Source organism: Balaenoptera acutorostrata, chromosome 1, assembly GCF_949987535.1.
Source record: "Balaenoptera acutorostrata chromosome 1, mBalAcu1.1, whole genome shotgun sequence".
NCBI lineage: Eukaryota > Metazoa > Chordata > Mammalia > Artiodactyla > Balaenopteridae > Balaenoptera > Balaenoptera acutorostrata.
This window is the reverse complement of record NC_080064.1, coordinates 116,055,955-116,198,872: the sequence shown is the minus strand read 5'-3', so window position 1 is coordinate 116,198,872 and position 142,918 is coordinate 116,055,955. Positions and strand designations below refer to the sequence as shown.

General features: G+C 49.9%; 1 protein-coding gene across 4 annotated transcripts; it reads right to left on the bottom strand.

Annotated features, from left to right (window-relative positions):
- Nucleotides 1–38,225: 38,225 nt before the first annotated feature.
- On the bottom strand, nucleotides 38,226–140,883 carry KIRREL1 (kirre like nephrin family adhesion molecule 1). Of its 4 annotated transcripts, none has more exons than XM_057546974.1 (15): nucleotides 140,563–140,883; nucleotides 60,226–60,375; nucleotides 58,241–58,390; nucleotides 53,181–53,338; nucleotides 51,085–51,235; nucleotides 49,938–50,043; nucleotides 49,639–49,787; nucleotides 49,321–49,448; nucleotides 48,454–48,628; nucleotides 48,259–48,359; nucleotides 46,421–46,619; nucleotides 45,026–45,133; nucleotides 44,719–44,858; nucleotides 44,028–44,105; nucleotides 38,226–43,777 (listed from the first exon to the last, which is right to left on the bottom strand). In XM_057546974.1, the coding sequence occupies exons 1-15, from the start codon at nucleotides 140,612–140,614 to the stop codon at nucleotides 43,301–43,303; spliced, it is 2,322 nt and encodes a 773-aa protein (XP_057402957.1). In that variant the 5' UTR covers nucleotides 140,615–140,883; the 3' UTR covers nucleotides 38,226–43,300. The 4 variants fall into 4 exon arrangements, with proteins under 4 accessions (XP_057402957.1, XP_057402964.1, XP_057402971.1 ...); XM_057546981.1 differs by having other exon boundaries at nucleotides 48,454–48,580; XM_057546988.1 differs by having other exon boundaries at nucleotides 140,787–140,879.
- Between the last annotated feature and the right edge of the window lie 2,035 nt (nucleotides 140,884–142,918).

The following is a 142,918-nucleotide window of genomic DNA, read 5'->3' as shown; positions in this document are numbered from 1 at the left end:
TAACTGACCTAGAAGGGCGGAGGGAGCTTTAATGTATGCCTGAGCAGGGCCCTTCAGGCTACTGGCAACAGGATGAAGGATGAACAGCTTTCCAAAATAAGCATATTCCTATGCTCGGACACGAGGTAGAGTTCTCAGGAGCTGTAGCCACTCCTTCCTCCTCCCCTTTTCCTTCCTGTCCACGCCCCCACAATGGAGCAGAAAGGAAAAGCTGTGCCACAGGCCTGTGGAAAAATGCCCCTTGGCTCTCAGAGCCCTGGCATGAAATAAGATACCGTTCTTAGGAAGCAGTTCCGGACAAGAGATCCTCCTAATGTCCCCTGTCCTGAATTGTCTACTCTCTGTTTTAAATTGGGGGCAGCATTTTGTCTGAAGAGCCAAATTCCTGGATTAACTAAAACATGAATTTATCCAGAATATCACATTTACCCATTTATCCAACAAATATATGTGGAAGAGCCTTTATATGCTAGTTGCTGGGGACACTAGAGTAAAGACACAGTTCCTGCTCTCAAGGTACAATCTAGTGAGGGAAAAAAAACAATTTCAGCACCAGGAACTATGACAGAGCTTTGCATCTATGGCCTGGAGATGGTGGAGGTTAAGGAAAGCGTCCCAGGGGAAATAACACTGGCTTAGCCTTAAAGTAGAAATTGACCAAGCAGGAAGGGGGAGGGGAGAGATGCAGGATTGTGGGCAGAAAAAACACCAAGTACAGAGGCCAGGAAATAACAGAAGCAAACCCTTGCTGAGCACTGTCGGACGCCACTCTAAGAGCTCAACAAGTGTTACCTCATTTGATTCTCACAACAACTGTTTGAAATACATAGTATGCCTATATGATAGATGAAGAGGTTAAGGTATAAGGTACAGATAAGGCAGGGAGAGGTGAAGTAAATGTATTGAACAAGATCACAGTTTACTTTTTCTTTTAAACAATTACTTTTATTTTATTTTTTATTTATTTATTTTTTGTTCTATCCTTTTTTTTTTTTTTTTTTTTTGGTTGCTCTGGGTCTTAGTTGCAGTTCATGGGCTCCTTAGTTGCGGCTCGCAGGCTTCTTAGTTGTGGTATGCGAACTCTTAGTTGTGGCCTGCATGTGGGATCTAGTACCCTGGCCAGGGATCAAACCTGGGCCCCCTCTATTAGGAGCTCAGAGTCTTAACCACTGCACCACCAGGGAAGTCCCAATCACAGTTTACTTAATAAGTGATGAAGCCAAGACTCAAACCAGGAAGTTTGAGTCCAGAACCACTGCCCTCCACCACTTTGCTACCTGCTACTTCGGTTTGATGAAAGTTGTCTTTCATAAAGGAATATAAGATGCATGGGAAAGCATGGAAGGAAAAGAAACTAGGCAAGTAGGCATGGAAGGACAAAGTAAATGAAGAGTTTATATACCACATGGTGATATTTGGACTTTATCTTAAAGATAACAGGGATCCAAATGATGGATTTTCAGGAGTAAAATGGTCTGACTTATTTATATATATTACTCTGTTAACATGAAGTAGGATAGATTATAAGGCAGTAGGACTACTAGAAGTAAGAAGAACATTGTAAGTCAACTATACTTCAATTTCAAAAAAAAACAAAAGAAGAAGAAGTAAGAAGACCAATTGTTAAACTATTGCAGTGATCCAGGAAAGAACGAATAAGTACCAGGAAATAAAAGTTTGAACTAAGGTAGAAGCAATGATTATAAAGAGGAGGGGATGTGATTCAGAAGTGGGATTGACAGTATATTGAAACTAAGTGCAGGGACTCAGGAAAAAAGAGTGTTCTCTCAGGACTCCCAGGTTTCTTATTTCAGAGACTGAGTATAGAGGAGAAGCAGGCTTGAAAGGAAAGATAATTAGAAAGAATTTGGATGTGAGGGTTTGAGATGCTCGTAGTACCGTTGAATAGTCAACTAGGCAAGACAATGGGCAGTTACATTTAGGAGTGTGAGGTAAGGAATGAGATCTGGGCAAAGATACAGATTGGAGAGCCATTGGCAACAGGTTGTCACTGAAACCATGAGAATGGATGAGATCACTCAAAGAGGATTTCAGAAGATAAAGAGACTGAGAGATGAGGGTGGACTCTAGGGAAACACCAAGCATATAAAAGGGCAACGGGATGCAAGGGGACCAAGGAGAAGCTGAGGTAGGAGGGAAATTTTGCAGGTGTCTACCAAAACTAAGGGGAGAAAACAGTTTCAAGAAAGAGGAATTGGTCAATTCTGAAATGTCAGGACAGAATTTGAAAAGTGCTCATACATTTGGGATGAAGAGGTTGTTGGCTCTGGGGAAAAATGATTCATCGGTAGAGATGAATACCAGATCAAAGTGGGGTTAGAAGCAAGTGCGGGAGGAAGGAGGTGGAAAGAGCCCTTCTCAAGAAACTTGACTTTGATGGAAAGGAGAGAGAACACACATTGAGGAAGTGATTTTTCCTGTCTCCCTTTCTTTCTTTCCTTTTTTCTTGCTTCTTTTCTTTTCTTTTCTTTCTTTCTTTCTTTCTTTCTTTCTTTCTTTCTTTCTTCCTTCTTTCCTTCCTCCCTTCCTTCCTTCCTTCCTTCCTTCCTTCCTTCCTTCCTTCCTCTTAAAGATAAGACAGACGGGGCTTCCCTGATGGTGCAGTGGTTAAGAATCCACCTGCCAATGCAGGGGACACAGGTTTGAGCCCTGGTCCAGGAAGATCCCACATGCCGCAGGGCAACTAAGCCTGTGCACCACAACTACTGAGCCTGCGCTCTAGAGCCCATGAGCCACAACTACTGAAGCCCACATGCCTGTGCTCCGCAACAAGAGAAGCAATGAGAAGCCTGTGCACCGTGATGAAGAGTAGCCCCCGCTTGCCGCAACTAGAGAAAGCCTGTGCGCAGCAATGAAGACCCAACACAGCCAAAAATATATATATATATAAATAAATTTTTAAAAAAATAAAAAATATAAGAGAGACTTAGCTTGGAGTATTAGTTTCCTATTGTGGCTGTAACAAATTACTAAAAACTTCATGCCTTAAAAGTACACAAATTTATTATCTTAAGTTCTGGATATCAGAGGTCTTAAAATGGGTTGGCAAGGCTGCATTACTTTTGAAGGATCTAGGAAAGAATCTGTTTCTTTGCCTTTTCTAGCTTCTAGAGGCTGCCTGTATTCTTTGGTTTGTGGCCCCCTTCCTCCATATTCAAAGCCAGCAATAGAGCATCTTCCAATCTCTGTCTCTCTGTCTCTGTCTCTCCCTATCTGTCTCTCTGTCTCTCTGCTTCAGTTGTCACATTGCTTTCTGTCTGACTCCTAAAAGGATGCTTGTGACTACATCTGGCCCACCCAGATAATCCAGGGTAATTTCCCCACTTCAAAATCCTTAACTTAATCATATCTTCAAAGTCCCTTTTACCATGTACGATAACATATCCATATATTCCTGAGGATTAGGATGGGATATCTCTGGGGAGACATTACACAGCCCATCACTTGTAGTATCTGCCTGGTGCATAGTAAGTGCTCAAAATATTATTACTGATAATAATACTTAAATTTATATGCTGAAAAGAAAGAGCCATCAGAAAGACATTACAAACATAGGAGAGACAGAGAGAGAGAGACCTTGAGAGAGAGAAAGCAAGAACCCTTAGGCCAAAAGGGATGTGTCCAGAACACAGCTGGAGGGAGGAGTATTGTGGGTCCTGGACATTAAGTGAGATAATATATACATACCTGGCAAAATGTTTAATATATCATTCAGTACATATTTGTTTTCCTCCTTTATTCCTTCAAGTGTGCCTACACCGATGAAGGACCATGGTATTATCACTATTTCAGCCTGACAACCCCACCACATGCGATCACGTAAGCTCCCAAAAATTTCACCTCTGATTTATCATTGTTTCTCCCAGACATTCTGGCTTAGTGTCTTTTGCAAAATAGATGCTCAAATGTTTGGGGATGAACAAATAAATGAATTAATGAAAGAACAAATGAACAAACTTAAAAGGCTGGGAGAATATTGATTTAGGGTGATCAGAATGCATCAGCTTCCAACAGTGAAGACTTCTGCACAAAGGCCTGAAAGGAGTGAGCTTAAAGAACAGAAAGGGAGGTTTTGCAGGTGGAAAGGATTCTTCAGAGGTGGAAAAAGGGAAGATGGGAGTGCAAGATGGTATGTGAGGGTCAAGTTTCCCCCCTTGAGTTTAAACACTGGCTGAGCTGATTGAGCAGGTAATCAGTAGAGGGTATTACAAGCCCCAAGAATGAGTTTGTACCGATACAAGATAAACTAAGAATTGCTCTAGGATTCTGAAAGATTTAATAACAGCCCTATAATAGGAAGAGCCTTGGAATAAAAAAAGCACTAGGTTGGACTTTTTTTTTTTTTTTTTTAAGTTAAATGCCTGGTTCTAGAACGAATTTCTGCATGACCTTGGGCAAATTGCACAATCTCTTTGAGCCTCAGTTGCCTGAAAGGATTAAGCCAGCTGATGCAGGTTAAAAAGCCCAGAAACTGGTGTAAAGAAAGAAATAATACAATAAATTATTGCTCTTACTGTCTCTCAGAGTTATTGTTTTAAATAAAATAACATGTCAAAGCACCAAGGATAGTGTCTTAACAGAGGCTCAATGAAGTTAAATTTCCTGTCTTCCATATTGGAAATTTAAACTAAATGCTCTGCATAAAAATTTTAAACTAAATGCTCTCTGTAAACAGGGAATGAGAGGCTCTGGAAGCAAGGAAGCTCTTGAGATTCTGTTACCATCATCTAGATGAGAAGACTTTTATAGTAGTCAGGGGTCTCCAGAGAAACAGAACTAACAGGACTCTGTGTGTGTGTGTGTGTGTGTGTGTGTGTGTGTGTGTGTATTATAGGAACTGGCTCACTTGATGACAGAGGCCCAGAAGTCTAATGATTTGCCATCTGCAAGCTGGAGATCCAGGGAAGCTGGTGGTTTAATCCAGTCCAAGTCCAAAAGCCTGAGAACCAGGAGCACTAATGTCTACGAGCAGGAGAAGATTGATGTCCCAACTTAAACAGAGAATAAATTCTCTCTTCCTCTACGTTTTTGTTCTATTCAGACCCTCAGTGGATTGGATAAGCCGACCTGCATTGGTGAAAGCAATCTTCTTTATCTAGTCTACCAATTCAAATGCTAATCTCTACTGGAAACACCCTCACGGACTTATGCCGAAAAATTGTTTACCCATATCTAGGTATCCCTTAGCCTAGTCAAGCTGACACGTAAAATTCACCATCACAACTCAGGACCTCCAGAATTCATGTAGGACCCATGTGTCAGGATCTAAGTGGTCGATGCATCACACCTCCTTTTTCCCCACCTGTGTACATAACAGGTCTCTTTTCTCCACCCAAGTTCTGAAGCAGTGGAGATAGATAGAAAAATGAGGCAGACAGCAACACTCCCCTTTATAACTGATAAAGACCATTCTGGAAGGTATGGCTTAGGTGTGCAGCCACCGTGGGCTTCCTAACAGGAAGGTGGGGGGTATTTTTGGCCATGCCACACAGCTTGTGGTATCTCAGTTCCCTGACCAGGGATTGAACCAACCTGGGCCAAGACACTGAAAGAGCGGAGTCCTAACCACTAGGCTACCAGGGATCTCCCTTTTTTTTTTTTTTTCCTAACAGGAATTTCAGAATTAGACTGACTCACTACCCCATCATAATTATCAATGGCAAACCATAGGCCTCTGGTGGGAGGTGTACCTCTGTAAAACATATAGAAAGGAGCAGATCCAAGTGGGTGCTCTCTGCACCTGGGGGAGAGGGAGTGAAAGCCGAGTGGAGAGAGGCCAGGAGTGTTAGTAATAGGGCTTCTGTCCTAAGAAAGAAAACATCAGGAATGTGGACAAAGTGGTCCCTCAATACCATGTTCTTTTTTTTTTTTTTTAATATTTATTTATTTATTTGGCTGCATCAGGTCTTAGTTGTGGCATGCAGGATCTTCATTGCCATGTGCAGGAGCTTCGTTGCCATGCGTGGAATTTTTAGTTGTGGCATGTGGAATCTAGTTCCCTGACCAGGAATCAAACCCAGGCCCCCTGCATTGGGACCGCTAAGTCTTAGCCACCGGACCACCAGGGAAGTCCCAATACCATGTTCTACTTTTTTTTTTTTCCTTAGGCTTCCAGACATCACCATCCAGGTCATCAGATGGTGACCCAGCCAGTGGTAAACTCTTCCTCAACACTGTGCTGGGTGACGCAGTGGAGTTTCCCCTGGAGATACTGGAAGGAGCTCAAACTGCCTGGCCCTTTGTGACTTGTTTCTGGGCCCTGCCTCGCAAGGAACAAATGAAGGACAATTCAACCTGATGTCTTTGGCAGTTGGTTCAGAGAATGATGAGTTGCTTGGCCATTTCCTGCAAGTCAGCAACATAACTGGGGAACATAAAGGAAACCACCAGGTCCAGAGCTTTATCAATACAGTGAGTTAGTGTAACCAATCCAACCACAGCCCCAGGTGAAGCATCAGACTAGAGAAGGAGAAAAGAGTAGAAAAGAGAAGAGATTGAGAAGTCCAGTCTGATTCAGGAGATAAGACCAATATGCCTGAAACAAGGAATTATAAAAGACACAGAAACGAATGCTAATGGTTATGGGATTTCTTTTGGGAGGGATGAAAATATTCTCAAATTATATTGTGATGATGTTTGAAGAACCCTGTGAATTTACAAAAAAAAAAAAAAAAAAAAGAGAGAGACTTCCCTGGTGGTGCAGTGGTTAAGAATCCGCCTGCCAATGCAGGGGACACTGCGTCGAGCCCTGGTCCGGGAAGATCCCACATGCCGTGGAGCAACTAAGCCCGTGTGCCACAACTACTGAGCCTGCACTCTAGAGCCCACAAGCCACAACTACTGAAGCCCGCCTGCCTAGAGCCTGTGCTCCACAACAAAGAGAAGCCACCACAACGAGAAGTCCGCACACCGCAACAAAGAGTAGCCCCCGCTCACCACAACTAGAGAAAGTCCGTGCACAGCAACAAAGACCCAATGCAGCCAAAAAATAAATAAATAAATAAATGTATTAAAAAAAAAAAAAAAAAACACTGAACTGTACGTTTTCGTTTTTGTTTTTTGGCCACGCCACACAACTTGTGGGATCTCTGTTCCCTGACCAGGGATTCAACCCGGGCCATGGCAGTGAAAGTCCAGAATCCTAACCACTAGGCCACCAGGGAACTCCCCTGAAGTATATACTTTAAATGGGTAAATTGTACAGCATGTGAATTATACGTCAATAAAAGATGTTTAATTTTTTTTAAAAAAAGACACAGTTGTAGTGGACTAGGAGAGGAGAAACCAGAATCCCAGTCCTTTACTTATTGTGCCAATAACTATGTGACCTTGGTCACTTTCCTTCTTCAAGCCTCAGCTGCCTCACGTGTTAGATGAAGGAGTTGGACTAGATGACCTGTGAGGTTCCTGTATTAGTTTCCTGGAGCTGTTGTATAAAATTACCACAAACTGAAAACAATAGAAAGGGGACTTCCCTGGTGGCACAGTGGTTAAGAATCTGCCTGCCAATGCAGGGGACATGGATTCGAGCCCTGGTCCAGGAAGATCCCACATGCTGCAGAGCAACTAAGCCTGTGCGCCACAACTACTGAGCCTGTGCTCTAGAGCCCATGAGCCAAAACTACTGAGCCTGCGTGCCTAGAGCTGGTGCTCCACAGCAAGAGAAGCCGCTGCAGTGAGAAGCCCGTGTACCCCAACGAAGAATAGCCCCCGCTTGCCGCAACTAGAGAAAGACCGCCCGCAGCAAGGAAGACCCAATGCAGCCAATAAATAAATAATTTTAAAAAAATAAATAAATAGAAATAAAACAACAGAAAGTTATTCTCTCACAGTTCTGGAAGCCATAAGGCTGAAATCAAGGTATTGTCAATATCACACTCCCTCCAGAGACTCTAGGGGAGAATCCATTCCTTGTCTTTTCCAGGTTTGTTCCTAGGCTTGTGGCTTCATCTCTCTCTGCTCTGTCTTTCCACTTGGATAATCTAGGATAAATCCCTCCTCTCAAGATCCTTAATTAAATCACATCTTTTGCCATATAAGGTAGCATCCACATGTTCCAGGGAATTGACATAGATATCTTGGGGGGAGGGCAGTAATTCATATACAGATCTTTGCAAGTTTATAGAAGAGTTGAGAGAACCAACTTGAGAAAATTTGAACTGCCTTATAGTCTCTAGACACCCCCCCTTCTTCACTTCACTTCCATCCTAGTTCACATTTAAAATAACTTCCATTTGTATGGAATTTTATGGTTTGAAAAGTTATTATGCATTTATCAGCTCATTGCAGTTGCATAAAAACCTGTAAATTTGTTATTATCACTATAATTTCATTTCCAATGAGAAAATGGAGGCTGAGAGAGATTAAGTGACCTAACCAAGGTCACACACGCTGGAAAGTACCAGTGCTAGACTCTAGTATTAGTCCTTGCCCTCCAAATCCTTTGGTACCCATTCTGCCATCACCTGCCTGAATCTTGGTATAGCATCAGGAGTTTCCAGACCAGGGTGGGGTAGAGGCACCTGGAGTAAATTCAGTTCTCCCTATTCCTCCTGCTAAGCATAGCTGAAAACCCTGGACAGTTTATATAAAACCAACATAAGAAGATCTGAAAGGTGGGAAGAAAAAGGCAGACTGACTAGGGTTCTTGGAACCCAAAGCTCGACATAACAGTGAGTTCCCTGGGTTTTCTTTTTGCCTCATATATATCATGGACTGGGTGCTGGAGAAGCAACCCAGAAATGCCAATGGGCACAGACAAAATGAAGTCCCAAGGGCTTCCCTGGTGGCGCAGTGGTTGAGAATCTGCCTGCCAATGCAGGGGACACGGGTTCGAGCCCTGGTCTGGGAAGATCCCACATGCCGCGGAGCAACTAGGCCCATGAGCCACAACTACTGAGCCTGCGTGTCTGGAGCCTGTGCTCCGCAACAAGAGAGGCCACGATAGTGAGAGGCCCGCGCACCGCGATGAAGAGTGGCCCCCGCTTGCCGCAACTAGAGAAAGCCCTCGCACAGAAACGAAGACCCAACACAGCCAGAAATAAAAATAAATAAATTAATTAATTAATTAAAAAAAAAAAAATGAAGTTCCAAGAAAAGCCTGCTTGCTTTCTCTAGCCAAAGGACTAGGAAAAAGGCAATCCAGCAAGACCGAAAACCTTTGTACGATAACTGCCTGACTCCAGCCGAACACCATGGAAAAAAATCATGATCCTACCTCCAACCCTACAGGGAGGTGGAGACCCTAGACTTCCACCTTTGTCCAGTTGTAATGAGGTACCATTCCCCATTCCCCATTCCCCTCACCAAGGTAGTATCAGAGTCAACCTTTCATTCCTGCCCAGAGGTAGTGAGTTCCCCATTCCGAGGTAATGACACCCCTCGCCCTCCCCCTCCCTGCCGGAGTGTCAGAGGAGGCCATCTAGGGAGTCTGAAATCCTATATCCACCCCGAAATGAGGAGTTACCTCTCCCCTCTACTCTGGGTGGACAAAGGAGGCTGAGTGGAGAACCTGGACCTTCACTCCTGCCTGACATTCATGAGGTGATGCCCCTTACCCACAACTGGCATGATGTCAGAGGAATCCTGCTAAAACAGAAGATTTAAATAAGATCCAGAGTCTCATAACAACCAAACTGTCCAGCAGGCAATCAAGATCGTAAATCATACCAAGAAGCAGGAAAACCTCATCTCAAATTTAAAAAGACAATCGGCATATGCCCATACCAAGATGATACAGATATTGGAATTATCTGACAAGGATTTTGAAGAATCATAAAAATGTCTCAACAAACAATTATGAATACACTTGAAACAAATTAAAAAATAGAAAATCTCAGTGAAATAATGGAAGATATAAAGAAGAACTAAATGGAAATTTTAAAACTGAAAAATATAATTACCAAAATTAAAAACTCAATGGATAAGCTCAACAGCAGAATGGAAGGGACGGAGGAAAAGAATCAATGAGCTTGAAGATCAAACAATATAAATGACCCAAGTTGAAAAAGAGTAATTTGGGTAAATACAGTAGACTTTCCTTCTCCTCTTGTTTTCTAAATTATGTTTGAAAATTAAAGCAAAAAGCATAATATTGTCTAAATGGTAATTTCAATGTATGTAGAAAGAATATTTAATAAAATTATATTATAAATGGAGGAGGTAAAGGGACTTAAAGGGAGGTGAGTTTCTACATGTCTCCCACTGACAGAATGTGAACAATAGTTCTTCATAATGATGGAATCATTCTGTATCTTGATTTCAGCATGGTTACCAGAATTTACTTGTATGATAAAATGCCGTATAACTATATGCACACATTTGTTTCAGTGTCCATCTACTGGTTTTGATTTTGTACTGTAGTTATACAAGATTAGTCACTGGGGGACACTGGGTGAAGGATACATGGAACTTCTCTGTATTATCTTTGTAACTTCCTATATATGTAAAATAACTTCAAAATGAAAAATTTTTTTAATAAATAAATAAAAGAGGATTGAAGGGATAACTTCTCAGGCAATTAGGGAACTCTCTTTTCAATCTGGAGGCCAGACATGAAGGGAGGTGGTGCCCAGAAGATGGAAGTTTCTGGACTGGAACCTTCAGGTCAGACCCTAGCCTTATCCTCAAGTGACATCACAAAGCCTCAGAAGCCCCGCCTACCACTCAGAGGTTTTGCCAATTGAACTATCATCTCAGAACTGTATTTGCATTGGAAGCAGTTGAGCAAACTACTCTGCCTGCTCAGTTACATCGGAAGGAAAATGACCCCATGTGAGCAAGAAGATCAATAGTTTGACTCTCATTCCTAGGCTATTACAAAGAGCAAGACCAATTCTCTTGGTGTTTTCTTGTTTGTGTGGGCAGTCTGCTTCTACCATATATCTCAGCTCTCTTTGAGAAATCTATTTCTTCCCCGCAACGTCCAGCCTTCTTATGGGACAAGGGTACACTCACCACTGCCATATCTGATCCTGCTTACCTAGTAAAAGTTCTCTTCTTCATTTCACTCCTGATGACTCTGGCCACTCTACTCATCCTGGTCTGGAAAGTAACCTAAGACAAAGGCAACAAGAACAGAGAACCAGACCAAAGAAAGGAGGCAACACCGCTGGCATGAAGGTCTGCGGTTCTTGGTGGAGACTCCATTGAGGTGAAGACCTGGAGGCCCCAAAGGCAAGAGGTAGAGCCTGGGAAGGAAGAGCTGCTTTAGCCACCCTACCCCCCAATGCCAGAAGCTCCCCCCAGGCCTCATTTCCCTCCTCCGCCACCACCTCCGTTATAATTCACACTCATCCTGTTGCTCTTTGGCTTCTCCAGCCTCCTGAGTTTAAATGTCTTCCCTCTGTGGAATCTTCCAGACTGAAATTATAAATGGCTCTTGATTTCTGCATGAACAGAGGAAAGGACCAAACTCACGGAGAACTGAAAATTGATTACCAAGCTCAAATTTTCCTTTTTAAATTAGGTATGTGTTGACTCCTGGATATTGAAATTATTGGGAGCTCACAGCATCTCCAACTCGACAATAAAACCATACTGGAAGCTCAGTTCCAGAAGATCCTTGAAAGGGAAACAGCTCACCTACTCTGAATTCTAAGTAAAATTCTCCCTCTTCCTCACCTAATTCTGGAAACAAAGAGTATTTCCTCTTAAAAAAAGATTTGAAGCACCAAGTACTTTTCTCTCTTCTTCCCCATCCTCCAAATTTGTGGGTTGGTAAATTTTAAAGACAGCATATTCTAAAACCATAATTTTGTTTGATTTTTTAAATCTTTTCTGAGTTTGGAACACATTAACTTCTTTTTCAAATGAAATCCAAACTAAAGCCACAGTGTTTTGAAAATCCATGCCCTCATCCAATTAGCCTTGGGTTACCCTGTGGAGCATCTGACATTTGCCTAGAAGGAATTAGTATTTTTCTAGGAGAAGAACCTCTATGTCCAACCCTACTGCTAACCCTTCCTCTTGGAAGCAACCTATCAGGTGGCCCCTTGTCTCTTCCCTCACATGCATTTGACTCTGGAGTCTTGAGCCAAGAGCCTCTCCTTCAGAAGCTTTACTCATTGCTTAGAATCATGGGACTGTGTCTGTCCATGCCTCTCTAAAGATAAGTCCCCCCCACCCCCGCTTTCTGGGCTGTGTACTCTGAATCTCAAGCCATGGGTCATTCATTCCCTTCCACTTTAACCCATAGAAATTAAGGAGCTTCATCACTTGGTGCTGAGGAAAGGTTAGTATTGCTACCAGACCCAAGGGGAGCCCACCTGCCCCTCCAGTGCCTGGTGGTGGTGGTGTTTGTTTTGGTGGTTGACCAGCTTTAGCAGAGACTGACTACAAGTGGCCTGCAATGGGACCCAAAGCCTCGTGGCCAAGGAAGACATATCCCTCTCCCCTCTGGTAGAGTGGACTCCTTTATCAGAGAGACTAGCCTTCCCTTCAAGTTGACTGTCACACTTTTTCTCAGTCCAGCATGCCTGCTTGGGAAGTAGGCAGGGGTGGGGTATGGTGGAGTGGAGTGGAGTGGGAAATGAGTGTGTGGGGTTCCCGTGCATCTTCTTTTGAGGAGGGGGCAGCCCAGAAAAGATCTGTCATGCCTCAGAGTTGGCAGAAAGATCCTCACCACTCCTAACACTCTCCAGATCTTTCTTTCCTATCCTGCAAATGCCTCTGTTCATCCATCAAATGGTTATTGAGGCTTTGCTTTGTATCAGGCTCTGTCCCGGGTGCTAGGGATACGACAGAAAGGGGCCGCATCTCCTACAGCCCACACAGCACAGTGAGAGATGTATGCTAACGAACTAATCACATGATGAATGCTTCATTATCAACTGGGAACAGTACTCTGAAAAGAATTAGGCTTCATGAGAGCGTGTACCAAAGGAAGCTGACTGGGGAAGGCTTACCTGAGGAAGTCACGCCTGGGCTGAGAGCTGAGAAGCGAGTGGAAGTTAGACACGGGGATGGTGGGGGTGGAGGGGTGTGGTCTTCTAGACTAGCGGCCCCCAACCTTTTTGGCACCAGGGACCGGTTTTGCAGAAGACAATTTTTCCACGGACCAGGGGAGGGGGTGGCGGGGGAGGGATGGTTTGGGGATGATTCAAGCACATTACATTTATTGTGCACTTTATTTCTATTATTATTACATTGTAATATATAATGAAGTAATTATACAACTCACCATAATGCAGAATCAGCGGGAGCCCTGAGCTTGTTTTCACTTGGCACTCACTGATCGGGTTTTGATATGAGTCAGCAAGCAGTTGATTTATTATGGTCTCTGCGCAGTCAAACCTCTCTGCTAATGATAATCTGTATTTGCAGCCGCTCCCCGGCGCTAGCATCACCACCTCAGCTCCACCTCAGATCATCAGGCATTAGATTCTCATAAGGAGCGCACAGCCTAGATCCCTAGATCCACCACATGCACAGTTCACAGTAGGGTTCGTGCTCCTATGAGAATCTAATGCCACCTCTGATCTGACAGGAGGCAGAGCTCAGGCGGTAATGTGAGCCATGGGGAGCGGCTGTAAATACAGATGAAGCTTCACTCGCTCACCCGCCACTCACCTCCTGCTGTGCAGCCTGGTTCCTAACAGACCACAGACTGGTACCGGTCCATGGCCCAGGGGTTGGGGACCCCTGTTCTAGAGAGCAGCATGTGCAAAGCCCTGTAAGGGGAGGATTCTGTTGTATTAATGGGCTAGAAAGATGGTGGTTCTGGAGTGCGAGAATGGAACCATATAGAGCTGGAGATGTCTGTGGGACTGGATCTCACAACACCCCAGTGGGCAATACCAATTGGGATGATTGTGGAGTGGGTGGGGATCGTGGAGTGGGGGCAGTCCTCTACGGTTCCTTAATTTAACAGCCTTGTGCATGATTACCAGACTCCTGGGCCAGTCACTCCATGCTACCCAGGGACTCTAAGTTACCCTCCTCTCCTTTTCTTCTGTCCTCCAGGATCTCCTCGCTCCTCCAACTCCTCACGCACCCAAATCTCCTCAGTTTTATCCTTACTGGGAACTTACTAACAAATCAGCCAGACTGTACTGCAAGCTATGGCCACCTGATGGCAGCAGAGGGTCAGCAAACCTGGTCCCTGCAGCAACCACTAGACAGGGGGATCCTCTCTCCTTCACACTCTTAGAGTTGGGGAGTTTGTCCCCAACAGACGATAATCAGGTTATCCACGATAATGGGAAGCTCTTATCCAGAAGATCTCCAGAGCTGCAAATTTCATCATTATTGATCATCAATTATACGCTGGTTCTTAACATTATCTCTGTCCTGCTTCACTACCCTATGAAAAGGGCATTATGCACGCAGGTGGGAAGTTGAGTGAGGCTCAGAGACTCAGAGAGGCTGAATCTCTGTTCAAGTCTCACAGAAAAGCCAGCTTATTTTTCCTCTCCCTTGCTGCCTCCTGTGTTCACGGAGGAGTAAGACGTCTCCTGCTTTGAGGCAGCTCTTCTTTTCCTCTCGGAAGTCTCTTTGCTCTAAAATGCCATTAGCCCGAGTTAGTATTGTGCCCTGCATTCTCCTGTGTTGCCTCCGCCTCTGTTTTCTCCCCAGAACCTTCAGAGAGGTCTGTCTGCATCTCCATGTCCTGCACTTGTAGGGATGAAACCAACAAGTACCAACCACCATAACACATCCAGTGGGTAATGGGGACCAAAGGGAAAAGGCAGTGGAAAAGGATAAGATGCTGCTCCTTTTTGCAAGGAGCTTCTGGGCCAGATGTGGCTGAGGGCTTCCCCAATCTCAGTGCCAGGCGGTTTCTGAGAAAGGCCAAGGGCGGGTACTAATGGAATGCTCTATGCATTCTGACACCTGGGGAGACCCTGTGGGCTAGCTCGATGAGGGGGGGGGGGGTGCTTCCTGAAACAGGGGAAATATTAGGAAAATGTATGGCTTGGATTTAGGAGTGGGAGGGAGCACGTGACAGACATAAGGGGCAGTGAGCCAGACACACGATGCATGTAGGGAAACAATGGGAAATCAGGTCAAGAAAAGAGTACTAGCCAATGGGAAAGGGCCTTGAATGCCAGATGAGGGTGATAGATTTCAACTAAGAGGGACCCAGGGAAGGTTTCTGACGAGGGGAGTGACAAGTGAAATAAACATTAAACAAGATTAATCGGGTATAGTCAATGTGTAAGACAAATGGGAGAAGGGAGAGACTGAGTCAGAAGGCCAGTTAAAATGCCAGTTGAATAACAAACTTACCAAAGTTCCTGATAATTTACTGTTTCCGTGACTTTGCCCATTCTATTCCTTCCACTTGAAATGTCCATTCGTAAACCTTTCTCTGCTCAATCGTTTTTTAAGGCGGGGTATGAAGAAGGAGGGTGAGTGGAATTCAGAGGAGTGCATCCTCAAAACTTTTGTCTAAAAACAGGCCAAAGGGATGGGGACCTCTGCCCATACCCATTCTCCTGGCCCTGAGGGCTGAGTGACTGTGTCAGGGGCTGAAACGGATGATGCCACAAGCTGGGGGTGGGGTGAGACATCTGTATCCTCGGAAAAGTTTAGACTCACAGAGCTGTCTTCTCAAGAGGATGTGAGGAGACCCCCACTGGTCTTTCTCGGTTCCTTTAGATGCTCTAACTGTTCCAGTCCACTGAATCTCAAACACTGTGGATTCCCTAAGCTGGCAGCAGCCTGGGAATCAGAGCTGCCCAGAGCTGCCATGGTCCAGACAGAATCATGAAGCGTCAGCCCCAGAAAGGCCTTAGGCCATCCAGAATCCCACTCTCTTTTACAGAGGAGGCCCCTGGTGCCCAGAGGTAAATGAGGGAGGCAGTCAGTGTGAAAGAGTGGCCAGAGGATGTACTGTGAGATCAGACAAGCCCAGTGCGAAATCCTAGCTGCGCCACTTCACACTAGCTATGCACCCGCAGGCAAATTATTTAAGCCAGTGGCTCTTAAAGTATGGTCCTGGGATCCCTGGGGGTCCCCCAAGACCCTTTCTGGACATCCGCGAGATTGAAACTATTTTCATAAAAACAGTAAATTATTATTTTCCTTTTTCACTCTCATTCCCTCATAAATTTTTGAGAGGTTACATGACATGTCTCCTAATAAGTCAAGTGTTAAAGAGATTTGCAAAAATATGAAACAATGCTATTCTTCCTTCTTTCAAAAATAAGTTTATTATTGTAATTTTTATGAATTAATAGGTTCTTTTTAAAGTTCAGTGTTAATTTCTAATATGGTAAACATGGATAATATAACCCACATAAAGAAAAGCTCCTTGAAGTTCTCCAAACTTTTTTTTTTTTTTTAAATATTTGGTTGCACCAGGTCTTAGTTGTAGTAGGCGGACTCCTTAGTTGTGGCTCCAGGGCTCCTTAGTTGCAACTCACCAGCTCCTTAGTTGCAGCACATGGGCTCCTTAGTTGCAGCAAGCTGGCTCCTTAGTTGTGGCATAAGAACTCTTAGTTGAGGCATGCACATGGGATCTAGTTCCCTGACCAGGGATCAAACCCGGGCCCCCTGCATTGGGAGAGCAGAGTCCTAGCCAATGCGCCACCAGGGAAGTCCCCTCCATACTTCTTAAGAGTGTAACAGGATAATGAAACTAAAAAGTTTGAGAAACAGTGATTTAAACTCTCTAGGTCTCCATTTCCTTATCTGCAAAATGGGCATATAACATCTCACAGGATAGTTTGAGACTTAAAAAAAAGGTACTTCAGATAAAATGCAAAATACCTGCTCAAGATTTCAGGGTATTGTGTTTCTTGAACAATGGCCTCTCCAGCCTCACCTCAGGGCTGTTCTTGGCTTTCTCTAGGGGTTCGGAGAGCCAAAAGTCTGGGGTCTGGGGGATGAAGCATTGTGTAGTATGAGGATGCTTTGCTGCTGGAAGCCAATGTCTGCATGCACAAAGTCCCCATCTGTGCCTGAGGCAGATCCCCGCATCAAGGTCACCAACCAGAGTGACAATTCTACTACATCGCCTTGTGCCACTGTGAGGGCCCAGAAACGTTTGTGCACTTGTAGTTCACATCTGTCACCACCTGAGGGCAGCATGCCCCCACAAGTAGAACAGCACTGCCAGCTCAAGACAAAAAATAAGCTTGGCGCTTCAAGAACAGAAAAAGTCACTTCAGAGAGTGTCTCCCTGAAGCCTCCGTGACATTCCCCATCAACGAGTAAGTAAGGGCAGCCGACCTGGCAACAAGGATGATAAACCAAGAATAGGAGAAACAACCGTGAAGGGTGCCAGTTACCAGTTTTCCTTCGAGTAAGGATTTCAACGTCATATTACCTCCCCAGGCCCTTTTTATCACTGCTGTCTCCACCCTCCAATGAGTCTGTCTCAATGACAATGAAAGCAAATGCTGGAAGGAGTCATAAGATGGATTCCTGGATGCATTCAGCCACTAAATCCTTGTATAAGTAAACCTCAGTTTCCTCATCAGTAAAGTTGAAAAAAATATACCCATCTCATAAGATTATGAGGCTCTAAGGAGAAAGATGTAAAGAATCGTTGTGAAGTCTGAGGTGCTATAAGCCCTTTAATAATGTATCTTAGACAGGAAAAGCCAAATAGGTAAATCCTGTGATATATACAAATAGAGATATGTAAATCTTTTTAAATGTGTGCACCAAAAATATATATGTCTGGTTTGGGTCAGAAAGGCCCAGTGACTAAGCAAGATCAAGTTCCTTAGAGTTTTCTGGCCCTGCTGATTTAATTAAAGCTCAGTCCCAATAAGATGGCTCTAGAAATCAACCATACACATATGACCTGGGAAGAAGAGTACTTTCCCGTTAATAATAATTAACACCGATAAAACACTTTAGAGATAACAAAGCAGTTTTTGCCTTACATTCTCCCCCCACCGCCCCACCTCCTCCTGAGAACGGAGAGGAAGACGCTCTCATTAGTCTTCGTTCACAGTTGAGAAAACAGGCACAAAGAAGTGAAGTAATTCGCTCAAGGTCTCATGGCAAGTCAGGGGTACAGCCAGACGCTCTGAATCCAAGGTTTGCATTCTTTCCATGGTGCAGCCCCAGGAGACTGGGGCGGTGAAGGAATCCCCTCCATTTCAAATCCCAAGGATGTTATGTGGGCAGCTTCATCGCCAAAGGCCTTGCATGGCCCCATTTATCCAGCCTGAGGGCTCCCAGCCGCTACTTCCTCACCCTCCAGTAAATGCCAGCTGCTTTTTCTGGTCCCACCTGAATGGCAAAGTGGCCTTTTTCTTCAGCTTGAAGGAGCTAGCACCACTGCTCTGAGCCCAGCTCCCTCCTGCCACCCAGCCCAGACCCTCCCGTTTCCTCACAGCTGTGCAGCAGTGAGCCACGTGGTAGCTGAGGGTACAGTGCAGGGCCGAGGGGTGAGGGGAGCAGAGCCCAACAGAGGGGAGCTGTGTTTACCTCAACGGCAGAGGGCAGAGGAAAAAGGGGCCACGGTGAGGTGGAGACCGCCTAGGAGCAGAGTCAGGGGCACTGAAGAGTTTGAGCTAACTTCCGTGGCTCACTCCTTAGGGCTCTCAGGCAGGTCCCTGAAACACGCTGGTCCTTGGTTGCTTCATTCATAGACACACCTTGAATATTCCAGAAAGTCCTGGGTGACCCAAGCCAAAGGAAGGCCCAAGTACTGTCAAACCTCTCTGTCTGAAGGAAGGTTTTATTTGATCTCCCTAGTTGTCTACCCCTAAACTGCACTTTTAATCCATACTAACATGTATGTCAGCCAATTGCTACCACTCTTAACTTGGAATCCATGGTTAGATTTATGGGGGTCTGGGAACTTGAATTGGGGAAAAAGATACATTTTCACGAACCACTAAGTGAATTTAGTATTCCTCTACAAGCCCCAGTAAGATTAGCAATACCTGTGCTTCTGTCACTAATAGAAATCAAGATGCTTTCATATTCTATCAGTTGCCGCAGATCTGTTTCTTTTTTGTTGTTTATTTATTTATTTATTTATTTATTTATTTATTTTTGGCTGTTTTGGGTCTTCTTTTTCTATGCGAGGGCTTCCTCTATTTGCGGCGAGCAGGGGCCACTCTTCATCGCGGTGCGCGGGCCTCTCACTGTCGCGGCCTCTCTTGTTGCGGAGCACAGGCTCCAGACGCGCAGGCTCAGTATCTGTGGCTCACGGGCCTAGCTGCTCCACGGCATGTGGGATCTTCCCAGACCAGGGTTCGAACCCGGGTCCCCTGCATTGGCAGGCAGACTCTCAACCACTGCACCACCAAGGAAGCCCCCGCAGATCTCTTGAAATATCATTTACACTCATCACCACCTGGAAATTATGGTAGTTATTAGATCTGCTGCTAGATCTGGTTATTGAATGCATTGTTAAAGTATGTGGTAGATTACTATGTCACAAATTTGGTTTTTTTGACTCTTTCAATAACAATATTTCAGTATAATTGGCTTCCTTTGTAATCCTACGTATTTCAGTGTATGCATTTGGGAACATTATTATTATTATTTTTTAAAGGAACTTCTTTATTTATTTATTTATTTTTGGCTGTGTTGGGTCCTCGTCTCTGTGCGAGGGCTTTCCCCAATTGCGGCAAGCGGGGGCCACTCTTCATCACGGTGCGCAGGCCTCTCACTGTCGTGGCCTGTCCTGTTGCGGAGCACAGGCTCCAGACGCGCAGGCTCAGTAGTTGTGGCTTACAGGCCCAGCTGCTCCGTGGCATGTGGGATCCTCCCAGACCAGGGCTCGAACCCGTGTCCCCTGCACTGGCAGGCAGACCCTCAACCACTGCGCCACCAGGGAAGCCCCACATTTGGGAACATTGTGAGGAGGAGCCCAAAGACTTCGCCAAACTGCCAGAGGGGCCCTGCGCACAGAAAGAATCAGGACCCCTGACCCAAAATGTTCCTCTGAGTCCTCAAGGATGTCTGTGTCCAACCAGGCTCACAGCACCGAGCTCCCTGCGTATGCAGGGACACTGAAGAGAGGGCAGAGGGTGAGGTACTTCGTTTCTCCAGCCCCTACAAATACCAAGACTTGCTATCTTTAACTGTCACAGGGATTCAGAGAAGATGATCATATTATGCATATTTTAAAGAGGAAGTAACAAGAGCCCACCCCCTGCTCCTCTGCCTTCAAGAGCTAGAGCTCCGCGGAGCCCCACCCCATAACAGTGAAGAGCCGGGCCTCAAGTCAGACACAACCAGCTGTGTGACTGAGGGCAGGTCGCTCGACTTCTCTGAGTCTCCGAGTCCTCATCTCCACAGTGCGGATAAAAACCCCTGTTCCACGGGGTTTCCTTGTGGGGCTCCATGAAACAATGTGTGTAAAGAGCTTAGTGTGGTGCCTGGATCCGCTGGCCCTACGTACAGTGGCTGCCATCACTGTTACAGAGAAGAGACCCAGTCATTGCACTGTGCTTGCCTTACAGTCCATTTTAGAAATTACAGGCAACCCTAAGGCCTCTCTCCCACCTCCAACTCCTCTCATCAGAAATGGCCAAAAATGCGTTTTTCTTTCTTTCTCGGCAACCACGATTTCTTAGAGGCCAAATGGATCTCCCCCTTCTCGCCAGCAAGGAACTCAGGCTGAAAGATGAAAGCAGACGTGTCAGGGCCGGGAGGAGGGAGGATGGGTGTCTGGCCAGCCGGGGCTGCAGTGCGGGTATCAGCAGTCCTGGACTCGCCTGAGCAGAGCTTTTCTCCCAGAGCTGAGCCCACTGGGGGCGGAGGGCAAGATCGTGCCATCCGTGTCTCCGTGTGTATGTAATTTATTTTATTGCATGGTTGGGGGAAGGTGGCTGAGGCTTCACAAGCTGTACCTGACAGATAATTACAGAAAGACAAATTGTGCCCTGCCTTACCCTTCTCCCGGTAAGGGTCTCCAGACTCTGCGTATGGTGGAGGGGAGGAGGGTGCAGGGGTGCATGGAGGAGTGGGAGGGGGTGATGCTGAGCCGGGCTGCCCCATTACTCATCCACAGCTGGGAGGACAGTGGAGCCAGGAGGGACTGCGGCGGGCTCTGGCTGAAGCGCAAAGGCTTTTCTGGACTGTGTTGTGGCTCTCTTAGACGATGGCAGACGCAGGGAGAGTCAGTGCCCTCCCGGTGCCTGGTCCAAAGCTAGTTGCTCTATGGGAAGCCACAGGCCAGACCCCCAGGGGCCGTGCGGACCAGGCACAGGGTGCTCTGCTGCGCCCCCTGGAGGAGAAGACGCCCACAGCCTGGAGGGGCCTCATCTGACCCTCCTGGTTCTGCTCTGGGAGCTGATGAGAATTCCAGTTTCTCACGGGGGTGTCTCCGCATCTCCCAGGTTCCTGCCCGCATTCTCCCCACTCCCACTCCCACTATCTTCCCCTTTTTCCTTCCCCTTCCAATTAAAACCGTTTCTATTGCATGACAGGATTTTTTTTTTAAATTTATTTATTTACGGATGTGTTGGGTCTTCGTTGCTGCACACGGGCTTCCTCTAGTTGCCGCGAGCAGGGGCTACTCCTCATTGAGGTGCGCGGGCTTCTCACTGCGGTGACTTCCCTTCTTGTGGTGCACGGGCTCTAGGCACACGGGCTTCAGTAGTTGTGGCTCGCGGGCTCTAGAGCGCAGGCTCAGTAGTTGTGGCGCACGGGCTTAGTTGCTCCGCGGCATGTGGGATCTTCCCAGACCAGGGATCGAACCTGTGTCTCCTGCATTGGCAGGCGGACTCTTAACCACTGCGCCACCAAGGAGGTCTCGGATTTTTTTTTTTAACATTCACAGGAGAAAACGTGGAAGACAATGTATATAGCCTACGAACTTCCTACACTTTTTTCAAAAAATTAACATGGTAGTGATTTTCACTGTAATCTTGAATTTATAATTATTTTATGTTGACCAGGATGGAAGCTAATAAATCAAACCTATGATCATGTTAAGCTTTTCTTTTCTTTCTTTTTTTTTTAAAGAAAGAAAAACAGACTGCTCAAGCCCAGGGAAACTACGAATTTAGTTTTAAATTCTCTTCCCAAAGCTGAGAAAGAGCCTTGACTCCCTCGTCAATAAAATTGAAAAAAATATTGTCTTCCTTGGAGGGGTCTTGCTTGGTGCAAGGCACGCTGCTTGGTTCAGTTATGTATTCATGGAGCATCTGTTGAGCACCAATGGAAGGTGTGGCAGTGGGTGTGACACAGTTTGGTCTGTATCACCAAAGAGCAGAGCAGAATATGTGAGCGTCCTCCGGGCGGCCCCCCAAGGCAGAGTGATTGACTTCCTCCGCTGAGGGGCAGGGAGAGCCCTAGTGAGGAGGCTTCCGTGACTAATAATTCTCTCCTGGGCCACGTTCTTTAGCACTGAGCTCGGCCTCGGCCCCTCAAAACAGATTGCTACCTGCCACACTCCTCCTCTCACTGTATCTATATAGTATATCTCAGTCTCTTGCTCATTCTTTCCTGAAGCCTCCTCTGAAACCCCAGGCGAGATTAGCAGCTTCCCCACACCACCCCCCCCCCGCCCCATCTCATAGCGGAATTACCTGTGGTTGCATCTGCTTCCCTCCCTTAAAGGCCAGAACTGCCTCTTTCTTCCCCACAGTGCCCAGAGCAAGTACACAAGTATTACTGAGCTGAACGGGCCTCTCCTTCCTGGATCAATCTCCACTGGGCTCTGTCATTCTCCCACTTGCCCCCCCTCTTCCGTCCTCCTCCTCCATTTGGCGTCTCTCTCCCTCCGTGCTGTGCCTCCTCCCTGCTCCTTTGTTCTCCTTCATAAGATCTGTAACTGAGGAAAGGTTCCTCATCCTGGTCAGGCCCATTCATTCTCCTCTCGCCCCGCCACTGCAGCCTGCGCGGGCTCCTCTCCCTGGTTCTCAGCCCTCCCTTGACTCCTCCCTCTTTCCCCAGAGCTGTGGCTGGACTCTGGCAGGTGTTCCCAAGTCCCACGCAGCCCCAGCAGCAGCCCCATTCCTGCACAGTCCCCTCCCCCAGTCCAGGCACACCCCAGTCCACACGCACATCCCCGTCCCCTACACAGGCCCCCCTGTGCACACACTGGCCCCCCACACAAACACACATGCCCAGGGTCTTCCTGCCTTTCAATTAGAAGCCACTTATCCTTTCCTGGGAAGGCGGATGTGATGCCTTGAGCATAAACCCTCAAGTTCTTTGGAGGAGGTGCCCCTGCACTGTTGGGAAGTCCAGCAAACCTCAGGGGACAGGGTCCTCAGATGACAACAGGCTTGGAGGAGATTCAGCAGGAAGGTCCAGGTCCTCCACCACACAGCTCCCCCTCACTCTCCAAGCCACATGTCCTTCAGGCTCCTGGACCACTGTCCCTGCTCAATTCCTGGCCTGGGCACCTCTTTGTTTTCTTCTTCCCAGCCTGCTGGGGCCCTTCTGTCCCCTGCTGCCACTCCCTCCTTGTTCCCCAGGAGCCTTTCGACTTCCTCCACACTGAGAACGTCACCTGAGGTGTCCTCAAGCTCTGGGCTTCAACCCTCCACCCCTTTACTTTCCAACCATCCCAGTCCCAGTCCCCACACTCTCTCCCTGTGGCTACACTTGTAACCCAGCTCAGCCCCTCTTCCCCTGCTTCTTTCAGACACACGTCTGCCCCAGATCACTCCTGCTCCTCCTTCCGTGCCCCAGCCTACCCCGCCACTCCCTTCCACTCATTCAGATGACTCAGGGACTCCCCTTGCACAGGGAAACTTTCTGAATCCATGAGCACAGAGGACATTCCCCTGCCTGGGATATTCTGAGATGGTCTCTACCCCTAACATAGAGTCATGGATTAGCACAGTTTGTAGATCTCTGACTCCATCCAATGCAACCTCCTTATTTTACAGATGAGAGAACTGAGATTCAGAGGGGAGGTAAGCCATTAGGAGCACACAGCTTGTTCACCTGAATGTAAATAGCATGCACTCACTGTTCGCTCAGTGTTCACATCCTGCTATGCAGATGTCTGCATGGACACAAGTTCCACTGCCTGACCTGGTGGTGTTGATGGCGCAGGTAAGGGGTTGGGGGTGATGAAATCGGGGAATAATTCTGCATGGGGACCCCTGGGACAGACAGCTTCCAGCTTCTTCCTGAGCCTTGTGGAAGAAACTTACAGCTGAGAAGATGGTCAACTGGCTGATTTAGTCACCCCTCACCGGGAAGAGATCATCCCAGGAGGTGCCAGCCTGCCAGTCACTGGATTTCAAACTCTCTCTCTCTCTCCCTCTCCCTCTCTCTCTCCCTCCCTCTCTCTCTCTCTCTCTCTCTCTCTCTCTCTCTCTCTCTCTCTCTCTCTCCTGGGAGACTTTAGGCTTCAGGAAGGAAACACCTCTGGTGAATGCGGAGGCAATGGGCAACACCTCAGGAGAAATGGGTGCTCATTCTTGGGGTCAGTCTTGATTTTCACCACCTGGATATGATGGGCAGGGTGCTGGGGGTGTCTTCCCGTGGGCATAGGGACAGAGGTTAGGGTTGGCTAAGAAACTGATAAGGAGTATGCTAAAGGGAAAAAGAGAGGCAGAGATGGCCTCGAATGGGAAGGGAGTGAGACAAACTTCCTGGCGAGGCTGCGTTCCATGCTGGGAGAGATGGCTGTTTTAATCATCCTTGTATCCCTCCTACCCCTCTCACCCCCGGTCTCCGCACAAAGAAGAGCGTGATGGGGAGGAAACGAGGGAGGGGGAAGGAAACACTAAGTAAGGCTCAAGGAATATGAAGCCGAAAGACAGGGGGAAAGGGGAGAAACAAAGGAAACCGCTTAAGAAGCAAAGAGGGCAGCAGAAAGAAGGGTAGAGAAAAGGAGTCAGCCTCCTCTGCGCCGGCTTCGGGCTCCAGACGGCCGCTGGGGGGCGCTCCGCGCATCGCGCTCCCCACTCCCCGCTCCCCGCCCGCCCTGCTCCGGCTCCCCGCTCGCGCCTCGGCCCCGCCACACTCCAGCAGAAGCCATTACAGAGAACAAACTACCTTCTTGTCTCCGAGATGGGTCCCCGGGGCGGAAGGCAAATTGCCTGCCTCGTGCATAATAAACCAGGCGTGGAGAGGCGCACGGAGGAGGCCGCGGCTGCCGGTGGGCTGAGGCAGCGCCGCTGCGGCCACCGGGTCCGCAGCGCCGCCGGCGCCAGGCGCCCCCGGAACCTAGAGACGCTGCCCGTGCGTGGGTGGCTGCACCGGGTGCCCGAGGGGTCAAGGGCGCAGGGGGATAGGTCCGGGAGAATCTCGAAACTCTTCAAATACCGGGTTGCCCCCCGTATGCCCATCCTGCAACCAGTCCACAGACAAGTTTGTGACTGTTGGCTGATCCCAGGAAAACCATACCTAGAGCTCCGTGTCTTTGTTGGGCCACTTGCTTCTGCCTGGAATGCCTTTCTTCCTGTGAAAAACTAGGCTGACTTTCTCATCCTTCAAGTCCCTACTCAGAGAGCAGCAGTTCTCACTCGGAACCCCCAACAGTTACAAGCAATGGCTTTCTCTTTCTACTAAGGTGGCACTGTGTTCAGATTCCTAGTATTTAGCAGTTATATCACATATTACATTTATTTGCATACAGGTAGGTCTCTGCTATTGGACTGCACATTTCATTTTTTTTTTTTTATAAATGTATTTATTTTATTTATTTATTATTTTTGTCTCCGTTGGGTGTTCGTTGCCGCGCAAGGGCTTTCTCTAGTTGCTGAGAGCTGAGGCTACTCTTCCTTGCAGTGCGCGGGCTTCTGATTGCAGTGGCTTCTCTTGTTGCGGAGCACCAGCTCTAGGTGTGCTGGCTTCAGTAGTTGTGGCTCGGGGGCTCTAGAGCACAGGCTCAATAGTTGTGGCGCACGGGCTTAGTTGCTTTGCGGCATGTGGGATCTTCCCAGACCAGGGATCGAACCTGTGTCCCCTGCATTGGCAGGTAGATTCTTAACCACTGTGCCACCAGGGAAGCCCCAAGGACTGCACATTTCTGAAGGACAGAAAGCATTATTTACTTATCTCCATACCCCAGAGACTTAGCACAGTGTCCAGTACTAAGTCATTGAATAAAAGAATGAATGAGTGTAAAAAATGAAACTAGAGGTCCAGATCAATTAATCACAGGTTCTTCTCGTCCCCTTACTATTGGCTTCCTGCAATTCCTGTTCTGCCCTATCTGAGATTCTATATAGGGCAGAGGGGCTATATATAGATGCCATATATTAGGTGAAGCTGAAACAGGAGGGAAGGGGGCAGGGTACAACCTTTGGGAGAATTGCATAGCCGTGGGACATGACAAAAACTGGTTGGAACCAACTAGGTCCAAGATGGTGGAAAATTTGACTTCCAGTGGACCTTGAGCCTCATTATATGCTCATTGTAATACATTAGCATACTAAGTGACACACCCACCAGCGCCATGACAGTTCTGAAGAGGGCCATCAAAGATCAAAAAGTGGGCAGTGGCCCAATTCCTGGAAGTCTCCACCCCTTCCTCGAAATAGTTGGAATAATCCTCCCACTCATTAGCCTAGGAAATTACCCAGCCCATAAAAACTAACCATGCCATATTTCAGGGCTTCTCGCCTTCTGAGATGGCCCACACTACGTCTGTGGAGTGTGCTTCTCTCTAAATAAATACACTTCTTACCTATCGCTTTGTCTCACTGAGTTCTTTCTTCGATGAGACATCAAGAACCTGAGCTTCATTAAGTCCTGAGACCAGGTGTGTGATCTCAGTTAAAAGACTGGGGGTTCAAGTCCCACTCTGAGTTACATGGTTTCAAAACCTCCCCAGGGGAGATAAGCCATCGTCAGGAACTGTGTAGGAAGAAGACATTGAGGAGGGAAAAGGGTGCCTGTGGAGCCCAGTCCCTGACTCATGAGGAAGCCATGCAGATAAACAGTGACGACCCTGTGTGCTAAGTACATAGAAAGAGAAAAGCAGGGGAGCCAGAGTTTTTCCTGAGTTAGGCCAACAATCACAAACTTGTCTGTGACCCTGGGTCCAGGGATGGGGACACAGGAAAGGAGCACCTAGGAGGAGCCCATAATCCAGACATGGACAGGAGGTAAGAAAATCTCCAGGCAGGAGGCAAAGCTCAGGAGTTAGCTAGGAAAAGGTGAAAGGGGATGGACAAGTATTTCAAGGAGAGAACCCATTCCAAGGAGGCAGGAAATGGCATGGCCCACATGATGGGGAACTGTAAAGTAGACTCCTTAAACCCTAGGAAGGGACTCAACAAGACACAAGGCTGGTCAGAGGGGGTCAGCTCATGGAAGCCCTCGACTGACTTGTTAGTGGGCTTAATTTTGTCCTGACCTTGACAGGGAGCCATGGAATGATTGCAGGGATGAGAGTATCACATCAGATTTGCATTTTAGAAGGATTATTTCAGCAGCCGAGTCAAGTATGGATTAGATGGGGTCAGGCTGGAGACAGAAAGATTGGATAGGAGGCTCTTATATTCATCTGGACAAGAAGTGAAGAAAGTCTGAACTAAGGCAGGCATAATGGAAATGGGGAAGAGCGGCAGGGCTGGAGCGTGAGCAAGGAAGCAGACTCAGCAGGTCTTGGTGACTGATTGGATATGAGGCGTGAGGAAGGGGCAAAAGACAAACCTGGCTCCCAAGGTTTTAGATTAAGCAGCTGGGTAAAAGGTGACCCCATCCAAGGAAGAAAAGGTGGGTTTCATAGGTAGATCATGTTGTATTTGAGGTGCTGGGGGGATATTAAGAAAATGTAGGGTCTGCAACTCTGAAGGAAGCTATGCTGGAGATAGAGGTTTGAGAGTCATCAGCGTAACCTTGGTGGCTTAAAGACAAAAGAATAGATGACATTACCTTCAAAAGTGTGGGTAGAGGGAGAAGGGAGAAGAAGATCCAGGACAAAACACTGGATACTACCTGCATTTAAGGGACCGATAGAGGAAGAGGAGCCCACTTCAGCAGAGAAGGGGTAGTCAGAGAGGTGGGGGGAAATTCGAGGTGACACCACAGAGCAAAAGGGAGAGTCTTAGGAATGGCCATTAGTGTGAAATGCTACAGACAGGACAAGGAAGTATCAGGAAAGACTTTAAAAGGGACAGAAAAAGGTTATTGGATGTCCTGTCTAACTTCCCCATCAAGGTTATCTCTGCTTTTCATTGTCTATCAGCTATTTTACAACCCTCTAATTTGTAGAAAACTGATAATGCAAATGATTCTTGTCCATAGAAATGCAAATCAGTTGTGTATGGTAGAGTGCAACTGATTAGTGCCTCGTGGACAAAAACTCATTTCAGTGGGTTTCCCTGGTGGTGCAGTGGTTAAGAATCTGCCTGCCAATGCAGGGGACACAGGTTCGATCCCTGGTCTGGGAAGATCCCACATGCCACGGAGCAACTAAGCCCATGCACCACAACTACTGAGCCTGTGCTCTAGAGCCCACGAACCACAACTACTGAGCCCACGTGCCACAACTACTGAAGCTCCCACACCTAGAGCCCATGCTCTGCAAGAAGAGAAGCCACCACAATGAGAAACCTGCTCACCGCAATGAAGAGTAGCCCCCACTCGCCACAACTAGAGAAAACCCGCGCGCAGCAACGAAGACCCCACACAGCCAAAAATAAATAAATTAAAAAAAAATTCATTTCAGAATTCCTGGTTTACCTATCTGAGTGTGGTACTTTGAATTATCCTTTGAATCAGTTAAAACATTTCACTGGATCTCTCGTTAATTAATGGATTAAATACACTTTTTGACACATTCATTTTATATTTGTATGCAAATCATGATTTAACCTTTGTTTAAAAATGATCCTATAACAGAAGAAAATAACTGAAAAGCGACCATTGGATTTGATGACTAGAGCAAGATCTGTTTGGAAGGTTTGGCAGGATCAGAAGATAGACTGTAGTGTGTTCAGGTGGGGAAGTGATAAAAACGAGGAAGCACAGACAATGGATTTCCAGAAACTTGGCTGGGAATGGAAGGAGAGAGATTGGGTATTAGCTGGAGGGCACCATATTGTGGAAAGAAAGAAGTATTTCTTTTACGGCTGGCACCACAATTCCTTTTTAAAGTGTCAATACCTTGTAAGCTGTGCTGGGTATAAAAACATGACAGAAGCACAAATGAGGGGGGGGGTAGAATGGGTTGCTATGGGATGACAAAAAAGGGTCACTTAATTTGACATGGGGGTGGAGGTCTTCCCTGAAAAGATAACTCCTGATTTGAGTCTTTAAATAGGAGTGAGTTGAGTCTTTTTTTTTTTTTTTCTTTTCTTTTCTTTGCTGTGATTATGGAGTCCCGGAAGGAGTCAGAGATGTTGCACTGAGTCCATGCCAAGTATGAAGGAAACAAGCTGTGGTGGGAAAGCCTTAGGGTCAAAAACTTCAATCCTTCCTCTTGCCACTGGTTTGCCATAAATATTATACAGAAGCCAAGGGTTCTGAATGGAAAATTGGTGAGGAGCATCTGTAAATGTACTGCTCTGAAAATCTGAGTTGCTTCATTGCCACCAGGTTGGTATCCATCCATAGAAGACGCCAAAATCATGGAATCCTGGTTGTTAGTGCTTAGAAGGAAACTCAGAGATCAGTGGTCCATTTCCCTGCCTTGTAAAAATGCCATTCTGGTCGGGTAAGTTCCCTGATTTTTGACAGATAAAAAGTGTGAAGGTGTTTCCCTGCCCTCAGGGAGTTCATCGTCACTGACAGACTCCAGCTCCCTGAATCAGAGCTGCACAGCTAGCCCACAGGCCTGAACTCAAATATTAAGCTTTTTGCCCTCAATCGACCAGAATTCCCAATGTTTCTACATTTGCCCTGAGGTTTTTTTCTTCCCCCAATGGAGTTTTTAAATCCAAGAGAAACCTGTGTCCAGTGCTGGAGGTGCTGTGTCCTCCCATAAGGAAGGGGCAATTCTTGAACAATGAGGTTTGTCTTTCTTTTCCTACCCTAGTGAGGGTCTGCCCTTTCAAAGGAGGATCTGAGATTCCAGCTCCTTTCTCTGACATGCAGAGAGACCAAAGGGACAGGCATCCAAAAAAATTATTTTAATAAGTGAAGATACTGTTAATAACCCTTTGGGTTAATTAGAAGGAGAGAGCTGGAGGCCTGGGGGCTCTGAGGCCAGAAGTTTCTTGGGTTTATTTGCTGAGCTCTTCTGAGCTGTCCCACTGGGTATTGAGATGGAAGATAGGGGAATTCCCTTTAAGGCCTAGCTTCAGAGGCCCATTCTTCTGAACGTTGTACATAATCACATTTATGAAAGTGCTTGGCACATTTACTTAATAAATGCTAGCTTCTTCCCTATCCTAAGCACCCCCCAAACTTCAGGTAGTTTCATTGAAGAAAGGGGTCCAGGGAGCAAGAGAGCAAGGTCAGTGGAACTAGAGTGGTAAGTGACAAAGTGAGGAGGGAGGTGGGCAGGGACCAGCTAAGGTAGGGCCTGTTGGAAATGAAAGGAGTGTGGATTTTATTCTAAGTGGAATAGGAAGCCCTAAGGCACGGAGCAAAGGAGTGAAGTGATGTGATTTACATTTTAAAAGGATTACTCAGGTTGTGTTATTTTAGTTAAAGTCTAATTTTCCAGTATTGATGGTGAAACTAAGAAGAGGTTCTTTTTTTTCCCCAAGTAGGGTAACAATTCCTTAGGGAATCACTATCAATGCCCTGCTGTGGAGAACAGACTTTAGGGGCGCAGAGAATGGAAGCAGAGAGACCACTTAGCCACTGGAAAAGTCTGGGCAGTGCCGAAGGACCACTGGGCTAGAGGATAGCAGTGGAGGCCATGTGTTGTGATGGGTTTGGGGAAACATGCTCATTTAATATCCAATTGTGCCAGCTCTTCCCTCGGCTGATGAAGTAGCATTATTATGTCCATTTTATGGATTAGAAAACTGAGACTCAGTAACTTGTCCAAGGTCACATGGTTAATAAATGGAGTGTGGACTAGAATCCATATCTCCTGATTCTCAAACTGTACAGTTGACAGATCTAGATCCTGCAAGCCAGGTCTGGGACATTGTGATGCCAGCCATTAAAAAATTCCAAGTAGGCCCACCACACAGAGCACTCCAAGTCTTGGGACACCAAAGAACCTAGGTTGAGGTGCCAGATATGGCGATGGCTGAGCTGCTGGACGTGGGAACCCCTCTTATTCCATCTCCTAGGGATTTTTGTCTGAGAATCTGGCACTATCTCTCATGGCAGTGGACGGAATGGTTCTCAGGGCCATTGGAAGATCAAGGGGCCCCCACTCCCTCTTGAGGAAGAGCCAGAAGACAGTGTCTGTACTTATTGATGGTTAGAAGGTGAAGGAACGCAGAGAACCCTACTGGGTTGAGGTGGAGAACGCTCCCTCAGACTAGTGGGGTGCAATGGGGAAGGTTGTTTCCTACCCGTTGTTCAGAACTCACTCAGAAGGCAAGATGTGGAAGAGACAGGAAACCATATCATAAGAGAAATGGTCTGAAGAATCAAGAAGCATTTAACTCAGAAAAGAGGCATCTCAGAAGAGACATGACATCATGATAACTACGTTTCAATATCAAAAGGGTCGTTTGGGAAAAGGGGGTGGCAACTACTGACAGCATTGCCCTGAAGGCAGAATTATAGCCATTGGAAGAAAATTGCAAGGAGGCAGATTCATGCTCAGTAGAAGGAAGAAATGTCTTCCAATTAATCCTGCCAAAATAATAGAAAAGCCTTTTTTTTTAAGTAGTAATAATAAATTAACAATACTGCATTTTGACATCTCTTAGGTTGAACCATATAACATTGCTAATGTTCGACCATTTCTGATCTACAAAAACAGCAATTTCATATGGCTTGACTTACTACATTTTCCCATCTCAGAATAATTTCCAAAGTCCTTTTAATGGCCTACAAGTCCTCACAGGATCTGTTCGACCCCACCTTTCTTTCTAATAGGATTTCCTACCACCTTTCTCTACTTCCCCTGGACAGACCCCTTGCTGGGGGCTTTGAACCCTCTAAACTCGTTTCTTGCCTCAGGGCTTTGCAGCTGCTGTTCCCTGTGCCTAGAATATTCTTTTTTCAAGTTTACCTTTCCTTTTATCTTAGAGGCTTTCTCTGATCACCCAACATAAAGTCCATCCCCCACTGTCCCCTGTATTCCACTCTGTATCTCTTCAGAGTACTTACCCTTATCTGACATACACCTATTTGTTTATTGTCCATCTCCCATCATTATAATATAAATGCTATGAGAGCAGGGACTTTGCATTGTTCCCTGCTGTACCCCCAGGGTTTGGAACAATGCCAGACATATGGTGAATGTTCAATAAATATTTTTTGCATGAATGAAGGAACGATTTTTATCAACGAGGAAACTGAGGCCCGAAGAGGTCAAATGATTTTCCCAAAGGCATAGAGCTGGTGCCTGGAAAAGCTGGAGGGGGAAGCCCAAACATTCAGATTACAAAGCCCAGACTCCATAAAAAGCCACCCTGCTTTTCAGTCCCCTGATGGCCTTGACGCAGAACCCACTTGCCTCTGAGGCCGAATAGTGGCTCCTCCTTTGGGTCCATAGTTGGACCAGATGGCCCCAGAGACGCCTTCAATTTTTGAGATTCTCTTCTCCACAGGTAAGCATCTATTTTAGTGAGGGCTCTGAGAAGAGCAAGATTGTGGTCACCCCTCAGGCGATAGCATCACTGAGGATCCAGCCTAGGAGGGTTGACACGATACTGTTTGCAAAGAAATCCTAACCTGTGTCTCTTTTGGGGAGTTGGAACATTTATCTGAACCTCAAAATATGAAATATTCCCCAGTTTGCAAATGAATGCGGGATGTGTTTGCATAGCGACCGCCAAGAGAGCAGTATTATGTGGAGAGGAACAGAAAGACAAAGCTCCCCGGTTCAGTTCTGGAAGCTGACGGCTCTGCTCTCCCCGGGAGGTTGCCTCTGTGTGGCTAATTACAATGAATAAAGGAAGTGGGAAAGTGAGTGCCGATGAAGTGATCTTTCTCCTGCCCCAGGTTCCTGCTTTGCAAAGAGCTGGTCTTTTGGTTTCAGAACCCTGGGGACCATAAAGATGTTCTCTATTGTCCCAGCTGGATGGGCACATTCTCCCAATAGCAGGTCACTGTTAAAGCTGCCAGTATCTTGTGTGCACGTGTAGCGGTGGGGGGTACGGTTGTAGGAGCAATGTGTGTGGCACGGGATGCTGCAGAGTGGCGATGGCGTGGGGTGGGGATGGGATGCTAGCGTGTTAAGAGACCCAAGTAATCAACTCACATTTGAATAGCATTTAGCAATTTACAAAGGGCTTTTGTGTACCTCATCTCATTGTGTGTTCACAACATTTTACAGATAAAGAAAAGGCAGCTCAGAAAGATGTGCTGACCTGCCCTGAATCCGAGTTCCAGGAGGCACTGCTGGGACTTTTTTTTTACAGTTTATTTATTTATTTATTTTTGGCTGCGTTGGGTCTTCATCGCTGCGGGCGGGCCCTATCTAGTTGCGGCAAGCGGGGGCCACTCCTCCACTCCTCGTTGCAGTGCGCAGGCCTCTCATTGCAGTGGCTTCTCTTGTTGCGGAGCTGGGGCTCTAGGAGCCTGGGCTTCAGTAGTTGTGGCCTGTGGGCTCCAGAGCACAGGCCCAGTAGTTGTGGCGCATGGGCCCAGTTGCTCCGCAGCATGTGGGATCCTCCCAGACCAGGGCTCAAACCCGTGTCCCCTGCATTGGCAGGTGGATTCCTAACAATTGCGCCACCAGGGAAGCCCCAAGCACTGCTGGATTTTAACCTAAATCTTCTCATTCCAGATTCCATGCTGTTTTCATAACCCCTGGGCAATTGTTGACATCTTTAGTGATGTCTCTAAGGAGAGGGGCAAAGGGGAAGGGGGCAGATGCCCACTGTTCTCCTTTCTCCAGGCTAACACAAGCTAACATTTACTGAGTACTCACGTGCTGAGAACTTTGCTAAGCATGTTATATGGGATAGGAAGTCTTAGCCCATTTCACAGGGAGAAAGGTGAGACACAGAGAGATAAAGGAACTTACTGTAGTGGAACAGAATTTGCCACCCTAAAATATGTTTTTAGCATATTGTTTTAATCTCGTTATTTTCTGTGAAACAGTAGACTTGGGAAGGGCTCTGAAAATGGAGTAGGCATTGCCCTATTGTAAGAAACATTTACATCTGTGAGGGAAATCTCCATTTGTCAGGATGTCTCCCTCCCTGTACCAGGAAGAGGAGGATGACCAAATCTCTAGAAGTTCTTACCAATGAAGAAGGCAAAGATTTAAATCTGCATCGTAATCACCCTTGTTTGCTGGGTGATTATAACCTCCCATAACTGACTCTCCCCACCCTCAACCTTGGTTTTTGTCTTTAGCTGAGGATGGTATTTAAGGGAAGGGCTTTGGTCATTTTGGTGAGTTACTCAGTTTTCCTGGGTCTCTCTCCTGTGTACATGTTACTAAATTTTTGTTTGATCTTCTCCTGTTAATCTGCTTCATGTCAATTTAATTCTTAGACCAGCCAGAAGAACCTAGAAGGGTAGAAGAAAATTTCTTCATCCCCAACATTATCCAAGGTCAAGCTGGAGCAAGAGGTGAAGCTGTGTATTAATCAGGATAGGACACACTATGCTGCAGTAACAAACAGCTCCAAAATTTCAATATCTTAACAAAACGAAGATTCACTTCTCCCTCAAACTACATGTTTGTCATGGGTTGTCAGAGGAGCTCTGCTTCACATCATCACTCAGGGGCCCAGGCGGAGAGGGACTCCATTATTATGAAGCTGCACCATCTGGAATAAATGAGCTCCTGTCGCTATGGCAGGTGAAGAAAGAGCTGGAGGGTCTCACACTAGCAATTAAATGCTTCGGTCTGGAAGTGACATGTCACTTTTGTTTATAGAACACTGGCCAAAACTAGTCAGGCTGGCCTTGTCCAATAGCCAGAGGACTCAAATAGAGGACTCAATATTAGTGAGTACTGGTAATGTCTATCAGCTTGGCAGACTGACCTGAGAGCCCATGTTTTAATCACCATGCCATCCCACTTCATCAAGGATGGACTCCTCCAGGGTAAATTCCCTTTATGCGTTATGTTTGTGGGTTTGGTTCCCTTCCCTCCATCCCTGCATTCCTTTAGCACATATTGAGCAACTATATGCCAGGGACTCTGTTAGATGATGAGCCTTCCAGCACCCTTATTTTAAGAGGAAAGTACTAATGTGTTATACACAAAACCCTCTGATCAAAGCTAACAGTTACAAATGAGATCAGTGAGAGGCAGCTCACCTGTCCTGAGACTTGCTAGGAGGGAGAGAGGGTGAGTACATAATGAATCAGGCAAGGCTTCCTGGAAGAGATGGCCTCTGACCTGGGCCCTAAAGATATGCAAAATTTGGAAATAGGAATGTAAAAGGACATGGGCATTCCAGGAAGAGAAAAGAGCTTAGACAAAAGCACAGAGGCAGCAAAGTACAGGAGTATGCCAAATAAGGCATGATTCTGTCAGACTGTCTTGACATGTTGGGTAATTGAAAGGGAAGGCTGAATGGTCTGATCCTTTGGAAAGGTGGTCTTGGGGTAGATCTTGGAGGACTTTGAAGTTCACCCCTTTGGTGTGAAGGTACAGAAAAGAGCACATTTGTGCCAAGGGCAAGAGCTCCTGCTGTGAGGCAGGAGACCTCCCAAGGAGGGAGTAGCTTGTTAAACTCTGCAAAGAGTGGTGATAAAGGGCCTGTTGGTGTCATTACTGTTAGGGGAACCCTGACTGAAACCACCCGCCCTGGCCAGGCACCATAGTAATCACTTGCATGAGTTATCTTAAACAGGAGGTCCTGGTAAGGAATTCAGAACTAACAAGCTACCACCAACCAGAAGAATTCAGGAAAGGTCAAAAGGAGAGAGGAGACACCAGTCCATATGTCCTACCAACCTCCCAGAATCCTCCTCGCTGGAATCCATCTTGGCTGAGTGATGTGCACACCACCAGGAAGGACCCTGAGTCACAACGATTGGCCAGAGACAACCCAGAAACTCATCCCATCACCATAAAAACCGAGACTGTGAGCCACGTGGCAGAGCAGTTCTCCTGGGTCCCCTTACCCTCCTGCTCTCCACCTGGGTGCCCCTTCCCAAAAAAGTCTCTTGCTTTGTCAGCACGTATGTCTCCTCAGATAATTCATTTCCGAGTGTTAGACAAGAGCCCACTCTAGGGCCCTGGAAGGGATCCCCCTTCCCGCAACATTACTACTTGCCTTCAGGCTGGGGGTGACTTAAGGGAAGGGCTTGGGCCCCTGTCACAGGAAGAGGCCTAATACATGAGACAGGCTCCTGCGGCCTATCTAGTGCCTAGATATGAGAGTGGGTTCCCCCTAAAACCAAGTCCCCCGTCGAGCTTATGACTAATCTCTCCATCTAAAACTTTATTCTATTTCTTGTCCCACCCCTGTTCCCCTTAGGACTGAGGAATATCAAAGAAAAGTGGGAATTGAAACTGAGCAAGACCCTGCAGGACGCTCCTGGGTACAGAAGCATTTCTGTGTCCCTCATTTCTTATTTGTAGAAAAAAGCTTTAGTCTCCTAGGTCTTCCCTGAGTTCCAAAGAGCAGACTCAAGCAGTTACTAATTAGGGAAGTGAGAGGATGCAGAAACAAAGGAAAAGCAGTCAAGAAACAATAGTTCAGTGATGGACAGAGTCCTAGTTCCTCCTCGAGGGACACACCTAACAATTTGACACACATCTTTGAGTTGTTCTGTGGGAACGAAGATGCCCACCCAGGTAGAGGATGGTGACTACATGCTGACCACAAGTCCGTAGACCCCAGACTGGTTGGAACCAGAAGGCTGATGACTAAGATTCCCAAAACACCACTCTGTTATCTCACCACCAACCAAAAAGAAAACAGTCATGCTCCCTGCAACCCTCATCCCAAAATGCTGCCTTTAAAAACCTTACACCTTGGCCAGTCAGTAAGATGAATCCGAGAAACATCTCCCATCTTCTTGGTCAGTGTCCTCTTAATCAATAAACCTTTCTCTGCCCCAAACTCCAATGTTTTAGTTTGTCTGGGCTCACTGTATGTAGGGCACATGAACTTGGGTTTGACAACAAGTATCGTGTGGTGCGCTATACAGCTCACAGACTTGTCCCAAAGTACCTGCTGGCCTTGGGCTGGGCTCTGGGGATGCAGAGAGGAATAAAATGCATCCCAAGCAGATACAAAGCACAGGAAACACCCCACCTAACACTACTTGGCCTAACAGAATTCACTTGGCCTCCATGTTTGCACAAACGTGCTTCTCCTTTCTCTCTCTCTCTCTTTTTTTAACTCTCTCTGTTTGCTTCTGGATTCCAACTATCATGCCATATTTTACCTACGCCAGTTCAACTTACCTGGCTGTAGCCTCGAGATTCACCTTGCACGGAGGCCTCTTATTCCCATCCAGGTTGGACGCCCCTTGAGCTACCTACAGGCTCTGGTCCAGGACACGCTCCAAACTGCAGCCCCCACTGCGTCCTGCCCCACCCTCTGTAGTAGCTCCGGGTTGTGCCCTACAACATTCTTGGAAATGGGTTGCATTACCTCTAAAGTATTTTTTTTCAGCTCTCTTACATCCCTAGCTCTGACTGTGTTCTGTGTCCCTTGTGTACCAAAAGGCTACTGTGGACCATCTTTAGTTTGCTGGATTGTTAACTGGATGAGGGAAACAATAAACCCTTGTATTTCTTTAGTGATTTATAGCTTTCAAAAACATTATCTGAAAACAATTGTTTTCCCCCGTTATCCTCAAACACTCCTGTGAAAAGAGTAAAGTAAAATCTTTGCAAATTCTACTAAACTCGGAGAATTTAGAATTTCTCAGCAGGATGGCCTCTGTGTGTGTGTACCGCTGCACCGTCTGTTTTTTCATTCTGTTTCACTTCAAGTTCAAAGGGTTGGCGACCTGGTAACTTTGCTTTTTACCCAAACCAGTGCATTTTAAATAAATGAAATCAGTCCTGTTCATCCTCACACTCCCAAATCCTTCGCGATTTGGATCCCAGATTCATTCTCCCCCCCATTTCCTATCCCCATAATCAGATTTGGCACAGAACATTTGGATGCTGTGTTCCAAAAGCACAGAGCCTCTGGCTGTTTGTCCCTGAACTGCCATAATTGGCCTCAGGCTTCTGCAACAGACACAAACTGGTGAATAAAATGTGTTTGCCCCGCAGCCTGGAGGTGACACAAATATATAGTCTCTGCCATCTCAACCCAAAAATCTATCTTTTCCTCCAACTTAGATCATTTCACTCCAAATCAGGCAAGCTTTTAAGTAACTAGAGTTGCTCATGCATTAAACAACACAAAACATGGTACTTTTTAAAACATTTATATTTATATATATAAAAAAATTAAATATATATAATATATAGTGTGCTTGAGACTAAAAATATAGTACATAATATTTAAAAAAAAAAGGAAAATGAAAAAAGGCAGAATAGGAAAAAGTGTGAGGGACACACAGATACACATTGCTAAAAATCTACGATGGTTTGTCCTAACAAAAATAATATTTTTTTTTCCTCTTCTCTTAATTATCATCATGGATCCATTTATTATCAGGGTTTGGGTGGAGAAAATTTAACTGGAGCCAGAAGTGGTGGTTGTAATCCCAAGAATGGTGGGGTAGAAAAAGGGACCACAGGGAGCCCTGGGCCTCATTCTGGTGTAATTGGAGGCAGCAGCCGAATCTTCTGGGTCACTATTGCTAGCAAGATTGCGTCGAGAATTTGACTGTATTGGCAACTTGGCTGCTCTCTCCCCAGAATTAGGGGTACTCCCGGGGGAAGCATCTGAAGATCCCAGAAGTGAACAGAAGAACCCATGGCCCACCAACACTTGCAAAGGCCAGTGGTTGGGGACAGCAAAAAGCCAGGATCAGGGGACAGGAGATTGGTAGGAATGAGTGATAGCTCTATGCAAACAGAGTTATTATTATCATTATTGTTATTATTTTTAAGGGCAGGCTTGTACCAGAACCGCCCAGTATGGCCTGTGACTTCTGCGCAGCAATTATTCCTCCAGGGACAGGGCCTGGAGCTCCCTCACAGTGATGCAAGAAAATGGGATTCTGCCCCGCCCCATCTCCCAAATTGAGGAATCTCCCGAGCCACACATCTTTCCGTCCTCTTCCAGCAGCACAGAAGTGGAAGGTCAGGACCCAGCTGATAAGTGAGGCCAGTGCCTTACAGAAAGAGGCTGGCCTCCAGGAAAGGAGAGGTATCATGGGGGGATAAGGGGGAGGCAGGGAGAAGGGGATGGGTTATTTAAATGCTAATTTTATAGCCTCTTCACAAAAATAAATGCCTTTCCAATTACATCCCTTGGTCTGTGCACTTCAGTATTCTATTATCACCTCCTTACTGGTCCCACCAGGGTCAGAAGCTTCACTAATGCCTTCCAGGTGATTCCCTCGACATGCAGAAGGGCCCGTAGGGGCAGAGAGTGGTGACCTGGCTCAGGACACACAGCACTAAGTTGGCAGAGAAGCCAGGGTTTCCGAGGCTGGGGTGCTGGGGTGTGCAGCAGTGGGGAGAGAACCGCGCTCACAGCAGAGTGAGGCAGTGACTGAGCCAGTTCAGTCCAACTGGGCTCTTGGCTTTAACGTGGTTTTCTCCAAACCTGAATGGCCCAACACTGCTATGTACATGGGTCAAGTACACTGAGAGACCATCTGATTCCATCTGAAGGAGCCCAGGACTTGTGGCTCCTGACAGAACACCACCCGTTTAACGAGAGGGCACCAGGGTGAGATTCCAGGGCTCCATCCTGTAAAGCAGAAAAGGCTGCCCTCAAAATTATAAGGAAAGCAGCACCTGCTGGGACAAGGAGAAGGTGCAGTGCCTGGAGACGGGGTGGGGATGGGCTGGGAATCAAACTAACCTCTTCCATCCCGTGCAGGACATCTGTGAGAGTATAGCGCTGCCCCCATCCCTGGCTGCTTTCCTTTCTGACTTATGGTGGGTTTTGCTTCATGAGTACTTTGTGGCTAGACTTGGAGGGATCTGGGATTTAGGATGCAAGCCGGGCCCTCCACAAGGAGACTGTGGGTCATCCAGAATCACAAGAACGTCTTCAAGATCCAGAACTTAAGTCAAAAACTGCTGGACTCCCTCTTCAGTCTACCAGCTGCCCTTCCCAACTGCTCCTGCAGAGATGCCAGCTGTTCTCAGGCCTTGCCCTCTGGCTCGAGACGCCTTAGCCTGCAGGCTTCCCCTTGCTCAGTAAGTGAGGCTGGCTGTCCCCAGGCCACGGGAGTGCTCCTGAGGACTGGGGTGGAGGGTGGCTGCTTCCATTTCTCCCTACGGAGAAGGCTGCCTGAAACCTGGGTGCACAGTGAAAGAAACTCACCGTGCCCTGACCTAGCCAGAGACACCTTTGCAAAACTGTCAGGATTCTGAGTGGGGAGCAGCGCAATGGCCAAAGGATAACCCCACATCAATTTCACTGAGGTTTAGGATGTTTTTTGTTGCTGTTTGGGATTAAGGGGTTTCTAGTGGAAATTCTTTCACAACACTTCTGACAAGGTGATGAAGCCCACAGTGAAAGCTTCTTTCAAGATAGGAGAACCTTTCAATTCTCCCATCCCTCCACCTGCTCAGTCACTGTTCCCAAATCCTTGCTAGGGATGGCAGGCCATTGCACCTCACCAAATGAATACAGCAAGAGCAGGATAATTCGAGGTTTGTGCAACTCTCCCCCTTCATCTTGAAGACCAGAAAATAGGGGGCAATGAACCTAAAGAGGTTAGACCAAGGTCACTCAGTAAATGGCAGCTTCAAAACTGGGTCCCACGTCTCCTGACCCCTTGCTCTTCCCACCAAAACTAAAATGGCAAAGGCAGTCAGGATCACCAAAGTGACCACATCAAGGACTGAGGACCCTCCATGCTCAGGGGCACCTGCCACTCCCCAGAAAAGCAATTCCACTGGCTTAACAGGACGGTCCCCATTCAGATTCTGGTCAGACCAGAGTGCAAGTTGCAGAGGGCAGAGATGGCCTTGGTTGCTGACGTCTCCCTGTGCCTTGCATGGTGCTTGCTTGATACCCAGGTACTGTAACGTGTTAAGGAACAGAGAACAGGGAAGTAGCTCTGTATCTGGCTTCCAAAACCCATGGTTCCTGCAGTGTCAGCTGAGTTACCGAGTGATCTCAGGGCCTCCTCCTCCCCATCAACAGAATGGACCCAGCACTAAAACCAAAAAGGAGTAAACAAGCGAATGTGGCCAAACCCCTAACAAAAGTAAATGTCTTTTGGAATATTCCCGTTTAAAAAGCCACCATCTTTAGATTTTTAACTGTTTAGATGACCCATGGCTTCTGTGAAAATCATCAAAATATGCATGAATTTGCATCCTTAACAGACCTTGTCACTGAGCTCACAGAAAAGGACTCCGCAGGAAGGAGTCAGCTTCCAGGGGTGAGGGTGGAATAGCGCTGGGAGCCTGTATGATGCCTCTGGAAGGGCCGATCCTCAGGACTTGCCCCCGGTGAAGTGAAGGAGGATGCAGAGGCAGTTCTAGAGGCTGGAACTGGAACTACTTTCTTCCTGGGTATGAGCGGGTCCTTACCAGCCAAGGGATGGTGAGGAATGTCACCCCGCAGAGCCATCCGCAAAGGTGGCGATGGCCCGTGACTGATGGGCATGTAACTCATTAAAGCGAACATGACTAATGAACGGCGACCACGAGAAAGGGCAAAGCGCATTCTGGGGATTGCAGCGGAGGACCCGCCCGCTCAAGGGGAAGAGCAGACCCTGCTTCTTGGGAAGGGGAGGCCGGGGCGGGGGAGGGAGTGCTCTTTGGAGCGCCGGTTCTCTTTGGTCAGGAGGTGGCGGCTGAGAATGCGGAATGCATGTGCAGGCGTGCGTGCGTGTGTGTAGATGGAGGTGAGGGTGGGCGTGGGGGGCCGCCTGGGCCGTGGCTGCCTGCAGTGCCCTTCCGCGTGACCTTACCAGGCCCCCTCACCCGTCGGTCCCCTAAACTCTGCAACACTTGGCAGTGAGTTTGCGCTCACAATACCGGCTCCCCGCGCAGCCACCCACCCAGGGCCGGTCAACCGAAGCTGGACACTCAAGGCACTGAAACTGGAAGAAGGAATCTGATTGGTCCAAGAAAAAACCAGACACTTAACAGAACAAAACCCGTCTAAAGAGAACATCTCCCATGCCCCCGGGAAGGTGGCCTCTCAACCAGCTGGTTGGCCCTAGGGTAGGACAGCAGAGCCCGACAGCCAGGCCCCCTGCCTGTCCTATCAGCGCCCATCGGATGACAGGTCTCACCGCCTGAATGTTTAAAAATGGATTCAAAGTGCTTGGAGACTGAAAGAGTAATGGAAGGTGTTGGGAATCTGGTGAAGAACAGATGCCCCCTTTCCTTTCCACTGGGACTTGTATTTGGGTGGGGGACTCCCTACAGCTTTTTTGCTTTTTTTCTCCAAATGAGGTTTTTATTGTTTTTTGTTGTCTTTGAAAAATAGCCTATAGCACTCCCACCCTCACCCCACCACTCCCCAGGCATGCTAGAGAGTTAAAGCCAGGAAGTGGGGCAGACTGGGGAGGGGAGGGGGCTTGGGGGGGGGGCTCATTCTAGCGTGGGTTCTGGAAACTGCTATATAGAACACTGCTGTCTGGCTAGTGACTCAGGACATGGTTCCTGACCTTTCCTTCTCCATGACGACCCCCTGGCTTATCTGGCCGGCCCAGCACAGAGAAGAAGCAAAGGGGGCAGCACTACAGGACATACCTAGATCCCTCTGCAGGCAGACAGACAGGTGTCCCCATGGGCAGCCAGGACGACTGGCACTTTACTCCCAGCTGAAGGAGGGCTGGATCTGAACTCGGTGCCAGGACTAAAATAAATCCAAGGTCCTTTCTGCAGTCCCAAAGAGGGAGAGATGCATCCAAGGTATGAACGCAGACGACAGATGGACTGGCCAGGCTACCCCACTTCCACCTATCTGTACCAGAGCCACCCACCCCTACACTTCATGCCCCCTGGGCCAAAGCCTGTTCATCTCCACATGACCCCCTGTCTACTCACAGGAGATCAGAGGGGTGGGATAGAAAGGGAATGCTAAAAAGTGCCCCCTCTGCTCTCCGCAACCTTCACTTTCCCCGTCCCCAGGCTGGGGCCAGGCGAGAGTGCAGGTCAGAAGAGACACATCCTCCCGAAGAAGAGGGAAGGGCAGGCCCAGGAGGCTGGGGCATGCACAGAGCACCATCCTCGGGACGGGGTGTTTCCGGGAGACCTGCTCCCTGCCTGCCACGGTGGGAGGAGGAAGGCTGGTCCAGGACGGGAGCAACAACGAGCAATGCCCCTGAATATCAGGGAACAGCTGTGAGAGCCTTCTCCTCTGCCCCGCAGAGATGCCCCGGCCAGGCTCTAGCCCTACACGTGCGTCTGCATGCGCTGCTGGAATCTCTGGCCGTAGTCCGAGTGCTGGGAGGTGTAGGAGAATCGCGTGGCAGTGGCATACTTGCCAATGGGGTCATATGCCTCATACGGGGTCCGCTCCAGGCCGGACGGAGGGGCCTGGGGGTAGCCCAGTCGGTAGGTGGGGTACCCTGCTGCCCCGGGGAAGGGATGGGAATTGAACTTCTCATAGTTCTCGTAGGACAGCTGGCTGGTGGTGTCGGTGCCAGCTGGGGCAGCAGGACCTGGGGGTGTGGGCTCAGGGCCGTAGTCAGAGGCCGGGGCCCGGCTGTAGGTGTTGAGCTGGGCATAGCCGCTGGAGTGGGAGAGGCGGGAAGAGGGGCGGCCGTCGAAGCGGGCAGGGCCGGGGGCACGGTAGTCAGCATAGAGCACTGCCCTGGAAGACGGGCGGTCTTCGTGGGCACGCACATTGTAGTAGCCATTGGTGGGATCCTGGGGGGCAACGAGAGAAGAGGATGGAGCAGGGGAGTCTCTCTTGGGGGAAGGGTGTCGTCGCATCATGGCCCTCTGGGCCTCCTTCTCTGGCTCTGCCCTGGGTTCTCAGCCAATAGCTCCCCACCTCCTGTTTCCTCAATAACCTGCTGACCGCTCCTCCCCAAACCTGCCCTCACCTCCACCCTGCAGGCCCTCAGAGCCCCCGTTCCCACCAGCCCCTGTGCGCCGGCCCCTCCCGCTTTCCCACCTTCATCTCATACTCCTCCCGGGTGTCGATGGTGTCACAGCGCAGGTCCTGCTTCAGGTCCACGTCATCCTTGAAGGACTGCAGAGCAGCAGGAGTGGGGCATCAGGAGACGGACACCCTGCCCTCGTCCTCCCTTGCCCAGCCTATCCCCACACCCAGAGGTCACCTATTAAGGGGAAGGGTCTGGGGTCATGGGCAGACTTGAACTCTGTGTCCTCTCCCAGCAGAGGCTCTGGGATGTGGTGGGAAGAGGCCAGAGACTTGGGTTCTAGCACCAATTTTGTCGCTAACATGCAATGCTTGGGTATGTCCCTGCCCCTTTCTGGGGCTCTTTCCTCATCTGAGCAATGAGGCAGTTGGGCCAGAAAACTTCTAGGGGTTTCCAGTTCTGACACTCTGTAGGTGGAGGCTGGGGTGAAGGAAGCCTGTGCAGGCCCCACCTGCCTGTCCTCTAGTGGAGGGAAATTAGCCTGGGGAGCGTGGGCACGTGAATGTGTTTATGAATGTGCATGTGCACATGTATGTATGTGCGTGAGCGTGTGTATGTGTATGAGCGTGTGAGCATGTGGGGGAGGGGGCAGGACCAAGGGAGGATGACTGAGGGAGGAGGGAGTGACAGTACTGCTGAGCTGGGGTGGAGCCGGTCCCAAGAGTGTGAGGGGAGCTGGGCCAGGGAGGAGCGGACCCTCACCGAGTAGATGGCCTTCATGACACGGGTTGCCGTGGAGACGCTGGCAGTATCGTCCTCCCGGTCAGAATGCATCGTGAGTGGCTCCCGGTTCACTGTCTCCACCTTGATGTCCAGCTTTCTCAGGGTCACGTCTTTGCGACCTGGGACAGAAGGAGCAGCCTGGACGCTTTCTGCCAGCCTCCGCAGAGGCTGCTTCTGGCCCCACCTGGCCTGGGGAGCACCCGCTGTCAACCCCCTCACCTCTCCCAGGCCCTGCCTGTTGGGGACCCCCCAGGAGGGCTGAGGCCTGAGCAGGGCCCATACTCACTGCCTTTGCGGCGCCGGTAGAGGAAGAACACCAAGGCGATGAAGAAGAAGATGAGCAGGATGCCTGCGCCGATGGTGGCCCCGGCGATGATGCCCACAGGTAACACCTCTTCAGATGAGGGAAGGAAAGGGGGAGGGTGAGGATGGGGGCACACGGAGGACCTGAGCTCAGTGCTGGCTGAAGGTGAGGACAGCCGAGCCCCGTGCCCCCCTGGATTGCGCACAGGTTTATGTTTCAGTTGAGCTGTGTTCAATTAAAGTCAAGGTGGGATTTGAGAGGAAGTCTGCACTGTTTGGGTTTAGACCTGTGCTTCAGCGTCATCAGAATTGGGATCAACTTGACCCTGTCCTTGGTGGTCCGTCTGTCCCTCTCTTGCAGCCCACCTGTCTGTGAGGCTTGTCTCTCCTTCCTGGGTTGGGCTCTTGTCTGCGATCAGCTGTCCCCACATTCTCCCATCTGCCATGTGTTCTGACCTCTTTCACTGCCTTCTCCACACACCCCATTGTGACTGCTCCATCTGCACCTACCCTCCCAGGGCTCAAACGGTTCTGGTTGGTTCCCCCTGCTCCCCAGAGATGAGAAGGACCCAGGAATCCTGCCTCCAGCGTTTTCTCCCTTCCTGGCTGTCCTGGATGGCTCAGATCCATGTAAGTCTCTTCTCCTCCAGAAAGCCTTCCCTGCAGAGTCCCGCCTCACTCTATTACTCTGTTCTTCCTCACCAACCCCTTGCTCTTGCTGGTGTCCTCAGCTAAGAAAGACTCGAGGGGCCCCCAGTTATTTTCCCCCATCTCCCATGTCAAATGGCTAGTTCTCATTAAAAAAAAAAAGAGGAGGGGGGGCTCTTTTCCTCATCAGAGTTGGGAGCTTCCAAAAAAGTCAAAGGCATGATGCCTCTTTCATCACACTAGAAGTGCCTTAAGAGAGGGAATATGTGTCTCCCACCAGACTAAGGATTCGTGAAGAGGTAGGGGAACCGAAGCTTCCTGGGCACCTTTCTATGCCAGGTACTTCATGAATATCTTCTCATTTAACCCTCACACCAACCCAGTGAGGTAGGGAGTGTTACTCCCTTTCACAGATCATTTCATTTTTCTCCATCTGAAGTCATTTGCTACCACTCTGTAAGTTCTCCACTGAACTGAAAGTTCCCGGAGGGCAAGAACTGTGTTCGTTCACATCTGTCCCTGCAGTTCCTAGAGGGGGCGCCTGGCACATAGCAGATGCTCAATAAGTGTTTAAAAATGCGAGTGGGTTTTCCAGCTGAGCACCAAGGCCAGGCTCTGGTGGGCAGGCCCAGGAGGGAGCTGTCTCTCTGAGCCGTGCCCCCAGAGAGAAGAGGGAGCAGAGTCTCCAGGCTGCCCTGCGCCCTGGCTACACAGCCAGTACTGCTGTCACCTCGCTCTTCCAGCTGGATGATGGCTGTGCCTGGGCCGAAGCTGTTCCAGGCTGTGCAGTTGTAGTGGGTCTGAAAGTCGGCCTCCATGACGTTGTTGATGGTGAGCGTGGACAGGACCCCGCTGCCTGAGTTGGTCCTCTCCACCGTGTAGCGTTCCAGGGTCCCCACCTCCAGGAAGTTCTCCTTCCATGCCCATGCCTGGGGTGGGGAGGGCAGGACGGAATGAGGAAGAGGAAGGTGGTGGAAACACCTGACCCACCCTCCAGGCATCCTCACATCCTCACCCCATGTGCTCTTAAGCCCAGCCCCACACTTGCCCTGCAACAAGCCCAAGTCGTACCTGCTGCCTCAAACCCTGGCATCAAACCTCCGGTCTAGGAGAAGCAGCAGCTCCCAAACATGCCTGCGACATGTGTTAGGACCATTCAAATACGCTCAGAGACACTCTTTAACATGCAGATTCCCGGGGCTTATCTCCTAAATTTGACTCTCCAGGGGAGAGGCCCAGGAATCTCTATTTTGTTGTTGCTGTTTTTGTTGGGGCAGGGGAGAGCAATTTTATTCGGAAAGCCAGCAGGCCAAGAAGATGGTAGACTACTGTCCCAAAGACCCACCTTCTCCAAGTTAGAATTCAGGCTTCTTTTATTGGGAATCTCTATTTTTGTAACAACCCCAGCTGATCCAATGAAGCAACGTGTGGGACCCCTGATGTGGTCAAACAAATCCTGGGTGGAGAGCCAAGAACCCTGGGCTCTAGGCCTGACTCTCCCCTCGAGCCCTTTGTAGCCTCCTCTTCCCTCTCTGGGTCTCAGTTTCCTATAAAAGGAGAGGACCAGGCTAGAGGTAGACAATGCTCCAGCTTTCCTCCAGCTCTGATTGATAGTCTGAGATGCTAAGTAAACATAACTTAACCTTCAACCCCACCTTTAACCACCCCACAGCCGGCCCTACATAGCCCACTGGTTCCGGAGACTCATCCACAGACCCTTATAATGAGAGGGAATTGGCACCGGAGAGCTGTCTCTCCTAGGCTCCTCCATCCCCGACCCCCTAGCCGGGGCACCCCCCCTTTGTGTCCCCTCCCTCAGCGTGGAACCCGAGGGAGGGAGAACCACTGAGCACTGGCTCCTTTCCAGGGATCAGTCCTCCTAGCTCTGCAAGGAAAGCCCCCTGGGAGCCAAGCCGCACGCTGCCCAGGCGGCCACGGTAATGAAGTGTCCCTGGGCAGCCCTGGAGTTAGCCAAATGGTCATTAAATGTGATGAGGGGTTTGACGGTTAATGGTCACGGAAGGAATTAATGGTTCATGGTGTGGGGGAGAGGGAGGGAGGTGGAGAACGGCATGGGGGCTGGTAGGAGGAGGAAGGCAGGAGAAGCGAGAGGAGGGGCTGACAGGGTGGGACAGAACTGAGGGGGCAGGGTCGAGGGGCAGATGGCAGAGGAGAGAGCAAGGAAGAGACCGGGAGGCTGAGGAAAGGGGAGGAGACGAGGGAGAGGAAACAGCAGCAGTGAAAGCCCAGGGGAACTAACAGCGGATCAGGGAGGCCCCACCCGGCCTTTCACACGTGTGGTCACATCACTTCTCACGGCAACCCTGTTTGGTAGGGATTAGTGCCCCTATTTTATGGATGAGGAAACTGAGGTCCCAAATAACAAGTAACTGGCCTAGGGTCACACAACAAGTAAGAGAGGAGATGGCATTTGAACAGGAAGAGGGACAGAGGGAGAGTCAGAGGATGAGAAGCACGGGACACAGAAGAGGCCTGGGGAAAGCGGGAGGAGGCTGAGCGAAGCAGAGAAGCAAGCGGCTGCGGCCCGAGGCCAGGCCCAGCACTCACAATGCGGTCTGGGGGAGGCGTGCTCCCGATGAAACACTCCACTTTGCCACCATCACCCCTGACAGCGTACTGCACGGCCTCGCTGGAGATAATGGGGGGCCCTGCAAGAAGCAAGAAGACGTGGTCAGGGCCAGCTGGAACCTCCAGTGCCCGCCTCCCCCCTCACAGGCCCCCCGCCCCCCTCAGGCCACTCACCATTCACGTAAAGTGGTACCTCCCGCTCGGCCACTCCGATCCGAGGCACGATGGCCCGGCAGGTGTAGGTGCCGGCATCGGCCTGGGTCACCGACTTCAGCAGCAGCTGATTGCTGTTACTCAGGACCTGGGCAGAGAGAGCAGCCTCGGGTGGGGAGCCAGGAGGCCTGGGCCCCTAGATCCGTGCGGGCCCCCGCATTGGAGGCATTGGAAAGAAAGCAGGAAGGGCCACAAGTGAATTCCCAGAAGGGAAACAGGGGCCCGAGTCTATCTGGTCCATCCCCTGACTCTAAATAGGTTGGCACTTAGACACATCATCTCTATAAGAGCTGGGGAGAAAGTGGGTGGAGGCTCAAGAGGGCGGGTGAGGCTGCCATCATTCTGTACAGAGGATGCAGCCGCTTCTGGTCATCTGTTCTAGTGCTTCTCTCGCCAAATGAGGTAGGAAGTTTCACTCTGAAATCCCTCTTTTTTGCAACTGTGGCCCAAACTGTCCAAGGCAGGTCGCTGTAGAGCGGCACAATTCAGCCCTCTTTTCTCTAGTGAGTCATCCCAGCTGCTCCACCCTCCTATGCAGCGTTCTTTTACCAGGCCTCTTGCCACCGCAGCAGTTCCACTCAGGCCCCCTGCCCTCCTCCCACCCCACAGGTCATCACGTCCCTCCCACTGTCACTGCAGCGGCCAGCTGTCTGCCGAGGAGGGTGGGGTTGATTGCAAGCACCGTCCTTCTCTTCCAAATCCTGAGAACTTGGAAATAGCCCAGGTTCAACTTGAAAAATAATGCTGCACCTCCTTTGCCCCCTCTCTCCCCAGCCTGTGGCCAGGCTCCTTCCTCCCAGAGTCCCGGAGAGGCAGCAAGCTTCTTACCATGTTTGAGTCCTTTTTGGTCCAGGTGAGGGTGAGGGGGGGATTCCCAACCCAGACACAGGTGAGGGTCACATCAGAGCCAATGTCTGTGGTCGTGGGTTTGGGGTCCACTACAATCCGGGGGGCAACTGAGGTAGAAAGGAACAGCCCGTTAGGGTCTTGGTCTCACTGGGGGTCAGCTCCAATGGCTGTCCTCTTCCTTCTCCTGTCCTGCCTCCTCCCCACGCCTCCTCAGCCTCATGGAGCCTCCCCAACTCCACCCCAGGCCCTTTAAAGCCCCGGCCCTCTGTCCCCACCCCAGGCCCTGCAGCTACTCACAGTGGACATTGACTAAAGTGCTGACATTGGTGCTCCCCACTTTGTTGTGAACCTCACAGGACACAGGCTCCGTGAAGAAGGAATAATCAACATTCGTCTCATAGCGACTCTCGTGGGCATCTTCGATCAGAAAGCCCCCCTTGGCCCACCTGGGGGAACAGGCAACACAGAGCGGGGTCAGGCCTTGGAGCTCTCTCACTCACGTCCAGTGGCCTGTCCTCCTCAGCCCCCCCAACTCCTGGCCTCAAGGGCCTCCCAGTATCCTTCCCCAGAGTGTGCCCCGCCCCTGCCCCTCCCACCTGTAGCCCAGGATCTCAGGGTTGGCTGTGGCCTGGCACGTAAAGACGACGCGCTCGCCCTCCTGCACCGTCTGTGGCTCAATGGACAGGGTCACCGTAGGAGGGTCTGCAAAGCAGAGGACTGGAAGTCAGGGTCTTTTCTGTCCCTCAAATTTCTTTTTCTCTCTCTCTAGCACACACACTCAGACCTCACCCGTGTGGTGACCTGGGAATTTGACTTTGCAGTGTACCAGCTCCAATAAATAAGCCTTCTTCACCTTTATTCCAGGAGCCTCTAGGGGCCGGCTAGGGTGACGACCAAGGATGATACCAGAGGGACAAATTAGTCAGAAGGTGTATTGACTGACTGTGACCACTAGGCGTCAGTGTGGGCTCGTTAGGCTCACTGACCGGGATGGGGGTGGGGCATCTCTCCAATCGCTGCCACTCTCCCACCCTTCCCTGGGGAGTGGGAATTTATTGAGCACTTACCAAGTAGCATACTCCATGCTAGATGCTCTTACACTATATCTCACTTAACGCTCACAACCCTGAGAAGCAGGTACAGGTCCACAATCCCTTATCTGAAACCCCTGGAACTAGATGTGTTTCAGAATTTGGGATATTTCAAGGGTTAGAAAGGTAACGGTGGGCACAGACCATTTACTCTGTAAGACCCCCAGCACAGTCTGGGCAATATCCCACAGACACACGCATTACTACATCTGCAGTGAAATGTATAGCTATTCCAATTAAGTGGGTTAAATAAAAGACTACGAAGAGCCTCGGTTCAGGTTTTGCCACCCAAGCACTTTTGGTTTAGAATTTCTGATAAGGGATTGTAGGCCTGCATTTTATTTTCTGCACGTATACCGAATTAGAAACTGAGGCTCAGAGAGATTATATCATTGCCCAAAGTCACACGGTTGAAACCCGGGAACTGCCTGGCTCACAGCTGATGCCTCTTCTACCAGCCCTCAGAGTTCAAACCAGGGAATCCAAGACGACAAAGAAATGGAGCATCTGTCCCAGGGCACCTGGGGGATTCTTCTGTGCTTCTCAAAGGGTGCTGTCCCCCGCCCTTCCTGGGCTCCTTCCCAGGATGCCACTCAAGGTGCACATTCCCCCCACCCCACGTTCCCTGCCTCCTCCCCAGGACCCTGCTCACGGTGCACGTCGAGCTCGATGGACGTCTCCTTGCCACTCGGGATGGCCTCATTCACGCTGCGGCAGGTGAAGACACGCCCAATATCCAGGTCTGTGGGGTTGATGAGCAGCTGGCTGATGGTGGTCTCCCTCTTCCCATCCTTCAGCAGTTCCTGGGGGGGGCGGGAAACAAGGGTGGGAGACACGGTTAAGCTAAAAGCCCCCTCCTCTGCTCTCGGGGTGACCCGCTCAGAGCTGGCTTGCTGGAGGGGTATTTAACCTGAAGCTCAACCCTCCCCCAGCCCCTACCTCCTCCCCAGGCTTGGGTTGGTTTAGTTTTTAATTAATAGACTTTATTATTTTTTTAAGAGAAGTTTAAAGTTTACAGAAAAGTTGAATAGAAAATACAGAGAGTTCCTGTATACCCTCCTCTCTGGCCCCCCACTTTCCCCTATTATTAATTAACATGATGCACTAGTTTGATACATGTGTGACAACTGATGAACCAACATTGGTACCAATACTAACGAAAGCCCATAGTTTACATTAGAGTTCACTCTGTGTGTTGTACAGTTTTCCCCATGGTTTTGAGTCCCATTCCTGGAATCCCCTGAGTCCAGCCCAAGTCCCTCCTCTTCTGGAAAGTCTTCCTTTGCTATCTCAGCCCTCAGGACTCTCTCCCCAGCCTGAACTTGTGCCCCTTGCAGGCAGTCTCTCCTCCACACCGCTCTGGTCACATCCGGCCTTGCCTCTTAGGCACCGTGCATGTGTGTTTCAGTGCTGGCTCTCTCCTGCTAGAGCATAAACTCCTTGAGGGCAGGGAAGGGACTCACAGGCTCAAAATCTCATACCAGCTCAGTGATATCCAACCTGAGGTCCCTGGACATGATCATAGGAACACTTGGGCGGTTTTCCATATTGTACACTGCCTAAGGGAAAGCATACTGTTAAGCAAGGTAGGGGCCCACAGTTTGACAGCAATATAGGCATCTTTGCTGGGCCCGATGTGGTACCAGAACAGCACCAGCCCAGTGCAGTAACGCCAGCTCCCTCCTGCTGCTTCAAAGCTCCACTGTGTCTTTAAAGAGTATAAAAAAGGGGAGTGGGTGACAAATGGCCATTAACCAATCAGTTTGTTTGGTTGCCAAAATATTCAAAACATGAAGCCCTAGAGGAAAAAAATAACGGAGTTCTTGGTAGTGAAAAAGTTAAGCACCACTGAAGCCAAATTGCTGCTTGTCAAAGGGTGACACGAAGGCCAGAGACAAGTGAATTGTCCAAGGTCATACAGAGAGTCAAGGGCAGAGCTAAGCCGGGTACTCACTCCCTGGGGCCACACACTCCGAGGCACACAGGTGAGCAGTCTCTCTCCCCTCAATGAGAATTGTCTCCTGAAGCATCTAGCAAAGGGCTGGGTACATATGTGCTTGTCCCCAGCTGGCAGGAGGAGCTCCAAAGAGGAGATCTGGATTCTAATTCCAGCTCCACCGTCAACTTTGCCGTGTGATCCTGGGCAAGTCACTTGATGTCTTTCTCTGCCATAGGTTCCTCATCTATAACATGTACATGTAATCCCTGCCTCTCCAAGCTCTTAGTTGCGCCGACTGGGAACATGTACCAACTAGAGGCTGGGGGAAGAAAGTCGAGGGACTCAGTAGCGAGAGACCACGTTCTGATGCAGGCACAAACCCCAGCTCTGCTGCATGTCAGCTTTGTGACCCTGGCAAGTCACTCAACCTCTCTGACCATCAGTTCACTCTTTGTGAGTTGGAAATATCACCTAATTTATGAAACTCCTGTGAGGTTTAAGAGAGACTGTCCATAAAGATCTTAGCATGCACGGTGCCTTGTACACAGTAGGGGCTTAATCAATGTAGCTATTTTCAGTATTATTCGTAGTCTCTGCTAACTGTTGACTGGCCCTGTGAACCTGGGAATTCACTTCTCTTCTCCGGACCTCAACTTTCCCAACTATTTAATGGGAGGATTGGACCAGATGGTCTCTGAGGGCCCTGTTCACATCTGTCTCCCCGAGTCTGTGGTCAGATCCATGTGGGAAAGGAAAGGTGCACTGGGATGTGGCCGAGGAGCATCTGGGGGGAACAGGCAGGGTCTCACCGTGCTGGCGACGGCGCCCTCCTGCTGCGTCCCGTCCCGGAACCAGATGATGGTGGCAGCAGGCTTGGCGTTGAAGGCTCGGCACGTGAGGTTGTGGGGGGCGCCTGCCTGCAGCAGAATCACAGGCCCGCCATCGATCCTGGTGTCCTCTGGGGGGACTGTGGAGAAGAGCAGAGCGGAGTCAGTCCAGGATGCGGCCAACACCGCCCGTATGACCACAACCCCTGCCCCTGGAGGCATCTCTCCCCTCTGCATGTCCACCCCTTGGCAGGGCAGGACCATCCTTACCCCCTAATTTATAGTCACTGTATCTGTTGCTCCTGTGGCCTGGGGGGCCTGGCACAGAAAGGTGGCTACCTCCACGGAGCTTCTTATGTCCATTCCCTCCTGTGTGCGCCTCTGCCCTGGGGCAGCCAGATGAGGGGGTCTATCACAGCAACCCCCGAAATGGACTCCCTGCCTCCAGTCCCTGCTGGCCTTAACCCATCCATCACGCTGGCAGGTTATTTTCTCTAGAGAGCAGGTCAGACTGTGCCACTTCCCTGCTCAAACACCTTCCATGTCTACCGGCTGCCATGGGCATGAGTTGCAAGCATCTCTGCCTGCCGTGCAGGGTTCCTCAGGCCAAGTCCTGCACTTCCGCGTCTCCTCGTCGCGTTCTTGCCGTTCTTTCCCTCAGAGCTTCTCTTGAACTGCCGTCCATCCTCTTCACGTCCCAGCCGCCGCACAGGGCCCTCCGTGCCGCATCCCCCTCCATCACCACCTTGGTGGTTCCCAGCCAGTCACTTGGAGCTCCGAGCACTATCTACCTTGTGTTTGCGTTACTTAAGATGATTATCCATGCCCCCTCCCCAACCCAAACTGTCATCCCTGAAAAAGCAGGAACTCCATCTCACTAATATTTATACAGTCTCCAGTGCCTAGAACATGACCAAAGCAGGCTCTGGCTAAATGCTTAAGGAATTGAATCAATCAGATGTCTGATACTAAGAAATAGGGGAGCCTCTCCCTGTCCTATTCCCACAGGCTTCTAAATGCTCAGGTGAACCAGACTGCAAGTTCCCTGGGAGCAGGGGCTGCTTCTTATTTTCTCTTAAAGCCTCAAGATCTAGTGCAGAGGTTGATTGATAGCACATCCTGGGAGATATTAGCTGAATTAGTGGCTAAGTGATTGATGAAATAAAGGCAGAAGGGTTTGGATTATAATTTTGATTTCTGGTCCACCTCATGTTCATTGGCCAGCAGTGTGAAAGGGTTTTGTTTGCTTTTTGCTGGGAAAGACCAGAAAGACTCAGAGGGGCCTTTCCGAGGGAACCCTTGAGAGGAGACCCTGGGAGGCCCATGAGTCCAGTTGTGGGCAGGGCTGTCCTGTAGTTTATGAAATGACAGTCTCCATGCTGGGGTTTCTAGGAGAGAGGAACCACTTGTAGCCCATCCCAGTACTCTGCTCAACTCACACGTGCAGAGTGGGAGGGTGTGAAAAGCATGGGTTGTAGAATCAGGCTGCCCCAGTTTCAAATCCTGGCACCTTTATTCATCTGTCATGTGATCTTGGGTGAGGCCCTCAAGTCACAGTTTCTTCAACAGAGACATACAGTGCTCATTCCTGGGGCCCTCATGAAGGCCAGATGAGGGCTGTATATGGACTATCGTGTGCAGGGCACGTGTGACGTGTGCAGTGTGTTCACTTTACTGCTCGGACAAGAGGCATTAGTGCCTCCAACTCCTGACTGGTGAATGATCGCTGAATGCCGGGCTCTTCCTCTTTGCTCACCGGTGTACCTGGCTCCAATGCCAGATGGGCACAGATTTGCAAACAGGGTGGGAAGGAGAGAAATGGATAAAGAGCCGCCACTCGGGGTCTCCTGGTCTGCGTGGGCCCCTCCAAGGTCACACCTTGCTGCCACACCCCAGGAGGACAGTCCTGGATGGGCAGAGGAGGGGAAGGCTTCTCCTTCCCTTGTAACATTGATCCTCGCCCTTTGTTCAGGGAAGGCCGCCCACCTGTCACCTCTGCCACTCGCCCACCTTTCTCTTCGTATCTGGGGCAAAAAGGAAAATAAGGCTGTTGAGGTGTCTGCTTATCCATCACGACCATGCTCAGTTAGGCGTGTGTCCCTGTGTAAGTTTATGAACACATTCTTAGGATTTGTGACTTAAATCTGTATATCAATATGTACATGTGTCTGAGGCCTCAGCTTCCCTGTTTGTAAAATTCAAAAAGCACATTGACATCTGTTCCCCAGAGTCGTTACTGTGAAGGTGAAAGGAGACCAAGGATATGAAGCCGACTGTAAACTGTAACGTGATCGACGGCATCTCCACCACCCACTGAACGCCCACCGCATGTCAGCTCAAGCGCCTCACGTATACGATTTCATTTCATCCTCACCACAAAGTACATTTCATTAATCCTTTCATGGTAAATACCATTAACCCCCATTTACAGACAAGGTACTGAGGCTCAGGGAGCTTAGGCCATTGTGCTCAGAGACAGGAGAGTGAGCTGAACGTCAGGGCTGGGATACGGACCAGGCCCGCCGAAGCCATGCCCATCACCACTGCACTCGAGCGGTTATTGCTGTGAGTAATGAGGGAGCCGTGGGTCTGTAGATATATATTATGCCTGCGTCCGCATCTGCGAGGGAGTGGGCGGCAGCTTCTCAGAGGAAGAATGAAAGGCCATTCTGTGACCTGGGCTGGTCTGGGGTGGGCCACTGAGGGGTATGGCTACAGAGGAGGCGAGGTGACGAGGCTGGCCGTGTACAGGGAGGCTGATTCTAAGCAGTGAACACAGCCCGCTCTCGGCCCTGCCCCGCCTCTGAGCCCCAGGCTGCCATGAACGAAGGCTGTGCGCAATCAGGTGAGCAGGGAGGATGCATAAATGTCTTGCCTTCTCAGTGCCTCCACGTGGCTGCAGGAGGCAGGGAGTGTGAGAATTCCAGAGAGACAAGGAGGGGGAGGGAGGGGAAAGGAGTAGCCGGGTTCATCTTTCATCACTTTTACTCTTGGGGCCTCCTCCTGCTCCCCTCATCCACCTAAATCACTCAGACAGGCTATGAAGGCCCACACCCTCAACACTGACTGTGCCCTGCAAACAAGCCAGTCTGCTCCTCCCTCGCTGGCTCGCAAGCTTTTGTAAACAAAGTACTCCTCCATCTAGGGTTCCCATCGATATTCTCCTCTTCCAGGAAGCCTTCCCTGATTGAACCAAGACACTGGATGCCATTATGAAGTTCCTGGAATATCTACAGGCTTGGTTGGCCTTTACTCATCTCTATTTCTCCATCTCTGTGCTGGGGTAGGAGAGGGAAGGGAGAGTATCAGGGACCCCTCATTAGAATGGGAGTTCTACAGTCTAGAAGTAGCACCTTCCATGATCCAAGCCAAAGCAGTTAGGGAGGGAAAAAGACAGAAGGTCTCCTAAGAATCTCACGTTCCCTTGGAATGCCTGGTCCAGCGTCGGGGCTCATACACTCTCCAATGAGGAGTGGAAGTTGATGTCTTGGCACCCCATGCCTACCCCTGGTGGTTAGCTAACTCTTGCTCCCTCACCTCCATCCTGCTCCTTGTTAATTCTTCCCATTTGTCCTCACCGGAGAGGAAAAGCGAGTCATCCACCAGCCCTGAGTCCTAGTCCTACAGGGTCTCTACATCCAGAGAAACTGGTTGTCGGATCCCTCCAGTCCTCACTTATTCTGACACCTCACATCTGCCCAGACCTTCGGAGTTTACAACTCCCGGCGCAGGGAGCAGCAAAGCGGCAGTTGCTAAGAAAAGGCTGGCAGCATTATGCCATGTTACCGATGAGAAAACTGTTGTCCAGAATTTATGACCTCTTCAGGGTCATCGTGCCACAATGGACCGGGTCTCCTGACTCCCAGTCCAGGCCTCTTCCCACCACACTCAGATGACTTGCCATGTTCTCACCTTTCTCCCCCAAGTAAGAACATTCCTTGTGTCCACACTCACTCACCTCAGCTCCCCCCTCCTTTCTCCCATCCCTCCTGGGGGCGTCCCCCACTTCAATGATTTCAGGATTGGGGAGAGAATATAGAGGGAGCAGGACAGATCAAGTGGAGGCAGGAAAAAAGAAAGGGACAGAGTGGATGACAAAGAGGAAGAAAGAGGGTCACAGGCAGACAGAGCCAGGCCGGAGACAAGCAGAGCCGAGGCAGAGGCCCAGCTTGAGGGAGACAGAAAGACTGAAGGAGCTGGAGGTACCGCCAGGGAGGGGAAGGCACGGAACAGCGGAGGCGAGGGTGTGTCAGAGCTGGCCTCATTCCGTACTGCGTGCAGGAGAGAATCCCCTCATTATGCAAATGGCCCTGGGTGTTGCCATAGAGGGACATCTGTTCTGTATCCCATGGGCAGCAGCCGGGGGGCTCGGCTTCCGAGACAAGCCCTCCTCCAGCAGCTCCTGCAGACTCAGCCAGGACCACTGTCTGCCCCCCCCGCCCCCACCCCCCGTTCTCAGCCCTCAAAGCCCGGTCCTGCTCCCCGGTTCCCTGAGGAGGGCTCGAGGTGAAGCAGAGAAGGGGTGTGTGCTGAGGGGGGAAAGGAGGGAGCGAAGGGAGGAGGGGCTGAGTTCAAGGAAAAGGAGCCAAGGGGGTAGTTTCTGGGGCTCCGAGGCAGCTGAGAGGGAGAGGAAGGGAGAAGCTTCCAACAAGCCCATCTGCCAGGAGAGGCCTGGTCCCCATCACCCCAACATGCCCCCACTCTGGCGGGGAGAGCTTTGTGTCCAGAAGGCAGAGCCCCGTCCCTGCGTGGCCTGGGCACAGGCAGGGGCAGAGAGGACGCCAGAGCTCACACAGTCCGCATGTCCAGCAGTGGGTGCCCACATGCCCATTTTTTCCTCTTCTATCTGAACTTGGCTTTGGAAGAAGTTTAAAGGATTTGGGGAGGGAAAGCTAGGGAGACAGTGGGGGCAGACATGAGGCCAGGAATAGAGAGGGAGAAGCTGGGAAATAAAAGAGGAAACTGGAGAAGGGGGGACAGCCAGGATACCAAGAGAAAGAGACAGGAGGCTGGGGGCCCTGCAGGATGTCGGGGGTTATTACTGAGCACGGTGAGTTTCGCTCGCCGGGAGCGCAGGGCGGCCTCCGTGGCCTGGCACTCGTAAGAGGCGTCGTCAGAGAGTTCAGCATCTGTGATCTCCAGGTTGTACTGCCCGGCGTCTGCAGAGCCCACGACCCGGTACCGTGGCCAGGCTGCAGGAACAGAAAGGGCGAGCCCAGGTGAGCCCAGCCCCAACCTGGGGATCGACCTGGACCACCCTCCCCCCAAGGGTGCATCGTCTCCCCACGTCAGGGTCCGCATCCCATTCCAGGGCCAGCACTCCTCCCTCCACCCTCTCCTGGGACCCCCCACCCAGGGGCCCTTGACGAGGATGAGGTCCCCATGCAGACACTGTGATGTCACAGCCTCCTACAGTGAGGATGGGAGCCACAAAGCAGGAGGAGTGATGGGGGAGAGCACAAGGGGGAGCTGAGCAGAGGCAGATGAAATCTCCGAGGCTGTTTGCAGACAAATGTCTCTCATAATAATAGGAAAGAAAGAGGAAAGAAAAAAAAAAAAAAGGCAGACAGCAGGGAGAAAAGGAGAGAAAGAGGGGAGGGTGTGTGGGCGCTAAGAAATATAGGCCATCGCAGCTCAGACATGAGCTCACCAGGGCCAGAGGGAAGCCCAAGGCAGGCTAAGGTCTCACCATCACTCGCCTAGGGAGGGGTGCACAAGGCAGGGTCCTACCAGCTCCCTGAAGGAGACCCTAAACCAAGAGTCCCGTCCTCTGCAGAAGCCACGGCTGTGGCAGGTGAACCCCTGGCCTCTGCAATCCAGTCTCCCTCGCCCTCCGTCCTCCAGGCTCTTGCCCACCCCCTCACACTCTGTCCTCCTCTCTGGTGGTCCCCACCATCAGCTCCCTCCCACTATCTCCCTCTGTCCAGAGGCTATCGATTCTTCTCACTCCATATCTATTGATCTCTCTCTCTCCCTGTTTCTCTCTCTTTCTATCATCAATAGATCTGCCAGCCCCATCTCCTTCCTTCATACAGATTGCTCTATACAGACAAATTTCCCCTACCTGTTCTAATACACGGAACCCACAGCAAATAGTCTCAAGCCCTGGACAACAATAAGAATAAAAATACACCATCCCTCCCTACTTTCATCATTACACTGCTTTACAGTGAGCAATGTGTTTTCACAAAGCGTATTCTCTCACTTGGTTCAAAACTCGCAAACGCATTTATAAGGCAGGCAGACCAACGACTATTATGCCTGTTTTACACAATAGTAAACTAAGGCCCAGAGAGGTGAAGTGGCTTTCCTAAGGTCACCCAGCTGGGAGGTGGCAGAGGCAGGTCTTGACTCCCCATCCACTCCGCCAGGCGGCCTTTCCAAAAAGTATCTTTACTTGCTTTGGAATATAGGAGGGTTTCCCCAGCCCAGCACATTATGTTTGTTTCCGCAGTGGCTCCAAAGTGCTTAATAAAGGCTTGATGAATGAATAAATAAAGTGCTCAGGCTGATATTAAAATGAATTTGTGACCACTGAGAGGACATTGCCTGGGCATGGGGCAGGAGAGAGGCTGGAGCAAAGCCAGCCTGGCATGAAACACTTGCAGGACATAGAAGTTACTGTGTCTTCCCCCTGCAAGAGCTGGGGGGCTCTGGAGTCTCCCAGCACCTCCTGCTTCACCTGGCTGCCTGCAGCTCCCCTTGTGGTGTCTGTCTGTCTGAAGCTCTCTTATGTAAAGGTCTCTTGGTTTCTCTTGATCTCTCAGGCTTCCCATTGGCCTTTCATGAGCCAGTCCACAGCCAGGAGGAAAGGCAGAGCTGTGGGTTTTGGAAAGCAGTGGAGACAGAGCTCGGGAGGAGAGGGCGGGAGATTGACTCACACAGGAGTGGGAGAGGGGAGGCTAGAGCACAGAGAAGAAACGTGGTGAGGAACCAAGGGATGTTGGGTCCAGGAGTCTCTGTTGGTGGGGGAGGGATGAGAAGATGGGGTAGTCTGGATGCTGGGCTGGCCGCATGGCCCACTCACCTTTGAGGCCCTGGCCCATGCCCAGCGCCAGCCCATCCTTGGTCCATTGCACGATCCCCGAGTAGTTGAGCAGCACGCAGGGGAGGACGGCCCGCTGTCCAGCCACCACGGTCTGGTCGGCTGGCTCCTGGCTGAAGCGGGTCTGGGTCCCTGGCAAAGCCAAAGCGGCACTGGGTAAGGAGATGAGTGAGGAGAAGGCTCCGCTAAGAGGCCGAGCCTCCCAGGCTCCCACTCCCACCCTGCAACGGGCCGGAGAGAGAGAGCGCTAGGCTGGGAAGGCAGACCCTCCAGCCCCTGTCCCACTTCAGCCTCAGCCCCTTCCCTCCAAGATGCCACGTGCTCGCCCTTGATTCCTTCCTCCCTCCGTGGCCCGTGGGAATGGGTTTCAGGAACTGAAGTGCTCAGCAAGCAGAGAAAGTGGCGCAGTGTTATGTAAAGGCCTTAGAGACCAGGCTAGTCCAACCCTCCCATTTTACAGACGAGGACACTGAGGCCCAGAGAGGACAGTCGCTTTCCCAAGGACACCCAGTGAGTTAAGGACAGAGCAGGGATAAATCCTGAGCCTCGGCACTTCAGGTCTCAGGCTCTTCCTCCACCACCTCTACCAGTGCTCCCCTGCCCCCAGCCCCCCGTCAATGGGTGGCATCCATAACACATGCTGTGGTGATGCCACGGTCCCCCTCAATCCCTGAGACATGAATATACCACCGTACCCCCTACTTGGACTTGTGTACGTAGCCAACGTGAGGTCACACATGTGTACAACTATGCCAGGTACAATTCCCCCTTGAACGCATCAGGTACATAAAGGCAGGTTCTAAGGGACAGGCACGTCCACATGTACGCATATAAGCTTCCTGGATGGCAGTGAATCCCAAACAAAGTAGCTCTGAACCCACTTCTTGCACACTTTCCCCATTCCGTGTGTTCATCCCTTGCTCCCAAGTTCCGAGGGCATGAGTGCATACACACGGACACACCTGCACACGCCCAGCCTCCCGCCCCGTGGGAGCTGACAGGCCATGTGACTTTGTTCCGCTCTCCCTCTGGCTGCGGGAGCTACACATGGCTGCCCGGCTGGCAGCTCGGCCGGGAGCATTTGATTAGAGAACTGCAGAGTAATTGCCTTTAATTGTGGCGCCTAAATGGAGCAGGGAATTGGATTGCGGGTTCCTTCTCCCCCCACTGCTCCCAGCCACCCACTCCAGCCAGCGCTGGTCGGCCCGGTGGTGGGGCAGTCCTGGCACTGTGCTGTGACCCTCAGCTTCCCGCGCTGGGCCCCAGGAAACGGAGGGGCCGCGGGACAGCACAGGGAGAGGTCTGGGGCTTCCCACGCACGTCCCCAATCTATCACACACTGTAACCCAAATCAGTTTTCCCCGGAACTCTGGGGACTCCTCCCCCTTCTTTCCCTCCCCAGCTCCCAAGTCTTTGCAGAGACCACAATCCCCAGATCCAACTCTTCCCAAACCCAGCTTTCCAAAATCTCTCTGATCCTCCATCACTCCCATGTGTAAGCAAACAGAACTGTCCCCCACTCATTCCAAGACCCCCCTCTAAGACACCAAAAAACAGGACCCTCATCTTCTCATCGCCTCCCTTCTTCTTTTTCCTCCTCCAGCTCCATCTCTCCCCTTCTTTCCAAACCTGCCTCACATTCCCTTCTCCCAGGAAGTCCTCCTAGGTTGATCTTTACCTCCAGCTTGTCCCGTCTTTCAGCCCTGCTGTCACAGCTCTATCCATGGCATTTCCTGTCTCACGCTATCAGTCTATGCTCATGCTTTTGTTTGCCATGGGGTAGAGGGCAGCTGGTGGGTGACGGTGTTTGCCTTATCTATTTCACTAGAATGGGAACCTCTCCTCAAGGCCAAGGGCCATGCTGTCTTTTCTCTCTGAACCTCCCTGGACATTCGACATCCGGATTGGTAGTTGCACATAAAGAGGACCGGGAGATGGAGCGGAGATAGGAGTGGATTGATGGCCAGCATATGATTTAATACAAAGAGGCAGCCTCTTTTGGTTAAGTGTGCAAATCCAGCTCTTTGGGTTTGCAGGGGGTCAAGAAGTTAGAAAGAGCAGCTCCCCAACTCTGCTGACCTGACAGCCCATCCATGTCTTCTAAAGGAAAGGAAAAGGCTCACCCATATTTCCTAGGATTAGGGTGGCAGGAGCTGAGATCCTGGGGGAGGGGTGGGTCAGGTGAGTAAGCCGGCATTATTAAGTCAGGCATTGCCCTCATTATTATTCAAATTTATTCATATCATTGCGCATTTCTCTAGTGCAGCTACAGGCTGCAAACTCTCCACGCTCAACGTTTCTCCTTCCCACAGCCCCCGGAGCCCAAGTCAAGGGCTTGCGAGTAGAGTGGCCTGTGAGCCCTGGCTCAGGGATGGAATTTATATTCACAGCTTTCCTGCATGGGGCCTGGACACCCTGGTGTCCTGTTGAAGTCTCCCAAGGACAGTGAGAAGCTGGTTCCATCCATTGGGAGCGAGGAGGCAGCTCACCCCACAGCAGGATGCAGTCAGAGTCAGCGATGGGCATCTTGCCGGAGGGAGGAGTGGTGTGACCTTGGGCTGTCACTGCCCCATCCCAGCCTCCTCCGTGTGCTCACCTGTACCTGTGACAAGTCTAGACTAAGTATTGCAAAGTCCCTTTTAAGAGCAGAGGTTTAGGAAACAGACTTAGGTTTGCATAGTGCCTCTGCCACTTCCTACCAGTGTGACGGTGGCCGAGTTCCTCTCTAAGCCTCATTCTCCTTACTGGCAAACTGGGGGATGATGACGTTTACCCGGACTGCTGAAGAGTTAAATGGGATGAGGTGGATGACAGGCCTGGTATATTCCCTTGACTGTGCCCGCTGAATGGTAGCTATGACCCTATTTCTCCTGGGCAGTTAGATAATCAGAGGGACCGGTGGAGACATGAGCAGTGACATTACAAAGAAGGTATCTGTCGTCCTGCGGATTTTGAAATAGTTCCCTCTTGGCATAGGCCTGGTTGAAGCAATTTGGAGACGGGGAAATGGAAGCAATAACCCAGAAGAGAGTCTAGAGAGGAGGGGAAACGAGGGGTCTCAGGAATTTAACTTGATGGAAAGGCTGTGTAGATCCTGAGCCTGCAAAAGTGGCAAGCAATGTTGGTTGGCCCCAAAACAGCCCATGCAGCCAAGACAGTATCTGAGAGAGAGGCCAGATGCCCACGGGTTGTCCTGACCTGGAGCAAGATTAAGAGAAAGCCCCAAGCCTGCCATGCCATGGCCAAGTCCCACTCTCCCTATTTTGCACACTCCAGGCTTTTCTCCTTGTCTCCAGGTCCTTACACAGGCCTTTCCTGGACAGAACACTGTTCCCTCCCTTTCCCTTGGGATTCAAATAGTCACCTCCTCTGTGAAGTCCTCCTTGCTTGCCTTCATGCCCTCAGAGCTCTCTGTACTAACTTCCCACCTCTGCTATAGTAGGTCCACGCTGCATTGCCCACCCCTGCCCAGCCCAGGGGAAACTCCTTGCGTCTGGACTGTGTCACTCAGAGCACCAGTCCCATCACCCAGCACAGGGCCTGGCTGCCAGGCACACAGCAGGTGTTGCGAATAAGTCTGTTGATTGATGGAGTGAGAGTGAGCAAATGCCTGAGTGAACAGTCCTGCCTGTGCAACCCCATCGAGGGAAGGAGGCCAAACACCCTGTTCCCCAGGTCAGGCTCACAGACTGCGGTAAAGGCAGACAGGGCAGGAGAGTGGAGGGGCGGGACAGGGCTCTCCCTGCTGTGGGGGGAGGAACGGTGCTGGGGGCAGTCCTGGGAGGCTCCCTGAAGGAAGGAGTGTGGAGCAGAGCTGAGACAGGTAGGGGAAACAGAACTCTGGAAGTTTCTGGTGCAATGATGGGGATGGGTGAAGAGGGGATATGGGGATTGCTGAGAAAAAAAGCCTAGAAGTGAGCCATGAGTGCAGGCATCACACAGGCACAACAGGAAGGGCAGAGGTGGTGTTACAAACGAAAAGGAGGTACTGGGTACATGTCAAGAAGGCACCAAGAACCAGCATCAGTGCTCTCACAAGAATACACACAAATCAGAGAACACACACATGCCTCAGAGGTCCCGGTGGCCTTGGCCTTCCACCGGCCATGACGTCTGTGACGTCTGTGACACCTGTGACACCTGTGACACGGAGCAGAGTCTGCATTGGAACTGGGGGGTAGGGGTGGTGGTGGTGAAATGTCAGCCCCATCCCTGTGCCCACACCCCACTTCCAGGAAATAAAACCAGGGCAAACCAAAATGCAGAGGACTGGCTGGATGTGGGATGGGACTCAGGAAGAGCCTGAACACAAACAGAATGGTGACAAAAGACCAGCCTCCGAAGCAGCAGCGGCAGCACTGAATCAGCAGCCTTGCCTGCCTGGCAGCTCCAGTCTGGGGCGAGTGCAAATCCACGTGTGTGTTTTTAAGTGAATTCCCACCTGCTTTCATCCCGCTGCCTCCCTGTCTTCAGACACCATCACAGATGTTGGTGAGCTCTCAAGCAGCCATTGTGAAGGCAGACAGAGAAGAAGTGTGCTGTACACAGCCGCACGGAAACTCACACACTTACAGACTGATGGGGAGGCTGGCAGAGGCGCCAGTGACACTGGGAAGCGGAGACAAAGACAGACCAGGCAGAGGGAGAGTGAAAGAGAGAAAGGAGACTGGAGGAGAAGCAGGAAGGGAAGAGGAGATCTTAGTTAGAAAGAGGCCAGGAAAGAAAAAGACACAGGCCCAGGGCAGAGAAACAGAGAGAAAAGCACTGGGAAAGGTCTGGTGATACAAAGACGCCCAGACGCCACAGAGACCCAAGCCTAGGCAGAAAAGCGGGGCAGGAAGGTGATGGTGAGTGTGGTCACAGGGGGCCAGGACCTCATCTCCAGCTCGGTTCTGTCCTTCAGATGTGTTGCCAGAAGGCTGGGGGGGGTCTCAGACTCCAGATGGGTGCCATGGGGTGGGGCCTCTGGGCTCCTCCCCTATTTCCCACCAGCTTCCCCCCAGCCCTCCTTCCTTCTAGGTTAACCCTGGCCCTCACCATCCCACCCCATAACACAAAGCTCCTCTGGCCTCCACCTTGGAATGGTTCCCTCCCCTCTTCTTCTTCCGCATTGTTTGGGCTTCTGGTTATAGCACTTATCACAGCCTGCCTTGGATTAAAAGTTACTCATGGGCTTCCCTGGTGGCGCAGTGGTTGAGAATCTGCCTGCCAATGCAGGGGACACGGGTTCGAGCCCTGGTCTGGGAAGATCCCACATGCTGCGGAGCGGCTGGGCCCGTGAGCCACAATTACTGAGCCTGCGCGTCTGGAGCCTGTGCTCCGCAACAAGAGAGGCCACGATAGTGAGAGGCCCACGCACCGCGATGAAGAGTGGCCCCCACTTGCCACAACTAGAGAAAGCCCTCACACAGAAACGAAGACCCAACACAGCCATAAATAAATAAATAAATAAATAAATAAACCCAAAGTTTAAAAAAAAAAAAAAAAAAAGAACACACTTTAAAAAAAAAAAAAAAAAAAAAGTTACTCATGTGTGTGCGTTTCTGTCTTTCCCGGTCTCCTGGGAGCCCCTGGAGAACAGTTGCTTGGATTTACATTTCTTGACCCTTCAGTTCCAGCAATGTTCCTTAATAATGCTAACTCCCAATTAGAAGATGCTGAGGGCTTCCCTAGTGCCGCAGTGGTTGAGAATCTGCCTGCCAATGCAGGGGACACGGGTTTGAGCCCTGGTCTGGGAAGACCCCACATGCCGCAGAGCAACTGGGCCCGTGAGCCACAAGTATTGAGCCTGCGCGTCTGGAGCCTGTGCTCCGCAACGGGAGAGGCCGCGATGGTGAGAGGCCCGCGCACCGCAATGAAGAGTGGCCCCCGCTCGCCGCAACTAGAGGAAGCCCTCGCACAGAAATGAAGACCCAACACAGCCAAAAATTTTAAAAAATTAATTAATTATTAAAAAAAAAAAAAAAAAAAGAAGATGCTGACTAAGTACTGGGCACCAGTGCAGATGTCTTAGAGACACCGTTCCCATCATTATAATCCAGGGCACAGTGGCGGTTATGGTCTCCACGTTACAGTGAAGGGAAATAAGACTCAGACAGGAAGTGGCAGAGCTAGTGCTCTTGGCACTGTGCTGTGCTGTAGCAATATCCAGGAAGTATTTCCTGAATACACTGGACTCATGGCCTCCACCCCAGAGAACTTCTGGTGCCCCCAAGCTCTGCGCCCATCTGCTACTTTGGATCTCCACTCTATACTCAGACTTGCATCTTAACTGTGTTTACCTCCTGGGAGGGCGCTGCTCCCTCCTGAGATCTGGGGTGGCCTGTACCCTATAGCCACGCACGACTTGCCCCACACGCTGCAACCAACCATCGGAGAAGGCTTGATGTAAATATGCCTACATAAAGGGAGAGTGGTTCCAAAGGCTGGCAGGACCATCGGTGGCACCTAAAGAGGTTTTCAGTCAATCGCAAATGTCACCCTTTATAAGCCGCCAATGCCCACCAGTAGAAGTGGTAGCAATAATATACCCCCTGCTTATGAAGCTCCAGTCGCTGTGCCAAGTACCTCACGAAGACTAGTTCACTTAATGTACACAACAACATGATGAGATAGGTACCATTAGTATCCTTAATAAGGACCTAAGGTTCAGAGAGATAAGCACCTTCCTCCCAGGCACACAGCTGGTAAGTGTCGGGGCCGGTAAGCAAGGCGAGGGGCCAGAACACCTGGCTCCCCCAGAATGCCACCTCGCCAGTCTGGCTACTGCTGCCTTCCACCTCTCACCATCCCCTGGGCCTCTTAGCTCAGACTCTGGCCACTGTGCAAACTGGGGCCTCTCCGTCTCCCCTTGATACTGTCCCCTCACTGGGACACCCTCTCCTCGTCTCTCAGCATCACCCCCCTCTCCTTCCCAACGCTGATCTTCCTGGGGTGACACTGCCTTCCAGCTCTGCTCGCTCTCCAACTCCCTCCTCCATCCTCAGCACAGCACAGGAGAGGCCACCTATCCCCATCTCTGTGTGTGAACACATCTCCTGTTCCCACTGGGCCTATCCCCGGGGTTGGGAACTAGGTTCCTACAAAAGGCCTGGTGAGGACAGAGAGGTTGAATCCCATTTTTGACTGAGAACTAGGAAGTGATCTCTACATCTATCGTAGAGAGGCTGGAAATGCTTACAGATTCTCAGAGACAGCTGTATAGTTCTTGTGGACACATATGTACCACAGCACATAAGCACACGTTCACTGGTGCACACGCACACACACACACACACACACACACACACACACACAGTCTTTTGCACCTTTGCATTCAAGTACAAGTTTCTGCACCCAATGGGCGCCTTTTTGCACCCGTGTCTTGGCACATGTACCTTGGTGGTCAAGTTCCCGGAGTCTTGCCTGCTATGCCAGCCGGGAACAAGAGAGGGAGTGGAGCCAAACACAGGAGACGCCAAGGAAGCCCGGCTGCAGGAGAGAGGGGTGGTGGAGGCCGAGCCCTGTCTCCCCGGATTTATCAAATGAGAAGTAATGAACCCCCTGGGCCGGAGCAGTCCCCATGCTCTCCACTCCAGATCGCTGCTGGTTCAAAGGGAAGACTTTGATTCGCACCGACAGCTTTCAGATGGAACTAAATCTCTCCACACTCTACTCTTCCTTCTGCCACTCTCCCTCCCTCTCTCTGCCCTCACATCTTCGCTCTCCCATCCTCCCCCAAGAGCTTCACCCCGACCCCAGCCATCCCCTTGCTGCTCTATGAAACATACAACAGCCAGAGAGGGCCCCTCCTGTCCATTGGATTCTCTCACGGAGAAAAGAGGATTGCAATTCTCTGGGCTGGGCCAGCAAAGGGGAAAGGAGAGGAGAAAGGGAGATTTGCACTTTTGATAGAGGAGGCAGGGGAGAAGGGGGGAAGGGAGGTTGCGGGTCGGGGAGGGGGGAGTGGGAGGAATGAACTGGCGGGGGCGGGCAGAGTGAGGACGAGGATAGGAGAGAAAGACAGAGACCCCGGCGGCCCACAGCAGAGGCACAGAGGCAGAGAGAGAAGCAGGTTCAGAACCCTTAGACCAGAAGCTGCCAGGAGGGAAGTACCACGCCTGTCCAGCCGACTGGTCATGAGGGGTGTGGGTCTGCTGATTCTGCCTTATACAGAGCCCAGCCCAGAATCCAAAAAGTGTCCAAATGTGATGTGACCTAGAGACTATAAGCCCCTTCTTTGAAAGGTCAGGGGTCAGGGGTCAGAAACCTGCACTGACTTGTTCCCAGCAGGTAATCTCAGGCTTGGCTGTGAGTAGAGGTCTGGTGATATGGACATGAGATGAACACCCCGAAAACAAGTTACTCAACATTCAAAGACTATTATGGCCCCCACTCTGCTGCCCACCAGCATTTACCATAGAAAGTATCTCACAGTGTGAAGTGAAAAAGACACAGTGGGCAGCAGGGGCCTCAGAAGCGGACACCTCAGCTCCACTGGCCCACCTACCTTCACCCCCTTCCCACTTTTGGTCCTTTCTCATCCCAGGAGGCCAAAGCCGTAGGCAGAAGAAGCAGTCTCTCCTCCCTCCCCACAAACTGCTTGGGCAAGCCACCCCGATGTCTATCTCCAAGGCTGGGGTATGGTAGGGACAGCTGAAGGGGAATCTTTCCAGGGACCAGATGGGCTTTTACAAGTGGCCACAATCTGGCCTGGTTTCCTTGCATTGAACAGACCAGAGAGGCTGGCTGCAGAGGCCGGCCGTGGGGCTGGTATTCATAGTGACAGGGCACAGGAGTTTATTGGTCTGGGCCAGTGTGTTACTCACCGAAAGAGGCAAGAACAGAACCCTGAAAGAGGCCAGGGGAACTGGCCCAGCACCACCTGCTAGCAGGGGCAAGAGCACTCTGGGCCAGAAGTCAGGAGGCGTGGGCTTATCTGGTCCCGGCTCTGCCCCATCCAGCTGCGTGACTTTGTGGGGGGGATCACTTCACTTCTCTGGGTCTCAGCTGCCTTAAACTGTAATGAGAGGGGGCTGAAGTACTAGGCACGGAAGGACCTTTCTGGCTCTGATGTTCTAAGATTCTACTGCATCTCCTGCTTTCCTGGGGCCTCAGCCAGACCTTGCTGACACTCCCAAGAACGCAGCCCCGTACCCCAGACAGTGTGAGAGCTGGTATACCTGGGGCCATCCTGGCATTTCCTTCCAGCAGGGGTGTAGAGGGAGGGCTTCAGGTTTATGACACTAAGACAGCAGCTGAGAAAACCCACAGGATGCATCCAGCATCAGAAAGAAAGGCCATTCTTTGATTTCCCCTGTAAGGAATTCCCCATCAAAGTTCCTTGCATCCCCTTCCACTAGGTTCATGGTGGAAAAAAAGAGGATAGAGGGCAGGCAATCCTGAGTCTCCAAAGTGACCTGCCAGCCCAGACCCACTCACAAGGACGCTGAGCTCCTGAACTAAAAAAGACAGGCAGGTGCAGCTGGAAACGCTCCCTCCACCCTGCCCCATTTGGGCCTCCAGCCCCCTCTGCCCTGCCAGCTGGAGGCACAGGGGCCAGACCTGATCTGACAACTTTATGCAAATGTGCCCTGGCAGGGGACCCTGAGAGTGTTTTATGGGAAGGACAATGGCATTGTGAGCCCAAGTGGGGTTGGCTGGAGCAGGTATGACAGGCAGGAGGAGAAAGGGGGGGGTGGCAGGGATGGTGGATAGTTCTGCTGAAAAACTGAATTTCAATCTGGCTTCAGTGGGCAGGGGAAGGGCAGTGCGGGGCGAGGAGGCAGGTGGCCAGCAAGGACTTAGCTCAGATAGGAGACAGAGGGTAAGAGGAAAGACAGCAAAAGATGAGGAGAGAGAGGGAAGGAGAAAAGAGAGCAGGACAGTCACAAAGCCAGAGAAGGCTGAAAGAGACAGAGCAAGGCCCCCGAGGGCTAGGGTCTGGAGGCAGGAAAGGAAGGAGACCCTCTGCCGCCTCCCCCCAACCTACAAGACCAAATGGAGGAGGGGCCCAAATGCCTGGCTCTCCAGCAGTCCCCAAGTCCTAAAACACAGGATGCTGAAAGAGATGGCCCAACGTGCAAAGACAAAATGAGAACAGAGAAAAGGGTGGGGAGGGGGAGTCAGACAGAAAAAAAGAGAGCAAAGCAGACGAGGAGAAAGCTGGTGGCAGGAAGAGTGACAAAGAGGCTGTAAAAGAGTGCTTTAAGGGCAGGAAGGAATGAATGAATGAAGGAAGGAAGGAAGGAAGGAAGGGCTGAAGTGACACTGGTATGAAAGGGACAGAGGACAAGACAGAGAGACAGGACAGGGAAAGAGAAGAACATTAAATTAGAAAGAGAATCTGAAGGTTGCAGCTGGAAAGGGCCTTGATCACCAATTTAACACCTTTATTTAGAAGAAACTGGGGGTCAGTAAAGGAAAGAGGTATTTGGGGTGGGCATATCTCCAAATTTCTGGTGGCTTCTGAGCCAGCCTCGCAATTACAGAGGGCTCCCCTTTCCCCCAGGGCACACCTCCAAAACCTCCCCAACCTGCACTGATGATGGGGGCAAGATGGGGGTTGAGGAATCTTTACCTGGAAACCGGAAGGAGCTGCAAGAGAGAAGCTATGGAGAAGACTGGGAAGATGGATACAGATGGGGACTGAGAGTCAGGAAAAGAAGTAGTGGGACCATCTGGGAGCGGAAAGCGAGGATGAAGATAGGGACACAGGAGGAGGAGGAGGAAAGAAATCGGAGAAGGGCAGGGGGCAGCACAGCTTTGGGGGGCTGTGCAGGCGGGTGGGCGGGGACATCTGGGGTGGATCACCACCCTAGGGCCTCATCGGGAGGTCCTGAGCATTTAGGTCAAAGGAAAGGAGTGAAATCCTTGAGAAATGGAAGGGATTTTTGAAAGGATTAGCCAAGGCTGGGGAGGAGGAGAGGATGAGGTGGGCTGTATCTGAGGTAATTCCTAAGGCAGCCGAGGGCAAGGCCCTGGTATCTCCCCACAAATGAAGTGGGGCCCAGGTAACTGCTGGCCCTCGTCTCCTTCCCACAGGCTCCCCCGGGGGGCTAGTGCATCCTCGCCCCAGGCAGCAGTGTGCCCACCAGGAAGGTGACCAATGTGCCACTCCTCAGCCCCCGCCACCCTGCCTTTCCCCAGGCAAACACAAAGTTCATCCTGGGGTCTGACCCCATTCCCCGCTCCTAAAGTGAACCCCTCCCCTCTGGCTCCTCCTCTGGCAGATGGGCGCAGGCACCCTACACATTCTGCTCTGAAAGCTCCCTCAGCTGGCTTTAACATTCTCAGTTACCATGCTATGAATATGGCTTCAGAGTACAATCTGAGAGTAGCGAGAACTGTACCCCTGAGAGCCCCCAGCAGGCTCAAAGCCCAGGAGGAAATGCAGGTGGTCTCCAGACCCTGTCCATAGAAGTCTCCTGGCACTTTTAGGAACAGTCTCCAGAATAAAGAGCCTTAACTCTGAGAAATCCAGAAAGGTGCAGGCTGGGGCAGCAGAAAGGAGGGCATTCTCTCCTTTACGCTGAAACCAACAGAGCCCACAGGAAATCCGGGTCTTCTGAGGCCTGACAGGAGCTCTTAGGAGCACTTCTCCATTTCAAAGTTTAATGAGCTTTATTATATTTCTGCATCACCTCGTACCCCTGTTCACCTCAAAATTAAAGAGGAAAGAAAGGAAGGAAGGAAGGAAGGAAGAAAGAAAGAGAAAGAAAGAAAGAAAGAAAGAAAGAAAGAAAGAAAGAAAGAAAAAGAAAGAAAGGAAGAAAGAAAGAAAAAGAAAAGAAAAAGAAAGAAAGGAAGAAAGAAAGAGAGAGAAAGGGAGAAAGGAAGAGAGAAAGAAAGAAAGAAAGAAAGAAAAAGAAAGAAAGAAAGAAAGAAAAAGAAAGAAAGAAAGAAAGAAAGAAAAGAAAGAAAGAAAGAAAGAAAGAAAGAAAGAAAGAAAGAAAGAAAGAAAGAAAGAAAGAAAGAAAAAGAAATAGCAGCAGGTCAGATCCAGGTGTTAGATCTTAATCTCCTTCCAGAGTCAGGAACCCTTCATCACAGATGACTTTGCAGATTTCTCTAGGACTTCCAGATGGACTATCTGACTCTACGAGCCAGGTGAGCAGCTAATTTGGGAAGGCATGGGGCTCTGATGAGTGCCCTCAACCTTGGCCCTGGCTCTGTACTAGTGCCTCTGAGAAAGTCTGCCTTGGCAGACATGCTCCACGACCCCAGGCCCCATCACTGAGCCTTCCTTACAAACCCCCAGAACAGACATTAATGACGGTGACCCCTAGGGGAGCAGATTTTTTAATTCATATAAGAACTATCTAATAGCACCTGGCAGTGAGCTCCCTGTCACTAAAAGTGTTCAGGATAAGTGTGGATGACCACCAGACAGCAATGTTCCAGAGGGCCCTGGGTAATACTTAAGATCCCTTTCAATTTTGGTGCTTTATGATTCTATTCACACACCTCATATATTTTCTTCTTACTTTGGACACACACCTAACAAATAATCAATTTATAACAGTTTGATCAAGGTGGACTGAAATGGTTTGCAGAACTAAAGTTTAAAGGAAGGAATTCTGAACAGAGCCATCTACAGGGAAAAGAACAGTTCAAAAAACTGTCTAGGCTGGCAGTCAAGTATATAAATAAGACTTTGGTCCCACGGCAATTAATCAGGAAACTTCAACGTTTCATGTAGTTTGAGACCTGCAGTTTCATCTGTAGCTATACTGTATTTTATTCTGGCTTGTAAACTCCTTGAGGCAACAGATGTGATCTTAGTTGTGCGTCTCCCAAAGTGACTAGTACAGAAGTGCTTTGCACACAACAGGTGCTCAATAAATGTTTGTCATTTGATTCTCTGAATTAATGGATAAGGCACCTGCACCCAGAGAAAGTCAACTAAATTCAACATTCATTCATTCATGTAACAAACATTTTTTGAGTGTCTACTACAAACCAGGCACTGTCCTGGGCTCTGGGATGTAAAGTGAACAAGACAGACCTGGTCCTGCCACCAGCCAGCTTACAGTCTAGTGGACACACTCGCGTATCCGGGCAGTATGGCATGATGAGAGTCCTGATGGAGTGATGTGGAGGAAAGGGCATTACATCAATGGATAGACTGCATTTTTTTCACATGTCTGACTTCCACCCTGGTCTTCCCTTGGGCCAAGACCCCTATCTTGTTGGCCTTTGTTAGCTCTCGGTCCTTTCTACATCATACAAGTTAAACATTGGACACCTTGCTTGGCACACAGTAGGTATCCGATAAATACACATTTACTGATTAGAACTGCCTTGAGCCTTGAAGGCAAGAAGGATTTCAACAGCCAGAGAGCTGGGGGCAGGGCATTGGAGACAAAGGGAACAGCATGAGCCAAGACATGGAGACATCAAAGACCAGCAAGCAGTTGGAAGTGGCTGGAATTCAGGCACATAAAGAAGTTAGAACCAAGGTCATACCTCTTTAAAAATTAAACACTTTCTCCTTCTGGGCATTCCTCAGTCTCTGCCCTCCAGAAACTTCTAGGCTGCTGAGAAAGACTGGACATAGACATAGAAAGAGGTCCAGATTCAGAGAGACAGAAGTGGAAGTTGGGGCTGACCCAAGCTCCACAGAGCCACCGTGTGTCCACCTGGTAAGGTTCAGGGATGGGCTTAGAAGAATCAGAAGAAGTAAGGCGGCTGTTTGGTGGTGTGAGGGTGTGTGTGGCCTTGTGTGCATTCCTGCGTCTAGTGAACTTGTGCGTGTTACCGCACATCTACATACAAGTGTTGGTATGTAGCTACCAAAAGCGAGAATGGGGCACTTTCTGCCTGTAACTAGGACATCCAAGGCTTTCCCAATTAATCTCCATTAAAAAGATTTCCCACAAAGGCGCTTCTAGAGGCCCCGAGTTGGGGTCATCTGGATCAATCCTGCATAAAGTAAAAGCAGCTCCAACCGGCAGCTCAATCGATCCATCTAACTCGGTTCATTCTACACGTGCAGGGGGCACGGAATGTTAATTTGCTGCACGGGGCTGAGGGAGCCTGGCAGTGGAGGCTCGGTAATTAACAGCTGGAGGAGCAAGGTCTCAGTATGGCAGCATTCAATAGGCAGCGGCCAGCAGAGGGGAGGGAGCACCCAGAGGTAGGTCTTCAGGGTTGATGAGCGCTGGTTTCACTGTTTGCTCCTGATCTTTCCGGTTCCGCCTGACTCAGTTTGCTTGTCAGATGAAACACAAATGTCCCAAGAACAGGGGAAGCGCAGGGAGACCAAAAACCATTCATCGAACCACTGTTGGAAGTTTACAGGATATTGATGGCGGACATGGTGCTGAGGACCAATTGGGAGTCCAGGGCAAGGGTCCGTGGAGAGACCTTCTCTTCAAGGCCATGCAAACTGATGTCTGTTCCTAGGACCTCAAAGCATGTGAAAGCCAGGGCAGGTCTATGGTCTTATTTCCATGAATGAGGCAGGAATTTAGCAGAAAGGGGAGAGCACCCAACGTGTATACATGCCAACCACCCCATTATCTCCTAGCAGGTCTACACCTACACCCATCCAGCGTCTGCTACACACCTACACCCATCCAGTGTCTGCTACGCAGACTTCAAATCTCTCTCCTCCAGGCAGTCTTCCCAGAGGGGTTGTAAAGAAGGTATTGATTTTCTTCTCCCATCCCTTCCAAACCAGCCACTCTGGCCTGTGACCTCATCAGCTTCTCCCACGTGCCCTTTTCAACTTTTCTACTACAAAATTTCTACAAAAATTTCACTGACCTGGGGACACCCAACCCTGCTCACTTGTCTCTTTGTCCTGTGTTCTGTGTCAGCCTCATGACGGCCCAGACACCAGAGGAGATGCCAGGAGCACATGACTGATGGAGGTACAGACATTCAGGTATAGGAGAAACCTTGGAGAAAGCAGCCTGCCTCTCTCTGTATCTCTGATTCTTTCCTTCCCTTTCTGATCTCCCTGTGTTGCCCCCCAGGGAAATGGGGAGGTGGGAAGGGGAGTCCTCTCCTTCCTCCACTTCTGTTGTCCCTGGTCTCTGCAATAACCTAATGATTTCTCATTTAGCTGCCCAGCCGTGGATGGGGAGAAGCTCTGTCTGATTGCTTGTGACACCAATCTCACAACAAATTTATCACCTCGTTTCCTGGACGAGCCAATATTCCTCCTCGATTATCTCCCTGTGAGGGGGACAGGGCGCCGTGCATTCCAACAAGGGGCTTATGCCTTCCCCGGGTATCAGAGTCAATCAAGCTCACAGCCCTGGGAAGGAAGGATGGAAGGGTGGGGTGGGAGACGGTTCTCATGGGAGCACAGGAGGGCTCCAAGAGCAAGAAAAAGATGGGGAGGACAGTGGGGAACAGACAGAAGCCTCTGGAAACCTGGCCCTCATCAGGTTTATGTGCAGATTCTCTGAAATGGAAGCTGGTGATGGGAGCGGTGTGACCTTTGCTCAGATAATTCGGGAACTTCCTTCTCAAGCCACTCCTGAGATCCTGGCATTTCATCCAGCCACCCCCTAAATCTTGGCGTGGGGCTAACGGAGGGAGGAGAGTGATGGCCCTGGAGTCCAGCTATTTCACCCTGGAATGAAACAAGGGAGGAAGAGCCACTTGCCTACCCCATGCCCCCACTCCAGCATTCCTCAGCCCCTTGCATCCCACGGAAATGACTTTTCCTAACAAAAATCACTTGCTCCTGGCTGGGCTGCCAGAAGGGGCAGGTGTCCTGTGAGGGAACTGCCCCACGTGACTGATGAGGGGAGATGAAAAGAAATTTCTCCAGCCCAAGAGGCAGTGAGTTGGAGGGATGGGGCGGGAGCTTCGCTGAAGGGAATCAATGGAGAAGGAAGGGCAGAGTGAAATCAGAGCCACAGGGGACTGCTGACAGGACCCTGGAAAACGGATCAAAGGAGGAGGAGGGAGGGAGTCATGAGGAAATGTTGCTTTAGGGCAAGAGAGGAAACGAGAGGAGGCCAGAGAATCATGAGAACTCCACTGGAGACAGAGGGTCCCACATGTGTGAGCACAGAAGTGGGAGAGCCTGGGCCAGGTGGGCAGTGTACGGGGGAAGGAGGGTGGGGAGGGTGCCTATGTCAGGGAGATGGAGGAAGGGCAAGGGACAGAGACTCCCAGGACATGAGCCATGAGAGAGGACAGGAATATCAGGGCCCCCCCCACCCCCCAGGAAGGCAGGATGCAGGACCCCCACCAAGAAAGGCAGAAGGATGAGCAGAAGACGAAAGGGGAAGGGGCTGATCACCAGGAGGGGTAGCAGATGGTTGCTATCATTAAACGGATTCCAGTAAGTCCAGGATGCCTTAGACAGCAGAGACAGGCTTGGGTAAGCAGTGGGAGGGGGGAATTAAGGAGCAGAGCCTTGGACGAAGGAACTTACACAGAAGCCACACACCGATCTGTATGATTACACAGTATGTAACCCTTAGTTCTCCTTCAACACTAACGCCAAGAAGGAACCCCGAACCCAGCCACAACCCAACACTAATCCCAATCCAGACCTGTCCTAACAGTCACTCTAACCCCAAATCTGAACTAGAGCGTGAGCTTTTTGAAGGCAACACATCTCAAATTCCCTCAGGGCCTGGTCAGCAGAAGTGATCAACAGATGTTTATTGAATACGTGAACACAGAAACCAAACCTTAACCCTTGCCCTTAACAGTCACCCCTGTTTCCAGCCTGACCCCCTACTGAGCACCGGTCAATCCGAAGCCCCAGTTCTCACTATACCCCTATCCCAATCTTAAAGGCCACCATTCTTGACTACAATTTCACTTCGTTAACTCTAATCTCCATCTTTTCTGCCTCCACACCTCTGAATAGATGGTTCAAATTCATCTGGGCAAACAAAGGTAGAGACAAACAAAAGACACCAACTCAACCTGGAGGCCAAAACAAGGTGGGAACATAGCCCCTGAATTCTCAGGCTAATTCTGGATGCTTTCGTCTCTGGCCCAGCTGCCCAGAGCTTTCTGCCCCAGGGTCCGAGAAAGTGGGACGGAGCATGGCTATAAGGTTCGGGGCAAAAGGAACCTAATGCTTGAGACTCCAGGAAGAGTGATTCAGATCTGAAGAGGCCAGAGTGAGCAGAGAGAAATGCGACAGAGAATAAGTGAATGGACTCCAGCTCAGGAGCCAGAGACCCAACATCTATCTTCCCGCTCACAGCTCCGACCTTGGGAATCACTTGCCCAGACACAGGGTGCAGGAACGCTTCGTAGGGTGCCTGTGGGAAGCCCTGCAGCAGGGAGGGTGCTGTGAAGGTGCAGAGCTGCTTCGAGACTCTCTCCCCTCCAAGGAGCAAGGCTCTACCCATCTCTCAGGACCTGTCACTGCAGTGCCTAGGAGAGGGGCTGAGTATTCTGTTCTGTTCTTGCTGCAGCCAAATCTGATTATCGGGACGTGTGATGGGTGAGCTGGGTTTGGACCCCCAGCTCAGGGAGTGGGATGATGGAGTTATCCTGTCCCTCTTTCCCCAGGGGATGAAGCATCGGGTCCCCGATGTCATCTGGAATGTGTGCACCTCTGAAATGTCTCTCTAACCAAGATCCTCGGGAGATCCCTCTCCAACCATTTCTTGATATAAAGACTTCTGAGCACTGAAGCGCCTGCACAAGCTCCCCAGGTTCTGCCGAAAGCAGGATCGGAACCCCGGTGTGAGAATCCCCAGCCCTGGGTGAGACCTAGTGCCTCTGGCCAGCTGCTGCATCTGTGGGGGTCACTTGAAGGGAGGGAGTGGAAAAGCCTGCCTCTGCTTGGCTGGGGCCTCCAGGCATTTCTCAGTGACAGCCGTGGGCCTTGGAAGCCTGGGGCAGGGCAGGGAGGGAGGAGGGAGAGCGACGGTACAGAATAATAATGAAGGATTTTTAATAACTCATCAGCTACGGTGTCAGCTCAACAGCAGCGGCAGCGCAACCCGTTGGGAAAACTTTGCGAGGAATTGTCTTCCCGGGAAGTGAGAGGAGTCAGAAGGGCTGAGGGCAAGGGGAAGCGTCCTCCTCATCCCCGGCCGCACGAAGCTTTGAGTTAGTATCCAGCCAGTGGTGCAGGATGAAGTGCAAACAAGGTCACAAAGCCCCAGGCCTGGCCCTCTGGGAGCTTCCACTCCGGATCAGACCCACGGGTCACGGACAGGACTGAGAACAGGAGCAATCTATGAAGTCACTGCTGACAGAGCACAGGCAAGCCGCCCTCCAGGAAAACACAGCCCCCACAACTTGCTCTCTGAAGTCTGCACACTTACCGAAGGGCTCCTTCTCTTGACCTAATAATTCACCAAGGAATTGTTTGAAGGAGGGGTGTCATCAAAGACACTGTTAGAGAAAGCCCTTTCCAGTGGCCTCGTTTTCCTGATGAGGATACGGAGGTCCAAAGATGTTACAAAGACAGTTGATGGCAGGGCAGGACTCCTAGAAATGAGAAATCCAGGTCTCCAAAAAATAAATATGATTTTATAAAAACAAGTTCCATATACTTTTCAAGGGCCAACTGCTACAAAGAGGGCAGTACCCTGGGACTCCAGTGTGTCAAGGGCAGCTATCTTTTAGGTGAGAGCCATGAGGGAACTTGGGGTAACCATCATCACCACTATATGCCTTCTCTTTTCCTCAGATCGCTCTAGGAAAGCTTCCTGGAGGCAGTGGCTATGGATGTGGCCTGGGAAATGGAGAGATTTCCCAAGCCCTTGGAGTGATAAGTGCAAAAGGGTTCAGTGACATGGACAGAGGGGAATATTCTAGGTCTATGAAATGCCTTGGAAAGGAATGAAAAGATAAGGCTATTTATCAAACACATATGTGAAAGGCACGGGGGCTGATATGTGTGGGCTCAGAAACGTTCCAGTTCTTGGGAGGTCAAGGGCCCTAAAAGCTTAGTGGCTCTGAGTGGACCACCAAAGACAAAGCAGGGTTTCCCCTCCAAGTCCATAACAGTGAGTTAGCTACTGGAGGCCTGGCAGCCTGCAGAGAGCATCCCACACACCCCCATATCCCCAAAATAGAGCAGAGGGGAGGGTGGGTGTCAATCCCTCAGTTGCCTTCACTTTAGGCTGCAGTGCTGGGGGGGTAGGGACTTACACCCCTATCCCATCCAATCCCAAGAGCCCTCATAGGCGGTAACATCTCTGCATCTCCAGCCCTGGCACAGAACAGTCCCTTAACCAGCGTTTGATGAATGAAAAAAGAAATGTTGGGGGCTTTCTAGGAGGTGATAAATGAAGGAGAAATGCAGGTCTGGAAGCAGGTGTGGCAAGGGGAAGCACCTCTATACCTGGCAGAAGGCCAAGACTGTCTCAGAAAGAGAAACTAAGGCACTAAGGAGTAGGCACGTGTTCCAGAGGAGAAGTACTGAAATGAAACTCGGCAGCCAGCCCCAAGCCTGGGCTGCCAGCGCCCCCCCGCCCAGCCAGCCATTCTGCAAGATGTAAAGTGCTATCTAAACGTGATGCATTATTAACACTTCAGAAATCATATTTCACAGTCGCCTGGCTGAAGCTGGGAAATGAATTCTTCCTCCTGCTCTCCAGCAGGGGAATGATTGTTGGAACCAAATGTGACAGCAGTGACATGTGACCGGGGGCCAAAAGAGGGCATTGAGGGTGGAGGCCATGGGCACCCACGCCCGGCAGGTCCCGGGTGCTCCTCCTCTGCCTGGGAACTTGAATCAAACACTCTGGCTCCGCCCAGGCAAGGCAGCCAAGCGGACCCCTGCCTTTCCCACCTGATCAACCTTCAGGAGTCCCTGGCAGAAGGCAGGCAGAGCCTGTGACCCAGCCCCTCACCCTGGGACACTGCTGAGCACTCCTCAGGTGCAGGAGGAGGAGTTACAGAGGGTGGAGGACGCTCCAGTCTGATGGGAGAGGCAAGGCCTCAGGATGCACACACAGGGGCAGATCTAGAAGGACGACGGGCCCTAAGTCACTACTGCAGGGGCTACGCGGAAGAGGATGGCACGGAGCGCGTTGGGGAAGGAGAGCCATGAGGAGCTGGGACGAGTGTTCTGGGTGGGGTGAGAGGCCTCCAGGCAGGTCCAGATATGGAAAAGAGAACCATGTTGACAAACAGGGAGGTGTTTTGCCCAACTGGGCTGGAAGGAAAGGAGTGGGCAGGATGGGGGGAGTGGGAGGGGCATGTCCCCGGCAGAAGGGAGGAAGCAGGCGGTGAGCTGCATCCTGTCCTCACTGGGATTCACCAGCCACGAAACAGGGAGGGAAGAGGGAGGTGAGGGAGAGTCCTGCCCGCAAAGACCAGTGTCTACTCATCGGTAAGAAATCAGAGGGCCTCACGTGGCAGATGTGGAAGAGGAGAAGCTGCCAAAGTCACTGCCATCCCCATCCCAGGACCCAGCCCGGTCCTCCTGGAGGGTGCCAGGCTTGTGTCCGTGTGCTCCGTTAGCAGTGGCTTGTACTTAGGCACGGGGAACAGACAAACCGATTTTCAATTAAAACCTTATCTACAGGGTGCAAAGATATAAAGGCGGGTGGGTTGGATTCTTTTCTAAGCCAGCCTTCACTATTTGCAGTGCCTGGAAGGAGACGAAAGGAAGGCGCCCAGGCAGCCCTGGCGACATATAAATTCTGCTCATAATTACATGACTCTCAACACCACGAGATGCCAATAACGTATTTGCAAGGCACACAGATTAATGGCGTGCTGGCATTCCCTAGGTGGTGCTTGGATGGCCAGGGCACCGGGAGGGGCTGCCGCTCTGGCCTACGAGGTAGGAGGAGCCGAGATTGCTGATGCAGACCCCTCCCTCGGTTCTTCCTCAAAGCTGTCTACTCTTCAGGTCCCCCAGACCAGCCAGTTTCTCTCTCTTGGAACCCCCCAACTCTGTTAGGGTCGCAGACGTAAAGGATTTAAGTTGTGTTTCTTCCAGAAGGAAGTGGAGGGGGGCCTAAGGGGAGCAAGGCATAACGGAGCTGCAGAGCTGTGAACAGCTGCTGGGGATGACAGCAAATGTCACGTTCTTGGACCTCAGGAAAGGCTCCCTGCCCTCCCTGAGTGTGGTCCCTTCCCTAGCTCCCACCTTTTTCAGGTGGGCCAGCAATAGGCTAGGCAGCCCCAAGCTCCCTCCTTCTTTTTCATCTAGAGGGGAAGGCAGATAGCACCATGGCAAGTTCTTGGGGCTTCAGTGCCACCGAGTGCCAGCTCTGCCTCTCGGAGCCCCAGTTCCATCAGTGGTCAAACAGGGATAGTGGATGGGCCGGGAAAGGGGGCAGCAAGACAGCCCAACGAAATGAGTCTGACGATGCAACACGAAGTTCTCTAGGAAAGGAAGGTCCCCTTGTGTGCCCCCCATCGCACCTCACCCCCACCCACAGTTTAGGCAGTAAACCTGTCAGGATGAGGAACTTCTTCATCTTCCCCAACTCTCTCTCTTGTTTCAATATTCCCCAGCACAGGCGGCTCTGCAGAAGAAGATACTCAATAAAATAAATATTTATTGAATTGAACAGAATAGAGGAAGAGAGACGACGAGGAACTCTCACAGCAATTTGTTGGGGGAAGGTTTTATTTAGTAGAGGGAGTAGCAAAAAGGGCATCGGCTGGAAATCAGAAGAATTGGCTTGAACTCCAGCTCTGCCATTTACGACCAGGGAGATGGTGGTGGAGCCAGCACTCCTCTCCAGGCCCCTGATTCCTCATATAAAGAGCACGGGCTGGACAGAAGATCTGTAAGAAGCCTTCCAACCCCCAAGATGGTAGGAGGATGGGGAATGGGCTCCAAGAACCACCGTGAGAAAATGTCACGAGGAGTTCCTGGCACGGGCTTAGGTTGGCCATTGGCACGTTGCTCAGCACTCAGCATGTTGTTTGGGATCATCAAAAATTACATAATAGCAATAATCATGCTTCCATAAGCATCCACAGGCGACTCATTGGCGAGAAATCCCATTGATAACTTCTGGGGAAGAGTTTCTGTCGAGTGGAAGCAGTCTGCCCCTGGTCCCACCCTCTCTCACCCTCAGCTCCAACCCATTCCTGCCACTTTGATCCTCTTCTGTCTGTGGTTCCAGCAAAAAACTGGAAGAATCCTGAAACCTAAGCAGTTGATCCAGTTCAATTCTATTCTATTCTAATCAGCCACAAGTATTGGGGACCTACTATGTGCCGGAGTTTTACCATAGAGATAAGAGGACTAACAAGCCATCGCCTTGCTCTTGAGGCATTTATAATAAACCGCTTTTAGTTAAATCTAAGGCTCAGGCCAATCAGCAGCTTTGGTGTTTAGGAGAGAAGTGATTAATTCCAATGGCAGGAAGAGAGGAGGGAGTGAATAGGGACTGTGCAAAGGGTAAAATGAAGTCCTGAACCAGCAGGTATGGAAGGAAAGAGATTCTGGGCACAAAGCACACTGAGGACAAAGGCAGGGAAGAGTATGGTGTGTCTGGGGAATAGTCTGGCATGGCTGGAGCTCTGGGTATTTGTGGAAGGGCAGGGTTGTGAGGATTAAAAGTGATAATCCCCTTAAAGGCACTCGCAAGCTACATGTGCATGGCAGTTATAAGGGGCCATATTTTTACTGTTTATGGAACATAAGAAACAATAGGTAGACCGGGATCAGATTGTGGCAGGTCTTGAATGTCATTTGTTCACTGATCCACTCCCCATGTAATGCTCATTTATTCTATTAGGTATCAGGCATGGTGCAGGGGGCTGGAGACAGCAAGTAGAACCCCACGTGCCTCCAGCTCTCAAGGAATTTGCAGGGGAGTCAGACTTCAACATATGAATGCAGCATGGGGTTATAGGTGCAATGATGAAAGAATGGAAGGGATATAACGGATGCACAGAGAAAGAGTCAATTTGGCCTGGGCAAGGGGGGTGGGGGGGGTGGCGATCAGGAAGGCTTTATAGAGGTGATATCACTTAGACTAAGATTTGAAAAATGGGTCCTAGGGTGGGGGTCGAGGAATCCCTCCAGGCAGAATGCAAATGTGAGCAAGGGCTCAGAGGCAAGGATTTTTGGTGGACAATGGTATCTGCAAGTGGTTCGTGGGTTTTTTTTGGCCATGACCGGGGATCGAACCCGTGCCCCCCCTGCAATGGAAGCGTGGAGTCCTAACCACTGGACCGTCAGGGAATTCCCTCTGCAACTGGCTCTGATGAGGGAGGGAGAGAGAGAGAGAGAGAAACAGAAATGGGGCAAGGGAGGTAGGCTGGGGCCAAATCATACAGCGTTTTACATGCGGGATCAAGAGTTTGGATTTTAACACAGTGGCTGAGAGGAGCAAATGAAGAATTAGATAAAATTCTCTGCCAGGAGTTGGGGAGGGTGGACCCAGCAGGGAGCTGCATCACTACTCCCGGAGAGAAATTATAAGGATGTAAAACTAAGACAGTGGATAAACTGAAAAGCAATAGATATGAAATACATGAAGGAGGTAGAAACAACAGGATTTAATGGTTGGGAGAATGCGGAAGCTGAGGGGAAGGGAAACCATGTTCGGTGTTTAGAAAAAAATGACTCTTGCACCCATCCCAGGGAAAGAGTAAGCAAGAGAGGAGAATGAGTTAGGAGAAGGGAGGGAGAGGACAGTAGGCCTCCACTGAGTGTGTCCCTCCAAAGAAGAGATAACCGGAAGTCAAGTGTAGTGACAGTTACCCTAGTGTTGACATTACTGTGGCTGTGATTTGGTTATTGGTAGTGTCAACAGTTGTGAGGATTAAATGACGTATACACAGAGCAAATACTTTAAAAATATTAGCCATTGTTATTATTTCATTAACATCAACTCTGTCATCTCTAGGTATTTGTTGTGTGGCCATGAACCAATGATAAGAGAAGCTTGTCACCTGTGATTGTAGATGACCAGAGCTGGAAAGAGGAGCTGGGAGTCAGGGTTCTCATGTCTCCTCTTGCTTCAGGAAAGGCTATGGGAAGGAGCGGGAATAGCATGAACACAGGCACAGAGGCGGAAGGGCCGTGAAGGTACTGAGTGTGAGTGTGAGCGAACTTTACAGCTGCTGTGGGCTGCCCGTGTGCTCCTTGCTCTCCGCTCGCCAGGGCCCTCCCCATGTCCACCATCAGAATAGATGAGGGCACTCTTTAGCCAACAATGAAGGCTGAGAGGAGGGGGCCTTTGTTCTGAGCGACGGCGGCGAGCAGATGTTCATTCTCCCCAGCAAGTGTTATGCTGCAGCAGGAGAAACAGAGGGTAGACATGAAGAAGGACTTCCTGCTCTCAAGTTTTCAAGAATCAAGAAAACATAAGATTTTGAAAAAAGTGTAGACAGTGAGACCAGGAAAGGATCAAATGGGCGGCAGTCATCTGACTGCATTCTTTAGAATCACGGAATTTTAGAGCTGGAAGAAACCCATATGAGATGATCTAATCCAATCCTCTTATTTCACAGATGAAAAACCTGAGACCCAAAGAGGTGGAGTGAATTCTCCAAAGTCAACAGCAAAGCCAGGAGCATAACCCTGGTCTCTCTGGACTCCTAATCAGGGGCCATCTCCATCCCCCTCCCCACCCCAGCTCCCTGTCACCATAAAGATTTCTTGAGGACTGAACGCTCTGTACTGCAGTGCGGAGTAGCCTCTCGAGTTTAAGTGACTCCTTGCTTTAATAAGCAATATTCTCCTATATTACTGTGAGCCTCCAAGTGCTCTGTCTGGTATCCCTGACCTCTCGCAGAACCCTGGGATGGAGGGAATTGGGATCGATCCTCTGTTCTCACCAGGAGGCTGCCGGTTCCCTGAGGGGCAGTGCTACTGCCTGAGGTGTAAAAAAACATCAGAGGTGCAGGGGTCCTTGAAACTCAGGCATTCCTGGCCCAATGTTCTAGATACTCTCTCCAACCAAGCACACACACACAGTCTTCTCCCCGCCCACCAACACCCACCTCCAGACGCTGATTTTTGGCTTTAAACCTGAAACACTGCCAAGCCCTTGGTCTTCATCCAAGGATTTCTAGGAATTGCTCACCAGCACTTGAGACCAGCTTCAGTCCACAGAAGCTGTGGACTCCGACTCTGGTTGACAAGCGGGCAGCGGCTGCTGTGATCTGGGCATCTTCAGCCTCAGTTCCTTAGGGCTTCTGCTCCCCGACCCTGCGATCTTCCCACCCTCCTCTAAACCAGGCACGCGTCCCAGATGTCTTCGTCTCTCGTACCTCGTACCAGGTACCACTCAACACCCCTCCTACACAGGTCTCAATCCTCTCCCTCCCTCTCCCACGCCCACTCCCTTGGTTGAAGTCTTCGCCTTTGCTCCCCTGGACTATTGCGATAACCTCCGAATTGGTTCCCCTCCCCCAGCTTGCTCCCCTTAAATCCACTCTACACACAGTTGCTAGAATGAGCTTTCCAAAAGGCAAATCTGATATCATCGCCCTGTGTAAAACCCTTCAGTGGCTCCCCAGTGACTTCAGACGAAGTTCTAAAATTAGGTTATAGGTCCTGTCCGACCTAGCTGCTATTTACCTCTTTAGCCTCCTCTTCTGTTCTCTCCAATGTGCTCTTTACTTTCTAGAAATCCCAGATGTCAGAGGTTTCTGCACACTCCGAGCTGCATGCCACCTCAGCCCTCCACCTCTGCACGCTCCCCTCCCCCGCCATTTGCCTCACTCTTCTCCAGCCTTCAAGACACAGTTCAGGCTTGGTGCCCCAGGAAGCCTCCCCTAAACCCACAGCCTGGGCCAAGACCCCACCACGAGCTCCCATGGTGCTTGTGCACCCTACGACTCTGAAGCACTGAACTATATAAGCTCCTTGAGGATAGATGCTATGTTTTTAATTCATCCTTATTCTTATCAAGGATGCCTGGCTTGCTCAACTAACAGCTGTTGAATTGAACTGAACTCAAAAGGTAACTTTCTCCTCCCTTTCCACCTCCCACACCACCTTGTCCTACAAATATTTTATTGGGACTTCCCTGGTGGCACAGTGGTTAAGAGTCCGCCTGCCAATGCAGGGGACACAGGTTCGAGCCCTGGTCCAGGATGACCCCACATGCCGGGGAGCAACTAAGCCCGTGCGCCACAACTACTGAGCCTGTGCGCCTAGAGCCCGTGCTCCGCAATAAGAGAAGCCACCGCAATGAGAAGCCCGCGCACCGCAACGAAGAGTAGCCCCCGCTCGCCGCAAATGGAGAAAGCCTGCGCGCAGCAGCGAAGACCCAATGCAGCCAAAAATAAATTAATTAGAAAAAATAATTAAAAAATATATTTTATTCATTCTACCTCCTCACTTGCTAATCCAAGTGTTTCTTCTTCTCAAGTGCAACCCAAAGGTCCCCTCCTCCAGGAAGCCTTTCCTGAGGAGTCCCACCTGTCTGCTTCTCTTGCTATCTCCGAGCTCAGTTTGGGCTGCATCACTTAGCACCTCTACCTTACCTTTCACTTCTCTTTTAAAAGTAAGCTCTACTCCTACCAAACTGGACTGCTCGTTCTTTCTCAAAGCTTTCATGAGCGCTTTACACTCTATCGGTCAATGTCATACTATTTCCTACCCTTGCAATTCCCCTCCAGCTGACGGTGGCAAGGACTTTGCCTGCCGCCTGTGGCAGCACCCAGCACACAGATTTCCTACCACGGGTGCTTGGCTGCGATTGTTAAGGGCCTGCGTTGAACTGCCGACTTGTATGCTTAATGTTATTTTTGTGTGTGGGCAAAGGTGTGTGCTCCCTTTTCCATCGTAGGTATTTTGCTTCACCCCCCGCCCCCATGTCCCAATTTGGACATCTCTGAGATCCTTCCCGCTTTGATGTTCTGTGGTGCTGGAGCTGTGAGTTCACTGAAGGCAGGAACTAGATTTATTTCTTCCCCCGTAGCTTCAATACCATGAAGCCTCAAAAAAATCATGCTGAATGAAAGCCTTCCCGAGTCTTTGTTTCTCTCCTCCTTTTTCCTCCTAAGTGAGGCAGTAGAGCACAGCAGCTTAACATGTCGACCCAGTAACCAGCTCTGCTACTCAACCTGGGGCAGTGGGCTTTACTTCTCTGTGCCTCAGGTTCCCCATTTGTAAAACGGAGATGATATTAGTATTTCCTCACAGGTAGTAAGCCCGAGGTAAGTTGTTATTATTATTGCCCTATCTTTCCTTCCATCCTTCTTATTTACAGTTTTTTGATATCTCAGCCTCTTTGTTTGGACTCAGTAGGTCTCATCAACGTCAGAGGAACCCAAGGACTGCTGGTCTAGGAAGTCAAAAGAATCCCATTTTAAGCCGCTCTTGGTTTCCAGAGATCTCCTGGAAGTAAGAGAATGATAAAGTAAGATCAAGAAAAGGGGAAGGGTCAGGGCCAGAGGGGAGGAGCAGAAGAGAAAGTCCTGGGCAGAGGACAGGAAACAGTCTGGTATAATCAGAGCACATTATTTTTGTGGGAAGCAGACTGGGGAAAGCTCCAAGAAATCAGGGGAGGGGGCTCGTGTTATGAAACATTTCACAAGAGACCCAGACCCTGGCCCAAAAGTACTTCTGTGCATGGGTCAAAGCAGGTTGTAATCAGCGTGGCTGAGCATTTGGCAGCCCTGGGAAGGGTGTGCACATTGGACTCATGAACCTGGTTCCGGCCCCAGCTCCATCTTTGTAATAATTATGTGACCTGAGCAAGGCTCACTGCTCTGAGCCTCTGTTCGCCCAAAGACACAACCGGGATGACAGAACGATGTTGGCAGAGCTGTTGTGAGGGTTAAATGTGATCTGTAAATGATAAAGCACCACCCACCTATCAGCCATCATTTTTATTAAGGCTGTATCTATATGGCCTAGTCATCCAGAAAATGTACCTGATAACTGAGGCTCAAGTACCTTTTTAAGCCTCATTTATTTAGGCCAAGAGGTTCTCAGTTATCAGAAGGTGGAAGATCCTCTGCAAACATTTATGACTCTCCTGCCCAGCCTGACCTTTCCCTGAACCCCCATTCCCCACCCTGTGCCCCTCCCCAGTCAGACACAGGGGCCCTTGTCAGCACTTTCCACGTGTATTACAACTGTCTGCCCGTGTCATTCTCATCCACTAGCCAGAAGACACTGAGTCTCCCCATGACTCTCTCCCTGGTGCCCAGGCCAGTGCCTGTCACAAAGTAGGCATTCAACATTGATTTCTTGAATCAGTAAATAAATGGGGCACAGAATCCTTATTTAGGCTACGCTACAATCCTCCTCTTTGCAGCTTCTATAACCCTCCCAGCTCTTCTCTCTGGAGTCACATTAAATGAATCTAGTTCTCTTCCATATGACAGTCCTTTAAGCACGTGAGGAGTTATGACATGCCCCCAGAGTCTCCTCTTCTTATGACCAAACATAGTTTCTTAAACTGCTATTTCCTCTCCACGGGCATCCGCATACAAACTTTTCTGGTCAAGGTCACCAGCAACCTCCAAGTTGCTAAATCCAACATTAATCTTCCTCTCAGTCCTTATGTTGCTTGATAGATCGGCAGCAATTGTTACAGTTGACCAATGCCTCCCTGGGCTTGTAGGACCCTCTGCTCTCCTGGTTCCCTTCCTGCTCCCCTGACCCATCCACAGTCTCCTTGGCTAGTTCCTCCTCATCTTCCAATGGGAGTGATCCAAGGTCCCAGGGGCTTGTCCTTGGCTCTCTTCTCTCTCCCCATTCACTCCCTCAGTGAATTCATCTCCAGTTATATAGTTTAAAATGTTTGCTCGTGTCAAACATTTTACCTCTACACTAATGTTCCAGCAGTTCTGCCCAGCTCTGATCTCTCCCTCACACTCCAGCCACATCTGTCAAACTGCTTATTTAACATCTCCGACTGGATGTCTCATTGGCATCTCAGACTTAACATATCCAAGACTGAGCTCCTGATCTTCCACTCCCAAACCTGGTCCTCTCGGTAGATGACAACTTCATTCCTCCAGGTCCTCAAGACAAACTTCAAAGTCACCCTCCACTCCGCTCTTTCTCTCTTACCCTGCATCCAATCCAGCAGTGAATCCTGCTAATTCCAGAGATGAACCACTCCACATGGCCTCCATTGGTACCATTGTTGCCCAAGCCATCATCTTGTGTCTGGATTACTGAAGGAGCCTCCTAAGCAGTCTCCCTGCCTCCACCTTTCCCTCACAGTCTATTCTTACCATAGCAGCCAGAGTGACTCTGTTAAAAAAAGACATTATATCATGTCACTTCTGCCCAAAGCCTGCCACTGGCTTTCCATCTCATTCAAAGTAAAAACTCAAGTCCTTGGGATTCCTTCAAGGTCCTTGTCCTGTAATAATCTCTCAGGTCTTTGTCTTGGGTTCCGGGGACAGGGATTCTAAACCCTTGGAATTTCCCAAATGATAAGAGAGTCTTTGTTGTTCAAGGTGGGCATTTGGACCCTACCTGGTTTTATGCTGATAAAATGACTCTGGATGGGGCTGGTCTTGCTGGAAAGACCAACCGATTAGAGGGTTGGGGCTTTGGGGCACTGATATCAGCCAGACACGACCTGCTCACTTCCAGGGAGAGGGTAGGGCTGGAGACTGAGTTCAATCACACGCCCAGTGACTCAATAGTAAAAAAAAAAAACTCTGGGCACTGGGGAGCTTCCTGGTTGGGGAATACCTTGATGATGGCTTTGTTCCACAGGTAGAGGACACAGAAGTTCTGCACCTGGGACCCTTTCAGACCTTGCCCTATGTGTGTGTTCATTTGGTTGGTCCTGATTTGTATCCTTTAAAAGTAAAACTGGGGGCTTCCCTGGTGGCGCAGTGGTTGAGAATCTGCCTGCCAATGCAGGGGACACGGGTTCGAGCCCTGGTCTGGGAAGATCCCACATGCCGCGGAGCAACTGGGCCCGTGGGCCATGATTACTGAGCCTGCGTGTCTGGAGCCTGTGCTCCACAACAAGAGAGGCCGCTATAGTGAGAGGCCCGCGCACCGCGATGAAGAGTGGCCCCCGCTTGCCACAACTAGAGAAAGCCCTCGCGCAGAAACGAAGACCCAACACAGCCATAAATAAATAAATTTAAAAAAAAAAAAGTAGGGGCTTCCCTGGTGGCGCAGTGGTTGAGAATCTGCCTGCTAATGCAGGGGACACGGGTTCGAGCCCTGGTCTGGGAAGATCCCACATGCCACGGAGCAGCTGGGCCCGTGAGCCACAATTGCTGAGCCTGCGCGTCTGGAGCCTGTGCCCCGCAACGGGAGGGGCCGCGATAGAGAAAGGCCCGCGCACCGCGATGAAGAGTGGCCCCCGCTTGCCGCAACTGGAGAAAGCCCTCACACGAACCGAAGACCCAACACAGCCAAAAATAAATAAATAAATAAATAAATAAATAAATAAATAAATAAATAAATAAAAAGGAAAAAAAAAAAGTAAAACTGTAACTAAGTATGGTACTTTCCTGAATTCTGTGAGTTCTATCAAATTATTGAAACTGAAGGGGCTGTGGGAACCCTGGAATTTGTAGCCAGTTGGTCAAAAGTATGGGTGGCCTGGAATGCCTTCTCCCCTTAATATGTCTGCTCCCTTGCCTCCTTTAGATCCTTTCTCAATTATCACCTTCTGAGTAAGTTTTTCCCTAAACACACTACTTAAAATGCACCACTGCCCCAGCATATTCTGGATTCCCTTTCTGTTACTTTATTATCCCCATAGCACATATCAATATCTAACTTACCATATATTTTACATACTAACTTATTTATTGTCTCTCTCCCTGACAGGAGCCTTATAAAGTCTATGAGGGTAAGAATTTTTCCCCCTGCTTTGTTCATGGCTGTATCCTCACCATTTAGAAAAAGTGCCTGGTACTTTAAAAGTACTGAATGGATAAATGAACCTGTGTGACTTCTAGAAGCTTTACCACTGTCCCTTAGGAAAGCCCAGTTTGTCCACTTCCCATGAAAGTTGGTGTCCAGAAAGGATGGAAGCTCTCCTGGCATGGACCTCCCAGTGCAGTTCAGAGGACCGTCCCCTCCTCCAGGGAGGAAGTCACAGTAAGCTCTGAAGCGGTAGGTTTGGGTGTTACCTCCCTGCCTTTGGAGACAGGCAGAAGTGGGTTCACCTCCTGCTCTGCCACTTTTTTTTTATAGCTGCCTTTTACATCATGCTTCCTATACACGGCACTTATCAGGCCTTGCAGACAGTGCTCATTTTCAAAAAGGCAGGGTCCGTGGCCACTTTGCTCACTTTTGTAAATCGAGCATGTAGCACAGTCCTTGGCATCAAACTGGCACCCAGTTCACATCTGCTAAATGAATGAATGAACATTCAAAACATCAAGCTTGTCATTTTGCATGGATTATCTCACTGAATCCTCAACAGCTACCATTGTGATACATATTATTAACCCCATTTTACAGACAGAAATGTGGAGTCTAAGAGAAATTAAGTAATTTGCCTAATGTCACAAAGCTAGGAATTTGCAGTTCTAGGGTGAAAAAATAGGATTAAACCCTGGCTCTTTTTGGCATTACAGAGCGAGAGCCTAACCTTGGTGCTGCACTGCCTAATTGGTAATGTACGGGCGGACAAGTGAAGTTACACCTCCGAGCCTCAGTTTCTTTCATCTGCAAAATAGGACTGCAAAGATTAGAGGAACTAAAGTATGTAAAGCGCTTAGCCATACAAATGCTATGTAAATGGTAGCTATTAGTAACAATTAAGACTGTAAAGTGACAACAAGTTGCCTTAGCCCTATTGTCATCCACACTGTGGCTCTCCATTCACCTTAGGCTAGTCATGGGCGCCTTCCCTTCCCTGGGAGGGAGTACAAGGTGCCTCACAGGAAGCCCCTGGCCAACAAGCATGGGCTGCCAGAAACCCCAGCCTCTAGGCACCTGCAGTGCTGGTCTGGGAGGGGGAAGAGGAGGGGTGTGGGGGAAGAGGCCTCGTCTCCATACCTCCCAGCTCCCAGCCCCGGCCTCCTCAGTGCTCTACAGAAGGCCCATTTTCTGCTCTGTTTCCTCCTCTCCCCCTAAGCAAGGACCCAGGGAAGCAGAAGCCTCCTCCACAGCCCCTGGAACGTAACTGTCATGGGGTACCCAGGCCAGGGGAAGGGGATGAGGAGAAGTGGCAGTGGGTGGAGAGAGACAGCGTTTATTTGGGGAGCCCCGTCTGCTTTCCCAAAGCTGCCCCTTGGGCTCCCCTGAACTCTCAGTGTTCCCAGGCACAGAGGCCCTGAAAGGGGGCAGCGAGGCAGAAAGACAAAGGCCATATCTGATCCCGGCTCGGGTGGAGGCCACAGGTTGGGGGAAGGGAGGAGTGCAGAAGGGGCCAAGCAAAAGGTGGAGGTAAACAGGAGCAGGGAGGGGGAGGGGTGGCCTGGAGACAGGATTCTTTTTTTTTTTTTTTAATTAATTAATTTATTTTGGGCTGTGTTGGGTCTTCGTTGCTGCACACGGGCTTTTCTCTAGTTGTGGAGAGCGGGGGCTACTCTTCCTCGCGGTGCGTGGGCTTCTCATTGGGATGGCTTCTCTTGCTGCAGAGCACGGGCTCTAGGCGCGCAGGCTTCAGTAGTTGTGGCTCACGGGCTTAGTTGCTCCGCGGCATGTGGGATCTTCCTGGACCAGGGCTCGAACCCGTATCCCCTGCATTGGCAGGCGGATTCCTAACCACTGCGCCACCAGAGAAGTCCTGGAGACAGGATTCTTATTCCTCCCGCCATAAGAGGGGAGATGAGATGCCAGCTGGTCACCGGGATACCTTGCACTTGTGTTGCCATTTTTATTTTTGAGGATTTTTCCATCCACTCTCTTTTCCCAATGTGGATCTCAAGGTTCACTCTGTATACAGCTTCTCCCGGTCTCCCCACCATCAACCTCCTTACAGTAGGTGTTGGAGGGCCCCACCATAAGTAACAATTCTTTACATGAGGTACAATAATATTCCACACAGAGACAAGGCAGCTGGTGGTTAAGAGTACAGGCCAGAGCCAGACTGCTCGGCCTGCTGCACAACCTGTCTGCATCTGTGTTCTCACCTACACAACTGTGGAGGATACCTGCTCCCACCTCAGGTTCATGAGGCAGTGGGCACAGAACAGAGCCTGGCACTTAAGTAAGCACTCCACAAACACTAGCTATGGTTAAAGCAATATAGAGCCTTGCAGATTATCAAGTGCTTTCATTTCCAGAATCTCACCTCATCTCAACAGCCCTGTGAGGGAGGGATGAGCATCCCCTATTACACATGTGGAAACTGAGGCTCAGGTAACAGGCAATGGCATAACCAAGGATGCAAATGCTTCTGGGCCCATGTTAAAGAATCCTTTGGAATAGCCTAGCTGCCTCTCAATGAACCAGGAAGTGGTTGGAGGACACACGGGTCACCCACCCCCTGCCTGGGCCCCCTCTTACCTGCATGCTCACTGGAAACTTTGCTCAGTTACCAATTCTCTCAAGTTCACACACACACACACACACACACACACACACACACACACACACACTTGTCCCTTGGGGAAGGGCCATACCATCACACATCTGCTGGGCCTGCCTCTGGTTTCAGGCTTTTGAAGAGCTTTCTTCCTCTTCCTGGTCCTCACCCCATGCCTCCCGGCTGACAGCTCTGGGAATGCTGGGCAGTGCAGCAAATCCTCTGAGCTTCTGTGAAGGCCCTTGAACTTTGTTCTCACCTCCTTCCCCAGAAAGAAGCTCTGAAACTGACCAACTGTCTTAACAGTCCCATCTCCAGCTCTCCAAACTCATTTCCTCGGCCCATCCAACCAACCTGCCGCCCACAATGATGACGGCTAAAATCCTAATACCAGCTGAGGGTTTCACAACGTACAAAAGCACTTTCCCCCATTATCCCACAGGACAAATGGGAGGTGGATTTGTTCACTGTCCTGCACACATTAGGTAATGGGGCTGAAGCTGGAATCTGGTTCTTCTGGGAGAGGATTAACTCAAGGAATCTGAAGAGGCAGGAGAGGGAGGTGGGGAGAAATCATCCCCTCCTTGGGGTTAGGTTCTAAAACGAAGAGAAGAGACACGTCAGCCGGCAGACGGAAGAGCCCAAACCACAGTCCCTGCCCAAGGCGAGTGTCCCCCAGCAGAGATGCTGAGACTTCTAGCCACTCCCACCAGGGGCTCTACCGCCATTCCTGTCCCTTATATCAGAGCCTCAGTACCTTCCTGAGGGGACTGGTCCGTAGAGGGGCTCAACCTCCTCCACTTCCTCAATCCTTACCTCAAAGCAGTTGTCGATTCCAACTCCAGATTGCTTTTTGGAGTTAAATGCCTCCTCTCCTGAGTTGTTGCTCCCTTGGTTCTAACTCGTATTCTCGTTCTCGTGGATACGTTCAATACCAGGACAACCGAATGTAGTTGTCTGTGTGCATGACACCTCTGGGCACTGTGTCACGTGTGCACATCCATGCGGATGAATGAGGGGCCTTGTCCGCAGCCTTTCTGATTAGCTGTCTCTCCCCTCAGGCCTCCACAGGACCTGCGCTGCTCTCTAGCAAAACACTTACCACAACTTAGTGTGTTCCTCATTTATCTGTCACCCTCAGGAACCTCTTTATCTTTGTATACCAACGCTCAGTAGAGTGCCTGGCACATAATAGCTGCTCAATAAACGTTTGTTGAATGACTGTCTATATTCTCTCCCAGGCCCACACTCACCCTGCTATCTCTCCCCTACTCTACTCTTACTTCCACGCTGCACCCCAAAATTATTACCTTAGAACACAAAATCGATTCATACTACTTACTGCTTAAATACCTCCATTACACCCCTGTTGTTTGCAATAAAATTCAAAATCTTTAGCTGGACACCCAGGGCCCTCCATCACCAGATCCCTGTCCTCCTACCCATCTTATCTCCTGCCACGACCCCACAGCACACACTCTAGCCCTCCTTCTCTGAAGAGGCCAGGCCTTTTCCTTACTAGGGTTGAGTTAAGGAAATGGCTGTTCCCACTTTCTGGTATGTTCTTCCCCTCCATCTCCACCTGGACAACTGCTCTCTGTGCTATAAGATCAAGCTCAACAACCACCTCCACTGGGAAGCACTCCTAACTTCCCCAGGCAAAGTGAGTTACTCCTTTTATATTCTCCCAGGCGTGGAAAAGAGGGATCCATATTTACAGGGCTCTGACAATGTCATATCCAGCTTAATTCTCCTTTACAACAACCTTAGAAGATAGACATTATCACTGCACTGAACGTGGGCTCAAGAAGGTCACAAAACCAGTAAAAGCTGGAGTCAAGATTTGAGCCCCAGTCTCTGGTCTTCTCCACCTCACCACCTCTTACTTCTGTTATGGGGCCTCCTTCCTATGCTTTAAGGCATATATCGGTCTACATTTCCGTTTCCCCTTTTAGACGTATGGCTAGAGGTTGGTTCTTATATTTACATTCCCAGAAGCCAAGCCCAGGAGTAGTTTCATAGAAGACCCTCAATAAATGTGGTTAATTGAACAAATAAATACATGAATGAATGAACTGAGGGTTGCATCACTCCCCCAGGCGTGAGCAGCAATGGACGAACGGTCCAGAGGAAAATAAACACAAGGGACACCCAGTCTCATGCTCTGAGCAGAAGAACCCCTTGAGCATCAACGGTCTCCTATCTTCGGAGCTCTGCTCTATGAGCAAATCATCAGCCCTCAAGGAGATAGCATGGTTCCCGAAAAACAAAACACCAAACACATCAAAACAAACCAGAAAACATAACAACACCACCCAAAGGTGACAAGCGCAACTCCCTATAAGGAACAAGACAGACGCAACCCTGGCCTTTTGGGACCTCCCTCTGAGACCGACACACCGACACAGGTAGCAGCATCTAGGCCATTTGGAAAGAAGGCCTAGAAGTAGAAAATCAATACGTGGCCAGACTGTATTTACATCACCGGCCCATTCAGAGACGTGAAGGAGTGGGGAGGCCAGGGGAACACTGAGATCAGGAACAACCCTGCAAGGTAGGGGACTCAGGAACAATCAGAGTGGTTGGAGGAGAAGCAGCTTGATGTCTTGGTGTGGACACGGGATGGGAGGTTGTAGGCATATGGCGATGTGAGCGCCCGCTTGTCCTGGCCCTCACCACCCCAGCCTGCCCGGCTTCCGCAGCCCGCTCCGCACTGCCTGCTCTCCTGTCCTCCAGCCCACGTCTCAGGCCGATGCCGCTAATTGTTTTCTCCACTGGCCAACTGGCGGGAATGAGGGGCCATAAAGGAAGCAAACAGCACATGCCGTGTGTCCAGCAATTTTACTCTTGGCAATTTGATGCAGAAGAATAAAACAGGGACAGAGCTGCAGGGTCAGGGAAGGGAAGTCTATTTCCAAGTGATTTTCCCTTGTAATGCGGAGCAGGCAGGGCTCCTCTTCATGGGCAATTCTGTTGCAAGCAAGACACAGGCATTGTCAGCAAAGTCCAAACATTTATGATGCGACACCGGGCAGGCCGGGCCTGGGAAGAGGTGGTGACAGAATGGCAGAGCCTTAGTGTAGGAAGGGACAATGGAGGTCACCTTGCCCAACCTCGCCTCCCAATCAGAAGTCTGCAGTCCCGTGTGCCCAGCATGTGATCATCCTGGCTCCTTTGGAACCCTCCTGGGCTGCAGGGTTCATTGCCTCCTGAAGCAGCCCTTTTGTTTGCTGGACAGCTCTGGTTATTAAGAAGCATTTTTTTTTTTTTTGAATAGTCTATGAAGCTCTTTCTCTGTGTAATGTCCACTTCCATTCATCTCAGCTCAGCCCTCTGGAGCCAGCCAATATTTACTGAGGACCTACTATGCCCCACTATTCTAGATTCCGAAGTTAAGGCGATGAACGAAACAAAGTCCCTTGGAGTATTTAAATCTACTGGGCCAGTCCACTGTTTCCTCCACATGACACAGGATTTTTCCCTTCTCCCCAGACTCTTTGGAGTCCTATTTGTGTTCAGTTTTCAGTTTGTGAGGTCTCTGAGGGCTAAGTGCAGTTTCTCCTTGGAATTCTCTGGTGGTCCAGTGGTTAGGACTCCACGCTTCCACTGCAAGGGGCGCAGGTTCGAACCCTGGTCAGGGAATCAAGATCCCGCAAGCCGTGCGGCACAGCCAAAAAAAAAACCAAACAAAAAAGAGAAATTTTCTCCTATTATACACCAAGAAGCACTACTTGAAAGAGGAAAAGTTTGAAAAGGATTTGAAGATGTCAGCCTTTTTCATGTCACCCTGTTTATTTTCACCATAATAACATTTATTCTTCATTGATATAGTCTTGTTGATTTACTTATTGGACCGCCATGAACCAGCTCGTTCCCACTACACCAGGGCAGAGTCTCGTTTGCCTCATCACTGCTGATCACCAGGGCCTAGGACAGTGCCTGGTACACAGCAGAGACTCATGCGCAGACCTCTATCCCTCAGGCAGCGTCACCTTCCTGAGGAAGAAACAGCTGGCCTCCCGCCCCAGGAGAGCCTCCCAGGAAGGTCTGCAGGCACAGAGCCAGCCCCCAGCTCAAGCAGAGCTGCTGAGCAGCTGGCTTGCTGGTCCGGCCTGGTGTCTGGCTGACACAGAGCCTGGGAGACTGTTTCTTGATAAGGAAATGGGAGTGAGTCACAGGGCGTCAATCAGTCAGGCACCCCCGGGCTCAGCCCCATGTGCCACAGGCAGGGATCTGCTCTGGGCCCCGAGGAGAGACGTGGGGAGAAGAGGAGCTGGGCCGTTGCTCTGGAGACCATGTTTCTAGGACACTCAGGACAACAAGCCAACAGCTACCCGGGAACCCAAAGTGAGGCCACAGGAGCCCAGGTTCAGCATGCAAGAGCGGAGTCCTATAAGCTTAGTCAGAGAGTGCTTCCTGGAGGAGGGGAATTGAAAATGAGGTTTGGAAGGAGAGAAGGGGCTTGACGGCTAACAATTTTAAATAATGTTCATTTCTGGGAATTCCCTGGTGGTCCAGCGGTTAAGACTCTGTGCTTCCACATATATACAATGGAATGTTACTCAGCCATAAAAAGAAACGAAATGGGGGCTTCCCTGGTGGTGCAGTGGTTGAGAATCCACCTGCCAATGCAGGGGACACGGGTTTGAGCCCTGGTCCGGGAAGATCCCACATGCCGCGGAGCAACTGGGCCCGTGAGCCACAATTACTGAGCCTGCGCGTCTGGAGCCTGTGCTCCGCAACAAGAGAGGCCGCGATAGTGAGAGGCCCGCGCACCGCGATGAAGAGTGGCCCCCGCTTGCCACAGCTGGAGAAAGCCCTGGCACAGAAACGAAGACCCAACACAGCCATAAATAAAATAAAAAAAAAAAAAAAAAAAAAAAAACCGAAACGAAATGGAGTTATTTGTAGTGAGGTGGATGGAGTTACAGTCTGTCACACAGAGTGAAGTAAGTCAGAAAGAGAAAAACAAATACAGTATGCTAACACACATATATGGAATCTAAGGGGAAAAAAAAAAAAAAAGGTCATGAAGAACCTAGTGGCAAGATGGGAATAAAGACACAGACCTACTAGAGAATGGACTTGAGGATATGGGGAGGGGGAGGGGTAAGATGTGACAAAGTGAGAGAGTGGCACACAAAAATAAACTCAAGCTGATTCACTTTGTTATACAGCAGAAACTAACTCCAATAAAGACTGTAAAGCAATTATACTCCAATAAAGATGTTTTTAAAATGTAAAAATAAATAGGTGAAATGAAAAAAAAAAAGACTCTGCACTTCCACTGCAGGGAGTACGAGTTCGATCCCTGGTCAGGGAACTAAGGTCCCGCATGCTGTGCGGTGCGGCCCCCAAAAATAAAAGTGTTCATTTTAACACTTACGTATGCCGGGCACTCTGCTAACCACTTTATAGACACCGATTCATTTAATGCTCACAACCTCCAGAGAAGAAGATATTTACTCCTTTCACAAGTGGAGAATCAGAGCTTAGAAAAATGAGGTAACTTGGCTAAGGGCCAACTGGAATTTGAACCCATGTGTCAAGGACTTCAAACGTGACTTATTGCTGCATGTCATCAGAGGGTCTCATGTCATCAGTGCACACCATGGCATAAGTGGGTCCCATGGCATCCTCTGGGATTTCTCTATCATAGGAAAGCCAACACTCAAGGGCAAAACTGAGACTGTACCTAACCTAGACCCCATCGAAGTCCAAAGCTCACAAGAGGTTCACTGCAGACCTGCCAAGGCTCCTCAGACCTGTGGCGGATCAAAGCCACACTGTCTAGCCCGCTAACCTTCACCACCCTCATCCCCAGTATCCTTGCTCGTGTTTGACTGCCCTTGTGGGTCTGCTGTCCTGGTCTTTCTTGTCCAGCCAGCCTGCTCTTCACCTCAAATCGCCTTCTCTCCTCCCCTTTCAGCCTTAGACCAAGGCATATGAAAGCCATCAGGAGGCCTCGGCAACATACAGCCCAAAGCCCTCACTTTACAGTGGAGGACATCCGCCCCAGGGGCTGACTAAGGTCGCGCCAGGCTCCACGGTCAGTGGGATGTCTGTCCCCTCCATCAGGCTGCCTCCTTCACACGGGCTGTGCTTCATGTGGGAGAACTTACCGTCTTCTGCTCCAGGCACCCTCTTACTCTCCTTCTTATAGGTTCCCATTCTCTGTGTCCCTGTTACGGGCTGAATTGTGTCCCCCCCAAATTTCTTCTGTTGGAGCCCTAACCCCCAGGACCTCAGAATATGACTGCTGTTGAAGATAGGGCCTTTAAAGAGGTAATTAAGTTAAAATGAGGACATGAAGGTGGGTCCTAATCCAATCTGACCGGTGTCCCTATGAGAAGAGGAAATTTGGACACGCAAAAGATATGCCAGGGATGCACCCACAGAGGAAGGACCATGTGAGGACACAGAGAGGAGGCAGCCTTCGGCAAGCGAGGCAGGGAAAACCCACCCTGCTGACACCTTGATCTTGGACTCCCAGTCTCCACAACTGTGAGAAAATGAATTTCTGATGTTTAAGCCACCCAGTCTATGGTATTTTGTTACAGCAATCCTAGCACACTATTATACCCCTTCACCATTTGTAAGTACAGGTAACCCAACAGATGGCCTTGTTACCTGAGCATGAAGCATGTTTCATTGTGCCCAGGTCTGCGAGGGAGCTGTGCATTTTTCACCCTAACACAGCTCCCTAAACCACCTAAACTATCTGCCATGGCCCCCCAAACACCTCCAGATGATATATACACTCAGCACTACAAGTTCAATGCAGTATCCATCTCAATGAGTCAAACCAGAAAACAAGTCTGGAACAATGATTCATAAATGAATGAATAAATACACATTTTGAAATTCCACACTCTGATTCTGTGCTCCAGGGGGCGCCCTGTGCATTGCAGTCTGTGTTATTGATGCCCCTTGTCTTGCAGTGTCAAGGCCCCCAAGGTTCCTTCTTTATCAAAAAACAACTTGGGGGCTTCCCTGGTGGCGCAGTGGTTGAGAATCTACCTGCCAATGCAGGGGACACGGGTTCGAGCCCTGGTCTGGGAAGATCCCACATGCCACGGAGCAACTGGGCCCGTGAGCCACAATTACTGAGCTTGCGCGTCTGGAGCCTGTGCTCCGCAACAAGAGAGGCCGCGATGGTGAGAGGCCCGCGCACCGCGATGAAGAGTGGTCCCCACTTGCCGCAACTAGAGAAAGCCCTCGCACAGAAACGAAGACTCAACACAGTCATAAATAAATAAATAAATAAATAAAAGAATGTGAATTTCTTAAAAAAAAAAAAAACAACTTGGAAAATGATCTGAAAAAGAATATATACATATATACATTTTATATATATATATATATATATATATATATATATATATGTATCTGAATAACATTGATGTATACCAAAAACTAATACATTGTAAATCGACTATACTTTAATAAAAACAAACAATTCACAACACTTTTGGATTATCCCAGCATCCCTTGGTTTTCATGGAAGTACCTCCCGACACCTTGGGTCTCCGAAATTTTTGAGGATTGCAGGCTGACAGTACACACTGTCAAAGCATAAACCTACCCCCGGAAACACCAGATCCCCTTGGCTCTGTATGGTTCTGTAGGACTCTCTAGATTTCTGGGACTCTGGGGTAGTAAAATGTCTTTTTCAGGGGTAAAGGAATGTTCTTCCCAAGTTATTGGCACTACTGCTACAGGATATAGATTGCGGCTCTGGCACCCAAACGTCCAGTTACGGTTATCCGCCACTTAGTCTCCATCTAGCAGGGACAGGGCCTGTCTCCTTTACCAGAGTGGTTCTCTGAGGCCCTGAGAGATGGTGGACTGGTCAAAAGAGCTAGGAATCTGGAGTCAGACAGGTCTTGGCTTAAATCCCAGCTCCACTGTCACCTAACTGGGCCTTAACACCTCACCCAGAAAATAAGGTTACTTAATAGGTTTCCGTGAGAATTAAATGTAATGGGTCAACAGTAAGTAGAATATTTAGCAGAGTGTCTAGTGCAGAGTAGGTACTCATTATGCATTAATTCTCTCCTCCTGATTTCCCTCCTTCCTCTGTATCTACCCTCCTAGTGTGAAGGTCAGGGTCTTCTCGTCTCCCTCCTGATACCCTTGCCCCTCCACTGGTGGATGGGGGATGCCAGAGACGGGGGCAGAACTCTCTGCAGTCCTTGCTGTCGGCATGTGTGCGTGCAGTCACAATGGTACATTAGCAACACAGACTTCCCTTCTCTGTGACACTCACTGCCCGGGGCCCCAGTCCCAAGGGGGCTGTTCTAAACAGGTTTCCTTCCAAAAGAAAAAAGAAACTGATGGATCGTAAGTAATTGATCCCTTACAAGAGGTAGGGAGGGTGCCTGAATAGCTACCTAGCCAGGAGGCAGGGGGCATGGCTTCTACCAGTTCCTGCTTCAATTTGCAGATTCCAAGATGCGATGCATACCAAAAGAGGTGGAAGAAAAGGATGTAAGAAAAACAAAACAAGGGCAAAAATAAATACAAACATACACATGGTTCAACTTCAATGCTTGTTAGGTAGAAAATACAGGAGAATCTAATGTTGGCTTTCCCTAGAAATTTCATAAATTTCTTCAATGAAAAACTGTACTCATCTATATCTGGTGGGATGAAAAACAAATGGGTGATTTGCAGTAATAACTATGCAGCCCCACATTATCTAAAATATGTCTACTCTAACTATCCAACTTGTGGATTATCCATAAAAGCCTCCAGTCCCTTGACCCCTATGGACTGGATAAGGGACAACAGGACTAACATAAAATTAGCAAGAAATAAAAATGCCTTCCTTTTGATGAACAGCTTTATAATTCACAAATCATTGTCATTTTACTTTTGAATCACAAAAACTCAGCCCTGGGAAGCTGTAGCTCAGAGAAGTGACCTTATAGCCCACTTACAGCCCCAAGTTCTTACAGCTAGTAAAAGGAGACTATGAACTCGAACCGACACCTCCTGACTCCTAACACATGCACTCAGGTCACTACATCACTAGGGAGAAACATAACATCATGTACCTCTGGCTTACACGCGTGTGCACGCACACCACAAAGTAAAACATCCAGGTAACTAGAAAACAAAGATTTGACAACGACTCCCTTCTATTTTAGGCATTGCTCAGGATCCTATTAGAGCTTGGGGTTCATGGACATGAAGAATGCCAAGCACTTGGCTACGAAATAGAATGGAAATTGGGAGAGGACAATCTATGGGAATCTGAGGCTCCTAGAAGCAGAGAGAAGGATGAAGAAAAACTTCATATTCTGTCTCTGGAGTGTTAGCTCTACAGCCCTAGTGACCATTTGTCCAGGGCCAAACAAGAGAAAACGGACTCATTGTGTGACAGTAGGCTTTCAGACAACGATCAAACAACTTCCTGATTGGGGTGATGGTGGGGACCAGCAATAAAACGAGCTGCAAAGCAAGAAAGAGAAGGTACCATGGAGTAATGAGACCAAAACGCTCACCATCTGGCCTGGAACCGGGAGGTGGTCTGTGAGAGGGAAGGTGGCCACTCAGGGAAAGCCATGAAGTTTCCTATTAAGGGGAGTGATAGTCACGAGGTCCTCTCAGAAGGGAGCAGGGACCCCCACCACCCATCCTTGGCTGGGATGATTTATAAAGAGATTGGGGACGACTAGTGAAAGGGTGCTTGGTGCGGGGTGAGGGGCCCTTGCCCTTGGTAGGTCAGACGGATCTGGAGTTAAAGAAAGGGATATCCAGAGCTCACCTCTCCCCAGACATGCTAGGAAGGCTCTGAATGGACTTCCTTTTCCACACTCCACGCTCTGCATCCCATTCCTAAGGAAAATAATTTTAAAAATCTGTCTTCAATACCCTTTTGACTCCTACTGACCCCAGAGACAGTGGGTGAGGTCCCAATTCCCTGACAGCTCAACACATCACATCCAACTTTATACATTCATTCCAACACCTAGGATGCTTCAGGCACTGAGGTGTTGGGAGAAAGTCAGTGGTGCCCTCAGAGCCCCCCCAACACACAACCTGCCCCCCAGCTACACCAGCCTCATCTCCCTGCTCCTGGTCCACACTTCCTGCTTTAGCCACACGGACCCAGCCTCCATCCCATCCTCTTCAGGCCTCTCTTAAGGGGCTTCCTTCCCATGGCAAGAAAAACATCCCCCCTCCCCCCGACTTCTCCTTCCTGCTCTAGTCTCCACAGAGGACCCCCGTCCCCCAGCTCCCGTCACAAGCCAAGTACTTAATACCTAGTTTTACCCCATCTTGTTCGCATTTGCATGTTTTTAAGACTTTTCAGGCTCCTCTAATCTCTCCTCCAATCAAATGGGAGCCCTGAAAATGGGACTCTTTTCCCTCTGGTTCTTTCCTCTCTGCCCACAGGGGGCGACCAGTAACCAGGAATTCACTGCCAGGCCACAAAGTGTTTCCAGATGTTGAGTCCTTTAAACTCAATAGATTATCTATTGAGTACCTACTGCATACCAATGGGACTCAAGTATTATATACTATATCTTCTGATGAGAAAACTAATGTCTCTAAAAGATTCACTGACTCATCCACATTGAAATATGATGAGTGAAAGAAAGGACTGGAATTGGGGTCAGGTATAGTCTCTTTCTATCCCCACCCTGGCCCCAAACTTAGGGACCAGGCTACCTGGGAAGTACCAAGGTCCACTAGGCAGTCCAGGACTCTGTGTGTGTGTGTGTGTGTGTGTGTGTGTGTGTGTATGCACATGCAGCAGAGGAGAAAGAAAGGAATAAAGAGAAAGGAAAATGAAGACAAAGGAGGCAGGAAGACAAAGGTATCTTCCTTCAAAAAAGTGGTGCTAGAACCGAAGGGAACCTTCCTACTTATTATTGTATCTTAGGGAAGACATCCTACCGTTTGTTTCCCATTACTGCCTTCAATTCCCTTCTCGTTCAGGGGACCTGAAGCACAGAGCTGGCTTGTTGATTGGTTTGAGTTTAATTCATTTGTGTAATATCCCTGTTCAGAACAATGTCTAATTAACACTTTTGTTGGGGGGAATAAAACCTCCCATAATCATTAATGAACGGGGGTGGGGGGGGGGGGTGAGGGTGGAGGGGAAGCTTTCCCAGGCAGGATGCTCGAGTCTACCAGCTGTCTGCTGGCTCCATCTTACAGGATGTCTTAGTGAGACATGTCTTAATAACGGGGTTATCACTCACTGTGGACCAGGACAACCAGATGGGGCTGAGGTTTGACGACGGGACGCTCAATGCTACATGAGTCAGGACTCGTACCTCGAGGACCTTGATTCTAGTGTCAACTCTAGAGAGGGCAGCATGTCTGGACAGCCTCCACCAAGCAGGATGGGTACTCTCCCTGCCAGTGGATAAACTTCCAAGTATGAGTCTACTTTCTGTTTGCTGCACTCCCTCCAGGCTCTGCAGGGAGAAATAATGCCTTAGATTTGTTTATAATTTCACAGTTTGCAAGATGACTTTTTAAATGTTAGTAGCCAACTCTTTGGGAGCAGAGAATATCAATCCCATTTAACAGATGAGGAAAGTGAAGCTCAGAGAAATTAAGGGACTTGTCTAAGGTCACAAAGGTAAGACGTGAATGGCAGGAGTAGAACCTAGATCTTCTGACTCCAGAACCCTGGGCTTCTTGGGGAGCAGTCTCTATTTGCAGGTCACTGGGCAATGTGCCATTGGTCTCCAGAGAAGTCCCATAAAGCTAAAACCCTGTTGAGGATATAAAGAAGGTGCTGGGATGGGTAGGGCTTCTACACAAACCATATAAAATTATATGTCAGAATGTGAATGGTACTGGGCTGGGGGAAGGGATCAACAGCTTTCATAAGATTCTTGAAAGAGTCTATGACCTCAAAATCACAAGGTTCAGCAACTTGGGGCCCATCTCTGACCATGCCTTCTAGTGTGAAATGTGGAGTGCAACAAGCTGGGTTACTAATAGGAGGACCTGGGTTTTAATCCCACCATTTTCAAGCTGTTTAACCTCTCTGGGCTTCAGTTTTCATTCCTAAAAAACAGGGATAATAAACCCTGTCTTGCCTGCTACACAGAGATTTTGAGGATCAAAATACACAAGGAGAAGAGAAATGGTGGCTAGAAGACAACAATGGGAAAGAGATTTTCAGTTTACCCTTTTGCATTAAAAATATTTTGTACCATGTGCATTACCTACAGAAAATATATTAACAAAAATACATTTGGTCATCAGGTTATAGAGTGCTTTATACACACAATCTCACTTAATTCTCTCCACAGCCCTGCAAGGCAGAGATAATTTTCCCAGTTGCACATGAGGCAACTGAGGCTCAGCCAGCTCAGATAAATTGCCCAATGCCATGAATGTGAGTAAATATTAGCAGATCTAGGATTAAAATTCCTATTTTTCTGATTTCAGAGTTGCTCTCCCTCTCTCTCTCCCCCGCCCCCATATTACAGGTGCTCATTCCATCTCATAAAAGCTCAGTGTTAAGAGATAAACTTGATGTATATGGGAGGAGAGTAAAATTTCACTATATTGCTACAAGAGGGCTAAAAGTTTCCCCATCATCATCTAAATATAGGACTCCCATAACTACTTGCCTTACAATCAACCCAATTGTTCACTGGCAGTCTGAAGAATTATACATGTGCATGCATGCACACACACACACACACAAACACACACACACTCACACACACACACACACATGCTTTTGTTATAGCAAGAGAAGAAAGAATTAGGATGGATATTGAAAAGGCACCCCTGTGGTCTGGCACTGTGGAGAACTGCCCAGGCAGCTTGGCAAGAGTCGTTCATCCTGTCCCACCCCTAAAATGTACTCATCCTTGCCTTGCACAGACAGTCTTTAAATACTTTGCTGCCGATTCACGTTAGGTTATTGTTTTCATTCTGCTACCTACATGCCCTGTACAGGCTTATCCATGTCAGTGCCTTGGCTTAGACTATAGCCCCCAGAGGGCAGGGCCTGGGCCATACGTCTCTCTTTATACTGCATCTACTCTGAGCCAGACACAATTATGCGGTTAACAAAGGTTTGAGCAGATGCCCACAGAGATAAAGGTCGTTTATTCCAACTTAAAGAGAAATGCAGCCTCCAGGTAGGGTAATTTGCATGAGACAGCGCTGTGCAGTGGAACACGCACTAGTACCTGGAGAAAGAGCACAATCTGCCTCCTGGCTCTACCTGGTTCTACCCCGCTCCAGAGCAAGGGAATTATCCTCTCTCGGTAATAGTTTGTCCACCTATAAAATGGAGATAATAGCTACTTCATGGGTCTGTAATGAAAATTAAAAGAAGGGATTGTGAAATGCTTAGTAAACTGAAAAGTGCTATATATCTGCTACTTAGGAAGAAAGAGAGAAAAAATTAACAAAAAACAATGACATCTGAGGGACTTCCCTGGTGGCGCAGTGGTTAAGAATCCACCTGCCAATGCAGAGGACAAGGGTTCGATCCCTGGTCCAGGAAGATCCCCTATGCCGCAGAGCAACTAAGTCCGTGTGCCACAACTACAGAGCCTGTGCTCTAGAGCCTGCATGACACAACTACTGAAGCCCACGTGCCTAGAGCCCGCGCTCTGCAGCAAAGAGAAGCCACCACAATGAGAAGCCCGTGCACCACAACGAAGAGTAGCCCCCGCTCGCTGCAACTAGAGAAAGCCCGCGCGCAAAGAAGACCCAACATAGCCAAAAATAAATTAAATAAATTTAAAAAAAAAAAAGGACCTCTGAGCAAATTCCAAGCTTTATCAGGGGAAAATGCCTCCTGTGCTTTCCACCCGCCAGCGACGGAAACTCTCTTGTTCACGGCTCCCCTGTGCCTGGCTTAAGGCCTGGCCCATCACTGGCAAATGGAATGAATATTCCAGAGATCTTTGCAATTGCTGGTTGCTACAATGAAAAGTTGGATTTTCACCCACCTTTGGAAACAGCTAACGAGGGAAGCAGTAGCCAATTCTCCCTGAATCTCATTTAAGTTGTATTAACCCATCTCTAGCCATTCTGGATGGGATACACACACAGCTACACATTCCCCAAAGTTAGGGAGGGATTGTTCAAGCAACAAACCAACTAGTGCAGATGAGCACGCAGTTCACTCTGATGGTCCGGGGTCGGGGAGGAGACCCTGAGCAGCAGACAAGGCAAATCGAGTCACAGTCTCTGCTGGAGGGCTGAGGCTGGTTTTGCAGGAGGTGAAGGTCAAGGGAAGGCAGTGGAATGAGAGAGGGCGTTCCAGGTAATAACAACAGTGGCTTGTTCCAAGCCTGGAGGCAAGAGTAAGCTGGCCTTCTGTTAAGGACTTGGCAGTAGTTGGGGGGTGGGCTGGTGCGGGAGGGGCTGTGTAGGGGAGAAGGAGAAATGGAATTAGAAAAACCGGCGTGTGGGTGGAGTGGGGAGGCAGGAGTGTTGGTCCTTTCTTAATTGGTCTCTGGATTATCATTCCTTCCCTGGGGGCGCCCTTGCCCTATCCCTAAGACTGAACTCCTATTAATTCTCCTTGACGGTCATGCCTTCCCAGGACACCCTAATAAAGAAGTGAGTTGTCTATCATATGATATTGCTTATATGTGGAATCTAAAAAAAGGGTACAAGTGAAATTATTTACAAAACAGAAGTAGAGTCACAGATGCAGAAAACAAACTTATGGTTACCAGTGGGTGAGGTGGGGAGGGATAAATTGGGAGAATGGGATTGACATAGACACACTATTATATATAAAATAGATAACCAATTAGGACCTACTCTATAGCACAGGGAACTCTACACAATACTCTGTAATGGCCTATATGGGAAAAGAATCTAAAAAAAGAGTGGATATATGTGTATGTATAACTGACTGACTTTGCTGTACACCTGAAACTAACACAACATTGTAAATCAACTAGACTCCAATAAAAATTAAAAAAAAAAAAAAAAAGACATAAGTTGTCCTTGCTCTGAGCTTCCTGGCTACGCTACTCACAGGGCAATTTAGCATCTACTGCCTTGGTCCGAGAGGACACAAAGGTATTGAGGACCTAGTGGGTGCTTGATGCTTTCAACTGATCTACTCCTCCCCACAGCCCTGCACTCAGTTACACTATCCCCATTCCAGAGGAAGGCCTTAGAGCATCATAGTTAGCAGCAGGATCTCCAGGCCAGACTGACTGAAATCTCAGCTACTCTGTCATGTCTTAGCTGTGAGACTTTGCACAAGTCACTTAACTTCTCTGTGCCTCAGATTCCTCTTCCGTCCAATGGGGATGACAAAATACCTATCTCATAGGACCACAGAAGACCATTAATGAATAATGCATAAATCCACTAATATCACTCAGAAAGGTGCCTGGCACATGGTTAATACACAAGGAAACTGACGCTTGGAAATTTGCCCAAGACCTTATAAGCTGTACAGCTGGGATTATAACCAAGTGTGTTTGACTTCAAAATCCATGCTCTTTCCGCTTTTCCCTACAGTCTCCCTCCCTTGGATTTCCCTAAGTATACTGTCCCCCATCTCTCACAAGGCCCCGTTACATTGTAAACCACTCAAGGGACACTGGTGGTCTCCCAGTTGCCCCTCTGTCCTCCACGGCACCTAGAGGGTGTATGATCCCTGTGAGTGCAGATAAGTGAGTCCAGGTGTTAGTATATGAAACTCAGCTCCTATGATACCCAGCAGGACAGGAGTAGGGGGGAAGCTGGCGTGGCCTGAGGCTAGAATTTCACCTGCCCCTGGTTTACTTTTGGTGTCTCTGAGATTAGAGGCGAAGCATCAGTACCAGGCAGTAATACTGGGCAGGGGAAAATGCCCCATGGAGGTGCTGGGGAGAAGAAAGCCCTAGCTGCAGTTCCTTCCTTTCCTTCCCCCTTCTCATGAGGTCTTTGGCTTTCTTAGGATGTCCCCAAGAGGACAACGGTGCCACAGGGCCAGTGGAGATAGGTATGCCTCCTCTCACCACCCATCCTGGGCTGGCAGTGTGTCCACGGGAGGCCTGATTAATCAGGGGCAGGGGCCCCATCTGCCATCCTGCCAGCTCAGCACTCCTTCCTGCCCCTAGCCCCAGCCCTGCCTGCTCCCACCCCTCACTCCCCCTGCCATTTGGCTGGGCGAGGGCATTTCTTCAGTCCTCCTGACCTCCTCCTGCCCGGGAGGATGGAGGCATAATTAGCACGCTTCTGGGAGTGGGAGAAGCAGAGTGGCTCATTAAACCAGCCATGCATGCCTCTTCTGCGGTTCCCTCCCTTTCCGCCTGTTTTCGCCTGCCCTCTCCTCTCTATCTCCTTTGCTCCCATCCCCTCATCCTTCTGGCCTCCCCTCCTTATTACCTTGTTCACTCCTTTTCCTCTCCTGTACCACTCTTGGCTGTATCTCTCCCTCCTCATCTCACTGTTTCTCCCCTTCTTTCTCTGGCTATTTTGCCCCCTGGCCTTTCCTTCCTCCCATTTCCCAAGATCATCTTTTCTTGATTCCTGCCCCCCCCCCATCCAGATTTTCCGGCCCTCCAGTTTCCGGTCTTAGCCGCTTTCTCTGGGTCACCTGCCCTCCCTGCTGCATCCTCAGCCTCAGAATCCTTATTTCCTTGCCTCTCTTGTCTTTCGCTCCATTTCTCTCTTCTGCTTTCTTTATTTTATCGCTCCCCTTCCTTGGTCCATTTCTCCTGTTTCTCTCTTTCCCCTTTTCTTACTGTGTTCCCTTCTTTCTGGCTCTTACTCTCTCCCCCTCTCCCACTCGGTACCTCCACCACACTGAAAGAAATGTGTACTTTGAGGAATTTGTATACGTTCTGTCCCTTTCCTGGTGGGAGGAGAGAATGGGGGGAAACTTGGGGGAGGACACTTGTGACTTGTCTCATCCTAAGTGCCTCGCTGCGTTCACAATCCACTAGTTAATTCCCAACATGAAACCCAATGACAGAGAATAGCTTGTGGAGGAGCAGGGCCAAGGAGAAGAAATTAGACAATGCCTTCTCTACACAGAGGAGGCACTTACAAAAGGGACACACTTTCTGGAGGAGTTACCATGGGCCACCTTGGTGACAGCGTACCTGCCAGCCAAGGGCTGCCACAGCTGCTGGGAGTACCTCTTTTGGGTCTGATTTCCTAAGCTGAGGGTAAGCAGTTCCAACCTTTGAGGAATTACTGACTTGTTTTTGCCTCTCTCCTTCTAAAAATGCAGCTGGTGGTGAGCTGCCTTTAATTCTGGGGTCAGGGCGGATCCTGCAGAGCCATGAGGGGACGCTCGCCTTAGGGAAAATATCGGATTCCCTCTGCCAGGTCTGTTTCAAGTTCCTCTCTATAAACCATTATGATCTTCTAAGCACTGGATCCAAAGGCCTTTCCACACTCATCCTCCAGATCTGCCAATTCCTATACTACTTGTTCACAATATCTTCAAAACCCTTTGTCTCCACTCTCTGCCTCTCTCCACCCTTTCCCACCTCTATTCTTCCCAGATGATACTACACAGCAGGGATGCCTTTCCCAGCACAGTAACTTAATTCCCTCCCCCCACACTGCCCCATTTTTCAAACACTGAAATTGTACTTCTTCCAGGAAGCCTTCCTGGATTGATTCCATCTTAAAGATGGAAGAGATCTAAGAAATTATTTAATTGCCCCTCAATTTAGAAGTAGGATACTGAGTGCCTGAGCAGTTAAGTGATTTGCCTGGTGCATATATAGTATTAATGGTAATGCTGGGAGAAGACACCCAAGTTTCCTAACTCCTCCTCTTGTGTTCTTTCCATTGTTCTGAAGCTGCCATCTCCTCAGAGAAGGGAGAATAGTTGGCCTGGTCTGCTGGTTGGGGATTTCCATAACTGTTCCTTGTTCTCTATCCCAAAATACCTTTCCCTGTAGTCAGTCCCTTTGCTATGTCTGAGATAGGTGTTGTTGGTCTTAAATAAAAGTTTACTCAACTGTGCGCTCCTGGAAGGCAAGCAACCATATTGTATTCATCTCTGTTTCCTCAGCACCGAACAGTGCCTGGCACTCAATAATTGCTTGACATATTGAAACTAACTGAAATGAAAACATACTATGGACCCTCTGAAACTGCAGAGCCCTCACCCTCAATAAGATGATGGAGGTTTTTGTTGACAAGGATGATAAAGCATAGCCCTGTCCATTTGGGGCCAGCTCTCTCCTCTCACTCCCTACCACTTACAGAGGACAATGGGGATGTAAAACCATCACTTAGGGGCACAACTTGCACCTTTTGGCCTTTCCAAAGCCAAAAGGGAAAGGCATAGGCTTCCAGGCCAGGAACTTTGCAATTCATTGGCCCACTTCATGGCTGCAGGCCAAACGTGTAGAGAGGAGATTGTAGGGGCTACACAGGGCTCCAAAAAGAACTCCAGAAAACACCTGTGGACCCTAACATCTTCTAGGGTGGTCACTCCTGGCTCCTCCTCACTCCTTCTGGACCAAATCCTAGGTCTCTCCTCACTTGCACCCGCACTGGGTATACGCAGGTAAGAGTCCACGGGAGGAAGAAGCAGGCTGGAAATAGGGCCCATGGAGCTTTAGCAGAAGGCCTGCAGATGTTCTCACGCTGTTCAAAGGAACACAGATGTGGACGGGTGAGAGAGGAGCCCAGCAGAGCAGTACTTGCCTGAACAGTTGGATCCCCTCCCTCCCTCCCTTCCGATTAAGTTATTGGGCAATCTGTGCTGGAAGCTGTGTGGGGAGTTTACATATCAGGGCCTGGGATTCTGGCAGCTGGCAAAGGATCTGGGGCAAGTCCTGACTTTTGACTGTTGGGGACAGCCCATCGCTTGCAGAGCTCCTGGGGTGTGTTAAGGTCACTCTATATCCAGTGGAGCTCCTCAGGCACTACGCACAAATTTAATAGGGAAACTGAGGTCAAGGAATATGGGTGGCACTTAGCTGTCGTAGAAAGACCACTGGAATGAGAATCAGGAGTCGAGGTTTACAGCCCTGGTTCCACCAGAATCAGCTGTGTGGAACTGGACTGGTCCCACCCCTTATCTGATCTTTAGTTTCCTATTTCATGGAATAGATCACCTCCAGAACTGACAGCCCAGAACACAGGAGGTGTTTAGCATAAGTTAAATGACCGAATAGATATAATTCTGAGACTCCCTTCCTCCAGATATTTACAATGTTTTCCACACCACTCACATCCCACTTGATCTCATTTGGATGATAATGGCCCCTTCAGCATCCTCCCTGCTTCTGGCTTTCCCCACTTCCAATTGCCCAGAAATCTGAATGCAGCCTCTCAAACTGCATTATGTTGATCCACTTCTCAAGAAGTCACAATAGCTACCTACTGAGAGTCCAGGTGCACAAGACCTTAATAGCTGCCCACCAAAGCCCCACCCCCAACCGCACCGGCCCACACACCTGGACTGGATTTCTTTCTTCCCTTGCAATCCATGCCATGTCGCCTCCTTCTGAGCCCTGTTCCAGACTTACCTCTTTAAGGAAGTCTGGCAAAACTAGCACCATCTATAACCACACCCGGTATTATTTCCTGTCCCTTCAGTATTTAACGCCTCAGGTTGTGTTATATTTATCCGTAGTTTCTTTTATATATATCCTGGTAAGTAAAGGCATAATTTACCCCTGAAACCTGACAAGTGAACAGAAGGGACTAAGGAAAACCCCTTTCATAAAACCCACCACAGCCTGCATGCTCAACATCTGCGGCCCTCTCTCTCAGTCTTCCTCCAGGTAAGGGAAGAAGGTTAAAAACATAATAACTTCCTATATAAACACAAAAGCTACAGCTAAAAAGAGCCTCTGCTTTTACCTATCCCAGCTTCCTCATGTTAGGGGAGACTGAGACCCAGAGAGGTTAAGCAACTTGTTCAAAGTCACACAGCTCATTTAGTAGTCAGGAAGGAAACCAAGATGGGGTAATGCCTCATGCACCATGATCCTTTCACCAGCTGACTGAATTAGCCAAACCAAGGAGTCATTTTGACATCATACAGCCAGCTGAACTGTTTTTTTGGCAGGGAATCCACATTCAAGAGCAGTGAAAAACCTGCACTTGCCACCCAGTAACAATATCTGACAACAAAAGGGGACAAAAAGGTCTGAAAGAGAACCAAAAAGGTTTTATAATCCTATCCCAAGAAAGAATTTAACAGCCCTAGAATGAAATCCAGGATATGGCATTTTTGACTGTGAATTTTTGAGGTTTTGGTGGAGCTACTTCCTTGATGCCAGCCCACAGTGGCCATTTTTAGGTTGCTGCTGAGGGTGGGACCACCAGCGCTAAGTGCTCTGGACAAATCCCAGGATGCACAGCCACTGAGAAGCAAGAATTAGAGAGGCCGAGGCCCACTGCCCCTTCCTCCTCCAACCCAGTGAAACCAACTGCCCTCTACAGTGGTCCCATCATCAACGATGATGCAAACATTCACATCTCAGTTCTTGGTACCACTCAGGAAGACTGGTGGTGTAGATAATGCAAAAGTCATTTCTTCTTGGCTTTGGAAAGCATGATAATGGGTTTGTAGTGGCACCTAGCTATGTTTTACTGAAGATAATATTTAAAAAGTGTTTGTATTCTCTGAGCACATATTAAGTGATAGGGAGGAACAAAAGTGGTTAGCTGGAAGAAGAACCAGACTTTGAATTAAAATTTCATTATGGGGACCTGCCAATGACCAGAATATTCAGTCAACAAGCGTGTGTGTGTGTGTGTGTGTGTGTGTGTGTGTGTGTGTGTGTGTGTGGACTTATTGTGTGTCAGGCACTCTGCTATGTGCTGGGGAGAAGAGGAAAGAGAGGGAAATTACAAATAGGAACAAGACACACTCTTATCCTCCAGGAGTGTTACAGTCTGGTGAGAGAGGCAGAGGTAAACAACTCACTGTGATTAAGACAGAATATAAGTGCCATTTCGAAATTCAAGCAATTTGCTTTGGCAGCTCAAAGGAAAGAATAGTTGTTTGGAGGGAGTAGAGAAGACTACCTTGAGAGGCACTAAAAGTGCAACTTGGAGGCAAATCCTGATTTCAGAGGGCATGGGATGGGAAAAGGGGTCAGCAGTCTGAAAGAGCATGGAGGTTGAGAAGATGTTTGGGCCGTTCAGGGAACAGTGTGAGGAACAGCATTGGCTCTCCCTTCCACACCCAATGCTGCAGGAGGAGACCTGACTGGCCTCCCCCTCTGAGCAAAAGGAAATTCTGTAAAGCCCCAAGACGCCTTTTAATGTGCTCCCTGCTCCACCATCATTTATTTCAACAAGATAGTTCTTGCTCAGGTCTTACTGAAGCAAGTTCCCTTCCACCAGTTATTCCTCAGAGCTTTAAAAAAAAAAAAAAAAAAAATCACCCTGGGAAAAATTCCTGTCCCAGTCCACAGCGGTCTATTTTCAACCTCAAACGTACTTAATCCAGGGCCAGTTTCTCTGGGATTCCCAGACCTGGAACTTTTCTTACATGAGACTGTTATGTTTGGGGCCTCTCTCTTAGCCATCAGCCCCGCTAAACCCTTCTAATTTGCTGCTGCTTTAAAACTGCGAAGGAAAAAAGATGGGAGAGGAGGCAACCCTCTCCGCCTCTCGGCCTCTTTCCCTTGCTCTGCGGTTACGCTCAGCAGTGATCCTACAAGCCTGGAATTTGAGGAATTTCCTGCCCTGTGCTCCCTGGAAGAGCTGAGAGAGACCTAGCAATTAGGCCTGGAGTTTCCACTCCTGCCTCCCTCCACCCAGATGAAGTGCCCCGAGTGAACAGCTTGCTCTAAGGGGGCCACGTGGAGCTCAGCCTGGGACGTCTGTGGCCTTAACATTCTACACGAATGTCACCCCCGCGGCCACCCACTCCCTCACTCCTCCCCCACCACCCAAAAGCCTCTGCCAAAATGCTCCACATCCTCTCCTTTGCCCACCTTAGATTGTAGCCTTGATAATACAGGATATTCACAGAGTTAATTCCTTCCTGAATCCATCACATTCGTCTGCAACTGTCCCAGGATAATGCCGTACTTCTTTTTCTTTTTCTTTTTTTTTGCTTTCCCCCATCCCAGGAACCACACTTTGCCTCAGTTCTTTATTTCCTCCCCCTCCAGTCTGCCCCTCCCTCTCTTGCTCTCTTCTGCCTCTTTTCCCCTTTGCTTGTATTTCATTATGCACTGATTTATTTGATTTGTGCCCTTGTTCAGTGTCCTTCTACAGGCTGAAGGTCTTAGATCTGCTCCCAGGCAGTGTGTCTGTCTCTGGGACTTCCAGAAGGCAGGGGTGGAGGCTCTGGGCCTCTATTACTTTGTTCAAGTCAGAGACCTGGGGACGGGAATGGGGAAGATGGTCCCTAGTCATTTGAATGAACCTTATGTAACTTCTTTGCTGCAGCAGCCAGAACTACAGAAGCAAATTTCTCTTCCTAATTATGTTTTGTTCAGGCTAATATTAAAAATCGGTTCCTATTCCCTCGTCACACGTCAATCGATGGCTGGATACCAGGTGCTAAGGCAGAATCAGCCTGGGATTTAAACACTTGCCACCAACAGTTCTCAAGCTGGCCCATACACCGCCCCAGGAATGGCCTCCTGGGAAGGTCGGCATTTAGATGGGCTTAATGAATGACTGGTTCCTGTCTTTTCTTTGCACCTCCCTCTGGTCCAGGTGTCCAGCTTTGTGTTTTCTTCCTCGTTCTAGTCTTCTCATTCTTGACCCTCCTTCAGTAATGCCCCGTGTTACCCTGCTTGCGCTGCTCCTCAATTCAAAGGACATTTCTGAATCTTTTCTGCCCAAAGTCCTAGAGAAGTTATGACCGGCTGGAACTTCGTTTCCCCGCCTTCCTTCTCTGTCCACATTACACACACCCTCTCAGATTCCATTCCTAGGTGGGCAGCTATCTCTCTCCATCCTGCTTCCATGACAACACTGCCATGCAGCTGCCCACCTGCCCACAGGTCTCTCCTAAGGTCTCGCAGTGTATCAGTCCCCCCGGGCCTCTCACCATGCCTCCACTCTGCTTACTCTCTCCTTGCTCCCGCTCTCAGAAAGTCTTAAGGCTGGGCAGCCCACTGGGGCCTGAGGTTTTCGAGGCCTAGGCTTTCTTTTCAATCATCCCGACTCTGACTCTTGACAATTCTGACCCAGGGTGAAATTAAAACAGTAGTTTCCTGCTTCCCTTTCCTTCCCACGCCCCAATTCTTCTCAGCATATCCTACCAGCCTCAAAAGGAGAAGACTCTCTGGTTAAAAAGGAAATCAAAGCTCTTCCAATACTTCAATGGGAACGCTCACTATCTCTAGATTCCCTTCAAACCTCAAGATATTTGCCTTTTGAGGTTGAGAGTTGCTAGTTGCCAATTCCCCCCTCCTCCCCCCTTCACATTCCCTTCAAACAAAGCTTTTCTGTCAGGTTTTTGACCCTGATGAAGATTTTTTAACTGGAATCCTTTTTTTTTTTTTTTTTTCCTTTTCCCCCTTCCTCTCTAATTCTGAAGGATCTTTTGTCTTCTGAGCAAAAGAACTGAGAGATTGGGAGGGCTGCTGGGGTTTTTTTTTTTCTTTCCCTTGTAAGTAATTGGGAAAGAGGTTTTTAAAAAAAAAAACCTGAAGGAGAGAAGATAGAAGAAAACCCAATATAAACCTGTTTTCTTTCTTAAAAAATTATTTTAATAGAAAAAAAGAGAAAGGTCTTGAAAATATGAAAAGAAAAGAAGGACTTTGAAGAGGAGAGGACCTTGGAGAGGTAACAGAGAAAATGAGGGAGGGCTGGAGAGAAAGACCTTGAGGAAATGAGAGCTTGAGGGAGATAGACCTTGAGAAATGCATGAGCAGAAGGGGAAAGAAGGGATATGATGGAGATGTCCGTTCCCCAGGCTGTGTATCCACTGGACAGTTTCTCCAACTTAGAGGTAACAGAAAGAACTAGAAGTCCTCTCTGAGGTGGTAAAGAGGGCTCTCTTCTCCTTGCACACCCATGGCATTTAACAGTGCCTAGTATATAGTAAATGCTCAATAAATGCAGGGTGGAACAAAACAAGGCGGTTATGGGTGATTGCGTTTCTTTTTGTTCCTGTTTTTTCTTTCTCCTCCAGGACCCAACGAAAGGTTGGTTGGAAAATAGACAAGGCAGAAACAAAGAACTCAGGCCCACCTCACCTGATGGAGATCAGGTTGTGCCAGGCTCACAAACAGAGGTCACATTTTGTCAACCTCTTCTTGTCTCACCCTACCATCTTCCCTGGGCTTGGTTCTCACCCTCGTCTGGCTGAGCATCACTCATCCAACAAAACGCTATCAGCGCTCAATTACTCACACGTAGGTTTCTCACTTTGGAGATTATCCATGGAAAAATCTTAATCCCAGGCAGGTTGATTCCCTTTGCCACCCAGAACGTCTCGGTTGTCAGTCTTGGTGTGAGCAGGGAATTAGAAACTCATTTAAATAGCAGTCCAAGTCAACTCTAATAAGCAAGGCAAATCTGATTATTATCATCATTATTGCCACCATGATGCATTCCAAAGTTAAAAAAAAAAGATTAAAAAAAAATCAGTGGCTGGGTGTTATCCCTGTCAAGGCTCCCCCTCTACTGGGTCAATTGGGAGTTAACTGTATTTACAGACGGCCTTTAATCTGGGGGGACTCAGCTCTCCACAGCCTCTGGTCCATCTTTACTGTAACTCTAAAAGGAAGATTACAGACAATTTATATTATTTGTTACTTAAAATAACAGCCGACATTTTAGTAGCTGCTGGCTCACTATGTGCCAGGCACTATGCTATGTTTTATATATTTTAACTCATTTAATTTATTCATTACAAAAAAGACTTGAGGCAGCATACATAGAGTCAATGATATAAACAATACATTAAGAGATGACCCGAGACATTGTGTCGGGATGGTGGTGATTAGGCAAGCTGGGAAAGAGAATAAGCACAGGAGAAATAAACTGAGGGTGGGGTAAAGTCATAATACTAAATATATGCCACACGATCCTGGGTGCCTCATCAGAGATGAATTGCAAGGCTAGCCTTGAGCTTCCAAGCAGCACGTGCAAAGAGGAAAAATTCATAATTAGTGATGCAATTTACAGTACCCATAAAATAAAAACTAACCGGTGCCTTAGGAAAAGTACCACTACAGAACTTTCTTCCGTGGATCCTCATACAAACGTCACTGTGATGTGTTGAACCATGTCCTGGGCAACATCCCTACCATAAATACAATAAGGAGATTCAGAGTGCTGCCCCTTAGAACATTCCTCAGTGCAGGCTGATGGCACAGTGCCAAAGGCTCAGCTCAGTAAAAGCAATTCTTCGAGGAGCCAAAACCGTTCAGTCTCAGTTTGCCACTCTCTGACGGTCTGGCTTAGTCTAAGGATAAAATTTAGAGTATCTGGAGGAATGGACTGGAGGTGGATGATAACAGTGGGGAGACAGGGGTTGGGAAGCTGCAGATGTAAAACAGGGACTCTTGCGACTTAGCTATTCTGGCCTTCAGTTCAGAACTGCATCCTGAGATGAGAGGAAGAAAGAACATCACAGCCTTCTTTGATATCCAGGATTTCTTGGGAGGCATCTGAAGGCAGGGGAAGGCAGAACTCAAAAGATTATTTCCCTGAGGACACCGGGCAAGGGGCCAGCCAGCTGTTGTGATGTCTGGGGTGGGAGTGAGGTGACTCATATAAAATATGAAAAAGTACTTTGGCATTTTCTTTCTTTTTTATTTCTGCAGAGTATACCTAACCCCCAAAATATCAGCTTAGCTTTTGGCCATCTTGAAGCTTGGGAAGATTAAGCCTGCTGGAAAAAAATCCTAAGGAGAATTCAAAGAGGAATTAGAGGTAGAATTAAACACAGTGAAGCAGCCCCAGAAAAGCTCCCAGACTAGACTGTACCTCCCCAGTGAAGAAAGAGCCCAGGTGCCCCAGCACTTCAGAGACCCAGAGGGTGACAGTCAACACAGAGGTCAGCCTGCCTGTGACATCTGCAGCTCTTACCCTCGAGATCGTCCAAAGGAAGAAAGTCCACAACTTAATTAATCATCTAGTAATTTAGCATCCACAAGTTCTTCTGTTCTATCTGACCAAAGCCTTTTTTGTTGTTTTTCCCTACCAAGACTGTATTTTTCCTAATAGTGCAGGAGAGAAAGCTTGTCCAGCCTTGGTCTGCGGAGCTGGCACTGGAGTGAGAGGGGCAGTCCCCAGTTAAAGGGAAGAAGATTGGAGGGGGGGTTGGGGCTCCCTGGCTTCTTCTTTGAAATCCTCTTGGTGAGTGAGGACAAGGATAAAGGCGGGGGAGAAGGAGAGGTAGAGCAGGCTGGCATCTCAGGCCAAGTCCCCTGACAATGGGCAGGAGTCTGGAACCTGCAGCCTGTTACTTAATTATCTCTGAATGGTTTTTGTTCCTGGCTTTAAACATTTACCCCTATTGGGTTTTCACGGCTTCACAAGCTCTCTATCTCCTTTTCTTTGCCGTTGCCATGGCAACGACTCCAGGCACACAACTGCTCTCTGATTTTAAATAAAAGTTGAGGTTTCTCTCTCTCTCTCTCTTCCCTCCCAGCTCCTCCCTCCTTTTCTCTCCTAGGATGGATGAGGTTTCTCTCATCCCCTCCCTTCCTTTCACCTTCCTCTCTGCCCTGCTCTCCCCCCACCCAGCTCTGTTTCCTTATCATCACCTCATTCTCTCATTTCCTCCTTCCACCTGCCTCTGCTCTAAGCCCTCTCCCCTACCGTTGGGCTTCCTAGCTGCCTAATCCCCTGGTTGCCATGACAGCAAGAGTAGGCCCTTTAGGAGGGATGGGGGCAGAGGTTGAAGGATAAGGGCACGTCTGGGGAAGGTGGGGGGATCTGCCAGCAGTCCCAGGAGCAGTGTTACTCAAGATTCTCTGGGGACCACCACCTTCCTCTCTGGGCCTCAATTCCTCTAGCAATTAATGGAAAATAGATTCCTTATCTCACCATTTCCCCTCCACCCCCAACCAAGAAAGGACTTTTCGATCTGTGCAGTCAGGAATGGAGAGGAGAGGCAGGGAGGTCTGTGGAGGTGAAGCAGTGGTTTTCCAAACTGCTGGGAGGGGTGTGTGTGTGTGTGTGTGTTGGATGGGGGGCAGGGCAGGGTGAAGGTGGAACTTCTAGTTCTAGTGTCCGCTCTGGGGCAGTGAGTCACCTACACTCCTGAGTCTTGGTTTTCACTGGTAACTTTTCAGGGGTCGGATTAAATCTGTGTTTTTTTCTGTACTCCGAGGTGCCCTAGGCCGTCTCAGCAGCTATAGCTGGGGGGAAGGGGGGTGAGGGGAGGGGAGGGAGGTGTAGCAGGTGCCTGAGACCCAAAACAGTTAGTCCCGCTGTCTGGCACTACGGGGGACTGCTTTTATCTGCTTAAGGCAGAGAGTGGGTAGATCTCCCAGCAATCCTCATCCCAAACTTCGTTTCTAAAGGAAGTCAGGGCCTCCATTCACTCCCCGCTAGTGGATTGTCCAGGTGGCTGTCTTTGCCACCTGTCTGCTCCTTCCCTGGCCCCCCCTGTCAGTAAGTTATGGTTTAGGTGGAAGCCTAATCATTTCTAAAATGGGCTAGAGACTGAAATACTCTACTCACTCCTCCATGACATAAACCTCTCTCTCTTAATTTTATGATATGGGTCAAGGTTAAATACTTGGGTAAAGGGAGAAATAAACAACTATCTGACATTTTAGAGAAAGCTATGGATTGGGAGTCAGAAGACTTGATTTCTAGGTCTAGCTCTTCCTCTCGTTGGTTCTGTGGTTCTCAATCAGTGTGATTTTATCCCAGGGGACACTTGGAAATGTCCGGAGACATTTTTTATTGTCACACCAGTGGGCAGGGTGTGCTACTGGTTTCTAGTGAGTAGAGGCCAGGGATGCTGCTAAACATCCTACAATCCACAGCAGCCCCACCCCCACACGCAACAAAGGTTAGCTGTATCCATCTTGAGCAATTCATTTTCCCACTCAGAGCCTCAATTTCCTTGTTCATAGATTAGTACCTTATATTCAATCATTCATGTAACACACACTTCCTGAGCGCCTAGGCCAGGCACCGTTCTAGGCACAGACGGTGGGGTAGATGCAAGACCAAGAGAGAAGAACCCCTTGTCCCCAAAGACTTCTCATTAACATATTCACAACTTGAAACGGAATTGTACAAGGTCACACAGAAAGTCAGGAAGGAAGCTGGAACCTGAACCCAGGTCTTCTGACCACAAATCCAGGGCTCTTCTCATTATTCCACACCATAAAATGTTAGGGTTCAGTTTAGCAGTAAGAGCTAACACGTACCGCATACTTAAAGCATCTCAGATACATTTGCCAAGCATTCTACACAGATTATTTAATGCAATCTTTATCACCACCCTATGAAGCAGATGCCACTGTTCTTCTATACCAAGGTGAAGGGACTTGCACAGGGTCATGAACCCAAGCAGTCTGAACTCCAGATCCTGCTTTTTTACCCAGAAGGCAAAGAGTACTTCCGGGACCTCAGGCATCACCTAGTGAGCTCCTTGTTTTACGGTTGAATAAACTGAGGCCCCGAAAGAGCATGTGACTTGCCCAAAAAGAAACAGCCCAAGAAGAGTCAAGGCGAAAATCCAGGTCACCGGACTCCCAGTCTAATATCAGATCTAATATACCCTCAAGCTCTCAATGCTTGTAATCTTACTGGGGGAAGGAAGTGGGAAGCGCATTATAAGAAACGAAGTCTGAACATCCCATCATCAAAGTTTGAAGGAAAGAGGGTTTGGGAAACTGGGAGAAACAGCTAGTGGTCAGCAGAATGGAAAGAGCTGCCTCCAAATGGAGAAGGAGAAAGAGAGTCGGGGAGGGGGAGGCTGAGGAAGGAAGCTCAGAAAGAAGCAAGATGCTGAGCACACAGGGAGGGGCCAGACTAGGAAAGGAGGCTGCTTCTGAGCATGGCAGGTGACAGGGTCTCCCCTGCCCTCCTCCTGCTTCTTTCCAGGCTAACCTCAGGCTCTGCTTCACTCTGTGCCTCACCACCCATCACCTGGCCAGGCTGACAAGATTTCCTGATTCACTCCCTCACCTAAAACCCACTCTTGCCCCCCTGGCCAGGGAAAGAGCCTGGAATCCCCCCACCCACCAGTGTCCAGAGGCTTCGCCTGCTGCTTTTCCGGACAACGAGCCCCAGCCCTGAGGGAGGGGGCAAGAAGACAGGACAGCCCTTGAGAGAATCCTAAAGCAGCCAACACAGAACACTGCACAGAGGAGGTACCCGGGACCTGCCAGGCTCCCTCCCAGCTTCCCAGTTCCTTCTGGAGTTTCTTCCAGGATCAGCTCATCTCTTCAAATCCATTTTACAAATGAGGAAAACAGGCCCAGAACTTTCTCTGGGGGCCCTGACCCTCACCGAGGAGGCCCAGGCATGACTTATGAAAGAGGCTGAGGTTTGTTGTTTGTTATTTTTGTTTTGTTTTTAACAAAACATAATCCAGGGCCTTGGGGAACTTGCAATCTGGTAGAAAACTGAAAGGTCAGTGCTTTAAAACTGAGTATAAACTGAGCCTGTGAAATGAGATAAAGGGAGGGTTAGTCAGGAAAGGCCCTTGGAGGAGGTAACCCTTCTGAGCCCCAGATGCAGGAGGTGGAGGGCGCAGACCGAAATTCCTGGGCTCTGGCTCCTAGGAGAGGGCCCTGGTTTTCATTTTTTCCCTTCCCCCATGGCTCAGCTCTGGTCGGCCTCTGAGATGATTAAAACCAAAAGAATTTTAAATGCCTGGAATTCACTTTTCACCACTGATGCCATTTGCTTATTTTCCCTCTCTCTCTCTCTCCCCTCCCTTCTTATAATTTCTCCTCTTGGGAGAGCTATCTGTTTGCCTCACTCCTTTCTTCTGGCCCGGTTTGCTCTCGATGATTCCCAGTACCCACCAATTCACTTTGTTTTCATCGTGGGGAGGAGGAGAGAGGGGGTTGGGTGTCTCAGGCAAAGGGGAGGGAGGATGGGAGGGTGGAGGGGGCCTTGGTCTTGCTGGTGAAAGTTCCCAGAAAAAGAAAGGAGAAGAAATAGCTTTCAGGGAAAAAAATCTACCAAATGTTTATGTTCCCACAAGACTCTGCGAAACCTTTTCACAGACCAAAGCTAAAGTTCAGGGTGAAGCCAGAGCACGTTTCTTAAGGAACAAACTCTTATCAACATGGAGAGACAAGAACCCACATCCTTGATCCAGGGTCTCCCACCTTCCCAGAGCAGGCTGGATCATCCCCATTCCCAGGACAGCAGAGTGTGTGTGTGTGTGTGTGTGTGTGTGTGCGCGCGCGCGCGCGTGCGTGCGTGTGTGTGTGTGTGTGGAGAAGGGCACTCCAGTTGTCCTCACCTAGAGTCCAGACCAGATCTGAAAAACGTATAAAACGTTTGCTTCCACCCTGGTTCCTGAGCAAATAATGCTTCTCCTGGGGCAACCCAGCTCTGGCCCTCTGAAATCAGTACCTCCGGCCTTGGCTGAAAAACCAAATCAGAGAGATCCAGGGCCTCATTCAGGAAGAACCAGTCCTTTTTTTGAACTCCCACCGGATGGCAAAGAGTCGGAAAACGGCACAGCCAGAAAGAATTTTGGAGATTAACCTTCTCGTTTTATGATAAGAAAACAGCCCAGGCCAGTGCATAAGGCCACTCCCTGACAGGCACAAACAGGGCTAAAATCCACAGCTAGACTCGAAATCCAGTGCTCCTTCCATATTGCCTCCTGAATATAGACTTTCCTATTGTAGTGCTTGGGAAACCAGAAGTTGCAAGTTGCAAGCCACGTGAGACTGGACACATTTAACCCTTTGGCACAGGGGCTCCGCTGCAGGCGGCAGGAGCAGTGTGCAGTCTGAGGCCTGGAGGTCAGCAAAGGGAGGATCAACCCTGCCTGGAGCTGGAAGCCAATAAGCTCTGAGCTGGAAGCAGCCCCAGCCAGAACAGACAACTTATTTGTGGAAAGAAAAATTGCACTGGGACAGAGTGACCTGGGTTGTCAAGGCTCAACAGCGCATCCCAGAAGGAACACAGGGTAGAAATTTTGTGCCCTCCCTTACTGAGGAAGTCGAACAAAAGGACCCTCTTTCCGTCACCAGCTTTTAAAAAAATTAACTTGTTTTATGTGGTTTCTAAGGGCATGGGCTAGGTGCTTTCATGCGTGGTGGTTAATAACAACAGGAGTAGTGGTAGTAGTAACAGCTACCATTTGTTAAGCACCTGTCATACGCCAGGTTTACGTATACCATCTGCGGTCTTTTCAAGATTCCCATTTACCAATGAAGAAACAGACTCAGGTTATATGACGATTCCAAGGTCTCACAGCTAGTTAACAGCAAAAGTTAGTAGGATCCAATTTATTTCTTTCTCAAGATCAAGCACATTGTTCTAGGGTCATGGAAGAAAATTCAATATAGAGAGGGAAAAAAATGGATGTTCCCTCATTCTCCACCACTTCCTGTGGACCAGCAACCCAGGCCACAGAGACACGATGAAGAACAGTGGTGGGGACGTGAGTACATTCTAGAGCTTTGGGCTCCAGTCCAGCTCTGTGTCTAACCCTCTGGGTAAACTCTCCTGTCTCTCGAGCCTCTCGAATCCATCATCTGGACATCTTCCTCTCTGTTTATTTCGGAGTTGGAAGCCAAAGGAAAGCCCCGAGGTCTGTGGTGATGCCAGGGCTGACGGCCCAGTGGGAACAGTGCTTTCTCTCTGCCTCACTTCTTCTTCCTGAGCCACAGTTTTCCTCATCTCTGAAATGGGGATGCTGAGCATATCGTCAGACCCCTGGCACAGCACCTACAAGGCGCAGGTGTGAGGAAGTGCTAGGCTTTCCCTTCTTCATCCAGTCACATTACTGAGTGGCCATTCCCTCGTCATGGCCATGGGATTCAGCCCCAGGGTGTGTGTCCTGCTCTCCTCAAAAAAGAAGAGTTCCGGGCTTCCCTGGTGGCGCAGTGGTTGAGAATCCGCCTGCCAATGCAGGGGACACGGGTTCGAGACCTGGTCCAGGAAGATCCCACATGCCGCAGAGCAACCAGGCCCGTGAGCCACAACTACTGAGCCTGTGCTCTAGATCCCTCGAGCCACAACTACTGAGCCCGTGTGCCACAACTATTGAGGCCCGTGCACCTACAGCCCGTGCTCTGCAACAAGAGAAGCCACGGTAGTGAGGAGCTCGCGCACGGCAATGAAGAGTAGCCCCTGCTCATCGCAACTAGAGAAAGCCCGCGTGCAGCAACGAAGACCCAACGCAGCCAAAAATAAATAAATAAATAAATAAATAAATAAATAAAGAAGAGTTCCCAGACCAAGACCTGGGTCCTAACTGGATGGTGGTCCTGTCCTTCCTTTCCCTGTCACCATTCTCACCCCAGCTTGCCTCACTTCCCAGCACATGGTCCAATGAACTTCAATTGGGACCATCTCCTGCTCCTCATTAAGCTTTCTGGCCACCAACCTGTGCACATCTCCTGATGTACCCCCCCCACCCCCGGGGAGGCCAAGGGAGCCGGCAAGTGCAGCTCAGGCTGCGCCAGCACTGCTGGACCAGGTGGGGCCTTCCCCAGGGAGCGTGGCCATACTCCCTGCCCACAGGCAGAGCCTCCTTGGGCCTGCTGGGCAGACCAGGGATTCTGGTCCCCGTACCCCCGCTCAGCACTCCTTGTTCCCGCCCCCCCACCCCCACCCCGTGCTGCTGCCTGAAGTCCTTTTCTTCTCCTCCCTTGTTCTCATGTACCCGCTACCTGCTGCCCGCACCTCCCTCCAGCATCTCTCTTCCCACTCTCCCCTTCTCTCCCGCTTCCTCCCTTCCCCCCTCTGCTGCTGGCTTGGAGCAGGAGGTTATGAAAATGAGCTTCTTGCCCAGGAGACTGTAATTATCTGCTAAGTGTGAAAGCCAGAGTGATTAATTAAGAGATAATAAAAAGAAAAGGAGGGCGAGAGGGGGGCCTCACGGCTTTGCTTTGATGATAGAACCTGAGGTGAGCCAAGCAATTAGGGGAATCTTTATCGAGAGTTAGCTATAATCCACAAATTATCAAGCACCAAATGCTCCAAGAGCAGGGCACATTTCACTCCCGCCGAGTGACAGACCGACAGACAGGGAAGGACAGCAGGAGGAAGAGGCCTGGGGATCATCCGGCTGGGGGGCAGGGAGAAGCCCGGCGCAGCGGAGCGTGTGTCTGTGCTGGTGGACAGATTGTCCCGTGCCAGGCCACCGGGCAGCACTTCCAGGACCCCGGGCCATGGCTACCCTTGAAAAAGGGTAGCAACCGCCCCCCGACAAAGACCCGCTGCCCCACAGGCAGGCTCCACGCTGGAGCCAACTCGGAGCACCCCCGCTGTCTCCTCTAGGGGGACCAGAGGGCCGAGCTCCTGTCTACCCCCCACCCCAGACACGTCAGCTCGTCCTCTTCGAGGACTTACATTCCGCCCCGTCCTCCAGGCAGCAGGAGCTGCTTTAACACCATTCCTCTCCCGGCCTGTGCGTGTGGGAGTGTGTCACACGGCCAGTGTGAACATCGCAGGGGCCACGACTTGACAAGGCGACACCACAGCTCTCAGCTCCCGGAGCCTGCAGCCCACACTGCTCTAGCTGGGTAGCCCTCCCCACCCCCGGCTCCCACTATTCTCCCATCCAGCCCTCCAGTAAGAGCTGTCTCTTCTACCTTCTTTTACACTGGGTTCCATTTTCCCCTCTTGCCCCTTCCTGGAAACCTTCCATAACTGATGCTGCAGCTCCAGTACCTCTTTTTCCATCTTCTCCTGTGCTGATGTACAACAGGGTTCAAAATCCTCCCCTTATTTAGATGATCTTTCTGTGTGCGTAGACCCTGAGGAAGACGGGGAACCTATCTATCTCCTCTATTATAATTAGCTATCCGATAGCAGAAACCAAGTCTTCACGCTCAAGTTCAAGCTTAGAGCTAAAAGTTTGCACTGATCTAATACAGTCCAGGGTCCTAGTCCGTACTCCAACAGATTAGTAGATCTCCAAAGGCAGACACCCTACCCTCTCCTCTCTCTGCCCACACTGATGGCACTTGGGATCTACCCTGTCCACCCAGGCACGGTTGAGGACATCCCTGTGTGATTCCAAAAGGAAAACGTTCCTGCTCTGAAGCTAGAACAGGGCCTGTCTGTGGCATAGGCCTACCTCTGCCATCTCCCCTGCAGGCCCCACTTTCCTGCAGGTACCAGGTGTAGCAGCAGATGCCAGGGCCTCTCTCAGCCTGGCCCCCATGGCGGGAGGAAGAGAGGCCCTCAGGCCATCAGCCAGAGACAGCGGCCCAGTGAAGAACACCAGATCTCTCCAGCCTCCAGCTGCTCCGAGCCGCTGTGAAGGAGAAACTGGACAAGTAAGGGCATGGTGACTCAGCCAGGTTCCTGGGAACACTATCCTTCTAGCCCTGACTGGGGACACTAGGAAGAGAGCCTTGGCAGTTTGTTGGAAAGCAGATCTGACCCCTAAAGAGACAACCTGCTCTGCCTCAACTGGGGCCTCAGAGACAGTCTCACTTATGACCTCTCTGGGCTTGCTTCTCTATCACAGGGAACTTTGCCTGGCAGTGAGAGAAAAATGAACCTATTGGGGAAAATGTTATTTTTCCAGACAAAAAGAATACCGGACACTTATTCAGTTACAGTCTCAAGACAGTTGTTGTTGGTTTTTTTTTCATGCAGGAGCAAGAAGGGTTCAGGTTAGACACAAAGAAGAACTTTCTGCTTGCCAGGGATTATTAGATATGAAAGTGAGGAGGCAGAGAGAGCGAATGAAATTCCTTTCTCTTCAGAAAAAGGGCAAACACTGACGTGTCCAGGTTGATTCAAGTTAGTCCCACCTGACTAAAGAGAGAGATCTTGAGAGTCCAAAGATGTTAGGATTCTTCCAGAATCATCTCTCCATCTTCATTCCTGACCCCAGGCTCTATGTTCTAGGAAGCCCAATCTGATTGATCCCACCTCCTTCTTTATTTACTCTGAAACCCCTCAGGATGGATGTGTGCAGTTTGCATATGTCCCCATTTGCACTTGGAGATGGCTGAATGTGCAGTCAGTTTTCTGGGGGAGGGGGGGATAAGGGGAAGTAATGGGAGTTCCTGTTTCCCCTAGTGGACCAGATTCCCTAGATATAAGAACCAAGCTTCCCCCATTGAATCAGAACTCTGAAGGCAGAAGCTCTCTCTTCCCAGGCCTGTGGATCTTCCTCTACAGCCTGAGGCTCTGCACACAGACAGAGAAGGTAGGGAGAGAATGAGTTAGCTCATCATGTTGCCTGAACAACCAGTAGGTCTATGGGAGTGTGAGAAAATGACCTGCCCAGGGATGGTCCTCCATTGCTCCCCCCAAATCATGCCCTCGGTTAGGCCTGTGACCCACCTTCCTTCCCAAACCTCAATTTGCTCCTGCCCAAATTTTCAAGCCAAAGCCAACAAGGTCTAGGCCCTGGCTAGCAGCTCTGCCAAAATGTTTTCCCCCAAAACTCCACCAAATGAGAGCTGGATTGTGAGGACTCTTTTCATTAAAAAAAAAAAAAAAAAATTGAGTGGAAATGACTGGGTCAGGCATGGAGGAGTTTCCACCAACATACTCGCTAGTTGCTTTTCAACTTTGCAGCTGGCAGCTGTTGGCCTGAGTGAAGACTTGGTGGGGTGGAGCAGGGGCGGCTGGGAGCTTGGGAGGTGGCAAGAAGGAGGCTGGGCGGGTCAGGCTTGGGGCCGAAGATGGGCACGCTGGCACCCAATGCCCCCTCTTCTGTCCCACAACCTGCTTTCCTAAAACAAACATATAGACACTCCTGAATCAACGATCCATCCGGGCTCTGTTACACAACTAAGCTGGCTGAAAAGCGAATTCAGGTAAACGAATTCTATTTTCTCTTGCTTCCCATTAGAAAGTTGAAGAGCTATTGCCCTAGAAGAACACATCCTCTCACACTTCAGAATGTGGTCCAAAAAGCAGCAGGATCGGCGTCCCCTGGGAGCTTGGTGCCAATGCATAAACGCCACCTGACCCCAGATCTTCCGCATCAGAATCTGCACTTTTTAACTAGATCCCCAGGTGCTTCATAAGCTTGTTAAAGTTTGAGAATCATTGTTCTAACACACTGAGCTGAAATCTTGTGGAGCGACAAACCTTCTGGTCACGCTTACTGTGCGTTGCCAGATGCTCTCCCAGGGCTTCAAGTAAGAGGTAAGTGGCTGTGGTTGCTATCACTCCATTTAACGCCGAGGAGACTAAGGCTCACGAAGATGAAGAGACCACTGAATCTTCAGAGCCAGGACTCAGACCTAACTCTAAAAGCAGGGTGCTTTCCATTAGGCTTTGCTGCCATCTCAAAAGTCCCACCGCACTGCATTCCAGAAACCATAAATTCAGGGATTACCAACCTCACTGGCACAGTTCACGGAGACTTATCTGTCTTTGCACCATTATTTGTTCTTCACTCATCCTACTGTCTGCTTTCCTCAGATCTGCCTTGTACTATGAGCTATAAAAAGCCGGCACTGTGCAATATGATTTACTGAATACCAGCTGTGTTCCAAATCCCCTTTCTTAACATAGATTCCTTCATTCGGTCCTCACAGCAACCCTCTGAGGTGGGTATTACTGTCTCCATTTTATAGATGAGAAAACTGAGGCTCTAGTGAAATGACTTGGTCTTGATCACACGGGCGGCAGCCCCTCTGGGCAAGTCTGGCTTTCCCATAGGCCCTCTGGTAAGGAGGTCCCAGGGCACTTGAGGGGTTATCCAACTCCAAAGGTGTGTTGAAAGAGACTAGTCTTATGACATGACCCTGGTATGAAACCAAAGGCAACGTGCACAAGCCAAACCCCTTAGATACAGGCTTTACAGGCTCCCCTCTCAATTTTCTGCACAAATGGAGACAGCAGCATTGCAGATAATCCAGAAGTCATTTTAACTTAGCTTTGCCATGCATTAGACTTTTTTTTTTTTTTTTTTTTTTTTTGCCAAGTCAGATTTTCCTTTCTAATTATATTTGGCTCAAATGGACATTAAAATGAATTTGTATTCTCACTTCACCCACGGCCTGGTGAGGGAAGAATTCCCAGATGTGTGCAGGGTGATAGGCACGTCAGTCTAGGATCAAACATCATCTAGGCAGTAGCTGACTTGGGGGTGGAGGCTGGAGAGTTGATAGCGCTGGTAGCAGGAGTATGTGTGTGGGAGAGGTGGGCAAAGAGGGAGAGGACTGCAGGGGCCTCTGGGAGTCCCCCCATCCCATCTCACAGTGAGGTCAAGCTAGTAGATTTCCAGGGAGGTAGGGACTGAGGCATAGAGCAGCATGTCAATTGCTCAGGGTTTGGGATTAAAACCCAGGGGTCCACTGGATGACTAGGGAATCAAGATGAAGAAAACCCCCACTTCTCTCTGGGGCTTCACCCTGCCAGCCTGCCTTCTCCCTGTCCCTTGTCTCTCTCTCTCTCTCTCTCTCTCTGCCCCCATCTGCCCATCTCAGCTTCCTTCCTTTTAATAACCTCCCAGTTAAGAGAGTCGAATGGGAAGAGCAGTTAAAAGCACCTCACGGCTTGACAATGCTGGGTAATGGAGCGAGCAGGGCCCCAGGCTGTTCCTGGGAGAATTCAGGAAGGAGGGGGAAAAAAAAAAGAAAGAAAAGAAAAAAAACTCAGCTAAGCTGATTACAAGGACAAAGTTAATTTAGAAATCAGCTCAGTTGGGTGGGAGCGGGGGTGGGGAAGAGGGAACTGGACACAAGAGGTTGGAGATTTGGGGAAAGGGCGCTTTATATAAACTGCCTTTGTTCCTGGAAATCATAATCCTTGGGAGGGACCTTGCTCACTCCTTCGGATTCCTCAGCTCCTTCCATCCGGAGCAGGGGGCACAATCAGGGATTGTCCAGAGCCGGGATATCTTGAGTGGCGCTGCATTCCAGAGGCTCCAGCGCAGCCCCAGAGCCTCACATCTGTGGCTGTGCCCTCCCCCTGCCAGGCTGCCTCCTCCACTCCCCCCTCTCCAACAGCTAGACTTCAGCATTTTTCACATACCTCTCTCCCAACGTTTATCTTATAGTATTGTCAATATGTGTTTATACATCCTTCTCCTACACCCGCCCCAGAGTGCCTCAAGGACAGGGACCAAATCTCACTTACCTTTGTACCTCAGGTGCCTAGTTGAGTGCCCCGCCCAGCCCAGCCATTAAAAACACACCGGCTTAAAAAAACAAAAAAAAAACAAAAAAAACACACCGGCTTAGTTGGACACAGGCACTCACCACCCTAGCAGGAATCTTCTTCAAAGGTTTCTATTTGAAAAACCAGAGCTGGCTTCCTTGCAGAGGTTTTAAGAATCTCTAGGCTCAACCCCCAAGTGCACACACATCTCTGGCCACTGACCAGAGGAAACGGCCCAGGATTGACCCTGCAGGGACTATATCCGGATTGGCCCTCTGATGGGACCAGGTGGTTCCCCTAGACTCTGGGCAGTGCAGACCCAGCCTAAGGTCCCAGGGAACATGTGACAAACAGCCTAGGTATCCACCAAGCTGCAGGGCTCTCCATTGAACTCTGTCTCCGGGCATCTTTATCATATACCTGAGGATTCACTGAGAAAAAAGATCTTCTCATCATTCCAAAGCCTCCCCAACTCAGGTCACAGATCTGAGACTTCCTAAGGCAGAACTGATTTTCTCTAAGGTTTTCTGCTCACTTCTGCCTGGTCAAACTCTGATCATCTGCCCATTTCACCTTTTTTTTTTTTTTTTTCCAATTGAATGAGCTGCAGATATCTACAGCAGTGGAAGGGGAGTTTACGAGGAGAGGAGGGTTTGGTGAGGAATGAGGTAGGGATCACATGGGTTTTTAACACTTCCTCTGCTTCAAAAACAGAAACCCCTGGCTCCCCACTTCTTACAGGACAGTCTCCGGCCTGGCTTTTCAAGGCCTTCTTGGGTCAGGCCCCAGTCTACTGTTCTGGATCATGTCCATTATTTTGCCCTGACCCAAATCCTCATCTGCCACCAGCCTCAGTGGACCCCGCACATTCCGGTAGCCACACCTTGACTCGGGAAGTTCAGTCGGTCTGGTAATGCTCTCCCTCTTCCTGCCACGGCCACATCCTGTCCATCCTTAGACCCACTTCCTCCATGGAGCCTTTCCTGGCCTCTTCAGCCCACAGCAAACTCCCCAGCTCTGACTGTGCACACTGCTATCCTGACACCAACTACACCCAGCCTGGCATTACCTGGAATCTTTGCATATGTATGTGCATCTTAGCTTCTTGGAGGGAAGGGACCATACAATTTTGTGGGTTTTTTTTTTAATTCCCCATAATGCCTACCAGTATGTTTTATATATAGAAATATACATTTGCTGATTTGAAAAAAAAAATTAATTCTCCCCATTTTATGGAAGAGTAAACTGAGACCTACTGAAGCTGAGTAATTTTTGCACCTAAATCACAAAGTGAGACCCTTAAAGGCATGGACAGTATTTTATTCTTTTTGCAACACTGGTGCCTGGCACATAGTAGAAGCACACAACACATTTCTGTGGGATGAAGGGACTGAGTCCTTACTCTCTTCCCACACATCTTCCAGTGAGGATGGACTCCTCATATTGCTTCAGAAGGGGCGGAGAAGAAAAGCATCAAAGGGCCAGTCTAGAAGAGGAATGTATGATTCCTAATCTGGCCTGGAGTGGGGCAGCCTCCAGGGACTACCCTCCGGGCACAGAGCACTCAGGTCCCTGCTGTCCCTTCCCTGCCTCAAAACCCAGTCCCTGTGGCCTTCTGGGAGATTCTCCCATCACCTTCCCAGAGCCAGAGCTCCAGAGGAATGAAGCAGCAGCAGCATCTCCTGGGAAACTAATGGAATTTGCTAGGGAGTACTAGAGAGTTCCACCCTGGATTTAAGACCCTTAATCCTGAGGAGGCTGGCTGGCTACAAGGCCCATTTATTTCAATATGATCCCAATTTTGTTAAATGGACTCAAGGAGGGCAGAGAGGAATGAGGCTTCAGCTCCCAGAGGCTACAGAGGTTAATAAAATTTGTTGGAGAAATTAAATGTGGAGGGGGAGAAACTGAGAGTTTGGAGAGAGCTGATGGGGGGTGCGGGAGAGTGGGATGGAAAAAGAAAGAAAAATGTGATCTTTGGCAATGTCTGGGAGCTAGAACAGCTTTCATCCTGGGAGCTCAAAGTACTCTATCAGGTTGCATTGTCTGTGAATCAGTAGTGGGAAAGTGTAAGAGCTGGGGTTGCAGGATGGAGAGAGACCAGAGTCACAGAATGAGGAACCCAAGCGTTCTAACTTTCTTAACCTTGTAGTGTGTATATCTTCAGAGCATGCGAGACAAGACAAAAAAGTAGTGCCTTCAAAGACTCTTCAAAGGATGGCTGCCATAACTGGAAGGGGAATGGTACACAGAAACACGGCAGTGTTGCTCTGGTGAATGGAAGGACCAGGGGAAAGCCAGAGATACCTGTCCATAGGTATATGGGGATGAGAAATGGCTGCGTGTGCGAGTGCACAGGAGGCCACGTGGGAATCTATGTGCGTGCATGTGGGCACACACACTGTGCAGTGAGACTTGCATGCAGCAGCAATGTGGAAGAGGTGGATATGCCCATCTTCAGGGGCTTCCTTCTGGGAATCATTCTGGCCCCCCCCACTCCAACTTCCCTGCTTGGGATCTAGTCCTGGCTCTGTCACTTCTTAGATGTATCACGTTGGCCGATCTGCTTAACATCTTTGAGTCTCTCTTTGTCCACCCACAAAAGGGGATAATGACTCCTGCATTTAACAGATTATTGTTGGTATTAAATGAGTTACTAATGCACATAAAACACAAAGCAGGTCCTCCACAGAAGGGAATGGCCTTCTCTCTCACTTGGAATGAACTCATTCTGTTTCCTGACTCCTGAGACAGCCTCTCCTTGATGCTGCATTTCAGCATCAAGGACCAAGGACGTGACAGCCTCTTTCTCCTCCACTGCTGACCACCGCCTCCTCCACCCCCTACACCAGCCCTTTCCAGGTCAAAGCATCCTCCAGGACATGGCCAAGTAAAGTGGTCTGGAGGCCTTGAAAAGAAACCAGGCAGGAGGTGGTAGGTCGGGAAGGGGCACAGATTTCTCAGCCCTGGACACATGGAGAGGAATTTCCCTACCCTTAGCTGGAAACAGTCCCCCAAAATTGGGGTGATGGAGGAGTTTGCCCCCTATCCCTTCCCTCCAGCCCAACCTCCCCCTTAGCAAGTCATTTCAACTCTCTAGGACTCTGTTTTCTCATCTGTTAAATGGAGAAGTAATAAGGACACTGTCTGTATCACAGGACGATCGCAATATCTCTATTAAATGAGATTGTACATGTGAAAAAGTTGCTAAAATTGGAAAGTACTGTACAAGCACAAAGTTAAAAAGACTCTACAGGTGGGAAGAAAGGGGGCTTTACTAACCTCCTTCTCCTGACAGACAAGGAGTTCCCATCCCCACTGAATAAAACAGATGATCATCAGAGCAAGGCAGCAAGATGGATGTGGGCTAGGTGTGATGGGCTGAGCCCTGGGGGAGAAGGCTGAGCAAGGCACCAGAAGGAGCCTGTCCATCACCGTGGGGAAGAGGAGAAGGAAGAAGGCCTCTTCTCCCCTCCAGAGCCCTCTCAACTGAAAGGAGGCACTTGCACAGGTGGCTCTGAGGCGGAGGCAGCCTGGCCTTGTAGTAAGACAAAGAGTTTAAATCTGGGATCTAATACCCGAGGGATGGCCTTAAGCAAGTTAATTAAACTCAGCGTTTGTCTTCTCATCTATAAAATAGGGGTAATGGTAGCTTCACAAGGTCGTTGTTCAAAGGAATAAAGAATGATGAATGTGAACAGCACACAGTAAGGATTCAAAGAGAAGTAATTTTGATGCTTTGGTAGGGAGCACACCTCCTACAGTCACTTTGCCCCACTCTAGGGCAGGCAGGGCTTCCCAAAGCAGATGGGAACACCAGATCCCAGCCTCTGTGTATGCCAGGGACTGCACTGAACTGGAAGCTGACTGTCCTGGTTTTCTCCCCAGGCCCCCACTCAGCACTCCACCCCTTGCCTCGCCACGATTCTCCAGGAGTCAGCCTTGCATGGTACAGGGGTAGTGCCCAAGTTTGCAGCTCATGGACCTGTAACACTGTGTATAATCTTAGAAACAAACACAGGTTGCAAACCTTTAGATTTGCCAAGTAAAGGGCTTTTTTAAAAAGTCATTTATGGGCACCGTCATACCATCAAAGAAAAACCATTCAACACCCAAAAATGTAGAAGGACAGAATCTCAGAATAAAGGATGATTTTTAAAATTTGAGTGAGTTTCCATTTATGAGCATTCATTCCCTTTTCCTCTTAGTTCTCCTTTGGCTCTGGATCAGGAAAGACCCTGTCCTAGCCCAGCATCTGTCCCTGCTGGCATGTGGGATGCCAGGCAAAGGGGAGGGGTGCAGGATTTGAGGTGGGTTGGTTCCTCCAACTACCATCGAGACACCTAACCTGTCTAAACCTCGATTTCTCCTCCATGAAATGGGGATAATTACAGAGCCAATCTCAGGGGGCTGTTGTACAGATTAAATTAGATAATGCATATAAAGTAGTTAGCACAAGGGCTCAATAAATGATCCGTATTATTTCCAGACTCCGAAATGCTGCCATCTCAGGGCTAGTGTTCCTCATCTCTCACGAGAGCTCTAGCTCCTTCTCACTAGAATGCCGACCTCTTCCACTTGGTCCTCTCCTTCTCCAGAGCTTTCCTGAGGTCTCCAACCAGGGGAAGCCTGGTCAGCTTCCCCTTCTGGATCCTCTACAACCCAATTCTCTCCATGAGAGATACAAAGCAGAGGTACTGAAGCCCAGGACCAAAAATCTGGGCAGCTGGAGCAAGAAAACAAAAAGAGAATCATGAGGAGGAGCTGGAAAGGAAAAAAACAACTCAGCTTCCTATGTCCAGCCGCAAAGTCATAACAGAAGCACTTACTGAGCACATCTCTCCGTGCCAGACACTGTTCCATGCACCTTACACAGATTAACATATTTAACTGCCATCGACACCCTATGAAATGTTATTCCTAACCTTACTTTACAGACGAGCAAACTAAGGCACAGAGAAGGCACATACCTTATTCAAGCCAACACAACTACCCAGTGGCCAAAGGGCAGGGGGTTTAGCCAGGGAGCTGGACGGGAGTCTGTGATTTAAGCACTCTTTAATACTGCCTTCTTCCAACATCGTAGAACTCTCATCAAATCAATCAATTGATCAGATATTTAAGGGCACTTACCAAGCGAGTGTGTAGCACTGTGTCAGAAACTGAAAGGCTAAAAGAGAAATTAAGATTTGGTCCCCGAGGATATAAAGAGGGTCTACAAGAGCTTGCATCAGAGCACTCGGTCCGCAAGTCAAGGGGGTGAGAGCCGGGGACAAGGCTGGGCTTCCTCATCCTCACCCCATCGGAGAACCAAAGGCAGAGCAAGACAACCAACCATGCAGCCATGTCAGCCAGCAGAAGGTGGGAGGGCCTAGATGCCTCCTCCTCCTGATCCAGGGTCTTCTGCAGTCCAGAGCTTAGCCAGAGGTAATTCCAGGCACCAAACACTGTGTTCACACCCTCCCTTTGGGTCTGAGCCGAAGTCCAATCAAGAAGGTCAAGGAGGGCTTCCCTGGTGGCGCAGTGGTTAAGAACCTACCTGCCAACGCAGGGGACACGGGTTCGAGCCCTGGTCCGGGAAGATCCTACATGCCGCGGAGCAACTAAGTCCGTGCGCAACAACTACTGAGCCTGCGCTCTAGAGCCCACGAGCCACAACTGCTGAGCCCGCGTGCCACAACTGCTGAAGCCCACACACCTAGAGCCCGTGCTCCGCAACAAGAGAAGCCACCACAAAGAGAAGCCCGCGCATTGCCACCAAGAGTAGCCCCCGCTCGCCGCAACTAGAGAAAGCCCACACGCAGCAACAAAGACCCAACACAGCCAAACATAAATAAATAAAATAAATAAATTTATTAAAAAAAAAAAGAAGAAGAAGGTCAAGGAGAGGGACCTGGTATCCTGATTTCTGCCATGTCGCCCCCTGCCTCTTCCCCAACCTCAAGATCCTGCTTTGGGCTAGAAGGGTGGGACATCTTGGGGGGGGGGGTTGGTTGTGGCACAGGGAGGAGAGAGTCCATTCTCAGCTACTCTTTTTTCCAGACTCTTGTTCTCTGCCAGAATGTAGCTGTACTCGGCAGCTGAATACTGGGAATTTAGGAGGCCCTCTTCCCTTCACTCCTCACCACCCTGCAAAGCAATGGCAGGAATGCCCGGGGGACTCTGGGGGCTGGAGGGACAGATTTTCCCCCCACCTTCACCTCCACCCTCCCCTGGGCAGCTCCCACCCTGGGCCAGCCTGTCATCCCACATTGCTCTGATTAGCTATAATCTTTCTTTTTCAATTTCTCCTCCCTGAGACTGGGGAGCGAGAAAATCTCCCAGAAAATGAATAAATATTTCAATTTTCGGCGCAATCAGTCTGAGGAGCCAGCGCATGATGGAAACAGGGAGAAGGATAATGGTTTTCATTTAGATAAGATACAGAAAATTATTTAGTGAAAAATGAAGATGGATGAAGCCCATTGAAATTCTTTAAAACGTGATTTTTATTTCTCTGCTAGGCTGAACGTCCCTTTCCCCTCTCCTCTCCACTCCCCTCATTTCAACTGTCTTCTCCTCCCACCTTCTCCCCACCTCCCTGCCACCCTCCCTCAAGCCCCTGGCGATCCCCGCCTTGGTTTCCCCTACCACTGCCCCAGTCCCTGCCTACAACTCTTTCTTTCTAAGGATGGAGGCTGAGGAGAGAGGTCCTGCCACCTCCCCCGACCCTGAAGAGCCCCAGATCCCCACTCCTTCCTGCCCTGCCTCCTCCCCAGTCCTTGCTCAGCTTCCCAGGAACACTCAGGAGTGACTTCCTCTCCCCTCCATTCTATCCTCTCCCTTTTATTTCCCTTTGGTAACCCCTCCCCCCATCCCAAATACTTTTGCACACTTTCATCAGGTCTTGCTTTCACCCCCGCTGGAGGATGGGCGATGGGAGCTCAGCTAACCCCTTACCCCTCCCCCCCTTTCCAAAGGGAGAAAGGCACACAACACACTTCCCTCGGACCGTTTCTGTCCCGATTCAATCCACATGCCTCTCCTGTTTGCTAACTGCAGCTTTTGTTCCTTGAAGCTCGTTTGTATCCACGTTGCTGACACATGAGGGCTGCGGGGAAAGGGGCAGACAGAAGCTTGCGCCCAACGCATATCAGTACAGACCCAGCTGACCCCTCCTCCATCACCGTGGGCCCTCCCCCATCTCCCCCTTCTCTAGCAGCCCGGCTGAACAAAGTCAGAACTTAAGTCATCTTCCCAACTTTCTGCCAAGTGGCTGGCTTGGCCTGCCAACCCCAGGGCCAGGCCTCCTTTCCCCCAGCACCACTTCTCACACCATGGATGTGCGCCCTTCCCAAATCCTAAGTGTGTGTGTGGGGGGGGGGGCAGGGGGGCATGGATGCCCTATGGGGAATGATGGATCGACAGACCCGCCCCCAGCCACTCAGCCAGGCTTTGGCTTCGGAGCCAGGGAGGCGCCTGGCCAGGATTGGAGGGGAGGGGTCCAGCATAACACCCCACCCCTAAACACACACCCACCGGGCTGGAAGGGAACTGAGAGCGGGGCAATGCCTGAGGGTGCTCTGTCCAAGCTAACTTCCCCCTTCCCAGATTCCCACCCCCCCCAAAAAAAAGGAGACCACCTCCTCCATTTTGTTGTCTGTACATCTCCATAAGTGTCTGCCTATAGGAATATCTGTTCAAGTTTCTTTGTTCAAGCTGGAGGGTTGGTATCCCTGGAAGGGTTTCAGTGTGTGTGTGTGCGCGTGTTGTGTCCTTGTAAATGCCCGCCTCATATATGTACTGTGTCTGTGAGTTTTGTTATGTTTGGGTGCATGAACGTGCACGCATGTGCCGATATGGGGGAGGAATCTGTCTTCCTCAGATGTGTCAGTGTCTTTGTGTATATGTGTCTGTCTCCGTGTGGGGGATGCTCGCGGGTATGTCTGTCTCAGTAGGTGAACAGTCTGTCTCAGTGTCTATGGCTGGTTTTTGGTGTTTGTATGTCAACATCTGTGTGTCAGCTCCATTTTGAGGAGGGGGGTGGGGGGAGCTTGCTCAGCAGGATTAAATCTTCCTTAGAGTCCGACCCAGGAGACAAGAATCCACTCCCACAGACCCCAGTCGGGGCTGAAGTCTGGGCCCTTGGTTTCTTCAGTTCCCCCGCCGCCCCCCAGCCCAGCCTCCGGATACACTAATATCCTCATCTCTCTCTCAACCTCTCCCTCATCTCCCAGCCTCTCCCCCGCCAGTCCCAAATAAGCCCGGACATCAACACTTTCCTGAGCCCCCGTGGGTGTGAGCCCCGCCCGCAAGTGGCCCATTCCATATCTAGCGGACCCGAAGCTGCCTTTGGAACTCCACTCCCGACCCGGAGCCTCCGCGGGCAGGGGTTCAAGTCCCCACCAGAGGCCCCGAGGCACCGCTCCCTTCCTTTGAAGGGGGCAGCCCCAGGCAGTCTGGAGCCGCCGCTCAGACTCAGCTCTCCGAGGGGCTGGGCTGGAAGGAGGACGGGGATTCCCTTAGCTGCATCTTCCGGAGCCCGGGCCCCCAGCTTTCCGCGCCCCTCCCACCCCCGAATCCGAAATCCCACTCTCTTCCCAGCCTTCCCCCGGCCAGGACCCGGGCGTCCTGACTCCCGGCCTCGGAGGGTGGAGGTAGGTAGGGCTGCCAGATGCTCCGGAAAAGACTTTGAGCGTTCGGATCCCTTTTTCACTCCGACCCCCGGCCTTCGCGGCCCCGATTCACCGGTCTCCCGCGCAGCCGGAGGAAACAACTTGGGCAAATCAACGGAAAACTCCTCCTCGCCACCAGCCCCCGTTACTCCGCGCCCCCTCCCCCAGGGCTCCGCGCCGGGACCCAGCCCCCGCCTCGTGGCGTCCGGACCCCGGGGGCACCGGCCGCGGGCCGCCGAGCCCCCCAGTGTTCCCCGGGCTGCCGGGGGTGGGGGTGGGCGGGGGGCCCCTCTTACCTTGGGAGAAAGTATCGGAGAGAGTGAGGATCCAAACGAGGAGGCTCAGCATGCTGTCCGCCCGCCGTCCGCCCGCCCGCGGCTGGGGCCCGGAGTCGGCGAGGGAGCGAGAGGAGCGGGCTGGGGAGGAGGGGAGCCCAGGAGCCCGCCCCCCGCCCGCCCGCCCGCGCCCGCCCCTGCACACTCACACGCACACGCACACTCACTCACGCGCACAAACTCACTTCCCTTCCCTCCGCTCCTCTTTATTTCTCTTTCCTCCCGGTCCCGTCGCTCGCTCTCTCTCTCTCTCACTCTCTCTCCCTTTCCCTCTTCTCCACCCCTCCTTCCTCCCCCCTCCCGCCCCCCCCCCCCCGCCTTTTACTATTTCTCGCCTCAAGCTTTATCTCTCTGGGTCTCTTTCGATCTCTGCTCTCCCTTTCTTCCCCCTTCTCTTCCTTCCCTCTCTCTCCCTCCTCAGTCCCTCCTCCTGACGTCTACTCTCCCTCCGACGGCGCCTCCCTCCACAGCCCTCCCCCTGCCCCCCCAGTGCGCGCGCACACGCACGCACACACACATACACACACACACACACACACACGCACTCACACCCCTCGCTGGAACTGAGATGGACGGAGCGCCAAGAGAGAAAGCGGTGGAGGGCAAAGGGGGTAACTAACGTGACAGAAGCGGGCGCTGGAGCTGGGACGGCTGGACCCCTGCCCCCCGCACCTCCCTCTCATGTATATATACAGCCCTGGTCCCGGGCTACGGAACTAGGCAGTAGACTGGGGAGGCGGGGCATGGGCTGAGGACAAGCCTTTAGCCCAGGGGATGACTGGTGGGGAAGGGTGTGTGAGTGTTTGGGTGTGTTTGGATGTGTGTAAGCGTGTGTGGGAGAGGAGGGGGTGGGCAGGTAGCTGTTCATGGAATCAAAAAGGATAAAATCCTATTTTTTTTCTTGTTAATTCCACACCCAGAATCTAACCGCTACATCCCCCAAATTGGGAATTCTCAATTGACTGATGAATGCTGGAGGTGAGGAGGGATACACTTCTCTTCCCACCTACAAAACCCAAAGCTGAAGAATTCCAGCTGTTTCCTGGACCGGACCGAGGCCCCTGCCAGGGGGGCCTCACCCAGCACATAGTGACACCAGGCTGTGTTGCAGTCCTCAGCCGGTGGGGGAGAGGCGCAGTTGACTCCTTCCTTTGTTCATCTTGGGCATCTATCTACCCATCCAGAGGTAGTCAACTAGAGGGCTTCCAAAGGCCGAGGAGAGGGCAGCCACAGGAGGATCTCCAAGCACAGAGTTTCAGATCCTTTGAGGTTGAGGGATCTGGGTACTGGGAGGGGAAGGAATTCCTGGAGATTGATGAGGTTCTCCTCGTTCTTAAAGAGCCCAGCTTGACAACCAGCCTCTCTCCCAACCCCTAACCGGATGCTTCTGCTCACGGGATTGGGGGTGCCTCGACCTCTGGGTTCTAGGGAATGAGTTGAGGAGAAATATCAGAAACTGCACAGGAATTGCACAACTTTACAGCGCTGTATTGGTCCAGAGAGGTCTGCACTTCTTTCCTCCCGGATCCTAAGTCTTCGGAGTCCCTAACGACCCGCCAAGATTTCTGGATTTCGGGCCCTGAGCAAAGGCACATGGCTCTTTGGTGCCCTCTGCTGGTGCGAGGCAGTTACAACGCCTCTTTCTTCCACAGATCCTGACACCAGGCTGAAGGGTCCAGACACATCCACATACAGAAGACACAGAAACACAGGCAGAAACACACACAAACTCACATTCAGAAGCACACTATGCATAGACCCAAAGAGTCCTCCATATGTTCAAAAACACATGTGCACAGGCAAACACACAGTTTAAAAATAAAGAGCATACCTAACCCAGAGAAATAGGAATATAATCACAAATACATACAAAGAGCCACACACCAACGTGCAGACACACAAGGGCTTTTCATTTACTCATCCATTAATCTTGCATTCCACAGATATTTCTTCAGTGTCTGCTTATGTTCCAGTCAAAATTCGAGGCCTTGGAGATATAACAATGAAAAAAAAATTTTATTTAACAAAGTTCCTCCTTCAGAGTGTTCCATTCTGCAGAGCAGGAATAGGCAGTAGAAAACTCATAGAATACACCAGGCTGTAGTAAATGCTATGAGAGACAAATAAAGCAGGATACAATGAATAGGGAGTGGAAGGGAAGGAGAAATTGCTACTCTTACTGGGAAAGCTCCTCTGCTAAAGTAACATTTAAGCAGAAACCTGAAGGACCTGAGAGATGCAGATGTTCGGGCATCTGAGGGGAGAATATATCAGGTAGGTGGAAACAGCAAGTACAAGGGCCCTGAGGTAGGGATGT

Coding starts and splice junctions, on each gene's coding strand:
- KIRREL1 (XM_057546974.1), bottom strand. CDS start 140,614: ATGCTGAGCCTCCTCGTTTGGATCCTCACTCTCTCCGATACTTTCTCC. Junction 50,044..51,084: donor CATCGAGCTCGACGTGCACC/GTGAGCAGGGTC, acceptor TCTGCTTTGCAG/ACCCTCCTACGGTGACCCTG. Junction 49,449..49,638: donor CACTTTAGTCAATGTCCACT/GTGAGTAGCTGC, acceptor TTTCTACCTCAG/TTGCCCCCCGGATTGTAGTG.